Raw genomic sequence first — 144,179 nt, forward strand, 5'->3', positions numbered from 1 at the left:
CACCATTTGCAGTGCTTTATTTCAAACCAACCACATTTTCATTTTCAAACCACATTAAGGTCATTCAAGGTCAGTAAATCCACACTCACACTTTAGTAGACATGTGTTCAGTGTTATTCACAGCTCAGACTGTGAGACGTGACCTTCTCGCTCCCCCCATCTTGCAGTGCCTGAATGAGGCACTCAACACTTCTGGGTGTTATAGTCCCTCTGGAAGGAGCGTGGTATTCAGGAGAGAGAATCTCAACATTTTTTAAACACTAATAACTCTTTTATTTTTCATCGATGGGAAAAATCCTCTTGTGCTGCGCAGCGAAGGGGGTCTCTGAGTAAGATGGCCAAAATCATTCCGTAAGTGATATAATATATTGATATATATAAACACACAAAAAATAATAGTCTATGTAGTTCAGAGCTAATTTGAGGTTGTAGTGTTTAATAGCCGAATGACTGTAGGGAAGAGGCTGTTCCTGAACCTGGACGTTAAAGTTTTCAGGTTCCTGTACCTTCTTCCTGATGGCAGGGGTGAAATGAGTGTGAGGCCAGGATGGTGTGGGTCTCTGATGAGGCAGCAATTCTGGTAAATCCCTTTGATGGTGGGGAGGTCTGAGTGTTGATGGACTGGGCTGTGTTCACAACTTTCTGCAGTCTTCTTCACTACTGATCACTCAAGTTGCCGAACCAGGCCATGATGCAACCAGTCAATATGTTCTCCACGGTACACCTGTAGAAGTTCAGGAGAATACTCTGACATACCGAATCTCCATAATCTTCTCAGGAAGTAGAGGAGTTGATGTGCCTTATTTATAATTGCATCAATGTGCTGGGTCCAGGATAGATCTTCGGAAATATGCATGCCCAGGAATTAGAAGTTTTTGACTCTCTCCACCATTGTCCTGTCGATATAGACAGAATCATGGGCCGGGCGTGTATCATGTGTATAGCAGGTATACCATTTGGCAGTTTTTGCATAGTGCAAACTCTGTGCCAACCACTTTGAATTGATTTGCAAAAAGGACTGCATGTCCTCCTCCTAGATTCCACAATAAGTTCTGAAGAATATTCAGCATGACGTATAGCTGTTATATTGCCCGGAAACTAAACTGCAAGTCAGTATCTGTGCTCAAGAGAGTCACCTGCATCGATAACCTTTCATCTATAATGACCTGGGCATCATGTCAATCCCTAAATATCACACCTTTCATGCGGGTGGCTTGATGACATCCACAGAATGTTTAGTACTTTCAACCAGATGTCTAAAGACATTTTGCTTCATACACATCACACCTGACAGGTATTCCTCTCTGTAGATGCCGCCGGCAATGGAGTTTAGTTAAGGAGAGAGACTGGAGTTTTTCTATAGAAGCTGAAAATCTGTACAGATCTAATGTGCATTCCTAGGTATTTGGACTTTCATTATTCGCGTTCAGCCAACTCTTGCGTCTTGGACCCGAATGGCCTCAGAATTAAAGGACGTTCCTGTCGGAAGGAGATGAGGAAGAATGTCTTTCGTCAGAGGGTGGTGAATCTGTGGAATTCATTGCCACGGAAGGCTACGGAGGCCGTCAATTGATATTTTTAAGCTTGAGATAGATAGATTCTTGATTAGTACGGGTGTCAGAGGTTATGAGGAGAAGGCAGGAGAATGGGGTGAGGAGGGAGAGATAGATCAGCCATGATTGATTGGTGGAGTAGACTTTATGGGTCGAATGGCCTAATTCTACTCCTATCACTGATGATCTTGTGTTGCAAACCTTCCATTCTTTATTGAACAGTCTTTTCTGGTTGATCTACAAGGACCTAGAGTCTCCCATAACCCGATCCATTTAGAGATACAGCGTGAAAACTGGCCCTTCGGTCCCCCTATGTCGGCACCGGCCAGATGTCGCCCATACACTAGCACTAACCTACACACGTGGGACAATTTACAGAAGCCAATTTACCCCACGCAGACCATGGGGAGAACGTACAAACTCCGTATAGACAGCACCCGTAGTGAGATTGAACCCGGGTCTCTGGCGCTGTAAGGTAGCAACTCTGCCCATTGTCCACTGGTCCTCGATTCCCCTACTCAGGGTAAAAGACTCTGCGCATCTACCTGATCTATTCCTCTCATGATTTTGTATACCTCTATAAGATCTCCCCTCATCCTTCTACACTCCATGGAATAGAGACCCAGCCTACTCAAACTCCCTATAGATCACACCCTCTAGTCCTGGCAACATCGTCGTAAATCTTTTCTGAACCATTTCAAGCTTGACAATACCTTTCCTATAACATGGTGCCCAGAACTGAACACAGTATTCTAAAATCAGTCTCACCAACGTCTTATACAACTGCAACATGACCTCCCAACTTCTATGCTCAATACTATAATTGATCAAGGCCAAAGTGCCAAAACCCTTTTTGACCATCTTATCTACCTGCGACTCGACCTTCATGGAACATGCACCTGTACTCCTAGATGCCTCTGCTCTACAACACTACCCAGAGGTCTACCATTAACTGTGTAGGTCCTGCCCTTGTTCGACATCCCAAAATGCAACACCTCCTACTTCTCTGTATTAAATTTCATGAACCATTCCTCCTCCCACCTGGCCAATGGATCCAGATCCTGCTACAATTGTTCACAACCATCTTCACTATCTGCAAAACCACCCACTTTTGTATCATCAACAAACTTGCTAATCTTGCCCTGTATGTTCTCATCCAAATCATTGATGTGGATCAATCAATCAATCAATCAACCTTTATTGTCATCTTGCAAGCAACAGTTGTACAGTGCAAAATGAAAAGACGTTTCCCAGTGAATAGTGGAGCATCGCACATTAAATTTAAAACACTTCACACATAATAACACTAAAAAACAATCCAGTCCCTGATGGAACAGTATAAATAGTTAAAAGCAGGTAAAAAACACAATGTTAAAATACAATAAACCAATCATAAAAAATGTCCGGGGCCGCTGATTTGAGTGGCCAGTGCCAGTTATTAAAGTGTCCGTGCCAGCCGCAGAGTCAAGTCAAGTGACTGTGAGTGCAGAGTGACTGTTTAGCAACCTCACAGCCTGTGGTAGGAAGCTGTTTAGCAGCCTCGTAGTCCGGGCTTTTATGCTTCGATATCTCTTGCCTGATGGCAGGAGATCCAGGTGTATGTGGAGACAGTAATAGGCCCAGCACCAAACCCTGAGGCACACCACTAGTCACAGGCCTTTATTCTGAGAAGCAACCTTCCACCATCACCCTCTGCTTCCTTCCATGGAGCTAATTTGCTATCCATTCAGCTGTCTCCCCTTGGATCCCATGCGATCTAACCTTCCAGAGCAGCCTACCATGTGGCACCTTGTCGAATGCCTTACTGAAGTCCATGTACACAACATCTACAGATCTGCCTTCATCAACCTTTTTCCTCACGTCTTCAAAAAAATCAATCAGATTTGTGAGACACGACCTCCCATGTACAAAACCATGCTGACTATCTTTAATCAGCCCTTGCCCATCCAAATGTCAGTATATCCTGTCCCTCAGAATAATCTTCAGTAACTTACCAACTACAGATGTTAAGCTCATCGGCCTATAGTTCCTAGCATTTTCCCTGCAGCCTTTCTTGAAAAGAGGCACAACATTTTCCACACTCCATTACCTCTGGCACCTCTCCTGTATTTAAGGACGACTCATAAATTTCAACCAGGGCTCCCGTAATTCTCTCTCTAGTTTCCTGCAATGTCCTCGGATATATCTGATCAGGCCCCGGAGATTTGTCTACCTTCAAACATGGCAGTACCTTCAGTACATCCTCAGCAGTAACCCTGACTGCTCACAATACAATACAATACAATACAATACGGTTTTATTCGTCACATTACACATAAAGTGCAAGTGAAATGAATTTGTCAGCAGCGGTACATTGATAAAGAACACACAAAACCACAATAAAAATTTAACACAAACATCCACCACAGCATTCATCACTGTGGTGGAAGGCACAAAATTTGGCCAGTCCTCCTCCATTTTCCCTCGTGGTCGGGACCTCAACGATGGCTGCGGGCGTCCAGATGTGCAGACAAGTTAAAAAGTCCAGATAAGTCCTGAATCGATGCCTCCCCACCAGAGACCGCGGCTTCAAAATGGTGTAGGCCGCAGGCAGGTGGTCGAAGATTTAAAGTCGCTGCAGCCAGAAGCACTGCAGACTGCAGGGCCAGCGGTCGAAGCTCCTCTCCAGGGGTGATGGTAAGTCCACGCCGAGCCCGTGGTGCAAGTAGGCCGCTGGCCGGCAGTGGTGGCTTGCGGACGCCGCGCCAGCTTGAGCTCTGCCGCCTGCCTCCTGACACTTCCTCGTGACACTTCCAGTGACTGCTCCAATTTCCTCCGACCTACTGTCTTTCTCTTCGGTAAAATCCGAGGAGAAATACTCATTAAGGACCTTGCACATCTCCTGTGGCTCCACACAGAGGTGATCGCTTTTAGTCATGAGAGGTCCCACTCTCTCTCTAGTTACCCTTTTCCCCCTAATGTATTTATAAAATCTTTTATGTCTTGTATGCTACCCGCCAGAGCTACTGTATCTCCTGGCCCCTTGTTGCCCTTCTGATCTCCTTTTTTAGTTTGCTCTTTAGTTCGCGAAACTCCTCCAGGGATGCACTTGTTCCCAGCTGCCTATACCTGTCCCATGCATCCTTCATGTTTTTGACCAACATCTCAATTTCCCTCGTCAGCCAAGCTTCCTTATATTTGCCTGCTTTGCCCTTCACTCTAACGGGGACGTACACATCCTGAGCTCTCTTCAGTACATTTTTAAAAACATCCCAGTTGGCCGATGTTCCTTTCCCCTCAAATAACCTCCTCGAGTCAGCTTGAGCAAGACCTTCTCTCGTATCCTCAAAGTTGGCCTTACCACAGTTGAGCAATTTAACACGTACCCTCTCCGTCCCGGCCCATAACTATCTTAAACCTAATCGAACTGTGGTCACTTGTCCCAAAAGGTTCCTCCACAAACACTTCATTACTTGCCCTTCCCAATTACCCAATACTAGATCCAGTGTTGCCCTCTCACATGTTGGGGCCTCTACATACTGTTTAAGAAAACTCTCCCGAACATTTTTGAAGAATTGCACCCCATCTAAACCCTTCACCCTATGATTTTCCCAGTCTATATTGGGAAAGTTGAAATCCCCTACCACAACAACCTTATTTGACCTGCAGCTGTCTGCAATCTCCCAGCACATTTGCTCTTCTAATTCCCGTTGACTATTCGAGGGTCAGTATTTCACCCCCAACAAGGTGGTCATCCCTTTCTTGGTCCTCAGCTCCACCCATATAGCCTCACTAGACGAACCATCCATAATGTCACCACTGAACACAGCTGTCACACCCTCCTTAACCAACAATGCAACTCCCCCTCCTCATCTCTCCTGAAGCTGCTCTACTCTCCTAAACTCATCTGCCTAACCCGTCAGGCCCCTTGCATTAAAATATGTGCAGTTTAAACCAACCCTCCTTGCTCGCTAGGTGTCTTTTTGCCGATTCTGTCCATTAACCTTTCCCACACCACCCTCCATACCAACCTCTTGCCTCTCCTGTGCCTCTGTCCTGCACAAGATCCCACCCCCCCCCGCCAATCTAGTTTAGTTAATCCTTAACTAAACGCCATTGCCGGTGGCATCTACAGAGAGGAATACCTGTCAGGTGCGATGTGTATGAAGCAAAATGTCTTTAGACATCTGGTTGAAAGTACTAAACGTTCTGTAGATGTTATCAAGCCACCCGCATGAAAGGCGTGACATTTAGATTCAGATTCGGATTCAGATTCAGATTCAATTTTAATTGTCATTGTCAGTGACAGAGACAACGAAATGCATTTAGCATCTCCCTTGAAGAGTTTTAGGGATTGACGTGATGCCCAGTTCATTATATATAAAAGGTTATCGTTGAAGGTAACTCTCTTCAGCACAAATACTCACCTGTAGTTTAGTTTCCGGGCAATATAACAGCTACACGTCATGCTGAATACACACAGAGCTTCTTCATAACTTGCTATCAAATCCAGCAGAATATAGGTGATAAATTCAGCTGCCATTTCATTGCAACTTTGAAATGTTCGGCACAGTTTTTGCACTATGCACCTGCTATCCACATGGTATTTCTTTCAGACAACTAGTTTAGCCTAGTTTAGAGATGCAGCTCGGAAACAGGCCCTTCGCCCACCGTGCCCATGCCGACCAGCGACCACCTTGTACACTAGCGCCATCCTACACACTTGGGACAATTTACAATCTTTATCGAAGCCAGTTCACCTACAAACCTGCACGTCTTTAGAGCTTGGAAAGAAACCAGAGCACCCGGAGAAAACCCATACGGTCACGGGAAGAACGTACAAATTCCATACAGACAGCACATGTAGTCTGGATTGAATGCGGGTCTTTGGCGCTGTGAGGGACCAGCTCTACCGCTGCACCACCGTGCCAACACAAGTGAACACATACTCAGAAACGTATGCAAAGTGGTCATTTCATTTGCATCCTAAGACATTCGTCACCCTGCAAGGACATATTTACATAGTTGTAGAACGCAAAGTTGCTGGGCCAACTCAGCAGGTCAGGCTGCGCCTCTGAAGGTCACGGAAGGACGATGTTTCGGGTCGGGATGCTTCTTCAGGTTGATTGTAGTTGGGGGTGGGGGAGAAGGTTTTAAACGAGGTGGGAGTGGGTCAAAGCCTGATAAGTGACAGTTGGATACAGGGATGGAGGGGAATGATTTGATTTGGCAGATGGCTGGCCAAAGGCCAATGTGGATGAAATGGAAACAAAAAAATAACTAAAAGAGGTAAAAGAAGGGGACAAAAGTATGTTGGTGAGAAGATTGAAAAAGCGAATAAATGTAGAGCCAAAGAAAGTGGCGTGGGTAACGGTGGGGGGGGGGGGGGGGGGGGGGGGGGGGGGGGGACAATATTGGGAGACATGGGGGGGGAGGGTTGATAAGAAGGCGTCAGAAAATGGGCTAAAGAATGGGGTGGGTTATGAAACATAGAAAATAGGTGGAGGAGGCCATTCGGCCCGGCCCTTCGAGCCAGCACCGCCATTCATTGTGATCATGGCTGATCGTCCCCTATCAATAACCCGTGCCTGCCTTCTCCCCATATCCATTGATTCCACTAGCCTCTTAGAGAAGAGGGGATTTGGGGAAGAAGGGGGGGTGGCAGGGAAATCCACAATTTCAGAAAGGGGAAAACTTTTTTCTCACCTCAGTATTAAATGGGCTTGTTACCGTGGCCTGAACTCATTTTTTCCTGGAATGAATCGCGTTTGCTCGGGGTGGGGTAGCATTTCATCAAACACACTAATGTTAATAATGCCTTACTTAATATGATTAATTCTCCGAGCAAACGCGATAATAGCCCGATATTTTGGATCTTATAAATCACCACGGCAATTGAGTCAGCTGTTCACTTCCGGGCAGCGGAGATTTCTACCTTCAGAGGGGGCAGAGACAGTAGAGAGGGCAAGACTTTCTATCTTTTTTTTTAGGGGAAAGGAGGGGGAGAGGTAGGGGGAAGGGAGCGGTGGGCTTCACGGGGAGGAGGGGTGAGAGGGGACTAGCACAGAAAGGGGGGGGGGGGGGGGCTCAAAGATAGGGGGGGGCGTTTTTCCGGATGTTTTTAACGGGAGGGACTCTGTGCGGATTCCCAGTTGTCCCCCTTCACTCTGGAACATGTACCCCAGCTTATGCCGAGAGAGCCCTGGTTAAACCTCCAGTTGCTCACGGTCAAGTCACGAAAGGGGGGATCTACGCTCATTTGACCTTTGGTGAAATCACCCTATTGTATCTGGTGGCTGCTCGTTCCCTCACCGCCCGCCCGTCGCCTTAAAACAGGGCAAAGTGGGCGGGCGGGCATATCCCGAGTCAGCCTGCGGGCCGCCAGCGAGGACGGCGAAAAGCAGCGGGGGGACCAGCCGATCTGTGGCTTCGGCCAGCATGACAGAGCCAGTCTGCGAGGGGGGGAAGTGGAGGGGAGCCGGGCGACAGCAGGCATTACGGTCGCATGGGGCATGCGATGAGAAGGTGGCCAGAGGCAGGCGAAAACATGACTGAGTGGGGGATTTTATTAAAAATGTGTGCATAAAAATGACTCAATTTAATGAGGAGTGGATTAGCGAATGTAAAAGTAAAATCGCTAGCGAAAGGATAAAATCTCAGCGATTTTGCGTCTGGTTTTCACGGAGTAACGAATCAAAGGGGAAATCAAAAGTAACGAATCAAAGGCAAAATCAATATGACATAACAAACACACACACACACACACACACACACACACACACACACACACACAGAGTTTTTAAAGTATATAGATAGATGTGTCTATAAGATACCTCCTCATCCTTCTAAACTCCAGCGAATACAAGCCTCATCTTTTCAATCTTTCCTCATATGACAGTCCCACCATCCCAGGGATCAATCTTGTGAACCTGAACGCCTCAATCACAAGGATGCCCTTCCTCAAATTAGGAGACAAAAACTGTACACAATACTCCAGATGTGGTCTTACAACTGCAGAAGAACCTCTTTATTCCTTTACTGGAAATCCTCTTGTTATGAAGGCCAACATTCCATTAGCTTTATGTAAAATGTCTATAAAATTGGAGAATTCATTGTTCATACCACGAGGAGGTCCAGGACTGAAAGGTCAGTATGGGTATGGGAAGGGGTTGAAATTGTTAGCAACCAGGAGTTCCAGCAAGTTGACATGTTTATTTTTGTATTCCACATCACCTATTAAATACACACATATTATTCTCTTAAATATTTTTCAGCACAGGTTTTGCAAATTATTCCACAGAGCATTTGTTTCCAATATACATGTAATACATTCCAATGCAGGCAAGATTTCTGATATATTCACAAGAAGACACGAAGAACTGCTCGCCAAACACCACCCCACCCCCTTTCCTCCTATATCCCTCCCTCTGACTACATTTCACTCCTCTAGCCTTTGTCGATCCATTGCCAATCAACCCACCCGCTCCTTCAACCTATACCCACCTATCACTTTGATACAAAAAAGAGCTGGAGTAACTCAGGGGGTCGGGCAGCATCTCTGGAGGATCTTGAGAGAATTGACGTTTCGGGTCTGGCCCCTTCTTCAGATTACCTTTTCCACTAGAGATGCTATCTGACACGCTGAGTTATTCCAGCACTTTGTTTATCTTTGGTATAATCCAGCCTCTGCAGTTCTTGGTTTCCACCCACAGCTCACCAGGCTTTGTCCTGCCCCCACCTCTTTTCCAGCACCCCCCCCCCCCCCCCCCCCCCCCCCCCCCCCCCCCCCACCTTCTCTTCCCAACTTATTACAATAAATCGCCTGCCCATTCCCTCCCTAGATACTGCCCGACCCGCTGACCGCTGAGTCCCCATACATTTCCAAACCCCGCGGGCACGCCGTCAGGTCAACATATATAACGGTAAATACAACAAAGATCACGCGTTTTACTGTCGCACTGGGCGTAGCTTCAAAATATCGTTTTAAAATATGCCAAATAAATATTGTGAAAGGGAACTGCAGAGTATTCCTGCAGCTAAGAGTTTTTTTTTGTTACCAATGCACTGACAGTCTCTCTGTCCTCTCCAATCTGGGCTCATCCCACGTCTGGGTTTCACGCAGGTAAGGTACAGTTCTGGCGAGATTTTTTTTTCTCTCTCCTTTCTCTGTCTGTTTTTCTGTTTGTTCTTAGACATGTCTCTTCTTTTTGCCCCGCTTCTTCTCCATTTCCTGCACGGCTGGCGAGCGCTTGGTGTCACAGCAAGTACCGCACAGCCAGTCCCAGTGGGAGAAGAAAGGGGCGAAGTGGCAATTGGGTTTCTGGTGGTGGGCGTCGTGTTTGACCGTGCCTCCCCACAGCCCGAACGGGACGATGTTGTGCAGCGACCAGGGGAAGTCGTAGCCGCTGTGGTCGTCCACCGAGATCCACACGTTGAAGACCATGAAGGTGAAGCCGGTCAGGTGGTGGCACTGTAGGATGAGCGGGTCGATGGTGGCCCAGAACCCTAGGCTGATCAGTTCCCAGGAGGACAGATACTGGGTGGACCAGGAGAAAGGGGCGTAGTACTCGTGGTGGATGGCGTGGAAAGTGGTGTAGAGCCATCTCACCTTGTGGTGCATCATGTGCCAGAAATAGTACTGGAAATCGAAGAGGATGGTGCAGCCGAAGATGCCGACCAGGAACTCGGAGAGAAGCGGCGCCTCGTCTTGCAATGGGATGGGGGGCCGATAGTACCACTGGCACACGGCGGCCGGGAAGACGAAGATAATGTGGTTGTAGCCCGTGTGCCACAGGGTCTTGAGGATGTCCGCCCACGCTACGTGCTGCTCCGGGTGGATCTTGTACCTGTTGATGGCCGGGCATTTGGGCGCCAGCAAGTCCAATGTCATGTAGAATGTACACACCATGAAGTATGTGGAGACGGAGATGATCACGGGGAAGAGAGGCGAGCGGATGGTGTCCTGGTGGTGTCGGCGCATGTAATCCCACATGGGCTGCAGTAAGGACTTGTCCCAGATCAACTGCGTGAAGTTAGCATCTTGTATCACCCGCACGTACGGGTCAAAGACCCGAGTGGCATCGATGGAAGACATCAGGGGCTGTCTTCTCTCTGCAGCGTTCCCCAGACACAATCCCCTTATTTACCCCCCAGAACCTACTACACTGGGTCAACTCTGCAACGTCCTAAAATGGGACGTGGAGGAGTTTTGGAGGAGTTGTTTTGACACTTTAAACGGTGGCTGGTTATTTGTCTCCCACCTTCTGCACTCGAGCCTTCGTGTCTTCCTGACAGTTGGGCTTGAAGTTGGATCTGGAAGCGGAGGCTCGCTGGCGATCCTCTGGCTTTTATAGCGCTGTGTATGTACCCAGTGCACTGTTCCAGAGTCTCCTCCTCTGGAAGACGCCCCAAAGCTCCGATTGGTCCTGAAAGGAGTCGAAAACCCCAAAGATCACACGGGGTGGGGAGTTTGTTTAATAAGCACAGTAAAAGTTGACCAAACAACGTGGGCCAACGCAAGAGCCTCAATGCTCACGAGTTTTTTTGGGGGGGGAACAATACCAAATTAACACTGACGGATATATGTTTAGCAGTGGAGAATATTGGAAAATTGTGCACAGTTCTTGTTTTGTACATATTTTTTTAAAAACCTGAATAAAGTTAATTTTGATTTTAAAGAAATACAATTGCCGTTCATGAATTACAGTTCATATAAGTGCAACAGATGCAAGTGCCTTGCCTGCCGGTTTCACACTCCACGTTTCCCGCAAGATCCCGCCTCGCCCTCTGCAGGGCCACCTGTAGCAAACAAGCCCAGTCGGGTCAGTTTCACCGAAGTCTAAAAGCAACAACAAAAACAGCAAAAACGACTCGCTGCTCTTACAACAGGCTGTTGGATCTAGGCTTCCTCTCCTTGCTCCGAACACGTTAACAGCACATGCATTGTCACGTAACTAAATAAAAAGTGGCCAGATTGAAGCCGAGCGGGAAGCCAACCAATTTCTGAAAATCAACTGAACTGGACTCGGAATTTTTTATTTTTTTTAAGTCTCCTAGCTCGCAAACTAGTTGTCACTGTTTATTCCTGCTCTCCCCATAATCAGTTACACGCAGATCAATGCTCCCGTTCGGCAAAAAGAAACAGAGTTGAAAAAACCCCAGCACTCTATAAAGTTAATGCGGATTAAGTTATGTCACCTTTGCATTGCCAATCCATTGTGTGTCTATGGAGGGAGAGGACAATGTCTCTCACGTTGCAAGATGCGCCCTCTGGTGTTGAGTTGTGTTTCTCCAGCTGCAGACAGTAACAAGGTGCTTTCCTCAAGTCGGGTGACGGACCAGTGAAGGAGAAGAGCTTTTTTTTTAAATATTAAAGTCACATCAAGCCAGCTTTAAAAATAAATCTCAGCTAAGGGAATCGAGAACCAGAGGACATTGGTTTAAGGTGAGGGGGGAAAGATTTAATAGGAACCTGAGGGGTAACTTTTTCACACAGAAAGTGGTGGGTGTATGGAATGAGTTGATGGAGGAGGTAGTTGAGCTGCCAAGGAGGTAGTTGAGGCAGGTACAATGGCAACGTTTAGGAAACATTTGGACAGGTACATGGATACTATTATACTATTGGAACCCAAGGTGGATGGAAACCCAAGGTTTTTGTGCGGTTCCCGGAGGTTGCGGGTGGTTGCCGGAGGTTGCAGGTAGTGGAAGCAGGTAGGGAGACTGACAAAAACCTCCGGGAACCTCCGGGAACCACACGGAAACCTTGGGTGGGGCGCAAAGTCTCCAGAGGTTTCTGTTCAGGTTTCCTAAGTGGGACAGGGGCATTAGACTATGACTATGACTTTGTGGTGTTGACATTTTTACACATCAATTTGTTTTTCATCTCTACTTTAATAGCAACCAACACTGCAACTTTGCAAACAAAGCCAACTGTAGAATCATTGTCGTCTAGTATGGAAACAGGCCCTTCGGCCCGATTACTCCATCCCGTGCAAGCTATTCCCATTTGTCTGCATATGGCCCATATCTCTCTAAACATTTCCTAGTCTTGAGCTTGTCCAAATGTTGTTGTTATTGTCCTGTCAATTCCTCTGGCAGCTCGTTCCATATACAGTAGATACCAAACATTAGGCTCCCAGGATCCTATTAAATCTTTCCTCTCACCTTAAACCTATGTCTGCTCATTCTTGATTCACCAACCCTGGGGAAAAGATTGTGTGCATTTACCCTACCTATCCCCCTCATGATTTTATATACCTCTATGAGATCACTCCAAGGAGTAAGTTAACATATGATGAGCATTTGATGACACTTGGCCTATACTCTTCTAGAGTGAGGGAGGACCCCATTGAAACATATAGAATGGTGAAAGGTTTGGATAGAGTGGATGTGAAGAGGATGCTTACACTAGTGGGAGAGTATAGGACCAGAGGTCATAGCCTCAGAATTAAATGATGTTCCTTTAGAAAGGAGATGAGGTAAAATGTATTTAGTTTGAGGGTGGCGAATCTGTGGAATTCATTGCCACAGAAGGTTGTGGAGGCCATGTCAATGGATATTTTTAAGATAGAGATAGATAGATTCCTGATTCATACGGGTGTCCGGGGTCATGGTGAGAAGGCAGGAGAAAGGGGTTAGGAGGGAGAGATAGATCAGCCATGATTGAATGGTGGAGTACACTTGATGGGCCGAATGGGCCTGCTTCTATCACTTATGGCATGAGTAAAGTACCGAGTCTGCCCAACATCTCCCTGTAGCTCATGCCCTCGAATTCTGGCAACTTGATTATAAGTCATCTCTGCACTCTTTCGATTTAGGTAACACCTATCGTAGAGCAGAGTGACCAACATTGAATATAATACTCCAAGTGTAACCTCATTAATGTCTTATACATAGGAACATAACATTGGCAACAATGAAAGGCCTAGGTTGAGTGGATATGGAGAGGATGTTTCCAATAGTGGGAGAGTATAGGACTAGAGGACAATGCGATACGATAGAACTTTATTTATCCCAGGAGGGAAATTAATTAATTTCATAAAAAACACAAAATACATGAAACATGAAAATAAAGTGATGAGTGGAAAGGATTGGGAGATGTGCAAAGATTGTGGATGTGGATGGGGGGGGGGGGGGGGGGGTCAGTCTCAGTCTCAGTCTCAGTCTACCCTACGACAGAAGGGGGGAGGGGTTGTACATTTTGATAGCCACAGGGAAGAAAGATCTCCTGTGACGTTCTGTGCTGCATCTTGTTGGAGCCAGCCTGTTGCTGAAGGTGCTCCTCAGGTTGACCAGTGTGTCATGGAGGGGGTGAGCTGTATTGTCCAGGATGCTCCGCAGTTTGAGGAGCATCGTCCCCTCCAAGACCAACCTCACCATGAATCCAGGATGGAGCCAGCCTTCCTGATGAGTTTGTTGATCCTATTGGCGTCCGCGGCCTTTGCCCTCCTGCCCCACCACATGAAAACTTTTGCAGATGGCAGGAGGCGGAGTTATACCTGAAGTCCGGTGTGTAGATGGTAAACAGGAAGAGAGAGAGGACCGTTCCATGTGGGCACCCTGTGTCGCTCACCACCATGTCCAAGACACAGTTCTGTAGCCTGACGTATTGTGGTCGTCCGGTCAGGTAGTTGGTGATCCAGGACACCAATGGAGCATCCACTGGCATCTTCCTCGGTCTGCTCTCTAGTAGTGCAGGCCGGACCATGTTAAAATCACTGGAGAAGTCAAAAGACGTGACATAAGTAATAGAATAGAATAGAATGTCTTTTATCCCAGTGCACTTTCGAGTTCATTTTAAAATTATTTTATTTGTTTTTAAATCATTGAATGGGCTCGCCCCGCCTTACCTCTCTGAGCTGCTCCACCTATATGTCCCTACCCAGTGCCTCAGGTCAGTGGATCAGCTGCTCCTTGAGGTACCAAGGTCTAAGCGGAAGCTCAGAGGGGATAGAGCCTTTTCTGTTGCTGCCCCGGCACTCTGGAACACCTTGCCGCTGCAGATCAGACAGGCCCCTTCACTGTCCATCTTTAAATCCTTCCTAAAAACCCCCTTTTATTCACTGGCTTTCGACACTGGCTGAGACATTGTTCCTGTTTTAGTGCTTTTAATGTCTTTTATTTTTTACTGTTTTTATAGTCCTGTCGTCTTAATGGTTTTAGTAGCTTGTAATAACTTTTTGTTGACTTCCCATGTACAGCACTTTGTGGTAACTGATGTTGTCTAAACGCGCTTTATAAATAAAGTTATTATTATTATTATTATTTATTGTCATTCAAACAAACAAAGGTTTGAATGAAATATCGTTCCCTGCAGTCATAACAGCAAAAAAAACCACACACACTTAACACAGTTTCACACAAACATCCATCACAGTGAATCTCCAAACACCTCCTCACGGTGATGGAAGGCAAAAGTCTTATCTCTTCCCTGTTCTTCTCCCGCGGTCAGGCAGTCAAACTGCTGCGTCAAGGTAATTGAGGATGAAAAGTCCTGCGACGGGCCGATTCAAACCCCGCGATTCAGGGCGGGTGAAGTTGCCGCTGCAGGAGCTCCCAAAAATCGGTCTCCTCCCAGGGACCTGCGAGCTCCCGATGTTAACGCCCACAGGACTTGCGGCAGAAGCCTCCGAAGCTCCGAAGTCGGGTCGCAGCCACAGCACCACCACAGCCTCTGAAGTCAGTCAGCTGACGGTAAGTCCACAGGCTCTGTAACCGGAGCCATAAGATCGATTCCAGTTGGAATCCAGGGGCCAGCACCACGATGTTAGGCCCCTGCGAAATGGAGGCACGACAAGGAAAAGGTCGCATCTCCATTCAAGGAAGAGATTAAAAAGTTTCCTCCACCCCCCCCCCCACATATACACACCTAAAATAAAACAAAAACATACACCTAACAAGACAAAAAAGAAGACAAAAAGAAAAAAGACAAACGGACTGCAGGAGCAGAATTTGGCCATTCGACCCATCAAGTCTACTCTGCCATTCAATCATGGCTGATCTATCTTGGTTCTTGGTTCTTGGTTCTTGGGTCCTCCAAAATATTCCAACTGGAATTTAAGCTGGAGGTGGTGAAGGGAGGGATTAAGCCAGAAAGGGTATAAAGAACACACACTATAGAATTTAACATAAAACATCCCCACACAGCAGAATCAAAGTTTCCCACTGTGTGGGAAGGCACCAAAGTTAGTCTCTTCCTCCACTGTTCCTCATGGTCAGTCTCTCCCTCCTAACCCCATTCTACCTTTGTTTGGACTTCCTAAACGGCAACATCTCACACTTAGCTGACTTAACTCCATTTGCCATTCATCCACCCACATTCCCAGCTGATCAAGACCCCGCTGAAATTCTTGATAACCTGCAACTTTACTGTCTCCTGCAAACTTACTAACCTCGGCCACAGCACAAAGTGCTGAAATAATTCAGCGGCTCAGGCAGCATCTGTGGAGGGAATGAATAGGTGATGATTTGAGTCGGGGCTCTACTTCGTAATGACTGTATTAAGGGTTAAGAAATCTGGAAAAGAGCAATGGGGTATGGAACAAAGTGCGGCGAATGATAGGAGGATACAGGTGAGGGTGGGTTGACAGGCAGATGAGTGGAGTAATTGACAAAGGCTAGAGATGAAAAGAAGACAAAGAGATATTAGATAAGGAGGGAACCTCCAGTTTAAATTCCATTTGGAATATTTTGGAGGACCAAGAACCAAGAACCAAGAGAAGAGCAGTGAAATGTAAAGCCAGAGGGAGGGATATAGGTTAAGGGGACAGGGATGTGGGAAAGCTGGGGCAGGATAGAGAGAGAAATACATACACACTGGGCTAAGGGGAACATAGGAAAGAGAGAGCGGGCGGAGGAAGGGCATTGTAGAAAAATCGAGCATTCAATGTCCATACCGTTGTGTTGTAAGTTCCCCCTTACTACAATCAGGCTGAAGAAGGGACCCAACCCAAAAGGTTGCCTATCTATTCCCACCACAGAAACTGCCTGCCCTGCAGAGTTACTCCAGTACTTTATATTTTACTCAGGCTTCCAGCACCTGCAGTTCCCTGTGTCTCGTAGTGACGATGTCTTGTACATTCTCATCCAAATTGTTGATTGCAGATGACAACCAACAATGTGTCCAGCACTGACCCCCAAGGCACACTGCTCGTTACAGCCCTCCAGACCAAAGAACAACATTCCACCACCACCTTCTGCTTCCTCCCGCCAGGCGATTATGCATCCAATTAGTTAGCTTCCCATGACACAGGAAATTTAAACTTTCAGTACATTCTATCATGCAAAACCTTGTCAAGGTTTGATGGCTCTGGAACCTGTACTCACTGGAGTTTAGACTTTACTTTAGAGATACAGCGTGGAAACAGACCCTTCGGCCCCTCGAGTCCATGCTGACTAGCAATCGCCCCTAGCATTAGCAATCCTAACAAACCCTAGCAATCGTACACGACCACTATCTTACACGCTAATGACAATTTACAATTCACAGAAGCCAATTAACTTACAAACCTGCACGTCTTTGGAATGTGGGAGGAAACCGGAGCACTGGAGAAAACCCATGTGGTCACAGGGAGAACGTGCAAACTTCAGACAGACAGCACCCATAGTCAGGATCGAACCCGGGTCTCTACTGCTGTAAGGCAGCAACTCTATCACTGTAAGGCACAATGTTAGCCACCCACCTGTCTTATGGCACCTCACCCCGTGGCTAATGATGCATGTATCTCAAGCAGGGCTCCTGCAAATTTCTTCTCTAGGTTCTTGGTAAAACCTGATCAGCCCCCATAGATTTATCTACCTTAATATGTTTGAAGATATCCGCATCTCCTTTACTGCAATGTGGAATATCACCAAGATATCCTCATTAACATTCACCAGTGCAAACTCCTCCCATTCCTATGTTCCCCTTAGCCCAGTGTGCACGTATTTCCCTCTCTATCCTGGCCCACCTTTCCCACCTTATGTCCCCTTAACCTATATCCCTCCCTTGGCTTTACATTTCCCTCCATATCTAATATCTCTTTGCCTTCTTTTCAACTAGCCTTTGTCAATTACTCCACTCATCTGCCTATCAACCCTCCCTCACCTGTATCCACCTTTCACTTGCCACACTTCCATGAGTTCCATACCCATTGCACTTTTCCAGCTTTCTTCCCATTAATACAGTCATTACAAAGTAGAGTCCCAACTCAAATCATCACCTATTCATTCCCTCCACAGATGCTCCCAATGTCCCCGATGTTGGGGGAGGTCAGAACCAGGGGCCACAGTTTAAGAATAAGGAGTAAGCCATTTAGAACAGAGACGAGGAAACACTTTATTTCTCACAGAGAGTGGTGAGTCTGTGGAATTCTCTGCCTCAGAGGGCAGTGGAGGCTGGTTCTCTGGATGCTGTCAAGAGAGAGCAAGATGGGGCTCTTAAAAATAGCAGAGTCAGGGAATATGGGAAGGGCAGGAATGGGGTACTGATTGGGGATGATCAGCCATGATCACATTGAATGGCAGTGCTGGCTCGAAGGCCCGAATGGCCTACTCCTGCACCTATTGTCTATTGTCTATTGTCTATTTCTCATGGCTCCACGCATAGATGTCCACTTTGAACTCTGAGGAATCCTAGGTTCTGCCTAGCGACTTTGTTTTCCTTAATATACATAGCATCTATGTTAATCTTCTATGCCCAACGCATCACCGGTTCCTCGCTCCCCTCCATTGAGTCTGTCCAAAGCAAGCGTTGTCTGCGGAGGGCGCTCAGCATCGCCAAGGACTGCTCTCACCCCAACCATGGACTGTTTACCCTCCTACCATCCGGGAGGCGCTACAGGTCTCTCCGTTGCCGAACCAGCAGGTCGAGGAACAGCTTCTTTCCGGCGGCTGTCACTCTACTCAACAACGTACCTCGATGACTGCCAATCACCACCCCCACCCCCCCGGACACTTATTATTATTTATTCAAATCGTTTGCTATGTCTCTCTTCAAGGTAGATGCTAAATGCATTTTGTTGTCTCTGTACTGTACACTGACAATGACAATTAAAATTGAATCTGAATCTGAATCTGAATCTGAATCTAAAGCTAAGTCATGCCCCTTGTTGTCTCTCTGATTTTCTTCTTACATATGTTCCTGCATCCCCTATACTTATACAGAGAGTCACCTGTTCCCAACTGCTTGTATCTGACCTCCATTATTTTCTGAGCATAACCTCAATATCCCTTTTTCATCCAGGGCTCTCTACTCCGGCCAGCCTTTCCCTTCATTCATTCATTGCTATTTATACTGTTCCATCAGGGACTGGATTGTTTTTAGTGTTATTATGTGTGAAGTGTTTAAATTTCATGTGCGATGCTCCACTATTCACTGGGAAACGTCTTTTCATTTTGCACTGTAACAACTGTTGCTTGCAAGATGACAATAAAGGTTGATTGATTGATTGATTGAACAGGGAAAAGCAGGCTTTGAACTCTTGCTATCTTATTTTTTAAAGCCTTCCACTTCTCCAACATCCCTTTGCCCGCAAACAACCCACACAAATCAACTTTTACAAGTTCCAGTCTAATACTGTCAAAGATCACCTTGCCCCAATTTACAATCACAACTTGTGGACCAGTTCTGTCGTCTTCCATATGTATTTCAAAATATTCCTGAACACATTTAACAAATTCCACCCCATCTAAGGCCTTGGCATAATGGCAGTTTTCGTCTATAATGGGAAAATTAAACTGTCTGAAGAAGGGTCCTGACCCAAAACGTCACCTGTCCATGTCCAGTCTGAAGAGGGGTGCCTACCCGAAATGACATTTATCTATGTTCTTCAGATATCTGCCTGGCCCACTAGGTCACTCCAGCACTTTGAACATTCAAACTGGGTTGGTATCATTTTGGGTTGGTGGGAAGAAATGGGAACACCGGAGGAAACCCCCAGAGTCAAGGTGACAATCCCCCAAAGTCTACACCAGGTTGGGTTGCTAGATTTGTCGAGCAGCAACCCACTGCTGCCACCCACTGTTCATATGGGGATCGCACAGCAGCCCAGTTTAAACAGACTCCAAACCACTCACATACCAGACGTTTTGAACATATTTTGGCCTCATCAGTCACTTCATTGCCTACAGAACTGGATTGAAAGCAAAGCAATATCTAGCAAGAAAAGCATGTACTTAAGTTTCTTTCAAAGTGCTTCCATTGCTGCTTATGTTTAAGAAAGAACTGCAGATGCTGCAAAAATCGAAGGTAGACAAAAATGCTGGAGAAACTCAGCGGGTGAGGCAGCATCTATGGAGCGAAGGAATAGGTGATGTTTCGGGTCGAGACCCTTCTTCAGACCCGAAACGTCACCTATTCCTTTGCTTCATAGATGCTGCCTCATCCGCTGAGTTTCTCCAGCATTTTTGTCTACCTTCCATTGCTGCTTATATTCAGTTCAGTTCAAAGATTTTTTCCCCACTAAGTAAAGATTTTTCAGTGGGAGAAAAATTTCTTATGGAGAGAAAAGGAGACACAGATGCCGGAAACTTGCATAGAAGACAAAATGCTGGAGTAACTCAGCGGGTCAGGCAACATCTCTGGAGGATATGGATATGGATAGGTGATGTTTTGTGTTGGAATCCTCCTTTATGTTTATTTCTAATCCATTTATGGATGTGGGCATGACAAACAAAGTCAGTAATACCTCCCCTGTTCATCAATATTCCTACTTGCCCTACTATGAATGCCCTACTATGAATGCCCTACCTCTATTTGACTTTCCCAAATACATCACCCTCGTTGGGATTAATTCCATCTACAAATGTTGTACCCAACTTTCCAGGTGAGCCTTTGACAACCTACACTATCTTTGACAACCTAACCCTACACTACCAATGTATGGGGGTACATTGAAAGGCAACTAGATTTAACTATATTACTGTGTTGGTAAGAACTGAAGACGCTGGTTTAAATCGAAGATAGACACAAAATGCTGGAGTAACTCAGCGGGACAGGCAGCATCTCTGGCGAGAAGAAATGGGTGATGTTTCGGGTCGAGACCTTTCTTCAGAATGATTGTGCACCCTGTTATTACAAAATAATGTACAATCAATAGAAACCCGTAAATGGTTCTAAAAGTCCTTTCTGCTGGAGAAACCTGTGTTAGATTATGAAAGATTGGTAGGAGTTTCATTCCAAAGGAAATTCGGTCCTTTCAGGACATATGACAATTAAACACTCTTGACTTGACTCTTAATGGGCCTGTCCCACTTAGGATATTTTTAGGCAACTGCCGCGACTGTCATAGTCGTAGCAGGTCACCGAAAAACCGGTGACTTAATCCCCCCTTCGACATAAAATTTGAAATAGAATCATTTACTTTAACAACAACAAAAAAATGAAGTCAGCACTGGCGACAACCTATGTTAACCTGGCGACTACTATGACAGCACCTACGTCAGCAGAAGTCAAGCTGCGCTCATTGGCGTCAAACCCACTGCCGCCGCCGACAGTCTCCGAAAACTTTTCAACATGTTGAAAATCCAGCGGCGACCAGAAAGACGTTATGACTCTTTGGGCGACTGAGGAGACGACTCACGACCATACAGGCGACACCCCGGCGACCATGTGGCGACTAGCCTAGTCGCCTGTAGTCGCCTAAAAAATCACCTAAGTGGGACAAGCCCTTAACTCTAGAGCAGCGGTTCCCAACCTTTTTTTGGCCATGCCCCACCCAATCACCTCTAAAATCCTGATGCCCCACCCCTTGCTTTCCCTTGAGAGAAAACGGAGGAAATAGATATTATAAGGGTAACTTAGCAAAAGCTCTTTGAATCGCATTTCTAAATCCAATTGAATAAACAAGGTTCTCCCATGACCTCGCGCGCTTCGTGCGACGTGCATGAAGAGCGATGGCGCGGTGATTATGTAATAACTACACAATAAAGACCTTTTTTACCCCCAAAAAATTATTTACTCAAAATAACATCTGAAACATAAACTACATATGTTTACCTGATGGAAAATCCCCCCAAAAAATTGGGCCCAGACCTCCTCAGTCGCGCTCAATTGCCCCCCTTAAAAATCAAATTGCCCCCCTGTGGGGCGTACGCCCCACGTTGGGAACCACTGCTCTAGAGCATGTTTGTTGCATTCAATTATAAAATGCCGTTCTTTGGCACCAGAGGGAGCTATGACAGCATAAATGACTATATTTTGAACTGAGCAAAGTATCTATAAGTTCGTAGAAGTATCTTCTTTACACTTCTTTCTTACAAAACTTATCCTCCTCTTTATATAAGTCAAAGATTGCACGGCTGATCTGTGCAGTAGAATCGTGCGGGAGCAAAAGCTAATTGAGTCATTCAAGGATAAAGGAGGACAGTTATGCCTGTAGCCAGAGGATGTATGTGAGGTACTAAATGGATACATGGAGGATAATGCGATCTGTGTAGGGAATAGTAGTATGGGAGGGCAGTTTGACATTAAGGGGAGAAGTTGTTGGGTTTCTTGAAGGGCATGAAGGTGGACAAATCCTCAGGGTCTGATGGGATCTATCCCAGGTTATTAAATAGACAATAAACAATAGGTGCAGGAGTAGGCCATTTGGCCCTTTGAGCCAGCATCGCCATTCAATGTGATCATGGCTGATCATCCACAATCAGTACCCTGTTCCTGCCTTCTCTCCACATCTCTTGACTCCGCTATCTTTAAGAGCTCTATCTAACTTTCTCTTGAAAGCATCCAGAGAACCAACCCCCACCTGAGGCAGAGAATTCCACAGACTCACAACTTTCCGTGTGAAAAAGTATTTCCTCATCTCTGTTCTAAATGGTTTACGCCTTATTCTTAAACTGTGGCCCCCGGTTCTGGTTCTGGACTCCTGGAGCAACATCGGGAGCATGTTTCCTGCCTCTAGCGTGTCCAAACCCTTAATAATTTTAAATGTTTCAATAAGATGCCCTCTCGTCCTTCTAAATTCCAGAGTATACAAGCCCAGCCGCTCCATTCTATCAACATAAGACAGTCCTGCCATCCTGGGAATTAACCTTGTGAACCTATTCTGCACTTCCTCAATAGCAAAAATGTCCTTCCTCAAATTTGGAGACCAAAACTGCACAAAATACTCCAGGTGTGGTCTCACTAGGGCCCTGTACAGCTGCAGAAGGACCTCTTTGTTTCTATACTCAACTCCTCTTGTTATAAAGGCCAACATGCCATTCGCTTTCTTCACTGCCTGCTGTACCTGCATGCTTCGAGGCAAGACGGGATATAGCAGGTGTCTTGACAAAGATCGTCAGCCAGAGACAAGATCCCAGAAGACTGGACAGTACCCAATGTTGTTCCTTTGTCTAAGAAGGGAAATAGAGATAATGCAGGAACATATAGGCCGGTGAGTATAGGTCATTGGTAAGGAAACCACCTCAGAGGATTCTTCAGGATATGATTAACTGCCACTTGGAAGATAACGGGACAATTTGGAACAATTAGCCTGGCTTTCTCTACAACAGATCATGTCTTACTAAATTGACTGAGATTTTTGAGGAGATTGATAGATTAAGCAGATTGATAAAGGTAAAGTAGTGGATGTTGTCTATTTGGTTTAGGTGAGGGGTTTGATGAAGTCCCTCATGGTAGGCTGATCCAGAAGATTAAGATGCATGGGATTCACCGTGACATGGTAGAATTGGGTCAGAATTGCCTTACTCATAGAAAACGAAGAGTTGTGGTGGAAGGATGTTCTCTAATTGGAAATGTGTGAATAGTGGAGTTCCTCGGGGAACTGTGCTGGAACCTCAGTTGTATGTGATATATAGAAACAATTCAGATATAAATGTCAATGGTTTGGATAGTAAGTTTGCAGAAGACACAACATTTGGTGGAGTTGCATAGAGTGAAGAAAGCTGTCAAAGGAAGCTGGATATAGAAAAATTACAAATATGGGTGGGGAAATGACAGAGCGAGTTTAATCTGAGCAAATTGATGTGTTGTGCGTGGCCCCTTGGGCAAGAGTGACCATAATATGGTTGAGTTCTTCATTAGGATGGAGAGTGACAGTGTTAATTCAGAAACAAGGGTCCTGAAATTAAAGAAAGGTTACTTTGAGGGTATGAGACGTGAATTGGCCAAGATAGACTGTCAATTGATTCTTAAAGGGTTGATGGTGGTTATGCAATGGAAAGGTATTTAAAAGCTGCATGGATGAACTACAGCAATTGTTCATCCCAGTTTGGCAAAAGAATAAATCAGGGATGGTAGTGCATCCGTGGATAACAAGGGAAATCAGGGATAGTATCAAAACAAAAGAGGAAGCGTACAAATTAGCCAGAAAAAGCAGCCAACCAGAGGACTGGGAGAAATTCGGAGTCCAGCTGAGGAGGACAAAAGGCTTAATTAGCAAAGGGAAAATAGACTATGAAAGAAAACTGTCAGGGCACATAAAAACTGACTGCAAAAGTTTTTATAGATATGTGACGAGGAAAAGATTAGTTAAAACAAATGTAGGTCCCTTGCAGTGTGAAACAGGCGAATTGATCATGGGGAACAAGGACATAGCAGACCAATTGAATAAGTACTTTGGTTCTGTCTTCACTAAGGAAGACATAAATAATCTGCCGGAAATAGCAAGGGACCGGGGGTTAAATGAGATGGAGGAACTGAATGAAATCCAGGTTAGCCGGGAAGTGGTGTTAGGTAAATTGAATGGATTAAAGGCCGATAAATCCCCAGGGCCAGATAAGTTGCATCCCAGAGTACTTAAGGAAGTAGCCGCAGAAATAGTGGATGCATTAGTGATAATTTTTCAAAACTCTTTAGATTCTGGAGTAGTTCCTGAGGACTGGAGGGTAGCTAATGTAACCCCACTTTTTAAAAAGGGAGGGAGAGAGAAAACGGGGAATTACAGATCAGTTAGTCTAACATCAGTGGTGGGGAAAATTCCGGAGTCAGTTATTAAAGATGGGATAGCAGCACATTTGGAAAGTGGTGAAATCATTGGACAAAGTCAGCATGGATTTATAAAAGGTAAATCATGTCTGACAAATCTTATAGCATTTTTCGAGGATGTAACTAGTAGAGTGGATAAGGGAGAACCAGTGGATGTGTTTCAACTTTCGGAAGGCTTTCGACAAGATCCCACATAAAAGATTAGTATGCAAACTTAAAGTACACGGTATTGGGGGTTCAGTATTGATGTGGATAGAGAACAGGCTGGCAGTCAGGAAGCAAAGAGTAGGAGTAAACGTGTCCTTTTCACAATGGCAGGCGCTGACTAATGGGGTACCGCAAGGCACAGTGCTGGGATCCCAGATATTTACAATATATATTAATGATCTGGATGAGGAAATTGAATGCAACATCTCCAAGTTTGCAGATAACACAAAGCTGGGGGGGGCAGTTTTAGCTAGGAGGCTGCAAGGTGATTTGGAATAGGTTGGGTGAGTGGGCAAATGCATGGCAGATCCCGTATAACATGGATAAATGTGAGGTTATCCACTTTGGTGGCAAAAACAGGAAAGCAGACTATTATCTGAATGGTGGCCGATTAGGAAAAGGGGAGATGCAACGAGTCCTGGGTGTCATGGTACACCAGTCATTGAAAGTAGGCATGCAGGTGCAGTAGGCAGTGAAGAAAGCAAATGGTATGTTAGCATTCATAGCAAAAGGATTTGAGTATAAGAGCAGGGAGGTTCTACTGCAGTTGTACAGTTGGTGAGACCACACCTGGAGTATTGCGTACAGTTTTGGTCTCCAAATCTGAGGAAATACATTCTTGCCATAGAGGGAATACAGAGAAGGTTCACTAGACTGATTCCTGGGATGGCAGGACTTTCATATGAAGAAAGACTGGATAGACTCGGTTTGTACTCACTAGAATTTAGAAGATTGAGGGGGGATCTTATAGAAACTTACAAAATTCTTAAGGGGTTGGACAGGCTAGATGCAGGAAGATTATTCCCGATGTTGGGGAAGTCCAGAACAAGGGGTCACAGTTTAAGGATAAGAGGGAAGTCTTTTAGGACCGAGATGAGAAAAATATTTTTTACACAGAGAGTGGTGAATCTGTGGAATTCTCCACCACAGAAGGTAGTTGAGGCAGCTCATTGGCTATATTTAAGAGGGAGTTAGATGTGGCCCTTGTGGTTAAAGGGATCAGGGGGTATGGAGAGAAGTGCAGGCTCGAAGGGCCGAATGGCACCTCTTTTCTATGTTTCTGTGTTTCTAAATGTGAAGTGTTGCACTTTGGGACATTGAAGATCCTAAACAGCATTGATGTACAGAGGGATTGGGGTGCAAGTCTATAGCTATACGAAAATGGCAACACAAGTAGGCAGAGTGATAATGAAAGCTTATGGTATGCTAGCCTTCATTGGTCATGGCATTGAGTATAAAACACAGGGATAGACATAAAATGCTCAGTGGGTCAGGCAGCATCTCTGGAGGAAAGGAATAGGTGTTGTTTCGGGTCAGAACCCTTCTTCAGACATTTCAGACGTTGGGTTGTAGCTTTATATAAATGTGGTGAGGTTGCATTTGGAGTGTTGTGCACCCCATTATAGGACATTGGAGAAGGTGCAGAAGATGTTTACTACAATACTGGATTGAAGAGTATTGGTTATAAAGAGAGGGTGGATAAACGGATCGTTTTCTCTGAAACATCAGAGATTGTGGGGAGACTTGATAAAAGAAAATCGAATTACAAGAGGCGTAGATAGCACAGACAGTCATAACTATTACCCCACAATGGACATGTCAAAGGCAAGGGATGGGTCAAGTCAGAGGGGGAAAATTGAAAGGAGATGTGGTGGAGGCAGATATGATAATGACCTTTAGGATACTTTTAGATAGGCACATGGATATGCCGGGAATGGAGGGATATGGATCACGTGCTGGCAGAGGAGATCAATTTATCTAACTTCAGGTAGCGCTGACATTCCCTTTTTCTCTCTATCCCTCCCCCACCCAAGCCACACCAGCTTCTAGTTTTCACCCAACCAGCAGCTAACAATGGCCTGGTTCCTTTAACATAGATATCTTTCATTCATTGTGCTCTACATTATAGTTTATATCTCACGTTTCCCTTATCTCTAACCAGACTGAAGAAGGGTCTAGACGCGAAACGTCACCCATTCCTTCTCTCCAGAGATGCTGCCTGTCCCGCTGAGTTACTCCAGCACTTTGTGTTTCCCTTCAGTTTAACTTGTTCCTGGGCTGTACTGTTCTATGTGTGTGAAAGAACATGGCAGATGGAATAGAACATAGAAAAACGTGGGTTTGTCCATGTTAGTACACAAAACAAACAAAAAAGAGTGAAGTATTCTTAAAATGATGCCAACCTGGGAAAAGTTGCAGTTCAAATGGACCTGGGGTACTGGTACAGAAATCTCCTCTGCAAGTGAGCAGTTAGGAGGCCAAACGCTACATTGATTTTTATTGCGGAAGCATTTGAGTCCAGGATAGCGGGTGACTTCTCCACAGTTCAGTCACAGATATGGGTGGAGAAATGGGGAATGATAGATGGAGTTTAATACGAGCAAGTGTGATGTGTCGTACATTGGGATGTCAAATATAAGGAAAAAGTGTCCAGTTAATGGAAATACCCTTAGCAGCACGGGGCAGCACGGTGGCACAGCAGTAGAGTCACTGCCTTACAATAGACAATAGACAATAGGTGCAGGAGTTGACCTTTCGGCCCTTCGAGCTCTTACAGTGCCAGAGTCCCGGGATCGATCCTGACTATGGGTGCTGTCTGTACGGAGTTTGTACATTCTCCCCGTGACCGCGTGGGTTTTCTCTGCGAGCTCCAACTTCGCCCACATTCCAAAGACGTACAAATTTGTAGGTTAATTGGCTTACATAAAAATTGTAAATTGTGCCTAGTGTGTAGTATAGTGCTAGTGTACATTGGTCGCATTGACTCGGTGGGCCAAAGGGCCTTTTTCCCTGCTGTATCTCTAAACTAAACTAAACTACACTAAACATGTACAGAAGGATATCGTGGTCCAAATCCATAGCTCCCTTTCTTCTTCTACTTGCGTATGGCGTGCACAGACTAAAGTTGTAGGACAACTTGTTCTGTTTGATCTTATTTGATTGTGCAAGCCGGGATGATTGCATTCGTCGAAGCAGTGCGGACTACGTGAAGGTTGCAATCTCCCACCCACATTGCTCCCTGAAAGTAGTTAGAGAGGGAAAGAAGGCATATGGTGCATTTGCCTTCATTGATCAGGGCATTGAGTTTAAGTCAGGAAGTCATGTTGCCATTAGATAAAATCTTGCTTAAGGGCCTGTCCCACTTGCGCGACCTTTACAGGCGACTGCCGGCACCCGTGATAGGTCACCAAAATTTTCAACATGTTGAAAAATCAGCAGCGACCAGAAAGACTCTACGACTGTTTGGAGACCTCGCACAACCACAGGAGAACTCTCACGACCCTACAGGCGACCCCTGGCGACATGTCGCGGGTGACCACTCACGACCTCTCCAGAGTCTTTCTGGTCACCGCTGAATTTCCAACATGTTGAAAATTTTGGCGACCTATCACAGGTTAATTCCCAGGATGGCGGGATTGTTATATGCCGAGAGAATGGAGCAGCTGGGCTTGTACACTCTGGAGTTTAGAAGGATGAGAGGTGGTCTTATTGAAACATATAAGATTGTTAAGGGTTTGGACACGCTAGAGGCAGGAATCATGTTCCCGATGTTTGGGGAGTCCAGAACCAGGGGCCACAGTTTAAGAATAAGGTGGAAGCCATTTAGAACGGAGACGAGGAAACACTTTTTCTCACAGAGAGTTGTGAGTCTGTGGAATTCTCTGCCTCAGAGGGTGGTGGAGGCAGGTTCTCTGGATGCTTTCAAGAGAGAGCTAGATAGGGCTCTTAAAAATAGCGGAGTCAGGGGATATGGGGAGAAGGCAGGAACGGGGTACTGATTGGGGATGATCAGCCATGATCACATTGAATGGCAGTGCTGGCTCGAGGGGCCGAATGGCCTACTCCTGCACCTATTGTCTATTGTCTATTGCCTATTGAAAGTGGGACAGGCCCTTTAGGCTGCTCCTGGAGTGCTGTTCTGATGACCCCATTATATGAAGGATATGAAGACTTTTGAGAGAGTGCAGAAGAGGTTTACCAGGATGCTGCCTGGATTGGATGCTATTAGTTTTAATTGTTTTCACTGGAGCATCAGTGAGGAGAGCTGATGGAAGTTTATAAAATTAAGGGAGGCAGAGTTAAGTGGGGACAGTTAGAATATTTTTCAAAGATGAAAGGGCATAGCTATGAAGTAAGATGGGCAAAGTTTAAATAGGGAGGCTTTTACACAGGCAGGGCAGGTTTGTACACAGTGGCTGCCTAGAACATGGTGCCAGAGGTGGTGGTGGAAGCAGATATACGATAGTGGTATTTAATGAAGACTTTTAGATAAGCACATGGATGTGCAGGGAATGGAGGGATATGGATCATGTGCAGGAGTAGACATGAAGGGCAAGTTGTTCTGATCTTGGTCCCAATTCTTAAAGCCTGATAGAAATATAACATAAAAGGGGTTGACAATACGAGAAAATGGAATTTCCAGTGTACATACAGACATTTTTCTGACTGTTTTATTTGCATTTTGCATTGAAGGTTGGAATATTTTTTATGCTTCCCATTCCTCTAAACTCTGGGCAATACAGGACAATGTTGGCTGTGATCTTATAAGCAACAGATCAAAGATGTGCAGTCAGTAAACTTGGCCCTTTCCATCTCGTTTTGTATCCGCCCTCCACTTGTCAAAGATGCCAAGGAGATGACCCATGTTGGTCACCTCCTATGATTGTCATCTCCTCAGAAGGCTTGCACCACCAGACAAGGTGTTAATGATCGCACAAGTACAGTCTTCACAACAATAGAGGAGGTTGCCCTAATATATCCCGGCTTCAAGAAAGCAAGACACATCCAGTTTAGACAATGATGCCAGAATCTCCAAGTCCTTTGTCTTTGACATGGAAATATATCACACTCTTCTTCATCATCATTGGGTCAAACCCCCCACCAAACTGCATCAAAACCTTCACTAGGGCAATCAAGGAAAGCAATTAATTATTGGTCTTACCTGAAATATCAACATCATGTTTATGAATTAAAACACATTGCAATAATGCTCTAAATATCTTCCCATATCAACCTTTCTTTCTGAATAGAATTAAAGTTTCTTGGGTTGAACTGATCTGTATTAGGACATAACCCCAAGCCCTTAACCCCTAGATTGCTAAGGTCGAAACAAGGAATTGCGGATGCTGGTTTACACAAAAAGACACAAAGTGCTGGAGTAACTCCATGGGTCAGGCAGCATTTCAGGAGCAATTGGACAGGTGATGTTTTCAATCGGGACCCTTCTTCAAGAATCCGAAGATTGGACCCGACCTGAAACTTCATCTATCCATGTTCTCGAGAGATGCTGTCTGACTGGCTGAGTTATTCTAGCGCTTTGTGACCCTAGATTCCTCATGTGGGGTTTTGGTAAAAACACTATGTTACAGCACCCTAGTGTAAAAGGACTGACAGGGATGAACAAATACAAACGCATAAGTTCATAAGTTCATAAATTGTAGGAACAGGATTAGGCCATTCGTCTCATCGAGTCTACTCCACCATTCAATCATGGCTGATTTATCATTCCCTCTCAACCCCATCCCATTGTCCTGCCTTCTCCCCATTCTCCCCGAAACGTCACCCATTCCTTCTCCTCAGAGATACTGCCTGTCCCGCTGAGTTACTCCAGCTTTTTGCACAGTGCATTCAGAAAGTATTCAGACCCCTCCACTTTTTCCACATTTTGTTACGTTACAGCCTTATTCTAAACTGGGTTAAATTATCTTGTTTTTATCATCAACCTACACACAATACCCCAGAATGAAGATGCGAAAACAGGTGTTTAGACATTTTTGCAGTAATTAAAAAGAACTAACTGAAATATCACATTTACATAAGTATTCAGACCCTTTGCTATTGACACTCAAAATTGAACGTAGGATCATCCTGTTTCCATTGAGTATCTTGAGATGTTTCTACAACTTGATTGTGATATTTCAGTTATTTATTTTTAATTAGTTAGCAAAATTTCTAAACACCTGTTTTCGCTCTTTTTATTATGGGGTATTGTGTGTAGATCGATGATAAAAAAAAAGAATTTAATCCATTTTAGAATAAGGCTGTAATGTAACAAAATGTGGAGAAAGTGAAGGGGTCTGAATCTTTAGCTTTGAATCTATCTTTAAGAAAAAAAAATAGGTACATGGATAGGACAGGTTTAGAGGAATAGGAGCCAAACGCAGGCAGGTGGGTCTAGTGTAGATGGGATGTGTTGGTCGGTGTGGGCAAGTTGGGCCAAAGGGCCTGTTTCCACACTGTATCACTCTATGACCCTATGACTATGACATAATGACTTGGGTGGCTCTGGTATGGTGGAGATGTGAGAATTATGGGCAAGGATTCAGGGGACAATATTGGTTTCCCAAGAAACTGGCAATCTCAGGAAACTGATCAGCTGGTGGCATCAGTGAAACATTAATAGTTTCTCTCTTCACAGATGCTGCCAGACCTGCTGATTCTGCCCAAAATTCCTCTTTCTTTATGTGCAGTTGACAGCCATTGGGCCGACGAGGCAATCAAATGGTTTACCGAGTGAGAGGACATGAAATTAAGTTGTGTCTGGAGAAGGTGAGAAGGTGCAGCTTATTTTACAGTAAGAGCTAGATTCATTATTAGAATGCTGAAGTTGATAAAGGATGTTGCAATAGTTGACCCATTGGGGGAAACTTTTAAAATCTTTTCCCTGTACGGAGGACCCGACTTTTTCCCCATCGGGTCTCCGTTGTCATTGGGGCCTAGCACCGTTGAGCGGCCTCCAACCGGAACGATCTGGGGCTCCAGTCGCGGAGCCTGCGGACTACTCACCATCGCGGAGCTGGTCGAGTTCGGAGCGTGGGGCGCGATGGTGGCACGACCCCGGAGATTCGGAGGCTACAGCTGCAGGTCTGGTGGACGGTGACACCGGGAGCCCGCGGGTCCCTGGTGGGAGACTGCTTTTCGGGGCTTCCGCAACGGTGACTTATCCCGCCCGAGTTGCGGGGTTGAAAATGACCTAGAGCGTGGCCTTGCATCGCCCGGCGCGGCTTCAATGGCTGCGGGACTTACTCATCATCGCCCGCCGGGGGCTTTGACTCTGACATCGAGAGGAGAATGGGGATGGCAGTGGAGAGATAAGACTTTGCCTTCCACCCCAGCGATGAGGAGATTCGCTGTGATGGATGTTTGTGCAAATTGTGTTGTGTCTTGGTTCTTCTACTTGTTTGTATGACTGCAGAAACCAAATTTTGTTTGAACCTCAATGAGGTTCAAATGACAACAAATAAATTGTATCATTGTATTAGCACAAAATCAGTGCAATTATGCGGCACGGTGGCGCAGCGGTAGCGTTGCTGCCTTACAGCGCTTGCAGTGCCGGATCCCGACTACGGGTGCTACGGGTGCTGCCTGCACGGAATTTTGTACGTTCTCCCTGTGACAACGTGGGTTTTCTCTGAGATCATCAGTTTCCTCCCACACTCTAAAGACATACAGGTTTGTAGGGGTTTAATTGGCTTGGTATAAGTATAAATTGTCCCCAGTGTGTGTAGAAAGACACTGTTAATGTGCGGGGATCTCTGGTCAGTGTGGACTGGTGCAAGCGCTGTTAGGCAGCAACTCTACCACTGCACCACTGAGTCCACACTGATCCCGACCACTGTTATGCAGGCAGCATCCGTGGTCGGGATCGAACACGGGTCTCTGTTTCCGCGCTGTATCTCTAAACTAAATTAAAACTAAACGAAAAGCAATCAAATTGCATGTTTTGTAATGCAGTTTAATTTTGAAATGTACACTGCCACTTTTCCCATTTCAACGGTGATTGTAACTGCTCGTTCAATCAGCAAGGCTCTCCAGTCCTCATCGTTGCCAGTGATCTTGGTGCTGTGAGCACTTCATGCCAACTGGTATAGCTGCATCCATGGGCTCAGATTCTGCATCTGGGCAGACTCATGGAGAGTGGTCACTTAAGGGCCTGTCCCACGAGCACGCGACTGCATGCGGCAAGCGCGACCTAACGTGGTCGCTTGAGCCGTACGGCCTCGCGGGGCCGGTCCCACTTCGATCGCCGGAGCCGTATGGAGTTGTGCGGAGCTGGTCCCGACATCACGCTGGGCTCCGGAAAACTGACACTGTCCAAAAAATTTTGCGCTGGCCTGTAGCCGCATGGAGGCCGTACACACCGCCTTGACGGGCATGCGCAGCATCTCGACGCCGTACGTCACGCGCGAACTTCGCTCGAACTTCACGTTAACTTCGTACCGGATCACTCGACCTCCGCAGGGCCCCCTGCGCGGCCCCTGCTACCGGTTTGGACGCGCTTGCCGCATGCAGTCGCATGCTGGTGGGACAGGCCCTTTAGGCAACACACTAAAAGACCAGCTGTGTGCAATTCTTTATCCAAAGCTTCCGACTCCTGTTGGGCTTTCTGTAATCATCTCTGTGCACAATGCCATAAACCTGCTCCCATTCCCACAATGTTGAAGTCCCCATCCTGTTTAAGTGTCCCTATCTTTGCTGCCTTACAGCGCCAGAGACCCGGGTTCAATCCTGACTATGGGCGCTCATTGTGAGGAGTTTGTACGCTCTTCCCGTGACCGCACGGGTTTTCTTCGGGCGATCCGGTTTCCTCCCACTCTCCAAAGACATGAAGTTTTGTAAGTTAATTAGCTTCTGTAAATTGTAAATTGTCCCCAGTGTGTCGGACAGTGTTAGTGTACGGAGTCATCGCTAGTCAGCGCGGACTCGGTGGGCCAAGGGACCTGTTTTCACGCTGTAAAGTCTAGGCTAAAGTAAATCTATTTCTATATCTGCCTCCAATACCATAATCTTCATGCTTTCATCAGGACCACTGTGTATCCCTGATGTATATCAGTGGCTACTGAGTGGTATAAATGTGCTAGTCTCTGGAATGTCCTTGCTTCTTCCTTTACAATGTCTCCAATGACTCTTACAAGCATAAACTGACACGCCATCGAAAGCATACTGTTGGGGTGCATCACAGCTTGGTTTGGGGACAACTTCTTCCCCACTGTTATCAGACTTCTGAACAGTCCTTTCACGAGATGGGGTGCAGTCCAATCCACCTCTACCTCATTCCGGACATTGGACTATGTCACTGGAACCGAAGTGCTACAATACTGAGAGCTAAACTCTGCACTCTGCATCTGCCCCTTGGCTGTCTATTGAACTGAGTTTGACAATTGAATTTATGTATCGTGTTATCTGATATAATTTTATAGCAGGCAGAAGAAAGCTTTTCACTGTACCACAGCATACGTAACAATAATAATCCGAAACCTAAACCAAAGCTGGATCTTAAAAGCCCTTTATTTGTTTAATAGTTATACAGCGTGGAAACAGGCCATCTAGTCCAACAAAGATGCCCCATCTACACTAGTCCCACCTGCCCATAACTGTCTAAACATTTCCTATACCTGTAACCATATAACCATATAACAATTACAGCACGGAAACAGGCCATCTCAACCCTTCTAGTCCGTGCCGAACACATAATCTCCCCTAGTCCCATATACCTGCGCTCAGACCATAACCCTCCATTCCCTTCCCATCCATATAACTATCCGTCCATCCCATCCAACTACCCATCCAACTACTCCATCCAACTACCCATCCATATAACTGTACCCGGCCAAATGACTTTTAGATGTCGTTACTGTCTCAACATTTAAGAAAAATTCAGACAGGTATATGGATAGGACTGGTTTAGAGGAATATGGGACAAATGCAGGCAGGTGGGACCAGTGTAGATGGGCAAGTTGGGCCGAAGGGCCTGTTTCCATGCTGTAAGGCTGTGTAATATTGTGTTCAGTTCAGGGCACCATGTTATAGGAAAGATATTGTCAAGCTTGAAAGGGTTCAGAAACGATTTACGAGGATGTTGCCAGGACTAGAGAATGTGAGCTATCGGGAGAGGTTGAGTAGGCTGGGTCTCTATTCCATGGAGTGGGCGAGGATGAGGGGAGATCTTATAGAGGTGTACAAAATCACAAGAGGAATAGATCGGGTAGATGCACAGAGTCTTTTACCTAGAGTAGGGGAATCGAGGACCAGAGGACAAAGGTTCAAGGTGAAGGGGAAAAGATTCAATAAGAATCCGAGGGCTAACTTTTTCACCCAAAGGGTGGTGGGTGTATGGAATAAGCTGCCAGAGGAGGTAGTTGAGGCCGGGACTATCCTATTGTTTAAGGAACAATTGGACAGGTACATGGATAGGACAAGTTTGGAGGGTTATGGACCAAGTGCAGGCAAGTGGAACCAGGGTAGCTGGGACATGTTGGCTGGTGTGGACAAGTTGGGCCGAAGGGCCTGTTTCCACAATGTATCAATCTATGACTCTAAATCTATAAATTCTTTTTTAGGCCTCTCTTTAACAGTTTAATCTTCCAACCAATGTTGTTATGGTCCAACTAATGTTTTGGACATTCACCCATGAAGCACTCGGACGTTTGAGTGTGCTGGAAGTACTCTCGAACAGCAGGTTTCTGCATTGCCCACACACACACACGTCAAGTTGTGCCTGGGAGAGCTCTGGAGCGGAAACAGGGGCAGTGCTTAATTAACAGGCTATTTTGGAATACATGATATCTCTGAACGTATATATCCGTGTCCCAGAGCGGGACAGAAAGGAAGGAAAAAGAACACCCAACAAGGGGATTAATACACCTGGTGCAAGGAGCCAAGCGGAACAATAACAAACGCTGATGATGCCATCGCATTCAACTGCGGATAAAAGTAGTGGGGCTTCTTAACGTAGGAATCATTTGAAGACGGATCATCCCGAAAAGATAAACTATTGGTATTAACGAAAATGGGGATCGGTTTTCCAAATTAGTTTCAGGGGTGCTTTATAAGATTCCATTTCTACAAAGGAGGGCCACGTTTCTGCTGGAGTACAAATTAGTTCACTTGGGCTGCACAAGAGACAGGAAACAATTGTAAGTGACCCTCATGGGTGAGTGAGCGAGCACTTAACTCAGTGCCTTGGGAGGGCTGTTGTTCTTGTTTCTGCATCCCACCGGCCGAACTCTTTAAAAAAAATCTTATTATTGGCTGATCGGATAGGTGTGTTTCAAATGATATTTCAGCTATAAATTCTGCCGAGAATTACCAGCCAAGTCCATTGCTTCTCACCAGCTCGATTCTTCTTGTCCTTCCTACCGAAGGTAATCACGCCCTTGTTTAGTCTATTGGTTTGTTCATCTGTTCTCATCTTGTTCATTGTATTTAAGTTTTTTGGGGAGGGGGGAGATGAGGAGATAATGTTTTGGTAGAAGTTACTGATTGAGCGATAGTGTCTGTTTTTGCGTGTGTTGTCACTGCTGGTGTATATTGTGTGTATATTGTGGGGCTGTGGGTGATATTCTGTGGCCACGTTTTGGATTATACCCGGTGTTAATGGGATACCGTTTGTGACAAGCAGCTTGTGTGTAAATAGCACTTAGCTGGATCATTTTACGCCTTAATCCTTTTTGTTTGAGAGTGGGTAGGGAGAGAGAGAGAGAGGGAGAGAGAGAGAGAGAGAGAGTACTTAGCTCTGCATTTTGGCTTGCTCCTCAGATCTCTGAAACCATGCCATCCCAGTTGGAAGGTGCGATGGACACGCTGATCCACGTCTTCCACAACTACTCGGGCAAAGAGGGAGACATGTACAAACTCAACAAGGGCGAACTCAAGGATCTTCTGCACCACGAACTTCAGCACTTCCTGGCGGTAAGCGCAGCCTGCAACCTGGCGGATGGGCGGGGGGGACATGCAGATTGAAGACCACACAACTATCGGCCTCTTCCCTTCTGTTCTCACTGTGGCTCTTCCTCCCGGAATGTTAACTCCGTTTCTCCGTCCACAGACGCTGCCCAACTTGCTGGGTATTTCCAGCATTTTGAATGCTTTCATTCAACTTTCCTTACTCTCGCTCTTACTTTCTCTAGTACTGTTATAGAAACATAGAAACATAGAAAATAGGTGCAGGAGTAGGCCATTCGGCCCTTCGATATGATCATAGCTGATCATCCAACTCAGTATCCTGTACCTGCCTTCTCTCTATAACCCTGATCCCTTTAGCCACAAAGGCCACATCTAACTCCCTCTTAAATATATCCAATGAACTGGCCTGAACTACCTTCTGTGGCAGAGAATTCCAGATTCACCACTCTCTGTGTGAAAAATGTTTTCCTCATCTCGGCCCTAAAAGATTTCCCCCTTATCCTTAAACTGTGACCCCTTGTTCTGGACTTCCCCAACATCGGGAACAATCTTCCTGCATCCAGCCTGTCCAACCCCTTAAGAATTTTGTAAGTTTCTATAAGATCCCCCCTCAATCTTCTAAATTCTAGCGAGTACAAATCCAGTCTTTCTTCATAAGTTATACCGCTTATCCTTTTTTATTAACCATCTGACTTTGATGGGGAAAATTATTTGAGTTGAGCAGTCTTCAGAGCCAAAAGATGTTTCAAACCCTGGGGTGTCATTGTTGGGAAACTGGGTGGCAATACTCTACGCTAGACAATAATGCTGGAGAAACTCAGCGGGTGCGGCAGCATCTATGGAGCGAAGGAAATAGGCAACGTTTCGGGCCGACGCCCTTCTTCAGACTGATGTGAGGGAAAAGCAATATTCTATGCCTTTTGAAGGCGTTTCCTTACACATTTCCCCTAACATGAAGTTTAGTTTAATTTATTGTACAAGAAAGAACTGCAGATGCTGGTTTACACCGAAGATAGACACAAAATGCTAGATTAACTCAGTGGGACAGGCAGTCTGAGGAAGGGTCTTGACCCGAAACATCACTCTCCAGGGATGCTGCCTGTTCTGCTGAGTTACTCCAGCATTTTGTGTCTATCGTTAGTTTGGTTTATTATCATCCTCTGTACGGAGACAAGTGAAAAGCGTTTGTTTGTGTATTATCCAGTCAGACTATACCTGACTATAGCATAGATGTAGAAAGAAATAATCGCAGATGCTGGCTTATATCAAGATAGATACTAAGTGCTAAAGTAACTCAGCGGGTCAGGCAGCATCTCTGGAGAAAAAGGATGGTCGATGCCACGGGTCGGGACCCTTCTTCAGAGTGTCTGGGGACCTAAAACGCGATGCTGCCTGACCCGTTGAGTTACTTCAACACTTTGTGTCTATCTGTCTTATACGTGACTACAAATCAATCCATCCACAGTATAAGGATATAGATAAAAGGTAAAGGGTACAGCGTTTAGAGCAAAGTTATAACATTGAAATCCACACCAGGACTTAGGTAGGATAATTAGAGGGAAGCTGTTGCCAGGAATTCATCAGGGAACAGATTTAACATTTTGGTCTGAAGATAAACGATGGATTAAGGAAAATAACTTTGGGCAGAGTGTAGTCATGATTTGCAGTTTACTGTCGATAGAGGTAGTGAGAATGGAATCAATTGGGAGCTGTCAGAAGAGAACAAGGTGAACACTTCAATCCAAAAACATTTGCAAGTCAGTGGGGGGAAAAGCAGGCGGAAGTCTGAAGAAGTGTCTCGACCCGAAACATCACCCGTTCCTTCCCTCCAAAGATGCTGCCGGTCCCACTGAGTTACTCTAGCATTTTGTGTCTTATCTTCGGCGAATGGGACAGATGGAGAATTTTTCTAGGAGCTGGCACAGAGTTAACAGGGTGAATGAAGGACACAAAGTGCTGGAGTAACTCAGCAGGGCCCGGCAGCACCTCTGAACAACATGGATAGGCGACGTTTCGATTTGGGATCCTTCTTCAGAGGAAGGTTTCCAACCCAAAACGCTTCCTATCCATGTTCTCCAGATTTGCTGCCTGATCCCTGAGTTACTCCAGCACATTGTGCACTTTTCGTTTTGTAAATCAGCTCCTGCCGTTCCTTGTTTCTACTGATTGAGTGAATTACAATCTTTGATGACAATTCTTTGATGAACTATGGTTCCATGCGCAAAATGTATTATAGAATCACAAACATGAACCCTTCAGCCCATCATAGTTGTGCTGGCTCTTTAAAAGAGTTGCCCATTCAGCTGTTCTTTCCCTCTAGCCTAGGGAATATGTATTTTTTAAATTATGTAGCCAATTCATTTTTGTATATTACCATTGAATCTGCCCCTCTTATATTTGCAAACAGTGTGCCTTCTGAAGGATTCTTCCATAAACTGGGATACAGTCCTGGTTTTCCAACCTACCTCATTGCAGACATTGGGCATTTGCTCTGGAACCTATAAACACTGCAATGCTGAGAAACTATATTCTGCACTCCGCTATTTTACTCTTCCTTGCGTACTTGTGTTTGCCTTGATTGTATTCTTGTGCGGTATTATCTTATTGATTGGATAACAATACAACACAATAATACAATATTTATTCCATATCATTTGAACCTCAGTGAGGCTCCAACGAAACTCCGTTCCTACAGCCATACAAACAAAGACAATTCCTACAAGACACACCAACAATTCAATCCACACAAACATCCATCACAGTGAATCTCCTCCTCACTGTGATGGAAGGTAAAGTCTTTTCTCTCCCCTGCACCATTTCTCTCCTGATGTCGAAGCCCCAGGCGGGCGATGGTAAGTCCCATGGCCATTTTAGGCCGCGCCGGGCGATGTACGGCCCTGCTCCAGGCCCAAAAGTCACAAAGTTGGAGCCCCCGGCGGGCGCTGGAATGTCCCGCGGCCGTTAAAGCCGTGCCTGGCGATGTACGGCCCCGCTCCGGGTCGTTCCAACCCCGCAACACGGGCGGGAGAAGTTGCGTTGTGGGAGCTCCGAAAAGCGGTCTCCCACCCAGACCCGTGAGCTCCCGATATCCCGACAGTCCACCGGACCTGCGGCTGCAGCTGGAGCCTCCGAGCTCCGGGGTCGGGGCGCACCAGCGAGCCACCACCGCTCCCCACGCTCTGAGGCCGGCCAGCCCCACAATGGTGAGTCCGCAGCTCCGCAGGCTCCGCGACTGGAGCCCCGGGTCGTTCAGGCTGGAGGCCGCTCCACGGTGCTAGGCCCCAACGACAATGGAGACCCGACAGGGAAAAGGTCGGGTCTCCCGTGCAGGGAAGAGATTTTTTAAAGTTTCCCCCTCCCCCCTTCCCCCCGGCCCTCCACACATACACAGTTAAAAACAGTATTAAAAAACACAAACAACTACATTAACTAGACAAAGAAAAAGACAAGCAGGCTGTAGGGGGCGCTGCAACATGAGTCGCTCCGTCTCGAAACATGCAAACTAATGCTTTTCTCTGCACCTCGGTACACGTGACAATAATATACCTAAACTTAAGTCTTCTGAATTATATTATGGACATGGCTTCTTGCAGGACAGCCAAGCTAGATTTTCTTCTCAATAACTGTCCTATCTATATTTGTTTTCTTAGACCCAGCCTGAGGGTTTTTAACAATGGATTATGTTTCCACTGTCCCTACAGACAGTGCATTTGCAAATTCTGACTACACTTTGTGCAAAAGTTTTTTCTTCAATCCTTGTTATATCTTTTCACCAAACTTGACCACACACACACACACAATCCTTGCTACTATGTTGTATGATTGTACAATTATTGGAAGGAACTGCAATTGCTAGTTTAAACCAATGATAGACATAAAAAGCTGCAGTAAATCAGCGGGACAGACAGCCAGAGATGTTGTATGATTGTATAAATTAATTTAAGAAAATCCAGGTAAATTATAGAATTATAGAATAGAATAGAATAGAATATAACTTTAATTGTCATTCAGGTATACACATAAACACAGTGCACATTGAAAATGTTTTTGTTGCATTGACTCTACAAAGTAGCAGCAGAATATAACATTTATATCAGGCAATCAGTAAAAATGCTTAGTGTGCCCATAAAAAGTGCTTCATGTGCATAGTTCTGTAAAATAGATATATAGGAAAGTTTTTAAAAGTGGCAATGTATAAGAAAGTTCTAGCATCGGTTTGATTGTGAGTTCAATAGTCTTATGGCCTGGGGGATGAAGCTGTTGCAGAACCTGGTTGTCCCGATCTTCATGCCGCGGTACCTCCTCCCAGAGTTCAGCAGTGTAAACAGTCCATATTGTGGGTGTGTGGGGGCTCTGGTAATGCCCTTAGCTCTTGTCATAATTATAGAAAGATATGGAAGCATTTGATGAAAGTGAAATGAGAGAAAACTCAAAATGGTGCACATTGTTTGGTATGAAAATGATATGTTCCTGAGATGCAAACTATTAAACAATTCTATGCAATTTTTAACTGTAGAGGATAATGATTTGTCCTGACACATGTTAGCAGCCTCTACCCTACCGAAAAATGTCCATAAAGTGACTTTGTTGCAAATGGGAGAACGTTTAAAAAAAAACAGGCAATCTAATCTTAAATGGCCATTGGCTTTTATTTACAGAAAGCTAATGGAATGTTGGCCTTCATAACAAAAGGATTTCAGTATAGGAGTAAAGAGGTTCTTCTGCAGTTGTTTAGGGCTCTGCTAAGACCACATCTGGAGTATTGTGTCCAGTTTTGGTCTCCTAATTTGAGGATGGACATCCTTGTGATTGAGGCAGTGCAGCGTAGGTTCACGAGATTGATCCCTGGGATGGCGGGACTGTCATATGAGGAAAAATTGAAAAGACAAGGCTTGTATTCACTGGAGTTTAGAAGGATGAGGGGGATCTTATAGAACCATATAAAAGGACTGGACAAGCTAGATTCAGGAAAAATGTTCCCAATGTTGGGCGAGTCCAGAACCAGGGGCCACAGTCTTAGAATAAAGGGGAGGCGATTTAAGACTGAGGTGAGAAAATACTTTTTCACCCAGAGAGTTGTGAATTTGTGGAATTCCCTGCCACAGAGGGCAGTGGAGGCCAAGTCACTGGATTGATTTAAGAAAGAGTTAGATAGAGCTCTAGGGGCTAGTGGAATCAAGGGATATGGGGAGAAGGCAGGCACGGGTTATTGATAGGGGATGATCAGCCATGATCACAATGAACGGCGGTGCTGGCTCGAAGGGCCAAATGGCCTCCTCCTGCACCTATTTTCTATGTTTCTATGGTTAAAAATTGGTTGCATGTATGGTTCAAGAGCCATGAAAGATGGTTGTGGGTCGTGCTGGGAGGTGGCTAGCTCTTTTTTTGATAGCATAGATGCAATAACCTCTTACCATATCAAAAAATGGTCCATGGTTCTACTATTGTATTAAGGTCATAAGGACATAAGTGATAGGAACAGAATTCAGCCCATCAATTCTACTCCGCTATTCAATCAAGACTGATCTATCTCCTCCTCCTAACCCCATTTTCCTGCCTTCTCCCCATAACCCCTGAATTAAGAATGTTATCTCCATCTCTATGCAGTGGTGCACAATGGTGTGGCACAGTGGCGCAGTGATAGACCTGCTGCCTGACAGCGCTTAAAGCACCAGAGACCTGTGTTTGATCCTAACTATGGATTGCAGCACGTATGGAGTTTGTACGTTATTCCCGTGATCACGTGGGTTTCCCCGAAATCTTTGGTTTCCTCCCACTTTCCAAAGATGTACAGGTTTGTAGGTTAATTGGCTTGGTAAATGTAAACTTGTCCCTAATGTGTATAGGATAGTGTTAACATGCGGGGAGTGCCGAAGGGCCTGTTTCCACGCTGTATCTCCAAACTAAACTAAATGTAAGGATGGATTCCTACAGAGATTTAGAAGAATAGTAAGAATATAGAAGAAATAATTGACATTTGTTATTTGAACTGCTATCTGTTCTTAAAGTTGAAGTTGGGTGTCAATACCGGGGGGATGAAGCATTTTCCATTACAAACCCCCCCCTGTGTAGGCATCAAGTATTCCTGAGTCAGGCACGGTAAAATCTATTGCAGCACAAGCCCCAGTAATCTCCTTTATCTCGCACCTGAGATGAGTACGTTCTGCGACACCAGAATGCCACATATATACATTTTTTAATAAATTCCAACATGTCACAGTGAAATTCGTTGTTTTGCATTCCATACACAAAGTATGCAAAGAGTCGCTACGTAAAGGGCACCGACAAGGATAAAAAGTGTTCAATGTCGTACACAATGGTCCCTCTTTGTTTTCTCGGTGGCCCCCCCATGTTGGGTCCTTCTTCATTCTCGGTGGCCCCTCCATGCCGGGTCCCAGTCAGTGACATTGTTAGTAAATATTACTAATTAAATGAGTCCTAAGATGGTGTGTTTGTGGGTGTGTATATATATACACACACACACTCACACTCACTCACACACACTACACACACACACACACACACACACACACACACACACACACACACACACACACACACACACACACACACACACACACACACACACACACACACACACACACACACACACACACACACACACACACACACACACACACATATAGGTATAGGTATGTATACATATAAAGGTGTTATATGTGTATATATACTCTAGCGATATATCAAATACACTTAAAAGCATTTTACGGAGATATAATTTATAACATATATAAAGAAATGTTTTAGATATATATCACGTATGCTTAAGGTGTTATGTCTGATCTCTAAGAAGCTTCCGTTTCTAAAGAAAAATCATAATGGATGCTGTTTTCAAAGAATGCAACTATTTTATAATGATATATAAAGGCATTTTACGAAGTTCTGTTGATGAACCAGTCAAGCCACACAAACTTAATTTATCCATTACACAAACCAACATTTCCCCTGTCCAAATTAAATTAAAAAAACGCACCTTTTGCAATAATATTGCATGCATCGCAAAGTTGTAATAGATTTTAATTAAATCAGGGATCTAAAGGTTTTGACCATTCCCATAAAAACGTGTCCGTGATATTTTTGCTCTACCCAGGTCCTGTAATTTAAACAGGGGCATCACGGTGGCGCAGCGGTGGTGTTGCTGCCTCACAGCGCCAGAGGCCCAGGTACGATCCTGACCACAGGCGCTGTCTGTACGGAGTTTGTACGTTCTCCCCGTGACCTGCGTGGGTTTTCTCTGGTTTGTAGATCAATTGGCTTGATTAATGTAAAAATTGGCCCTAGTGTGTGTAGGATGGTGTTAGTGTACAGGGATCGCTGGTCGGCGTTGACACGGAGGGCCAAAGGGCCTGTTTCCGCGCTGTATCTCTAAACTAAGACAACAATGCATTTCGTTGTCTCTGTACTGTACACTGACAATGACAATTAAAATTGAATCTGAATCTAAACTAAGCTAAACATGTGTCATTTGCCCCAGTTCAGTGGACTACATCAGTGAACTACTCTGATATTCGGGGGAGCATAGATTAGTTTAGAGATACAGTTTAGAGATACAGCACAGAAACAGGCCCTTCGGCTCATCGGATCCGGGCCGACCAGCGATCCCCACACATTAACACTATCCTACACACACTAGGGACAATTTTTACATTTACCAAGCCAATTAACCCGCAAACTTGTACGTCTTTGGAGTGTGGGAGGAAACCGAAGATCTCGCCGAAAACCCACGCCGGTCACGGTGAGAACGTGCAAACTCTGTAAAGCAGCAACTCTACTGCTGCACCACCATGACCGCCCAGATTGTTGCATTAAAATAACACAGGCTACCAGGAATCCCGTTACACAAACCACGCACCTCATCCCTTGCTCTGACCAAAACTTCAAGGTTGACAAAAATGCTGGAGAAACTCAGCGGGTGAGGCAGCATCCACGGAGCGAAGGAACGAAGAAGGGTCTTGACCCGATATGTCACCTATTTCCTTCGCTCCATAGATGCTGACTCACCCGCTGTGTTTCTCCAGCATTTGTGTCTACCTTCCATTGTCCAGCATCTGCAGTTCCTTCTTAAACAAATCTTCAAGGTTTGTCAGTATACATCACATCTAAGCATCTCTCAATCATTCCAAATTCCACTATTAAGAGCATAGAGAGTCCAGAACAATATCTTATGACAATAGACAATAGGTGTAGGAGTAGGCCATTCGGCCCTTCGAGCCAGCACCGCCATTCACTATGATCATGGCTGATCATCCACAATCAGTATCCCGTTCCTGCCTTCTCCCCATACCCCCTTGACTCCGCTATCTTTAAGAGCTCTATCTAACTCTCTCTTGAAGCATCCAGAGAATTGGCCTCCACTGCCTTCTGAGGCAGTTATTTCTGCTATTAGCTAAATATATATCTGTAATGGGATATTATCCTCCACATTGCTCATACCCGCAGACAGTTAAACAAGACATCATCTAATCCACCACTGGGGACAGCACTGAGATTGTTGTGGATTGTCGACATTATTAATGTACTCATTCTGAAGCTCATTATTGACATTTTGAATGGGGAAGGCTGAGGAGTAGCAGGGGTAATGGGGGTAGGATGGAATAGAAATAAAAGGTGTGATATTGTTACTCTGACTTCAGAGCCACTTGCAATTAAGGTCAGAGTTATCAACAGAAGCAATATTATTGGGGGTCAGGCAAGTAGGAAAAAGAATAGGCATTCAGACACAACCTTGCCAAACAAAATCTACCAGTCGCAATTTTGAAATTGGCAGCCAACATAATCAAAGACTTGTCCCACCCCAGGCATTCCCTCTTCCCACTGCTATTGAGCAGTAGATACACAAGCTTAAAAACATGCACCACTAATAGTGGACAGAAGCTTGAACGTGTGCACCATCAGACTCAGGAACAGCTTCATCCCATCTGATATCAGGTTTCTGAATGGTCCTTCCATAGATCCCATTCTCCTCTACCTCATTATAGACATTGAACTGAAGTGCCACAATGCTGAGAACTATATTCTGCAACTTTTCCCTTCACTCCATCTATTGTAATGTAGTTTGGCATGATTGCCCATATTTATTGAGCATTGTCTGATTTGATTGCAAAACGAGGCTTTTCACTGTACCCCATATGACAATAATAGACCTGAATTAAACCTAAACTTGAGATGTTAAACCAAAGTCTCATCTTCTTTCAAAGATGGACTTTCAAGAACCCCAACACTATTTCAAAAAAGAGCAGATGAGCAGAATTCCCTTTGTCCATGGAATTATACACCTAAACCTAAATCAAAACCTAACAATGATGCAGGAAAATTGTTTTTGCTATAACTTAAGTAAATAGGACCTTCATTAGAAGTGGAATTTTATATCAAGGCAGGGGTTTCAGCACCTAAGTTACAGAGAAAAATTGAACAAGATAGGTCTTTATTCTTTGGAGCGCGGAAGGTTAAGGGGGGACTTGATAGAGGTCTTTAAAATGATGAGAGGGATAGAGAGAGTTGATGTGGATAAGCTTTTCCCTTTGAGAGTAGGGAAGATTCAAACAAGAAGACATGATTTGAGAATTAAAGGACAAAAGTTTAGGGGTAACATGAGGGGGAACTTCTTTACTCAGAGAGTGGTAGCTGTGTGGAATGAGCTTCCAGTGGAAATGGTGGAGGCAGGTTCGATGTTATCAATTAAAAATAAATTGGATAGGTATATGGACGGGAAAGGAATGGAGGGTTATGGTCTGAGTGCAGGTGGATGGGACTAGGTGAGAGTAAGTGTTCGGCACGGACTACAAGGGCCGAGATGGCCTGTTTCCATGCTGTAATTGTTATATGGCTATATGGGGATGTGTTGGTCACAATGAAAAAGGAAATGGTTACTTTTGCATAAGTAATTGAACCTCGATAATTGATAATTGTGGTCTACCAGAGTGGCACAGCGGTAGAGTTGCTGCCTTACAGCGCCAGAGACCCGAATTTGATCCTGACTACCAGTGCTGTCTGTACAGAGTTGTACGTTCTCCCCGTGACCGTATGGGTTTTCTCCGGATTCCTCCCACACTCCAAAGACCCAAAGGCATCAGTAAAGATTGTAAATTGTCACCTAGTGTGTCGGATAGTGGTAGTGTACAGAGATCGCTGGTTGGCGCGGACTCAGTGGGCCGAAGGGCCTGTTTCCGTGCTGTATCTCTAAACTAAACTAAATTACTACAGTTTTTACAATGTAGCATCCGAGGGCAGGTTACAATAGGCTATATCGCCCTCGATCTAACATGCTGCCCACACTATGCTTTTGTGCCACCCTTACCTGAGCCACACTGCAGAATGGAACGAGCTGGAAATTATCATATGACCGCGTGGGTTTCTTTCGTGAGCTCCGGTTTTCTCTCATGATTTTATACACCTCTGTAAGATCACCCCTCATCCTCCTATGCTCCAAGGAGCCCCAGCCTTTTCAACCACTCTCTATAGCTCAGACCCTCTAGTCCTGGCAACAGCCTCGTAAATCTTCTCTGTACCCTTACCAACTTGAGAACATCTTTCCTATAACATGGTGCCTAGAACTGAACACAATGCTCTAAATGCGGCCTCACCAACGTCTTATACACCTGCAACATGACCTCCCAACTCCTATACTCAATATACTCTGGCAGATGAAGGCCAATGTGTCAAAAGCCTTTTTGACCAACCGATCCACCTGTGACTCCACCTTCAAGGAACCATTCACCTGCACTCCTAGATCCATCTGCTCTACAACACTCCCAGAGGCCTGCCACTTAATGTGTAGGTGCTGACCATGATAGACTTACCAAAATGCAACACCTCACATTTCTCTGTAATATTACCTGGCCAAATGATTTTTTATAGATTGTGATTGTACCTCCTTGTAATAATGTTTTAATTGATTCGGATAAATCAGTGCATTTATAAAATGAACTATTTATTAGTTCTCCAAAAAGTTTTTCTTATATTTAGTTCTCATTAGAAGAAGGGTCCAGACCTGAAGTGTCACCCATTCCTCTCCAGAAATGCTGCCTGTCCCACTGAGTTACTCCAGCACTTTGTGTCTATCTTCGGTGTAAACCAGCATCTGCAGTTCCTTCCTGTTTCCAACCTGGGATTTACCTTCAGTTACAAAGTTGTACATTTGGTATTGGTACGATGCTGTTACATGTAAAAAAAAAAGGAAAGCTTTAAGCTTTGCAACTGGAGGTAAACATAGAAACATAGAAACATAAGAAGGTTGATTGAGTTGATCTGCTGCCTATCGGGGTGAATCAGACTCTCCTGTTGTTGTCCAGGTTTTATCGTACCAGGCGATTGCCAAAATGCATAACCCGGAGAGAAAGATATTGCCCCATGGGTTCTTCCAAACTTACAACTTTAGCCTTATATATGTTATGTCATTGGGTTGTGGAGTCATACAGTGTGGAAACAGGCCCTTCAGCCCAAGCCATGTCCCACATGCCCGCATTTGGCCCATATCTCTCCATACCTGTCCTATCCATGTACCTGTCTAAATGTTTCTTAAACATAGGGATAGTACCTGCCTCAACTACTCCCTCCGTCAGCTTGTTCCATAAACCCACCATCCTTTGTGTAAAAAAGTTACCTCTCAGGTTTCCATTGTCTTTGCCCCTCCTCACCTTAAACTAACGTCCTCTGGTTCTTGATTCCCTTGCTCTGAGTAAAAGACTCACCTGATGTTTACCTGATCAATTCCTCTCAGGATTTTGTACACTTTTGTACACTAACGACCTCCCCTCATCCCCCTGTGCTCCAGAAAATAACGTCCCAGCCTGCTCAACCTCTCCCCATAGCTCAGGCTCTCGAGTCCTGGCAACATCATCGTAAATCTTCTCCGCACCCTTTCAAGCTTGACAACATCTTTCCTATACCAGAACTGAACACAATACTCTAAATGTGGCCTCACCAACCTCTTATACATCTGCAACATGACCTCCCAACTTCTATACTCGATACTCTGACTGACAATGGCCAATGTGCCAAAAATGGAGGCCAATATGTCTGAAAATTGAGATAACGTCAACGGAAATGTAACTCTAATTGCTGTATAAATAGGTTCTACTTATGGGAAATTAGCTGATTCACGTGCCTTTCAAACCAGAGAAATAGAAACTAACTAATCTTAGTTTTCGTTGTCTCCAAATGCATTTCGTTGTCTCTGTACTGTACACTGACAATGACAATTAAAATTGAATCTGAATCTGAATCTGAATCTGAATCTTCAAAATATATATTTTTTATTGGTAATGCGGGAATCCGAAACAAGAACAAAAATTGCTTTAAACCCTCAGCAATGTCAGGCAACCTTTACAGAAAGAGAAGCAAAGTTAATATTTTAAGTCGAGGATCCTGCAACAGAACCATTCAGACACAGAAGCTGATAAAGTTCTTAAAGTTCCTTTGGAAGGAGATGAGGAGAAATTGGTGAATCTGTGGAGTTCTTTGCACAGAAGGCTGTGGAGATTGACGATTGATATTTTTAAGGCAGAAATAGATAGATTCTTAGGTACACAAAAAAGCTGGAGAAACTCAGCAGGTGCAGCAGCATCGATGGAGAAGGGCTGAAACCCTTCTGAAGAAGGGGTTCAGCCCGAAACGTTGCCTATTTCCTTCGCTCCATAGATGCTGCTGCACCCGCTGAGTTTCTCCAGCTTTTTTGTGTACCTTCGATTTTCCAGCATCTGCTTCTGCAGTTCCTTCTTAAACACAATAGATAGATTCTTGATTAGGGGTCAGGGGTAATGGGGAGAAGGCACGAGAATGGGGTTAGGAGGGAGAGATAGATCAGTCATGATTAAATGGCAGAGTAGACCTGATGGACCGAATGGCATAATTCTGCTCCTATCACTTATGATCTTATGAGAAACCAGTATACTCTCTTTTTCACACAAAGAGATGTGAGTGTGGAATTCTCTGCCTCAGAGGGCGGTGGAGGCCAGTTCTCTGGATACTTTCAAGAGAGAGCTAGATAGGGATCTTAAAGATAATGGAGTCAGGGGATATGGGGAGAAGGCAGGAACGGGGTACTGATTGGGGATGATCAGCCATGATCACATTGATTGGCGGTGCTGGCTGGAAGGGTCGAATGGCCTACTCCTGCACCTCTTGTCTATTGTCAATACTTCATATAGTTGTGCAAAACTGATTTTCATCTTCACTTTCTGTTATTACTCAGTTAATTATTATCTTTGTACAAATATATAGATTAAAAGAACTAAAGTACTTTTGGCAGAATATATTCATTTTTCTAGGTCGTAAAGTCTCCAATGTTCCAAATAGTGACATCTATAAATCTGGGCTTGATAGCAGATGTAGACAGGAGATTAGTGGGGCTGGTCTCCACCAATATGTTGCATAAATAAATGATTATGACCAAACAAAGACCACATTTTCCATATTTAAACAGTTGCCTGGTGCTGATTACTTATCCCTTTCACAGGCATGTTTAGTTTAGTTTAGAGATACAGCATGGAAACAGGCCCTTCGGCCCGCCGAGCCCGCACTGACCGTGGATCATCGGTTCACGCTCGTTCTATGTTATCCTACTTTCTCATTCACTCCCGACACATTGTACTGAGACCAATTAACCTACCAAGGAACTGCAGATGCCGGTTTAAACCAAGATAGACACAAAAGCCTCAGAGTGCAGGAGGGTCTCGACCCAAAACAGCACCTAGTCCTTCTCTCCAGAGATGCTACCTGACCCGCTGTGTTACTCCAGCTTTTTGTGTCCACCTTCGACCTACAAACCTGCACGTCTTTGGCAGGCGGGAGGAAAATGTACCACCCGGAGGAATCCCCCACAGTTACGGGGAGAATGTGTGATTGAACCAGGGTCTCTGGCTCTGTGAGGCAGCGGTTCTCCCAGCTGGGCCACAGTGTACTGCAGGGTGTGTGTACGTTTGCAGGATGGCAACAGGATGATAAAGTTAGTCGAGCGGCTGCCTCACAGCTCCAGCGACCCAGGTTCAATCGTGACCTCTGCATTTATTTGGATGGAGTTTACTCATTCTCCCTGTGACCACACGGACTTTTCCCCCTTCCTTACACAGATCAAAGAACTTTATGTTGGTGGATTAATTGCCCACTGTAGGTTGCTGCCAGTGCGTGGGTAAGTGGTGGGATATGGGGAGAGTTGAAGGGAATGTGGTGAGTATATATGGAGAGAATATAGAGAGGGTAACATGGGTTTAGCATAGGGTGACACGAAGCTGGGGGGGCAGTGTTAGCTGTGAGGAGGCTGCTAGGAGACTGCAGGGTGACTTGGATAGGTTGGGTGAGTGGGCAAATGCATGGCAGATGCAGTATAATGTGGATAAACGTGAGGTTATCCACTTTGGTGGCAAAAACAGGAAAGCAGACTATTATCTGAATGGTGGCCAATTAGGAAAAGGGGAGATGCAACGAGACCTGGGTGTCATGGTACACCAGTCATTGAAAGTAGGCATGCAGGTGCAGCAGGCAGTGAAGAAAGCGAATGGTATGTTAGCATTCATAGCAAAAGGATTTGAGTATAGGAGCAGGGAGGTTCTACTGCAGTTGTACACGGTCTTGGTGAGACCACACCTGGAGTATTGCGTACAGTTTTGGTCTCCTAATCTGAGGAAAGACATTATTGCCATAGAGGGAGTACAGAGAAGGTTCACCAGACTGATTCTTGGGATGTCAGGACTTTCATATGAAGAAAGACTGTATAGACTCGGCTTGTACTCGCTGGAATTTAGAGGATTGAGGGGGGAACTTATAGAAACTTACAAAATTCTTAAGGGGTTCGACAGGCTAGATGCAGGAAGATTGGTCCCGATGTTGGGGAAGTCCAGAACAAGGGGTCACAGTTTAAGGATAAGGGGGAAGTCTTTTAAGACCAAGATGAGAAAAACATTTTTCGCACAGAGAGTGGTGAATCTGTGGAATTCTCTGCCATAGAAGGTAGTTGAGGCCAGTTCATTGGCTATATTTAAGAGGGAGTTAGATGTGGCCCTTGTGGCTAAAGGCATCAGGGGGTATGGAGAGAAGGCAGGTACAGGATACTGAGTTGGATGATCAGCCATGATCATATTGAATGGCGGTGCAAGCTCGAAGGGCCGAATGGCCTATTCCTGCACCTATTTTCTATGTTTCTATGTTTCTATGATTGGTGTGAATGGGTGCTTGATGATCAGTGCGGACTCAGAAGAGTTTGTTTCTGTGTTGGGTGACTCAGTGACACAGATTTCAAGGTACTACCCTCTCAAGCCGCTTTCACCCACAAAATTTCACCTGTGAAAGAAATGGCTACAATTGAAAGCTAATGTGTGTTCTGATTTCCAAGCGGATGTTAATTTCGGTAATGTTTTCCAATGCTTTAAAAAATTAGAGTACCCAAACAAATGAACTCAAATACAAGAGCCGGTGGCAACATGGTGCAACAATAGAGTTGCTGCCTTATGGTGCCAGAGGCCCGGGTTCGATCTTAACTACGGGTGCTGTCTGTACGGAGTTTGTACCTTCTCCCCGTGACGGTGTGGGTTTTTTCCCACTCCGGTTTCCAGCGCTCCAGTTTCCTCCCACACTCCAAAGACATACAGGCTTGTAGGTTAATGGGCTTTGATAAAAATTGTACATTGTCCCAAGCGTGTAGCATAGTACTAGTGTACGGGGATCGCTGGTCGATGGGCCGAATGGCCCGTTTCCACTCTCTATCTCTTACAACTAAACTAAAATATGTTAATTTGCAAACAGAAATATATTACTACACGCACTTACCATAATTGCATGCAGCAACACAATATCCATGTAGGAAGCAGAGACTCGTTATAAAATCTGCCCTCATCTCTAACCAGAGGTAAGTGGTGTGCGATTAGATAAATAAAGAGTAGCCTAATGTAACTACTTTAAATGAATATCTTATCCAGATGAGTCAATATGAGCAAAAAGGAAAAACTGTGACGTGGTATTGCACTAGAGGGTCAAACATAAACATTAACCTGCCAATTCATTTATTTATATGCTACCCAGTATATTACACATTTAAAGCAATTTCTATCCTCGGAAACTGCATATTCCCGTTGGTTTTTCATGGCAGATAAAGGCTTAATCTCCAACTCCATCTCCAGCTCCATCTCCATCTCCAGCTCCATCTCCAGCTCCATCTCCAACTCTAGCTCCATCTCCAACTCCATCTCCAGCTCCATCTCCAGCTCCATCTCCAACTCTAGTTCCATCTCCAACTCCATCTCCAGCTCCATCTCCAGCTCCATCTCCAACTCTAGCTCCAACTCTAGCTCCATCTCCAACTCCATCTCCAACTCTAGCTCCATCTCCAACTCCATCTCCAGCTCCATCTCCATCTCCATCTCCAACTCCATCTCCAACTCTAGCTCCAACTCTAGCTCCAACTCTAGCTCTAGCTCCATCTCCATCTCCAGCTCCATCTCCAACTCTAGCTCCAGCTCCATCTCCAGCTCTAGCTCCAGCTCCAGCTCCATCTCCAGCTCCATCTCCAGCTCCATCTCCAAGCTCTAGCTCCATCTCCAGCTCTAGCCCCATCTCCAGCTCCATCTCCAGCTCCATCTCCAACTCTAGCTCCATCTCCAACTCCATCTCCATCTCCAGCTCCAGCTCCATCTCCAGCTCCAGCTCCATCTCCAGCTCCAGCTCCATCTCCAGCTCCAGCTCCAGCTCCAGCTCCAGCTCCAGCTCCAGCTCCAGCTCCAGCTCCAGCTCCAGCTCCAGCTCCATCTCCAGCTCCATCTCCAGTTACATCTCCATCTCCAGTTCCATCTCCATCTCCAGCTCCATCTCCAGCTCCATCTCCAACTCTAGATCCATCTCCAACTCTAGCTCCAACTCCAGCTCCAGCTCCAGCTCCAACTCTAGCTCTAGTTCCAGCTCCATCTCCAACTCCAGCTCCATCTCCAGCTCTAGCTCCATCTGCATTTCCAGCTCTAGCTCCATCTGTGTGAATGGCTATATTCTATTATTCCAACAGAATGATTTATCGTGTTTAGACCGAGAAGGGTTTAATGTCCTCAATATTTGAATTGGTGAAGAATTCTGCAGCACCCTCTCTTGCTTCATCCCCTCTGTGATTCCTCCTGCTCTCCAGCTCCACGACCATGTTTTCTATGCACCTTTTCATACCTCTAGATTCCCCTCCCCTGACTCGCAGTCTGAAGAAGAGTCTCGACCAAAAACGTCACCTATTCCTTTTTTCCAGTGATGCTATCTGACCAGTTGAGTTACTCCAGCTTTTTGTGTCTATCTTAGGTGAAGGAGGGTGTGGTTTCAGTTCTTTAACAAAAAAGATAATTTTACGGGAAATAAAATTCTGAAATGCAATAATTGCAAAAAATAAATGAACATGTCTAAAAGCATGTGCCCGGAGATTTTGGTGCATTCCTTAATATACGCCGTTAGAGTGGTTGGACATTCAGGTTACCATAAAGCCCGTAGATTACTGTATCTCAGATTGGGGGGGATGTTTGGATTGGATTGAGTTCCTTTATTGTCATTCAGACCTTTTGGTCTGAACGGAATTTTGTTGCCTGCAGTCATACATATAATAATAAATAACGAAACACACAATAAACACAAATTAACATCCGCCACAGTGAGTTCACCAGGCACCTCCTCACTGTGATGGAAGGCAAAAGTCTTAAAGTCTCTGTCTCTTCCCTCCTTGTTCTCCCTCTGCACTGAGGCGATCCAGGCTTCATGTTGTTGTTAGGTTTAGTTTAGTTTAGTTTATTTTAGTTTAGAGATACAGAGTGGAAACAGGCCCTTCGGCCCACCCAGTCCATACTGACCAGCGATCCCTGCACATTAACACTATCCTGTACACACTTGGGGCAATTTACATTTATACCAAGCCAATCCTGTACATCTTTGGAGTGTGGGAGGAAACCGGAGCACCCGGAGAAAACCAATGCCGGACACGGGGAGAATATATGAACAATGTACAGACAGCACCCGCAGCCAGGATCGAACCCAAGTCTCTGGCACCGTAAGACAGCAACTCTACCGTTGCTCCACCGTGCCGCCCAAGTTGTAGTTTGATTAGTTGACGTAAATGACTCATTCTCCATGATGTGCTGCCATTCTGAGCAGAACCAAAGAGTGGAGCTGTTCAATATCTGTCCCAAGAATGAATTGATCTTTCTTTACATCCCAGTGTGACAAGTTCTCTCTCTGTCTGTTGCTCCATGGCATTAAGGTTGCATCCATCAAATGTACTTGAATGAAATGCACAGCATTCTTAAAGGACTTGACATTGGATGATGCCTATCTAAGACCATTGCAAGTGAGTGGGATGATCTATCTCCATGGTTGACCTCGTTGCTATTGTTGTTAGGTTTAGTTTAGTTTAGTTTAGAGATACAGAGTGGAAACAGATGCACGGTGAAGCAGATGCAATGGGCCAATGCTGTTCTCCCGCCTCTATTTCTTTTTGCCTTGTATAGATAATCTGAAAAATGTTTCGCAAGCTGCTGGTCGATTCTGGCTAGGGGAATATATTTCAAATCATTCATCGAGGTAGCAAAGTGTGGGGAAATAGTACTGAGGGATCCAAGTAAACCTCATCAATGTACAGAGTACAGAAAGGAAATTTAGTGCTTTGTAATATAATGTCAAGACAAAAAAAAAACTCTCCCTCAATGTCAGAATGGCAAACGAGCTAGTTATTGACTACTTTAGTGACTAATGACTAAGATATTGACTTAGTCACAATTTAGTTACAATGGCTAAGTTGGTTTGCATGGCCCATATAATGGTGTATGGTATTAAAGAGGGAACTGCAGATGCTGGAGAATCGAAGGTTACACAGAAAAGCTGGAGAAACTCAGCGGGTGCAGCAGCATCTATGGAGCGAAGGAAATAGGCAACGTTTCGGGCCGAAACCCTTCTTCAGACTGATCAGGGGTGGGGGTGGGTGGGGACAAGAAAGGGAAAAGGAGGAGTAGCCGGAAGGCTGGAGGGTGGGAGGAGACAGCAGGGGAGCTGAGGAAGGGGAGGAGACAGCAAGGACTAACAGAATTGGGAGAAGTCGATGTTCATGCCCCCGGGGTGCAGACTCCCCAAACGGAATATGAGGTGCTGTTCCTCCAATTTCCGGTGCTGCTCGCTGTGGCCATGGAGGAGACCCAGGACAGAGAGGTCGGAGACGGAGTGGGAGGGGGAGTTGAAGTGCTGAGCCACCGGGAGGTCAGCTAGGTTATTGCGGACCGAGCAGAGGTGTTCGGCGAAACGATCGCCCAACCTCCGCTTGGTCTCACCGATATAGATCTGCTGACATCTAGAGCAGCGGACGCAATAGATGAGGTTGGAAGAGATGCAGGTAAACCTCTGTCGCACCTGGAACGATTGCTTGGGTCCCTGAAAGGAGTTGAGGGGGGAGGTAAAGGGACAAGTGTTGCATCTGCTGCGGCCGCAAGGGAAAGTGCCCGGGGAGGGGGTGGACCGAGAGGGAAGGGAAGAATTGACAAGGGAGTTATGGAGGGAGCGGTCTTTGCGGAAGGCAGATATGGGGGGAGATGGGAAGATGTGGCCAGTAGTGGGGTCACGTTGGAGGTGGCGAAACTGACGGAGGATTATTTTTTGTATGTGATGGCTGGTGGGGTGAAAGGTGAGGACTAGGGGGACTCGGCCCTTGTTGCGAGTGCGGGGATGGGGAGAGAGAGCAGTGTTGCGGGGTATGGAAGAGACCCTGGTGCGAGCCTCATTTATGGTGGAGGAGGGGAACCCCCGTTCCCTGAATAGTGAGGACATTTCAGATGTCCTGGTGTGGAACGCCTCATCCGTGGAGCAGATACGGCGTAGACGGAGGAATTGGGAGTAGGGGATGGAGTCCTTACAGGAAGCAGGGTGGGAAGAAGTGTAGTCCAGATAGCCATGGGAGTCAGTGGGTTTATAGTGTATGTCGGTTAGAAGTCTATCACCTGCAATGGAGATAGTGAGGTCAAGGAATGGTAGGGAAGTGTCGGAGATGGTCCAGGTGTATTTCAGTGCCGGGTGGAAATTAGTGGTGAAGTGGATGAAGTCAGTCAGTTGTGTGCGGGTGCAGGAGGTGGCACCAAAGCAGTCGTCGATGTAGCGGAGGTAGAGGTTGGGGATGGGGCCGTGGTATGTATGGAACAAGGATTGTTCGACGTAACCTACAAATAGGCAGGCATAGCTGGGGCCCATGCGTGTGCCCATAGCTACGCCTTGTATTTGGAGGAAGTGGGAGGAGTCGAACTCGAAGTTATTGAGGGTCCACTAAATATATACCATACACCATATACCATAATGGTGTATGGTATATGGACACACTGATCTGTTCTTTAGTCAATGCCTACTATGTTCTGTTGTGCTTAAGCAAAGCAGGAATTTCATTGTCCTATCAGGTACACATGACAATAAACTCACTTGAACTTGAACTTGAACTTGAACTCAATCAGCTTCAATGGTGCCGAAGTGGAAATGGTTGAGATCTTCAAGTTCCTAGACGTAAATATCACCAACAAACTGTGCTGGTCCACCCACATGGTCACTAGGCCACAAAACCACCTCATTAAAATAAGGAAATTCGACATGACTCTAACAACTCTTACCAACTTCAACAGATGTACTGTAGACAGCGTATTATTTGGTTGCATCACAGCTTGGTTTGGGAACAGCTCTGCTCAAGAGTTGTGGCTGCAGCCCAGTCCATCACACGGAGGTCACCACCATCGACTCCATCCACACCACACTACATCAGCAAAGCAGCCGAGAACCTTTTGTCACCCTGTGCATTCGCACTTCCCCCCTCTCCCATTAGACAGGAGGTACAGGAGGGTTTGAAACTACATACCACCAGATTCAGGAACACCTTTTTCCCCATTGTTCTCAAACTACTGAAAGGTCCTCCCATAATCCAGGATGTAATCCCAAACTTCCAACCTTGTTCGTTGTGAACATAGGATTTTTTTTTGCTCTGTAATTGTGTGCAGGTTTAGTCTAGTTTAGTTTAGTTTAGTTTAGTTTAGTTTAGTTTAGTTTAGTTTAGTTTAGTTTAGTTTAGTTTAGTTTAGTTTAGTCTAGTTTAGTTGTCGCATGTACAGGGGCACAGTGAAAAGCTTTTTTGTAGTGTGCTGGCCAGTCCGTGGAAAGACTGATCAAGCTGTCCACAGTGTACAGATACAAGATAAAAGGAATACCATTTAGTGCAAAATATAGGCCAGTAAAGTTCAATTAAAGATAGTCTGAGGGTGTCCAATGAGGTCGATGGTAGGTCAGGCCCGCTCTCTAGTTGGTGAAAGGATGGTTCAGTTACCAGCTGGGAAGAAACTGTCAAAACTACAAAGCAATAATACTATATTCTACACTCTAGTATTTTTCTCTTTACACTACCTATAGCATCTGCATCAGGTTTGATTGTACACTTATGTAGTATGATTTTATTTGACCGGGTAGTATGCAAACAAAATCTTTCCACTGTAAGTTGATATGCACAATGATGATGAACCAATATCAATAGCAACACCAACCTACTTCATGGTCATTTTTTATTCCAGGTATTAGGGAGGACCCAGAAGACAAAAGTTTAAACTAGCAAATGTATTCACACCATTAGTAAACTGTAACTAGCAAACTATTCACAGTTTATTATCAACAAAATGATCTTTAAAAGTCTAAAGTAAAGTTTAGAGAAATGTCAGCAACTGGAAGAAATATATCAGCACATAATTCGAATTTCTCTCATGGTATCATTCACCTCTATAAGATCACCCCTCATTCTCCTGCGCTCCAAGGAATAAAGTCCCAGCCTGCTCAACCTCACCCAAGAACAAAGTCTTGAGGGTAGTAGATCGGGTAGACGCACGGTCGCAGCGCTAGCGCTCCAAGGAATAAAGCGCAGCCTGGGTAAAGTCTCAACCTACAAGGAACAAGAACAAAGTAGCTGCCAAATTAGGGTATACATATATGAATTTTCAATTTTACTCATAGGAGCGTAGATTTTACAGCGCCGGAGAGTGGCGCAGCGCTAGAGTAGCTGCCTTACAGCGAATACAGCGCCGGAGACCCGGTTTCGATCCTGACGACGGGTGCTCTCTGTACGGAGTTTGTACATTCTCCCCCTGACCTGCGTGGGTTTTCTCTGCGATCTTCGGTTCCCCCCCCCCCACTCCAAAGACAGGTATGTAGGTTAATTGGCTTGGTAAATATAAAGAAAAAATTAATGATTTGGACGAGGGAATTGAATGCAACATCTCCAAGTTTGCGGATGACACAAAGCTGGGGGACAGTGTTAGCTGTGAGGAGGATGCTAGGAGGCTGCAAGGTGACTTGGATAGGCTGGGTGAGTGGGCAAATGCATGGCAGATGCAGTATAATGTGGATAAATGTGAGGTAATCCACTTTGGTGGCAAAAACAGGAAAGTAGATTATTATCTGAATGGTGGCCGATTAGGAAAGGGGGAGATGCAACGAGACACCATGGTACACCAGTCATTAAAAGTAGGCATGCAGGTGCAGCAGGCAGTGAAGAAGGCAAATGGTATGTTAGCATTCATAGCAAAAGGATTTGAGTATAGGAGCAGGGAGGTTCTACTGCAGTTGTACAGGGTCTTGGTGAGACCATACCTGGAGTATTGCGTACTGTTTTGATCTCCTAATCTGAGGAAAGACATTCTTGCCATAGAGGGAGTACAGAGAAGGTTCACCAGACTGATTCCTGTGATGTCAGGACTTTCATATGAAGAAAGACTGGATAGACTCAGTTTGTACTTGCTAGAATTTAGAAGATTGAGGGGGGATCTTATAGAAACTTACAAAATTCTTAAGGGGTTGGACAGGCTAGATGCAGGAAGATTGTTCCCGATGTTGGGGAAGTCCAGAACAAGGGGTCATAGTTTAAGGATAAGGGGGAAATCTTTTAGGACTAAGATGAGGAAAACTTTTTTCACACAGAGAGTGGTGAATCTCTGGAATTCTCTGCCACAGAAGGTAGTTGAGGCCACCAGTTAATTGGCTATATTTAAGAGGGAGTTAGATGTGGCCCTTGTGGTTAAAGGGATCAGGGGGTATGGAGAGAAGGCAGGAACAGGATACTGAGTTGGATGATCAGCCATGATCATATTGAATGACGGTGCAGGCTCGAAGGGCCGAATGGCCTACTCCTGCACCTAATTTCTATGTTTCTATGTTTCTATGTCCCTAGTGGGTATAGGATGTGTTAATGGTGGGACGAAAGGGCCTGTTTCCGCGCTGTATCTCTAAACTAAGTAGGGGAATCAGGAGAGAACATAGGTTTAAGGTGAGGGAGGAAAGATTTAAAAGGAACCTGAGGGGCAACCTTTTTACACAAATGGTGGGGTGTGTATATGGAATGAGTTGGAACATAGGAGGTAGATTATATTTATGTGTAGTAAGATCTGATATGACTAGATAGAAGCTAAACAAAGTTTTCCAATGCACCTCGGTCCTCAAATCCTGGCAACATCTTAAAGGGCCTGTCCCACTTTCATGACCTAATTCACGACCTTTTTTACTCGTGGACATTTTTTATCATGCTAGAAAAAACGCCCCGACCTGCTTCATGCCACGAGTACCTACGATTAACATCACAGCCTGCCATGACCTACCCACGACCTCCTACGACCTCGTGACGACCATGCTGCGAGTATGATTCAAGGGCAAACTCGGCAGAGGTCGTGAATTAGGTGGTGAAAGTGGGACAGGCCTTTAATTCAGTGGTATTTTAATAATGTAACATTAAATTAAATATCTCATCATCTTCCTCTTTTTTTTTTCTTTTCAGGCCCAGAAGGACCCATCACTAGTGGACAATATCATGAAAGATCTCGACTCCAACAGAGACAACGAGGTGGACTTCAATGAATTTGTTATCTTAGTTGCTGCTCTGACTGTTGCCTGCAATGAATTCTTTCAGGAGACAATGAGAAAAAAGGAAAAAGCCAAATAGAACTCAATATATATACTAACCGGGCATCTTAGAGAAGACCGTGCTAAAAATGATCAAACCTGCTTGTCAATTTGCCTATTGAGAATCGCTGTAACTTCTATGGGTGTATTTTGTAAGTAAGTGTGTGTAATTTGCTTGGAATGCAATAAAATGTTCACATGATGTACAAATGCTTTGTAAAATATTATTTCCCACAGTATGTTGTCACAAGTTCACAAGTTATAGGAGTAGAATTAGGCCATCGAGTGTGCAGTGTTGGTCTCCAAATTTGAGGAAGGACATTCTTGCTATTGAGGTTAATGCAGCATAGGTTCACCAGGTTAATTCCCGGGATGGCAGGACTGTCATATGTTTATAGAATGGAGCGGCTGGGCTTGTATACTCTGGAATTTAGAAGGATGAAAGGGGATCTTATTGAAACATATAAGATTATTAAGGGTTTGGACACGCTAGGGGCAGGAAACATGTTCCCGATGTTGGGGGAGTCCAGAACCCGGGGCCACAGCTTAAGAATAAGGGGTAAGCCAGTGGAGGCCAATTATCTGGAGGCTTTCAAGAGAGAGTTAGATATAGCTGTTAAAGATAGCGAAGTCAAGAGACATGGGGAGAAGGCAGAAACGGGGTACTGATTGTGGATAATCAGCCATGATCACAGTGAATGGCATTGCTGGCTCGAAGGGCCGAATGGCCTACTCCTGCACCTATTGTCTATTGAATCCAGTCCGAAATTCAATCATGGCTGATCTCTGCCTCCTAATTCCATTTTCCGGCCTTCTCCCCATAACCCTTGACTCCTGTTCTAATCTATCTCTGTCTTTAAAATATCCACTGACTTGGCCTCTACAGCCCTCTGTGTTGAATAATGCAATGAGTTCCATAGATTAACTACCCTCTGATTAAAGAAGTTCCTCCTCACCTCCTTTCTAAAAGTGCGCCCTTTAATTCTGAGGCCATGACCTCTGGTCCTAGACTCTCCCACCAGTGGAAACATCCTTTCCACATCCACTCTATGCCTTTATTATTATTATTATTATTATTATTATTATTATTATTATTATTATTATTATTATTATTATTATTATTATTCTCCAAGTTTCAATGAGGTTCCCCCTCAACCTTCGAAACTCCAGCGAGTGGAGACCCAGTGCTGTCAAACGCTCATCTTATACTAACCCACTCATTCCTAGAATTATTTTTGTAAACCTCCTCTGGACCTTCTCCAGAACCAACACATCCGTTCTTCAGATATGGGGCCCAAATCTGCTCACAGTACTCCAAATGCGGCCTGACCAGTGTCTTAGCGAGCCTCAGCATTACATCTCTACGCTGTCAATGAACATGCCCTTGTTAAGTTCCATCCACATCACTATTTCTCTACTCTGTAGCCGGGTTGTATGATCGGACATGCTTTGAAATATATTGCAGTGGTCAGAATGAGTCAGCGGATTTTAATGCAGTTTTCCGTTTATTTGCACAAGAAATGTAACAAATAGACTCGGAAATAGACTATTTTGCCCCTTTATCTGCTCCACCACTGACAGATGTTCAGGTCAAAGGAAGATACTTCCTATCTTGGTCAACAATAAAAATTGATCCTGAGTATGTAGAACAGGTCCCGACTCAGTGTACATTGAAATTAAATGATTACAATTTAAGCTGAACTAGTTTTCCATCTTGTGTGCCAAGATAAAAAATTCCAGGTTTTAGAGTTTACTTGGGCGACCTAATTGGTTGGTTTAGAAGAGTTTAGGAGAGTTTGAAAAAATGTCATGTTGAAGACCTCCTTCAACTATGTAGAAGACCTCTTTCGACCTCCTTCAACTATGTTGAAGACCAGCTTCGACTAGCTACGACTAGCTACGGCTAACTTTGGGAAAATTGGACACCGAATAGTGGAGAGTGAAGACGGCCTCCTTCGACCTCCCTTCGACTATGATGAGGACTACCTATGACTACCTTCGACTACCCTCGATTACGTAGGACTAACATGCCGACCTACTACGACTAAACCTATGAATAAAAAAAGTATTGATTTTTCCCATGGCGACCTTATTTTCCTCGCAGGCATTTGTCAACATGTTGAAAAATACGCCGCGGCCTAGCTGAGGCCTCGAGTACGCGGGCACTACTCCCAAGCATGAAGGAGAGTTACAAAGACCTCCTACGACCTAGTGTCGACCATGCTGCGAGTATGAGTCGAGGGCAAACTTGCCAGAACTCGTGGATTAGGTCGCCCAAGTGGGACTGGCCCTTTATGACGTTAAATGCACAGATTAAGCCAATATTTATGGAAGCATAGTACAAGCTGGCATAGGCATTCAGCACCACATGCAATAACACTATTTGAATCTTGACATTAGAAGATAGTTTGTAAGGTTTTCTTTTATTTCTACTGGATTGAGATTCGCAGTACACAATATAATTGTTCGGTGTTCCTGATGTGTCCTCCTTTACATCGGCGAGCCCAAGTATTGAATGTTTCGTCTAACAGTAATGCTTAACGCCTAGGCCTGCTAGATCTCTTGTTAACCATTTTAACTCCTCTTCTCATTCCCATACTGACCGTTTTGTTTTGGGCCTCCACCAATGCCAGAGTGTGGCCACATGCGGTCGTGGTACAACACCTCTTATTCTGCCTGGGCAGCCTACAACCCAACAGAATGAATATTGAATACTCCAACTTTATGTAACAACCCTCTCAAATCCCATTCCCCCTTCCCTCCACTCTTCACTCGGAAGCACACTGATTTCTCCCACAATCCCGTCCCCCACCCCCTGTCCACTTCCACCCATATCCTTTCCTCTAGCTTCACAATTCACTCTTCTCTCTTTATCAGACCTCCTTTCGTCTTCTTTTCATCTCTGGTCTTTGTCCACCCATCTGCCGATCAAACCTCTCTACACGTATACATCAGTTCATAAGTGATAGGAGCAGAATTAGGCCATTCGGCCCCATCATATCTACTCCGCCATTCAATCATGGCTAATTTATCTTTCCCTCTCAACCACAGTTCTCCTGCCTTCGCCATTTCACAGAGTCACGTGGGTGGCGGCATGCATCATTGGAAGATGGTCACAGTGCTGGAGTCACTCAGCGGGTCGGGCAGCATCTGTGGAGAACACGGATTCACGACCCTTCTACAGACCTGAACGTCGCCTGTCCACGTTGATCAGAGATGCTGCCTGACCTGATGTTACTCCAGCACTCTGTGTCTTTTTGAGTATGAACCAGCATCTGCAGTTCCTTGTGTCTGCTGAAGACAGGCACAAAGTGCTGGGGAAATATATATGGTCAACGCTTCAGGTTTCGGGACATTTGGCTACTTGTTCCCGATGTTGGGGGAGTCCAGAACCAGAGGTCACAGTTTAAGAATAAGGTGTCAGCCATTTAGGACTGAGATGAAGACAAACTTTTTCATCCAGAGTTGTGAATCTGTGGAATTCTCTGCCACAGAAGGCAGTGGAGACCAATTCACTGGATATTTTCATGAGAAAGTTAGACTTAACTCTTTGGGCTAACGGAATCAGGAGATATGGGGAGAAAGCAGGAACGGGGAACGATATTGGATGATCAGCCATGATCATATTGAATGGCGATGCTGGCTCGAAGGGCTGAATGGCCTACTCCTGCACCTATTGTCTATGTTTCTATAACCCCTGACACCCTTACAAATCAAGAATCTATTTATCTCTGGCTTAAAAATATCAATTGGCTTGGCCGCCACAGCCTTCTATCCACATACCATTTGTTTATATGATGGGAGAAGAGCTGTATATCATGGCAGGCCCAGAATTTGTTGAGGAGTGGGCATAGGCATTTTCTTTGAAGAAGGGCTCTGAAACAAGGGCTAGATATGAGTTGAAGGCAGAAACAGGGGTACTGATTGGAGATGATCAGCCATGATCACATTGAATGGCGGTGCTGGCTCGAAGGGCCGAATGGCCTACTCCTGCACCTATTGTCCATTGTCCAAGGATCCTCACCTGGATTGTCACCGATTGGACTGAAGGGTCCGGACTAGAAACTACAAGGGATGCTACCTGACTCGTTGAATTACTCCAGCATTTTGTGTCTTTTCACATATCACTGGCCAGGTTTTGTCTAGCCCCCACCACTTTTCTGAGCTTTCTTCCCCCTACTACAATTAGTCTGAAGAAGGGTCCCAACCTAAAACATCATCTATCCATGTCTTCATGAGATGCTGCCTGAACTACTGTGTTACACTGGTGTTTTGTGACGTTACATAGTAGTAAATATTTATCGAAATAAACATCACAACCCAATGGTATGAGCATCAAGTTTTCCAATTTTAGGGAACCACATTCCGCCCTCCCCCTTCTTCTGCTACCTCGCTCCCTCCCTCCCCCCCCCCCCCCCCCCCCCCTCCTTTATCCGCTGTGCGCGAGCTGGACTCGCACCAATGTCTCGCCTTCCGCCTACATTCCTTCCTCTAGCTTCACAAATCACAACTCTTCAATCCTTTTGTTGCACACCTTCTGCCTTCTCTTCTCCGGCCTTTGTCCAACCATCTACCTATCAAAACCCCCTTCACCTGCCAGGCTTCAACTTGCCCCTTCCTCTCTTCCCACTTTCTCCGCCCCCCCCCCTACAATCAGTCTGAAGAAGCGCCCATAACCTCACCAATCCATGTTCTCCAGGGATACCATCTGACCCGCTGAGTTACTCCAGATCTTTATGTCATTTTTGAAAAAAGCATCTGCAGTGCCGTGTTTTAATATTATTCCTTACAAACAAATCATTTCTAATTTCTAATTTATTTCTACAATCTTTCTTTCTAATTCTGTCCCTTTCCACATTTCATTGAGAAAGGCTTCAACTTCTCACGAATGGTTTCTTCATCAGAATAGACCTATTTCCATCTTGATGGCAAATGTTAAGGCTTTACATCCTGGCGTTCCATTGTTCCATTCCTTATCTCAAAATTACAGACACATGAACCTTGCCACTCCAGCAAACTCTTAAACCATGATATCAGTTGCATTGTTCCCTGTCGGATAAAATATCCTGGGAATAAACCCTTCCATTAAGTAAAATGACCTTAATCACATCGGATGAAACCAAGAACTAAACCCACACAATCTATTTACAAATTGTACTGTCTTGCCTCATGTAGATTATATCCCAGTCCATGATTAATGTCCATAAAGTTGATAATCGTAAGACCTTAAAGCCCCTGTCCCACTGTACAAGGTAATTCAAGAGTTCTCCCGAGTTTTCCCCTGATTCGAACTCAGACAATGTCTCGTAGCGGCTCGCACGAGTAACAATTTTTTTTATCACGAGTATTTTTTTACTCGTGGCCAATTTTTTGCAGGGATGAGAAAATGTCACGAGTTTACCGGATTTTCCGGTAACCTACCGTTGGCATTACGAGCCGCCACGAGACATCCATGATATGATATGCCATTTATTGTCACTATACATGTACAGTGAAACTGAAAGCTGCTCGTACTCAGTGCATACATACAATTTAGCACAAAAACAAGAAACAGAAAAAACAAAAAACAGAAGGGAGATGGGGGGGGGGGGAATAGGTGCACAAATTCTGCGGCGCTACATACATATATACATATATACAGATGGAAGTCCGTGTTGGGCGGTGTAGTCAGTGCATGTGTGAATTTGAATTTATAGTAGATATAATTCTCGGAAAGCAACTATTCCTGAGTCTGTTTGTCCTGGATTTGATGCACCTATAGCGCCTTCCAGAGGGCAGCAGGTCGAACAGTCCAAACGCAGGATGGGAGCTGTCTTTGATGATCTTCTTTGCCCTGCTAAGGCAGCGGGAGGTGTAGATGTCCATCAGGGAGGGGAGAGAGCAGCCAATGATCCTCTGCGCTGTCCTGGTTACCATCTGAAGCCTCTCCCTGTCTGCCATGGTGCAGCTGCCATACCATGCTGTAATGCAGTATGTCAGCAGGCTCTCGATGGACGAGCGGTAGAAGGTCAGCAGCAGGTTAGAGTCCAGGTTGTGCTTCCTGAGGACCCTCAGGAAGTGCAGCTGCTGCTGAGCCTTCTTGATGACCGCTGTCGTGTTGTCCGTCCAGGAGATATCAGCAGCGATATGGACGCCGAGAAACCGGAAGGTGTTGACCCTCTCCACACACTCGCCGTTGATGTGTAGGGGGTCTAAGTCGGTGCTGTGCCTCCTGAAGTCGACAATGAGCTCTTTTGTTTTCCTGGTGTTCAGAGCCAGATTGTTTTCTGAGCACCAGGTTGTCAACTTCAGGACTTCCTCTCTGTAGGCTGCCTCGTCTCCCCTCGAAATAAGTCCGACCACAGTAGTGTCGTCAGCAAATTTGACGATGCGGTTGTTGTTGTGGGCCGGACTACAGTCGTAGGTGTAGAGACAGTATAAGAGGGGGCTTAGCACACAGCCCTGTGGGGAACCGGTACTCAACCTGCGAGTGGAGGAGAGGTGGGGGCCGAGTCTCACAGTCTGGGGCCGGTTGGTGAGGAAATCCTTTATCCAGGCACATGTGACAGTGGGGAGGCCGAGAGTGACCAGTTTACCAATGAGAATGATGCTGTGAGCGTTTTACTGCAGCAACTCTACTGCCTTGCTACCATGCTACCACCATAGCCAGCATGAATAAGTTGGATCGAAGGGCCTCCTTCCATGCAGTATTCCATGAACTCCTACGGACCCGCTAAGGACATTCTCCGAGTTTGAATCAGGGTAAAACTTGGGAGAACTCTTGAATTACCTCGTACAGTGGGACAGGGCTTAAGTAATGAAATTAATGATTGTTTAGATTGTTTTTCTCTGCTGTTGACAGATTGAACTATCTAGTCCGTGGCAGAGCCTCTTTTTCATTTATGAATAGCACCTGTGAAGAGATGACTTAAATGGAGATAAACATTTGATCTGAAAAATAGTATCTCTACAGTCAGCATTACATTGCCATTGCAGAATGCCTAATTCAAGGCTTAGAGCTATACTGCATGGAAGGAGTCCCTTCGACCCAACTTGTTCATGCTGGCTATGGGGGTAGCATGGTAGCAAGGCAGTAGAGTTGCTGCAGTAAAACGCTCACAGCATCATAGACACAGCACAGTTCAATCCCGACTTTGGGTGCTGTCTGTACGGAGTTTGCACGTTCTCCCCGTGACTGCGTGGGCTTTCTCTGAGATCTCTGGTTCCCTCCCACACTGCAAAGACGTACAGGTTTGTAGGTTAATTAGCTTGGTATAAATGTAAAATTGTCCCTACTGTGTGTGTAGCATAGTGTTAATGTGTGGAGAAGGTCCTGTTTCTGCGCTGTATCTCTAAACTAAATAAAACTAAACTGACCAAATTTGCATACTGGACCAGTCCTCTATTCGCCTGCACGTGGCCCATAATCCTAAACCTTCCTATCCATATATCTGTCCCAATGCCTTTTGAAAGTCGGAATTACATCCACTTACATGGTCTCCAGTGGTTCCACCTTCATCCCCGTCACCCTCCCCTCACTTCCCTTTTTTCTTTCTCTCTTCTGTCTGCCTTCATGTCTGCCTCCCAAATTCATCTCCCCTACCTGGCTTCAACCTTCACCCCTCTCTAATCCACCAGTCACTTTTGGTCGAACAAAAAGCGCTGGAGTAACTCCACTGGAGAAATGGATAGGCAGCATTTCATGTTGGGGCCCTTCTTCAGACTCAATCAGGCCTTGGTTCGGTTTCACCACTCCTTGTCTTCTTTACACTGACTATCTTCCCTCTCCACTCTCATTCCTGATACATGGTTTCAACCCAAAGTGTTAACCATGTCTTTCAATCCCCAGATGCTGCTCGGCCCACTGAGTTGTTCCAGGGATTGTGTGTTGCTTCAGATTCCAGCAACTGCAGTCCTTTCTGCAGTCATGACAATTGAAAGTAAGCATGCAGGTGCAACAGGCAGTGAAGAAAGACAATTGGCCTTCAAAGCACAGTCAGCATTAAATTGAGAGCAAAGAGGTCCTTCTGCAGTTATACTGGACCCTAGTGAGACCACGCCTGGAGTATTGTGGGCAGTTTTGGTCCCCTAATTTGAGGAAGGACATTTTTGCTATTGAGGGCGTGCAGCGTAGGTTTACAAGGTTAATTCCCCGGATGGTGGGACTGTCATATGCTGAGAGAATGGAGCGGCTGGGCTTGTACACTCTGGAGTTTAGAAGGGTGAGAGGGGATCTTATTGAAACATATAATATTATTGAGGGTTTGGTCACGCTAGAGGCAGGAAACATGTTCTCGATGTTGGGGGAGTCCAGTCCAGTCAACATGGATTTGTGCCTGGAAGGTCATGTTTGACTAATCTTTTTGAATTTTTTGAAGAGGTTACTAGGGAAATTGACGAGGGTAAAGCAGTGGATGTTGTCTATATGGACTTTAATAAGGCCTTTGACAAGGTTCCTCATGGAAGGTTGGTTAAGAAGGTTCAACTGTTGGGTATAAATGCAGGAGTAGCAAGATGGATTCAACAGTGGCTGAATGGGAGAAGCCAGAGGGTAATGGTGGATGGTTGTTTGTCGGGTTGGAGGCAGGTGACTAGTGGGGTGCCTCAGGGATCTGTGTTGGGCCCTTTGTTGTTTGTCATATATCTCAATGATCTGGATGAAGGTGTGGTAAATTGGATTAGTAAGTATGCAGATGATACCAAGAGTGTTGTGGATAATGATGAGGATTTCCAAAGTCTACAGAGTGATTTAGGCCATTTGGAAGAATGGACTGAAAGATGACAGATGGAGTTTAATGCTGATAAGTGTGAGGTGCTACACCTTGGCAGGACAAATCAAAATAGGGTGTACATGGTAAATGGTAGGGAATTGAAGAATACAGTTGAACATAGGGATCTGGGAATAACCGTGCATCGTTCCTTGAAGGTGGAATCTCATATAGATAGGGTGGTAAAGAAAGCTTTTGGTATGCTAGCCTTTATAAATCAGAGCATTGAGTATAGAAGCTGGGATGTAATGTTAAAATTGTACAAGGCATTGGTGAGACCAAATCTGGAGTATGGTGTACAATTTTGGTCGCCCAATTATAGGAAGGATGTCAACAAAATAGAGAGAGTACAGAGGAGATTTACTAGAATGTTGCCTGGGTTTCAACAACTAAGTTACAGAGAAAGGTTGAATAAGTTAAGTCTTTATTCTCTGGAGCGCAGAAGGTTAAGGGGGGACTTGATAGAGGTCTTTAAAATGATGAGAGGGATAGACAGAGTTGATGTGCATCAGCTTTTCCCTTTGAGAATAGGGAAGATTCAAACAAGAGGACATGACTTCAGAATTAAGGGACAGAAGTTTAGCGGTAACATGAGGGGGAACTTCTTTACTCAGAGAGTGGTAGCGGTGTGGAATGAGCTTCCAGTGGAAGTGGTGGAGGCAGGTTCGTTGGTATAATTTAAAAATAAATTGGATAGGCATATGGATGGGAAGGGAATGGAGGGTTATGGTATGAGTGCAGGCAGGTGGGACTAAGGGAAAAAAGTTGTTCGGCACGGACTTGTAGGGCCGAGATTGCCTGTTTCCGTGCTGTAATTGTTATATGGTTATATGGTTATATGGAACCGGAGGGCACAGTTTAAGAATAAGGGGTAAGCCATTTAGAACGGAGATTAGGAAACACTTTTTCACACAGAGAGTTGTGAGTTTGTGGAATTCTCTGTCACAGAGGGCGGTGGAGGCCGGTTCTCAGGATACTTTCAAAAAAGAGCTGGATAGGGCTCTTAAAGATAGCGGAGTCAGGGGATATGTGGAGAAGGCAGGAACGGGGTACTGATTGGGAATGATCAGCCATGATCACAGTGAATGGCGGTGCTGGCTCGAAGGGCCAAATGGCCTACTCCTGCACCTATTGTCTATTGTCTAGTTGTCCCCACTGTAAATTACTTAATACTGCAGCTTTATCGGACCAGTTGGTAAAAACACCCAATATTGACAACCAGCGGTAGTTTAGTTTCGAGATACAGCATGGAAATGGGCCATTTGTCCTGCTGAGTCCGCGCCGACCAGCGTTCCCCGCACACTCGCACTATCCTACACAATAGGGACTACTTATAATGATACCAAGCCAATTAACCAACAAAAACTGTAAGTCCTTAGAGTGTTGAAGGAAACCAGAGATCTCGGAGAAAACCCATGCAGGCCACGGGGAGAATGTACGAGTTCCGTACAAGCCAATCACTTGTAGAAACTTGGTTGTCTGGCGCTGCAAGGCAACAACTCAACTCACTGTGCCACCCTAAGTAGTTGCTGAATTTAAAATGATTTTATAACCAATATAATTTGAAGAACTGCCATAAATAGGCACAAAATGCTGGATTAACTCAGTGGGTCAGGCAGCATCCCTGGAGAATATGGCCAAACATTTGAGTCAAGTGCAAAAGGTACACTTTTCTATCGAGTCGATATGCACCCAAATATGCTTTGTTTCCTATGCCTGGAAACAAGGCAGTAAGGAAACAGCTAAGACTGGAAACAAGGCAATGGCATTACAGTTAAATAACAATTCACTGGAGTTTAGAAGGATGAGGGGGATCTTATAGAAACATATACAATTATAAAAGGACTGGACAAGCTAGATGCGGGAATTTTTTTCCCAATGTTGGGCGAGTCCAGAACCAGGGGCCACAGTCTTAGAATAAAGGGGAAGTCATTTAAGACTGAGGTCATAAAAAACTTTTTCTCCCAGAGAGCTGTGAATTTATGGAATTCCCTGCCACAGAGGGCAGTGGAGGCCAAGTCACTGGATGGATTTAAGAGAGAGTTAGATGGAGCTCTAGGGGCTAGTGGAATCAAGGGATATGGGGAGAAGGCAGGCACAGGTTATTGATCGGGGACGATCAGCCATGATCACAAATAATGGTGGTGCTGGCTTGAAGGGCCGAATGGCCTCCTCCTGCACCTATTTTCTATAATAGTATATTTAACCCAAAACATAATTTAAACAATTAGTAAAATTGTTCTAGCTAAATGACATGTAGTGCAAACCAATTAATTTTATGATTCAATCTAGTACGTCAACAAGAATGTTAAATGCGTGTATGGATTAATATTTTTATTTCTTTAGTCATCAAAACACCCATCGGGTATTTTCAGGTGGCATTGACGATGGATAATATCCACCTCCGAGGCATTGGAGTCCACTCATATCCATGCGTTGGTACCAATTGATCTATGATGTAACTGAGAAAAGCATAGTTACTACTCAGTGTGTCATTTTAACGGTCATTTCCAAGCAAATAGAACGCCAAATAATTATACCTGCGTGTCTTTAACTCGTATGGGCCAACAATAAAGAATGTCATATTTAAATAAAAGGGCTGATTCACCCTCTACGAATAGCATCTTTCAATGATAATAGTCATGAATCACCGTACTCATTCATGTTACAATTAGTATAGGGAGGCGACTGAAGGACAAATGTAAAATATTCATATTATGGTAAAAAATACTTTAAAATTTACCGTAAATATTAACTGCAACAGAAACAGGAATATGTCTTATCACAAAATTGCGGTGGCACAGTGGTACAGTGGTAGAGTTGCTGCCTTACAGTGCTACGTTCCATCCTCACTAGGGGCGCTGAATGTACGGAGTTTGTACGTTCTCCCCGTGACTGCATGGGTTTTCCTCAGGGGCTGCGGCTTCCTCCCACGCTCCAAAGATGTGCAGGTTTACAGTTTAATTGGCTTTGGTAGAAATTGCAAATTATCCCTCTGGTGAGACCACATCTGGAGTATTGTGTACAGTTTTGGTCTCCTAATTCGAGGAAGGACATCCTTGCGATTGAGGCAGTGCAGCGTAGGTTCACGAGATTGATCCCTGGGATGGCGGGACTGTCATATGAGGAAAGATTGAAAAGACTGGGCTTGTATTCACTGTTTAGAAGGATGAGGGGGTATCTTATAGAAACATATAAAATTATAAAAGGACTGGACAAGCTAGATGCAGGAAAAATGTTCCCAATGTTGGGCGAGCCCAGAACCAGGGGCCTCAGTCTTAGAATAAAGGGGAGGTCATTTAAGACTGAGGTGAGAAAAATCTTTTTCACCCAGAGAGTTGTGAATTTATGGAATTCCCTGCCACTTGGTGGAGGCCAAGTCACTGGATGGATTTAAGAGAAAGTTAGATGGAGCTCTAGGGGCTAGTGGAGCCGGGGTATGTGGGGAGAAGGCAGACACGGGTTATTAATGAGTGGCGATCGGCCATGACCACAATGAATGGGGGTGCTGGCTCGAAGGGCCGAATGGCCTCCTCCTACACTTATTTTCTATGTTTTCTATGTTTCTATGTAGGATAGTGCTGGTGTACAGGGATCGCTGGTTGGCTCGGACATGGTGGGCTAAACTAAATTAAATATTAATCTGGGAATATGAAGTTCAAGCAGAAAGCTAGGCAACTTCACTGAAGGACAATATATAATTCAAACCAAGATTAGAATAAGTTTAGAAACATAGAAACTTAGATGCAGGCATAGGCCATTTGGCCTAACGAGCCAGCACTGTCATTCAAAGTGATCATGTCTGATCTTTCCCCATATCCCTTGATTCCGTTAGCCCAAAGAGCCATTTCTAACTCTCTTTAAAACATCCAATGAATTGGCCTCCACTGCATTCTGTGGCAGAGAATTCCACAGATTCACAACTCTGGGTGAAAAAGATTTTCCTCATCTCAGTCCTAAATGGCCTACCCCTTATTCTTAAATTGTGACTTTTATTCCGTCTTTCAAGAGATTTGAACAGTACACGGGCAAATAGAAAATATCTTTCAGTGCATAGGAAATAGATTCTTGAATTAAAATCAGACAATGTGGGCATAGCAGGAATTTCATTCCATTACATTAAATCCAATTCATCCCAATGGCTTTATAGTAACTCTCTGATGGATACATGCTTTTCTCAATGGAGAAAATGTCTGCAACAGCTGTTGAAAGTGTCGTAATCATCAGGAACAGGTTCTGACTAAGTTTCACTCAAACAACTCAGTAGAGTTTAGTTTAGTTTGGAGATACAATGTGGAATCAGGCCCTTTGGCCCACCGTGTCCGCATCGACCAGCAATCCCTGTACACTAACACTATCCTACATACACTAGCGACAATTTTTGTTTTTTTAAATTCCAAGCCAATTAACCTACAAACCTGTATGTCATTGGGGTGTGGGAGGACACTGAAGATCCCGGAGAAAACAAATGCAGGACACGGGGAGAACATACAAACTCCATACAGACAGAACCCACAGTCAGGATCGAACCTGGATCTCTGGCGCTGTAATGCAGTAGCTCTACCGCTACGCCACCGTGCCACCATCTTTTATGTTTGATAATTCTATTCTGGAAGTCTTGTTCATTAAAACCTTGCAGACACCACCTTCTTCTTCTTTCATGTGGCGTGCACAGCCTAAAGTTGTTGGACAACTTGTTCAATTTGATCTTCCGTTTGTGCACGTCGAGATGATTGCATTAGTCGAAACAGGGCGGACCACGTGAAGGTTGCAATCTTCCACCCTTGCAGACACCATGTGCATGTGCCATTCTTTAAACAAAAAGTGGGCAGCACAGGTGTGCAGTGGTAGAGCTACCTAGGTTCAATCCTGACTACAGGTGCCATCTCCACAGAGTTTGTACATTCTCCCTGTGACTACAAGAGTTTTCTCCGGGTGCTCTGGACTTCACGAGTCTTCACGAGCTTACCGTGTTTCCCGAGTACCTGCCGTTAGCGTTACGAGCGGCAAGAGACGTCCTGAGCTCCGACGTACCCACTACGTTCATTCTACGCAGTAGTGGAGCTACTGCTTCACAGCACCAGAGACCTAGGTTCAATCCTGCAGAGTGACTTGGATAGGTTGGGTGAGTGGGCAGTTGCATGGCAGATGCAGTATAATGTTGATAAATGTGAGATTATCCATTTGGTGGCAAGGACAGGAAGACAGGTTATTATCTGAATGGTGTCAGATTAGGAAAAGAGAAACCTGGGTGTGCTTGTACATCAGTCTTGAAAGTAAGCATGCAGGTACAGCAGGCAGTGAAGAAAGCAAATGGCATGTTGGCCTTCATTGTGAGAGGATTTGAGTTTAGTGGTAAGGAGGCCCTACTGCAGTTGTACAGGGCCCTGGTGAGACCACTCCTGGAGTATTGCGTGCAATACTGGTCTCCTAATTTGAAACAGACCCTTCGGCCCACCGGGTCCACGCTGACCAGTGATCACCAATATACTAGTTCTATTCTAGACACAAGGAACAATTTACAGAAGCCAATTAACCTACAAACCTGCACGTCTTTGGAGTGTGGAAGGAAACCCGAGCACCCGGAGAAAACCCACGCGGTCACAGGGAGAACTTGCAAATTCCATACAGACATCAGCATTGATGCCTGGATTAGGGGATATTAACTTTTGGGAGAGGTGGGACGTATTTTGATTGTTTTCTCTGGAATGTGGGAGCTTGTGGGGAGGCATGATAAAAAATATATAAAATGACGAGAGGCACAGACGGAGTAGACAGCCAGAGTCTTTTTTACCAGGATGGAAAATTTGAGAGTATTGAGTGGGGATCCTTAAGAGACTAAAGAAGGGTCCCCACCTGAAACATCACCCAATCCATGTTCTCCAGGGACAAATGTCCAAGGACATATTTACATAGTTGCGGAACACAAAGTCCTGGAGTAACTCGGCGGGTCAGGCAACATCTTTGGAGAACATGGATAGGTGGCGTTCCGCTTATCCATGCCTTCCGACAGATGCTGCCTGACCCGCTGAGTTACTCGGGCACTTGTGTCAGTTTTCACCACTTAAGAGGCTTCTCTGTTATAACGAGGACGGTTTTCAGGACACAGTGAAGACATAAAATGCTGGAGTAGCTCAGCGGCATGTTACAGGAGAGAAGGAATGGGTGACGTTTGGGGTCGAGACCCTTCTTCAGACTGGACAGAATCAATGTTTGATGGCCCCGAGTGTCAACAGCTTCTCGAGTGAATATCTGTTAATGTTTCAGTGTTAATAACAATGCGAGTGTGTGTTGTGTCAGTTTCACCTAACCTAGGAGGGAGGGGGGAGATGGGATCGCTGTTGCTCGCAGCGACCGACACGCTTTATAGACAGCGTCCAGCGCAGTATAAAAGCGGGGAGGCTTCAATCATGTTCTCCACCACTCCGGACTGACTGCGAGCCGCTGACAACACGGAGACAGAAAGAAAGATGCCTCCTGCTTTGAAGGTTCCGCTGCTAATCGCGCTGCTGTGGATGAGGGTTCTCCAGGGACAAGGCAGATACATCGAGGTGAGACCTCCATCAGTCAGCTCCTTCACATCGGCTCCCCCGTCCATTCATCTGCTCACCCCGCCACACATATGTCTTTGTTAGTCCTTGTTTTGTTTCCGTGGTTACATTTTTCACCCTGTGTTACGGTATGTTGACGGCTGTTCTCTCTTATTTTTCATTCCGCAAACTGATTTACAGTATTTATTCAAATCAAGTCAAGTCAAGTCAAGTCAAGTCAAGTCAAGTCAAGTCAAGAGAGTTTTATTGTCATGTGTCCCAGATAGGACCATGAAATTCTTGTTTGCTGCAACACAACAGAATATTGTAGGCATAAATACAGATCAGATCAGTGTATCCAGATACCATAGAATATATATAAATAAATAAGATACAGTGCAATAGGTCGTTATAGTTCAGAGTTTGTTTGAAGTTGTGTTTAATAGACTGATGGCTGTGGGGAAGCACCTGGATGTTGCAGATTTCAGGCTCCTGTACCTTCTACCTGAAGGCAGCGGAGAGATGAGTGTGTGGCCAGGATGGTGTGGGTCCTTGATGATGCTGCCAACCTTTTTGAGGCAGCGACTGTGATAGATCCCCTCGATGGTAGGGAGGTCAGAGCCGTTGATGGACTGGGCAGCGTTTACAACTTTTTGCAGCCTTTTGTACTCCTGGGCACTCAAGTTGCCGAACCAAGCCACGATGCAACCGGTCAGCATGCTCTCTACTGTGCACCTGTAGAAGTTCGAGAGAGTCCTTCTTGACATACATGTGCTTTCTTTATGATTGCACCAGTGTTCTGGGACCAGGAGAGATCTTCGAAAATATGCACGCCCAGGAATTTGAAGTGCTTGACCCTTTCCACCATCGACCCGTTAATATAAACGGGACTGTGGGTCCCCATCTTACCCTTCCAAAGTCCACAATCAGTTCCTTGGTTTTGTTGGTGTTGAGGGCCAGGTTATTGTGCTGGCACCATTTGGTCAATCGGTCGATCTCACTTCTAAACTCTGACTCGTCCCCATCAGTAATACGTCCCACAACAGTGGTGTCGTCGGCGAACTTGATGATGGAGTTCACACTATGTCCAGCTAGGCAGTCATGAGTATAGAGTGAGTACAGCAGGGGCTGAGCTCGCAGCCTTGAGGTGCTCCCGTGCTGATTGTTATTCAAGGATGACACATTTCCACCAATACGGACAGACTGTGGTCTGTGAATGAGGAAGTCGAGGATCCAATTGCAGAGATTTTCCATCGGCAGCTGATGAATCGATCATTATAACTTTAACAGGCTCTCCAACTGAACCCATGACTCAGTTTCCCCTGCTGGCTTTGTTTTGTTTGTGGACAGGCACAAAGTGCTGGAGTAACTCAGCGGGTCAGGCAAGTCTCTGGAGAGAAGGAATAGGTGACGTTTCGGGTCGAGACCCTCCTTCAGACTGAGATTCGGGGGAGAGGGAAACTAGAGGTATGAAAAGGTACAGAACAAATCAGAGCCGGAACCGATGACCCAGGATCAATGGAGCACAATGCATTTAGTGCAAGATAAAACCAGTAAAGTCAGATTCAAGATGGTCTCAGGGTCTCCAGATGGTCTCAGGGTCTCCAGTGAGGTAGATAGTAGCTCAGGACTGCTTTGTAGTTGTTGGTAGGATGATTCAGTTGTCTGATAACAGCTGGGAAGAAACTGTCCCTGAAGGAGGTATGGGCCAAACGCGGGCAGGTGGGACTAGTGTAGATGAGGCATGTTGGTTGGCATGGGCAAGTTGGGCCGAAGGGTCCGTCTCCACGCTGTATCACTCTATGACTCGATAACTCTATGTCTATTAATGCTTTTACCCCCGTTCATAATAAATAGCTAGTCTTTTTAAGGGTTTCTCAAATGTTTGATATTTAACGTCTTGTCCAAATATTTTAAAGCAAAATGGCATAAACGATGACCCGTTTGGGCTTCTAAGTTCGGAGATGAAACGAGAGTTTCCGCAAGGGAACATTCACAGTCAAAGTTTGAGTAAGTACCGTGGGATTGGGTGAGTGAGTGTGGCCTTGTTGTTTGTGAATGAAAGCTGTACTAGTAGACACATTCTGCTTATATTCCATTTATAACCCAATGGGCTGAATACTGAATTCTCCAATTTTAGGTAAGTACACACAGCCCCCCCCCCCCCCCCCCCCATTCCATGTTTCCAACCTGGATCTATTCCTTCCACCTACATTCCTTCCTCTAGCTTCACAATTCGCAACTCTTCAATCCTTTTGTCTCACACCTTGTGTCTTTTTAGCTCTGGCCTTCATCCAACCATCTGACTGTGAACCCTCCCACCCCCCCCCCACCCCCCCCCCTCGCACCCGGCTGTATTGACCAATTCCTGCCCTTTCTTTCTTCCAGCTTTCTTTCCCGCACCTTTACCCCCCTCCCGCCCCTCCTTCCATTCCCTCCCCACAATCAGTCTAAAGAGTCCCGACCCAAAACTTCATCTATCCATGTTCTCCAGAGATGCTGCCAGACCCGCCTGGAGCCACTGCAGCAGTTTGTGCATTTGGCTGGAAGTCTGAAACGTCGTCGCCCATTGCCTCCGCAGATGCTGCCTGACAGGCTGAGTTCCTCCAGCACTTCGTATTCGGATCAAGGCTCCGATGTCTGCAGTTCTCTTGTGCCTCCTTTCTTATTAACGATTGGTGGCAGAACTAGTGTAACTGGACTCACACACTATGCCATAGAGGGTCATAGCGTCATGCAGCACGGAAACAGGCCCAACTTGCCCACACCGGCCAGCATGTCCCAGCTGCACTAGTCCCCCACCTGCCCGCGTTTGGTCCATATCCCACCAAACCTTTCCAATCCATGTACCTGTCTAATTGTTTCTTAAATGCTGGGATAGTCCCAGCCTCAACAACCTCATCTGGCAGCTTGTTCCATACACCCACCACCCTTTGTTTGAAAATATTACCCCTCAGATTCCTATTAAATCTTTTCCCCTTTACCATAAACCTATGGAAATAGTCATTGAGTGATATAGCATGGAAACAGGCCCTTCAGCCCAACATGCCCACCCCGGCCCATCCAGGCTAGTCCCACCAGCGTGCCTTTGACCCATATCACTCTAAACCTGGCCTATCCATGTACCCTATCCTGTCCATCCATCCCTGCTTAGCTCAAACCCAGCTGCCTGCGCAGGTTCACTAATCTGGCACAGAATCCAAAGCTGTGATCCGCAAATTGATTTCGGCGATGCTCAAACCATGTTTAATCTTGGAGCAGATAACAACTCGGCTCAGAATATAGGAACGAGGAACTGACTACAGATTACAAAAAGAGACACAGAGTGTTGAAGTAACTCAATGGGTCAGGCAGCATCTCCGGGAAAAAGGATGGGTGACACTTCGGGATGGAACCCTTCTTCAGACCGAAGGGTGGAGCCCATAATGGTCCATTGATGGCTGGAGAAGAGGTGATCAAGAGGATGTGAACATGGGAACTGCTAGGATGACTCGGGTGGGGCAGTGGGGAGGGAGGGAGGGATGGAGGGAATGTGGGAGTTACTCGTGATCTATGATCGTCACGGATTCAGCGTGACACAAGGCCTGTTTCCACGCTGTATGTCTAAACTAAACTGATTCCTTCTGTCCACAGAATGTGTGGACATGTTGATGGTTGAAGGACAGTTCTCATTCAGGGCTGATGGACCACAGCTCAATTGTGCCGTCTTCTTAATGGTCGATCCCGATGAGGTCATCTCTTTGGAGTACAATAATGTCAACATAGATTGTCAGGCTGGAGACTTCCTTAAGGTATGGACAAATCAGCTTACTATTTGAGATATATCATTTTTAATGGCTACCATTGCCTAAGTACATAAGGAGCAGAATAAGGCCATTCGGCCCATCACGTCTACTCTACCATTCAATCACGACCAATCCATCTTTCTCTCTCAACCCCATTCTCCTGCCTTCACCCCACAATCCCTGACACCCTTACTAAGTTGACTTGAATAAACTTGACTTGACTAATCAAGAATCAAATATGTATTAATTGACTCCTTATCGACGAAAGATTAATTTAATTAGTTTGGTTTAGAGATACAGTGTGGAAACAGGCCCTTCGGCCCACCGATTCGCACCGACCAGCGATCCCCGTGCATCAAAACTACCCTGCACACACTAAGGACAATTTCACATTCATACTAAGCTAATTGACCAACAAACTAGTACGTCTTTGGAGTGTGGGAGGAAACCAAAGATCTCGGAGAAAAAACCCACGCATGTCATAGGGAGAATGTACTAACTCTGTACAGACAAGCACCTGTAGTCAGGATCGAACTAAGGTCTCTGGCGCTGTAAGGCAGTAGCTCTACCGCTGCGCCACCGTGCCACCATCTTTTATGTTTAATAATTCTATTCTCACCTCATTAGCTGAAGTTCTTTGTCTCATTTTCTTTCCGATTCAAATGCCATTCCCATAATATTCCATCGTTAGAATTCCGGGTAATTGTTTACTATTTCCCGTTATTATAGAAATTCTCCATCCCTATATTTAATTTTCTTTCAAAAACTTGTTCCATGAAAAATCAAAGTAAGACAAAATTAAAAAAATGACAGGCCAAACACAGGCAGGTGGGACCAGAGTCAATGGGACATGTTGGTCGCTTGTGGGCAAACCAAGCTTGAAGTTGTGGGCAGGTTTAGAATCCAAACCTGCTTTTCTTATTAATGCCTTACTATTTTATTAATATTACATGTTAGAAATAAATGTGAAGTAGTTATTCCTCTTTCACATGCAGCCGACTGGTTGTGCTTGATGTATATCTGCTTAATTCAAATATTTAGTGTTTGTGTTAGTATGGTTTATTGTTGTCATGGGCCTTTTACTTTGCACTTTGGACATTTGATTATATTCATGTGTGGCGTTTTGTTTGACTGGATAGCACGCAAATAAAACCCAAACACTGTATCTTGGTACACGTGACTAAACTAAACTAAACTAAGATACAGTGAAATGCTTTTGTTTGTAAATTAAATCAGATAATATTATACATGAGTAGAATCATTCCTTACACAGCTGTCAGATCAAAGGGAAAAATTCCAGGGTGCAGAATACTGTATCTTGAGGTTTTTTTTAATTAATGTTGCCTCTTCCTATTAGCTGAAAAGGGTGCAGAGAAGCCCAGAGTAGAGGATATTTTTTGCCCAGAGTAGGGGAATCAAAAACCAGAGGGTACACAAAAATGCTGGAGAAACTCAGCGGGTGCAGCAGCATCTATGGTGCGAAGGAGATAGGCAACGTTTCGGGCCGAAACCCTTCTTCAGCCCGAAACGTTGCCTATCTACTTCGCTCCATAGATGCTGCTGCACCCGCTGAGTTTCTCCAGCATTTTTGTGTACCTTCTATTTTCCAGCATCTGCAGTTCCTTCTTAAACAAGAACCAGAGGGCATCGGTTTAAGGTGAGGGGGGAAAAGATTTCATAGGAGTCTGAAGGGTAATCTTTCCACACAATGAGTGGTGGGTGTGTGAAATAAGCTGCTGGGGGAGGTAGTTGCGGCAAGTATTATCGCCAAGTTTGAGAAACATTTAGAGACAGGTACATGGATAGGACAGGTTTAGAGGGATGTGGGCCAAACGGACTAGTGTAGAGGGGACATGTTGGCCGGTGTGGGCATGTTGGGCCGAAGGGCCTGTTTCCAGCTCTGACACTTTTTTATGAGAGACTTTGTAATAATTTGTGATTGCTGAAGAGAGTACGGCTGTTTCACCTTTAGAATCCAACCCTGTTTTTCTTATGTCAACCTCATCTACTGCATCCGTTGTTCAAGATGTGGACTCTTACACATCGGCGAGACCAAACGCAGACTGGGCGATCGTTTTGTTGAACACCTTCACTCAGCTCGCCTAAACCAACCTGATCTCCCGGTTGCTGGACACTTTAATTCTCCTTCCCATTCCCACACTGACCTTTCTGTCCTCGGTCTCCTCCATTGTCATAGTGCAGAGACACACAACTTGGAGGAACAGCATCTCATATTTCACTTGGGCAGCTTACAGCCCAGTGGTATCAATATTGATTTCTCTCACTTCAGGTAGCCCCAGCATTCCCTCTCTTGCTATCCCTCCCCCACCCAAGTTGCACTAGCTTCTCACTTTCACCCTCCAAACAGCTTACAATTCCTGTTTCCTTTATCATCGTTACTTTTTTGCGTATCTTTCATAACATAGAAACATAGAAAATAGGTGCAGGAGTAGGCCATTCGGCCCTTCGAGCCTGCACCGCCATTCAATATGATCATGGCTGATCATCCAACTCAGTATCCTGTACCTGCCTTCTCTCCATACCCCCTGATCCCTTTAGCTACAAGGGCCACATTTAACTCCCTCTTAAATATAGCCAATGAACTGGCCTCAACTACCTTCTGTGCCAGAGAATTCCAGAGATTCACCACTCTCTGTGTAAAAAATGTTTTTCTCATCTCGGTCCTAAAAGATTTCCCCCTTATCCTTAAACTGTGACCCCTTGTTCTGGACTTCCCCAACATCGGGAATAATCTTCCTGCATCTAGCCTGTCCAACCCCTTAAGAATTTTGTAAGTTTCTATAAGATCCCCCCTCAATCTCCTAAAGTCTAGCGAGTACAAGCCGAGTCTATCCAGTCTTTCTTCATATGAAAGTCCTGACATCCCAGGAATCAGTCATTTCATTCATTGTTCTTTATCTCTCCACATCACCGTCTATATCTCTCGTTTCCCTTATCCCTAGCCAGTCTGAAGAAGGACTGCGATAAACTGCGACCTGGAAAATGTCACCCATTCCTTCTATCCAGAGATGTGGCCTGTCCCGTTGAGTTACTCCAGCTTTTTGTGTTTATCCTGCTTTCATTAATGCCTTTCTATATTATTTATACCATTGAGAACTTTTATCAGCAGTCAAGCTGGCAGGAGCAAGATTCTGACAAAGCAGTAATAATGGTTTGGTTATATTTGTCCACATCAGGCTGGTGTAACTGACATGGAGAGAAAACTGGAAGTGATGGTGTTGGTGTTGCATCTATTACCCTTCCCTCTTTTGTCAATAGTAATTGCAGGTCTGAAAGGTGCTGCTGAAAGATAACGAGGGGAAGACAAATGGAAGTATAGTGATTTGAAGAAAAGGGATACTGCATGAGGCTGACAGACAAAAAATGCAGCAAAGATTGATTTAAGCACCTCTCTCTCGCTCTGTCTCTCTCGCTCTCTCTATCTTATAACCATATAACCATATAACAATTACAGCACAGAAACAGGCCATCTCGGCCCTTCTAGTCTGTGCCGAACACGTATTCTCCCCATGTCCCATCTACCTGCACTCAGACCATAACCCTCCATTTAAGAGGGAGTTAGATGTGGCCCTTGTGGCTAAGGGGATCAGGGGGTATGGAGAGAAGGCAGGTACGGGATACTGAGTTGGATGATCAGCCATGATCATATTGAATGGCGGTGCAGGCTCGAAGGGCCGAATGGCCTACTCCTGCACCTAATTTCTATGTTTCTATGTTTCTATTCCTTTCCCATCCATATGCCTATCCAATTTATTTTTAAATGATAAAAACGAACCTGCCTCCACCACTTCCACTGGAAGCTCGTTCCACACCGCTACCACTTTCTGAGTAAAGACGTTCCCCCTCATGTTACCCCTAAACTTCTGTCCCTTAATTCTCAAGTCATGTCCCCTTGTTTGAACCTTCCCTACTCTCAATGGGAAAAGCTTGTCCACGTCAACTCTGTCTATCCCTCTCATCATTTTAAAGACCTCTATCAAGTCCCCCCTTAACCTTCTGCGCTCCAAAGAATAAAGCCCTAACTTGTTCAACCTTTCTCTGTAACTTAGTTGCTGACTAAGTTGCAGAGAAAGGTTGAACAAGTTAGGGCTTTATCTTGCTCTCACTCTCTCTCTCTCACTCTCTCTCTCTCACTCTCTCTCTCTCGCTCTCTCTCTCTCTCGCTCTCTCGCTCTCTCTCTCTCTCTCTCTCTCTCTCTCTCTCTCTCTCTCTCTCTCTCTCTCTCTCTCTCTCTCCCCCTCTCTCTCTCCCTCTCTCTCTCCTCTCTCTCTCTCTCTCTCTCTCTCTCTCTTTTTTTCTCTCTTTTTTTTTTTTCTTTTTTCTTTTTTTTTTTCAAAGACTTTATTCAACACATCAAATAATACAACAGATCACGTCATACACAAAACGAACTTACATTATCTCGTGTCATTATAGTACAACATTACAATCATTATTCACAATACTCTCAACCCCACGCGGTGACCAGCGCCCACGGAATACCTCCAAAGTCCCCGTGAACACCGCATGTTCCCTCTCCAGGGACACACGTGCACGGACGTAGGCCCGAAAGAGGGGCAAGCAGCCGACTCTTGCCTCTCTCTCTTGCTCTCTCACTCTCTCTAACACTCTCTTCTCTCTCTCTCCATTGCCTTTTCTCCAACAATCTATGAGAAAAGGAGAGTGATGGACTGGGAATGGGGAAAGTGGTGATTATCAGAAACAACAAAAACTGTAAAACCTATAGAACAACATAGACACTCTTGCAATAGATATTACAAATAGATCAGGTAGATGAACTCATGCATCATGAGCTTTGCATTACAGTATTTGTTGTTTATGAATGCACTTTTAAACAGCAAATATTAGAAATTAAGTAAAGCCTGTTCCACATAACGGAAACAAAAGTGAAGTAGTTATTCCTCGTTACATGCTGCTAACTGGTTGTGCATGCTGTAACTTTAAATCTTTAATCTAAATATCTTGTGTTTGTATTATGCTTTAGTGTTGTCTTGGACACTATCTCTTACTTTGTTTTTGTACTGTGGACGGCTTCATTGCATTCATGTATGGTACAGGAACCCTAGGAGCATAAGTAGGAAAGAAACAGTCTGAAAAAGGGTCTCGACCCGAAATGTCACTCGCTTCTTCTCTCCACAAATGCTGCCTGTCCCACTGAGTTACTCCAGCTTTTTGTGTCCATCTTTAGTCTTTTTCTTGACTGGATAGCAAGCAAATAAAACCCGATCACTGTATCTTGGTACACGTGACAATAAATAACTAAACTAAACTAAACCAAGATACAGTGAAAAGCTTTTGTTTGCAATTAAATCAGATAATGCTATACATGAGTAGAATCACTCCTTACAGAACTGTCAGAGCAAAGAAAAGAAAACCCAGGGTGCAGAATACAGTATCTTGAGTTTTTTAAATTAAATTTGGCTCTTCCTATTAGCTGGAAAGGGTGCAGAGAGGTTTTATGAGGATGTTGCCAGAACTCAAGGACCTGAGCTGTAGAGAGAGGTTGAGTAGGCTGGGACTCTCTCTTAAAAACATAGAAACATAGAAAATAGATGCAGGAGTAGGTCATTCGGCCCTTCGAGCCTGCACCGCCATTCAATATGATCATGGCTGATCATCCAACTCAGTATCCTGTACCTGCCTTCTCTCCATACCCCCTGATCCCATTAGCCACATGGGCCACATCTAACTCCCTCTTAAATATAGCCAATGAACTGGCCTCAACTACCCTCTGTGGCAGAGAGTTCCAGAGATTCACCACTCTCTGTGTGAAAAAAGTTCTTCTCATCTCGGTTTTAAAGGATATCCCCCTTATCCTTAAACTGTGACCCCTTGTTCTAGACTTCCCCAACATCGGGAACGATCTTCCTGCATCTAGCCAGTCCAACCCCTTAAGAATTTTGTAAGTTTCTATAAGATCCTCCCTCAATCTTCCAAATTCTAGTGAGTACAAGCCGAGTCTATCCAGTCTTTCTTCATATGAAAGTCCTGACATCCTAGGAATCAGTCTGGTGAACCTTCGCTGTACTCCCTCTATGGCAAGAATGTCTTTCCTCATATTAGGAGACCAAAACTGTACGCAATACTCCAGGTGTGGTCTCACCAAGACCCTGTACAACTGCAGTAGAACCTCCCTGCTCCTATACTCAAATCCTTTTGCTCTGAATGCTAACATACCATTCGCCTTCTTCGCTGCCTGCTGCACCTGCATGCCTACTTTCAATGACTGGTGTACCATGACACCCAGATCTCGTTGCATCTCCCCTTTTCCTAATTGGCCACCATTCAGATAACAGTCTACTATTTTTTCCTTGGAGTGCAGGACGATGAGGGCTGATCTTATAGAGATGTACAACACCATGAGAGGAATAGATCGGGTAGATGCACAGTCTCTTGCCCAGAGGACATACCCTCAAGATTTAATAGGAACCTGAGGGGTAACTTTTTCACACAACGGGTATAGAACAAGCTACCGGAGGAGGTAGCTGAGGCGGGTACCATCGCAACGATTAAGAAACATTTGGGCAGGTACATGGATAGGACAGGTTTAGAGGGATGTGGGACAAACGTAGGCAGGTGGGGCTAGTGTAGATGGGACATGTTGGTTGTTGTGAGCAAGTTGGGCCGAAGGGCCTGTTTCCATGCTGTATTATTCTATAACTCTAGGTGCGAATAATAAACTAAACTAAAGTAAACTAAACAAAGACATGGTGAAAAGCTTTTGTTTGCAATAGATAATACTATACATGAAAACAACCATGGCGCACAGAGGAAAGAGAAAACTACCAAGGTGCAGATTACAGTATCTGAGTTTTTTAATTAATTTTGCCCAATCTTATTATTTTATTTCTGCTATTTTCTTCCTGATATTTCCAGCATTGCAACAGAGACGGGGTAACTAAGAGCCCTAATGCCCCTGTCCCACTAAGGAAGCCTGAACAGAAACCTCTGGAGACTTTGCGCCCCACCCAAGGTTTCCGTGCGGTTCCCGGAGGTTGCAGGTGGTTGCCGGAGGTTGCAGGCAGTGGAAGCAGGTAGGGAGACTGACAAAAACCTTCGGGAACCGCATGGAAACCTTGGGTGGGGTGCAAAGTCTCCAGAGGTTTCCGTTCAGATTTCCTAAGTGGGACAGGGGCATAAGGATGGAAACGTTCTTCCTCTGCGCTTCTAAATCACATCACCATCCCGGCCACACACTCATCTCCCTGCTACCTTCAGGTAGAAGGTACAGGAGCCTGAAGACTGCAACAACCAGGTTCAGGAATAGCTACTTCCCCGCAGCCATCAGGCTATTAAACCTGGCTCGGACAAAACTCTGATTATTAATAACCCATTTTCTGTTATTTGCACTTTATCAGTTTATTTATTCATGTGTGTATATATTTATATTATGGTATATGGGCACGCTTATCTGTTTTGTAGTAAATGCCTACTATGTTCTGTGTGCTGAAGCAAAGCAAGAATTTCATTGTCCTAACATGACACTAAACTCATTTGAACTTGAACTTGAACTTTGATGCCTAGGTCTTTGATGGGTGGATATTGAAGGGGAATGTGTTCCCAAGCCCCATGGATCATGCTCTTCCCATCTCGGAACGCTATGTTGATTTTTGTGAAGGCAGGAACTTGAACACAGCCATCAGGTCGAAACAAAATGTTGCAATGATCCTTTTTCAAATCCACACGGCTGGAAATGGATTTTCCTTAACAATCAGGCACTCGATCAATCCTTTCCGTAAGTATAACAAGCAATTACGTTCAAGGCCTATGCTTGCATGATTTTTATTCTGTTTTGATTTGTTTTTGTTGGTCGTAGTATACCACCATGGTGTCTTTAAGGAGTTTAGTTTAGTTTAGAGATACAGCGCGGAAACAGGCCCTTCAGCCCACCGAGTCTGTGCCGGACAGCGATCCCCGCACAGTAACACTATCCTACACACACTAAAGACTATTTACATTTATACCAAGCCAATGGACCTACAAACCTGTACGTCTTTGGAGTGTGGGAGGAAACCGAAGATCTCGGAGAAAACCCACGCAGGTCACGAGGAGAGCGTACAAACTCCGTACACACAAGCACCTGTAGTAAGGATCGAACCCGCGACTCTGGCGCTGTAAACGCTGTAGGGCAGCAACTCTAGCATTGCACCAAAGTTAAATTCAAAGTTGTCTCCTAAATTTGAAAAGCTTTTGTTGCGTGCTAACCAGTCAGTGGAAAGACAATACATGATGATATCCGAGAGCGAATGCAATGCATGCTTGCAGATCCAATTCTGTGGCCCACACACGAAGGGTCGCCTGGCTTGGGAACCATCGTGGCGCCGCTGGAAGGCTCTTCATGATAAGCTGAGCTTCTCTTCTCATCTGTAAACCACCGTAATGACTACCTGTACCATGCAATCTTAACTCTAATTACTGTTTAACAGTATCTGTGCATGTGTGTGGTGGGGGGAAGAGTGGGAAAGGAGGAGTTAAATGTTATATACCAATGACTGGTCAGCAATTCTTCTTCTTTTGTGTGGCGTGCACAGCCTAAAGTTGTTGGGCAACTAGTTCTATTTCATCTTCCGTTTGTGCACGTCGAGTTGATTGCATTAGTCGAAACAGGGCGGTCCACGTGAAGGTTGCAATCTTCCACCCCACTGGTCAGCAATGGCTCGACAATAGAAGTTTAAGAGGCTGAATACCTTGGTCGATTCAGTTTTCGGATGGCACGGTGGTGCAGCTGGTAGAGCCGCTGCCTCACAGCATCAGAGACCTGAGTTTGATCCTGATCTTGGATGCTGTCTGTGTAGAGTTTGCACGTTCTCCCTGTGACTGTGTCGGTTTCCTCTTGAGTGTTCTGGTTTCCTCCCACATCCTAAAGAAGGGCAGGTTTGTCGGTTGTTTGGCCTCTGTAAATTGCCTCTGGTGTGGAATTAAAAAGTTGGATGACATATAACAATGTGATTGGGTGATCGATGGTCGGCATGGGCTTGATGGGCCGAAGGGCCTGTTTTCATGCTGTACCTTTCAATATATTCAAAGGTAAATTCCATCTTTATCTCATCTGACTTTTTACAAGATGACAATTGGAATGCTGGGTGACTTGTCTGGAGGATATTTTAAAGCGGAGATCGATAGGTTCTTGATTGGTAAGAGCATCAAAGGTTATGGGGAGAAGGCAGGAGAATGGGGGTGAGAGGGAAAAATAGATCAGCCATGATCAAATGGTGGAGCAGACTTGATGGGTCAAATGGCTTAATTCTGCCTCTATGTCTTATGGTCTTATGGAGTAATATGTTAATCTTGCACCCTTCTTGTCCCTGGTCTATATAAGATTCTCAAATACAGCAACTTTGCAAATACAGCACAGTGGCGCAGCAGTAGAGTTGCTGCCTTACAGCGCCAGAGACCCAGGTTCGATCCTGTCTACGGGTGCATTCCATATAGAGTTTTTACATTCCCGCTGTGGTGTACAGGTTTGTAGTTTAATTGGCTTCAGTGAAAAAAAAAAGTGAGTTTTCCACAGTGCGTCGTGTGATTGTTGGTTGTCGCAGACTCAGCGGGCTGAAGGGCTCGTTTGCGTGCAGTAACTCTAAAATGTAAAGTCTAAACTTATAGATCAATCACTGTATTCTGAAATGGCTCAGGAAGCTGCTCATTGGCCTCAAGGCCAATAAAAGTTGGCCTCCAATTACTAGACGATAGAGGTTTAAGACGTTGAATACCATGGTCGATTCCTGCCTTAAGGGCCTGTCCCACCAGCTTGCGGCAAGCGCGAGCAAACGTGGTGGCTTGAGGCGTAGGGCCTCGCGGGGCTGGTCCCACTTCCAACCGCGGAGCCGTATGGAGCTGGTCCCGACATCATACTCACCAATCAGTTGGGCAAGAGGCGGGCCGACTGAATTTGGACGTCACACGGCGTCGTGCAGTTACGTCATTACGCAACGGCACGCCAAGCGGTGACGACATCGCGCAACGCCATGCGCTAGGCATACGGCGTCCAGACGTACGCTGGTCGAGGCGGTGCGTACGGCCTCAATGCGGCTGCGGGCCGACAGGCCGTTGCCGCGCGGGATTTTTGGACAGTGTCAGTTTTTCATAGCCCCGCGCAATGTCCGGACCAGCCCCGTACAACTCCATACGGCTCCGGCGATCGAAGTGGGACTGGGACCGGCCCCGCGAGGCCGTACGGCTCAAGCCACGCACAACTCCGTACGGCTCAAGCGTTAGGTCGCGCTCGACGCATGCAGTCGCATGCTGGTGGAACAGGCCCTTAACACACACACTTAAATCTAAGATAGGACCTGTCAATGACTCTTGAGAAAAGTCCGTCGCCAGATGTAATGACAGCAGCCATCTTCAGTTCTGTACTCCAGGATTACCCATTGCCCACATCACAGTGCTCATTACCGATCACAAAACCTAACTTGCATTTGTAACCCTATAATGTGTGAAAATATGTTGGACTCTAGATTTGAGAGATACAGCAGGGAAACAGGGCCTTCGGTCCACCGACTCCGTGCCAACTAGCGATCATCCCGTACACTAGCACTATCGTACACACTTGGGATAATGTTATGGAGCCAATTAACCTACAAACCTGTACATCGTTGGAGTGTGGGAGAAAACTAGAGCACCCGAAGGAAACCCACATGGTCACAGGGAGAGCGTGCAAACACCATACTGACAGCAGGATTGAACTCGGGTCTCTGGAGCTGTAGAGCAGCTCTATCCAGGCGCCACTGTGCTGCCCCAAATGTTCGAGGGAAGAAATAATATTTTTTTGTGACTATTTCACGCATGAAAAGGCAAACATGTAAAAATGAGAGATGGCTTTGTTTCATTGAATAAATATGACACATCACTATGAAAAATTGTCGCAGTGACATTCTAGTCATATGTCATAAATCAACTGAAAGGCATTATTTGATTAATATCACTTGTGCAGACAACCATTGGAGCTGTAAAAATATCCCCGCATGTAATGTTTGATCATTCTAAATCCATTAGATTCTGATAATGCATGGCGTTTATGCAGATTAAATTATGAAATCAGATCACCGGAATGCAATTAATCAAAGTTTCTACAAACATGTGATATAATATTTTGCAACAAAGATGCTAAAGTTTGAATGCTTAAAGAAAATTCAGAAAATGTTCAAATGAACCGTAACATTTGTTTATAATGTTTGCATTTTAGCAAATCTTCCCCTTGGTTTTTCCACGTTAGTTGTTGCCCCAGTTGTAATATTTACTCAGTCTTGCTGAGTTATCCAAGTGAGAATGTTTGACCAGAATGGAGGGTCATAATCTAGGCTGAAATAGTGGTGCAGGACTGAGGGAGGTGCTGCATTGTAAGGGGTGCTATCCTTCTTGAAACCTGCTCATTTGGGTGGATCACTGTCACATGGACCCAGTAGTCGCTCATCTGGCCAAAGAGATTGCTGTCGCCATTCTACGCTTGATTTAACAGCCTGCGTCTGCTACCTTGCAACAGTGACAAAATTGTCATAAGGTCATGTGTGTTCGGAGTAGAATGAGGCCATTCGGCCCATCGTGTCTACTCCGCCATTCAATCACAGCTGATCTATCTCTCCCTCCTAACCCCATTCTCCTGCCTTCTCCCCGTAACCTCTGACACCTGTACTAATCAAGAATCTATCTATCTCTGCCTTAAAAACATCCACTGACTTGGCCTCCACAGCTTGCTGTGGCAAAGAATTCCACAGATTCACCACCCTCTGACTAAAGAAATGTATCCACATCTATATTGTCAAATTTCGCCTCATCTAAAAATGTCAACTGAGCGGATAGCATTTTGGGATGTTGTATGATATAAAAAAAACATTGCAAAAGCATTCTTCCATTTAAAAATATTTAAATAATTAGAATTCAAATACAGACTGGCGGGAAGAATGTAAAAATTTGGTTCCCATTAATGGGGTATAGAACAGGCACCAAGTACAACACTATATCAATGGGGCCAGTTCTGAGACATCCTATTATCTACTCCAAACTTCAGTGAAGACAGCTCCCTTATATGGAGCTTTAACATCCTGATTGATCATTCTAAATCTATTACGTCTAGGTTTATTAATATCATCTGTACCAAAGTACAGTGGAAAGCTTTGTTTTGCATTTTATCAATACAGGTCAGATATACCATCTATTAATACAATCAGGTCAAACTCAAGTACAATAGATGGAGCAAAGGGGAAGATGCAGAATGTGGTATATAGTTCTCAGCATGGAGGCGCACCAGATCCAAAGTCCAATGTCCGCAATGGGATACAATATACAATACAATACAATATTTATTCAATGTAATTTAAACCTCAGTGAGGCTCAAACAAAACTCTGTTTCCACAGCCATACAAACAAATCAATTCCTACAAGACACACAAACAATTCAATTCACACAAACATTCATCACAGTGAATCTCCTCTTCACTGTGATGGAAGGCAAAGTCTTTCCCGTGCAGGGAAGAGATTTTAAAAGTCCCCCCCCTCCCCGCCCCCCACATGTACACAGTTAAAAACAGTTTTTTTTTAAAATGACAACTACATTTAGCTAGACCAAACATTTTTTTAAAAAGACAGACAGGCTGCAACTTAAGTCGCGCCGCCAACCGGTAGAGGTGAATCGGAGTGCACCGTAGCCTATGGAAGGACCGTTCAGAAGCCTGATAACAGAGGGAAAGAGTAGTTTGTAGGAAGGAACTGCAGATGCTGGTTTAAACGGAAGATAGACACGAAAAGCTGAAGTAACTCAGCGGGACAGGCGGCATCTCTGGAGAGAATGAATGGGTGACGTTTTGGGTCAAGTCGGGCAGTCTGAAGAAGGTTCTCGGCCCAAAACGTCACCCATTCCTTCTCTCCAGAGATGCTGCCTGTCCCGCTGAGTTACTCCAGCTTTTTGTGTGCAACTGAGGGAAATAAGTTGTTCCTGAGTGGTGGTGCACGCTTTCAATCTTTTGTATCTTGCTCAGAATAGAAGCAGGGAGAAGAAGGAATGACTGGGGTGGAACATTAGATTCTGGTAGCAAACATGGCTTTCTAACCATATAACCATATAACCATATAACAATTACAGCACGGAAACAGGCCATCTCGGCCCTTCTACTCCGTGCCGAACAATTACTCTCACCTAGTCCCATCTACCTGCACTCAGACCATAACCCTCCATTCCTTTCCCGTCCATATAACTATCCAATTTATTATTAAATTATAAAATCGAACCTGCCTCCACCATTTCCACTGGAAACTCATTCCACACAGCTACCACTCTCTGAGTAAAGAAGTTCCCCCTCATGTTACCCCTAAACTTTTGTCCCTTAATTCTCAAATCATGTCCTCTTGTTTGAATCTTCCCTACTCTCAGTGGGAAAAGCTTATCCACGTCAACTCTGTCTATCCCTCTCATCATTTTAAAGACCTCTATCAAGTCCCCCCTTAACCTTCCGCGCTCCAAAGAATAAAAACCTAACTTGTTCAACCTACACGGATACATTTTGGAAATTTGTTCACCAGAACAAAGCAGGTAGATCAAAACTGATGCCTCCTGTTGACTGAACTGATGAAGAATCCTGGGCCAGTGACAATTCACCATTACTATACAGATGCATCTCACAACCTGCTAATAGTCGAGGCTCTTGCTATGACTGCATGCTTCCAGTGCTGCATTAAGCCGGAATTTGACAAACAGCCAGGATTATTTTTAAGCCCATGATGATCTCTGATCTGGAAATGACTAGTGTTTAAATCTTCATAATGCCACCTGAAGGCCAAGTCTTATTGCTATAACAATAATGTCTGTATGTAAAATAACCATGTGGTCTAGAAGTAAAATATAGTCTTTCAGTTATGTACCATCTGTTTGAGTTAAAACATCTTTTACAGTTTAACGTGCGATGCCTTTAAATCATTATACTTCCATTCATCAATTTTGAATGTAAAGCTGAAAAAATATGTTATGAGAATTTTTTTGTCCTTTCTTCAAACCGAAGCAATAATGTTATTCGGGCTCTTGTTTGTTGATCTTCAAAGCTTGCAACATGATTTCCAAGAATCCTGAAGGAAGATTCACAATGGTCATTCCTCATCGGCAGAGTAACTGCAGCTTTTCCATGATTTACCCAACGGAGGTCAGAATCTCAAATGTGACTCTGGGACACACCAATGATGTGACGGTAAATATTATTTACAAAGCATCGCCAGTCCGGTTTGAATTGTCATAGTACTTAACATACGAGAAATTAGCATATAGATTTTTTTTTTAATTAATAAAGACACTGCTGGATTGTTCAAGATCAGATGAATCATGCCCCTCGGTGTATTTTCACGATTAGAGCAAACACATGAAAAAAATTAAAGAGGGGTTTAGTCATAAGGTCATAAGTGATAGGAGTAGAATGAGGCCCATCAAGTCTACTCCACCATTCAATCATGGCTGATCTATCTCTCCCTCCAAACCCCATTCACCTGCCTTCTCCCCATAACCTCTGACACTTGTATTAAATAAGTTTCTCCTCATCCCCTTCCTAAACAAACGTCCTTTAATTCTGAGGCTATGGCCTCTCCCATTAGTGGAAACATCCTCTCCACATCCACTCCATCCATGCCTTTCAATATTCTGTATGTTTCAATGTGGACCCTCCTCATTCTTTTAAACTCCAACAAGTACAGGCCCAGTGCCAACAGATGCTCATCACAGGTTAAGCTACTCATTCCTGGGTTTAGTCGAGTTTAGTTTAGTTTAGTTTAGAGATACCACATGGAAACAGGCCCTTGGGCCTACCGAGTCCACGCCGACCATCGATCACCCGTACACACTAGTTTTATGTCATCGTATTTTCGTATCCACTCCCTACACATTAAGTACAATTTTACACAGGGCAATTAACTTACAATGTTGCCTGTCTTTGGGATGGGGGAGCGAAAAGGAGCTCCCGGAAGAAACCTACATGGTCGATGATAGAACATGCAGACAGCACCCAAGGTCAGGATTGAACCCAGCTCTCTGGGCAGAGGCTCTGACAGGCCAACAGGTTTATAAAACAGTCTAAAGAAGGGTTTCACAGTCCCGTTGTCAGGATCGAACCGGGATCTCCAGGGCTGTGAAGCCGCCTATCTACCGCTGTGCCCCCCTTCGCCACCCCCCCCCCCCCCCGAGTTGAAGTCTGAATCACACTTCACAGTTCGTGACGCTGCAAAGTCAAAAGCAGCTTCACGTTTGTTTAAGCCGTGTCGCTTGACTGGAAGAACAGAGATAGCGTTTGTGACGCAGAGGCTGGAGATGTGAAGATTCTTTCCCTGTTCCCCGAGGAGGGTCACGCCTCAATGTTCAGAAAATTGAACATGAACCCCCTGCAGAAATGTCGCAAATCTTCCGACAGATTTGACATTTGGATCTTGTTTCCGAGTTATATCCCGTGGGTTTTAATGTGAAGCTTGACTTGTATAATTCACGACAGCCTCACCTGAAGAAGCTGACATGTTTCTCGAACCGACAGGATGTAAGTATTAGCCACCATACTCCAGCTAGACTTCATAGTGTCAGTTATAAGACCATAAGGCCATAAGGCATGGGAGTAAAATTAGGCCATTCAGCCCATCAAGTCTACTCAGGTCAAGTCAAGTTTATTCGTCACATACACATACGAGATGTGCAGTGAAATGAAAAGTGGCAATGCTTGCAGATTGTGCAAAAAAAACAAACAAACAAACTACAAACAGAATGGAACAGAAACACATTTTAACATATTACATATTTATGGGAGGAAAAAAAAGGAAAAAAACAGCAATTTTAAAAAGACACCACAGAACAGTAGAGTGGTACAGTAGAGTTAGTCCCTGGTGAGATAGGAGTGTACAGTCCGAATGGCCTCTGGGAAGAAACTCCTGCTCATCCTCTCCGTTCTCACAGCATGGCTACGGAGACGTTTGCCTGACCGTAGCAGCTGGAACAGTCCGTTGCAGGGGTGGAAGGGGTCTCCCATGATCTTGGCTCTAGAGTTGCACCTTCTGATGTATAGTTCCTGCAGGGGGGCGAGTGAAGTTCCCATAGTGCATTCGGCCGAACGCACCACTCTCTGCAGAGCCTTCTTGTCCTGGGCAGAGCAGTTCCCAAACCAAATCGTGATATTTCCAGACAAGATGCTTTCCACAGCCGCTGCGTAGAAGCACTGGAGGATCCTCAGAGACACTCTGAATTTCCTCAATTGCCTGAGGTGGTAAAGGCGCTGCCTTGCCTTACTCATGAGTGCTGCAGCGTGTGATGTCCATGTCATATCCTCAGAGATGTGGACTCCCAGGTATTTAAAGCAGTTCACCCTATCCACAGTATCCCCATTTATCTCCAGTAGCGTATACATCCTCGGATGTTGTGCCCTCCTAAAGTCCACGATCAGCTCCTTGGTTTTTATAATATTCAAGAGGAGGCTGTTGTCCTGACACCAGAGTGCTAGATCAGCCACCTCCTCCTGGTAGGCCTTCTCATCGTTATCTGAGATCAGTCCCACCACCACAGTGTCGTCAGCAAACTTGATTATTGAGCCATTCAATCATGGCTGATCTATTTTTCCTTCTCAACCCCATTCTGCTGTCGTCTCCCCATAATCTGTGACACCTTACTAATAAAGAACATATCAATTCTGCTTTAAAAGTGCCCATTGACTTGGCCTCCACAGCTTCTGTGGCAATGAATACAGCATTCCCTCCCTTTGGCTAAAGACATTACCCCTCCTCCATTCTAAAGGTATGTTCTTTTATTCTGAGGTTTGTGCCCCCCTGGTTCTAGACTCTTTCATTACTGGTAATATCCCTTCCATTTCCACTCTATTCAAGCCTTTCATTATCAGGTAGGTTTCAATGCAATCCCCTCGCTTCCTGCAAGTGCAGGACCAGAGCCATCAAATGCTCCTTATTCGTTAACCCAATCATCCCTGTGATCATTCTCGTAATCTTCCTCTGAACCCTCTTCAATACCAGCAAATTCTTTCTCAGCTAAGGAGCCCAAAAGGGCTCACTACAATATTCTAAATGTGGCCTCACCAGTGCCTTATAAAGCCTCAACCTTCCATCCTTGCTTTTATATTCTAGTCCCATGGAAATGAATGTTAGCATTGCATTTGCCTTCTTTACCACTGCCCCAATCTGCAAATTAACCTTTTGGGAATTCCTCACCAGCATTCCCAAGTCCCCTTGCATCGCCGATTTCCAAATCTTCTCCCCATTTAGAAAGTAGTCTATGCCTTTATTCCTTCTACTAAAGTGCATGACCGTACACTTTGCTACGCTCACCACTTTAGCATTACATTTACCACTTCTCTGCTCATTCTCCCAACTTGTCCAAGTCCTTCTGAAGACTCCACGTTTCCTCAACAATCCAACCCCTCCACCTATCTTCATATCATGCAAAACATGGCCTCAAAGTCGTCAATTCCATCATCCAGATTATTAACATATAATGTAAAAAGTAGCAGACCCAACACCGACCGCTGCGGAGCACCACTGGTCACCGGCCACCAACCAGTAATGGCCCCCTTTATTCCCACTGTTTGCCTTCTGCTAGTTAGCCAATCTTCTGCCCTTGCTAGTAGCTTACCTGTAATACCATGGGCACCAATCTTGTTTAGTAGCCTCACGTGTGGCACCTAAATGAAATACTTAGTAACTTTGTCGTGCCCTTTATGTGGCAACTCTTTGCATACCTTGCATTTGCAAGACAAAGAATCTCACTGTGACATGTCACATGTGACAATAAATTATCATTCAATCATTCATTCATTCATTCTTTCATTCATCATTCATTCATTATCAAAAGGCTTTCTGAAAATTAAGCCAGACTTATCCAGAGCCAGCAACATTATGGGGGACCCCTTCCACCCCAGCAACAGACTGTTCCAGCTGCTACGGTCAGGCAAACGCCTCTGCTGTCATGCTGTGAAAACAGAGAGGATGAGATGGAGTTTCTTCCCAGAGGCCATTAGGACTGTAAACATTTATCTCACCAGGGACTAACGTACTGTACCAAACTACTGTTGTGTTGTGTCTTTTTAACATTGCTTGTTTTTTTTTCTTCTCACCAATATGTATTTACTGATTCTGTTCTATTCTGTTTTGTAGTTTTTTGCACATTCCCCAGGCATTGCCACTTTTCATTTCACTGCACATCTCGTATGCGTATTTGACAAATAAACTTGACTTGACTTGACTGACTTGCCAATGCCTTTCGGGGCGCTTGGCTCTTGGGTGCACTATTTTGTCCTGTTTTCTGTTATATCTGTTGTGGAATATTGCAACTGGAAAAGCTTCATGGATTTCACTGTGCATTTCCTTTTAGATACCCGTTAAGAACTGTGGTGGAGCAACTGACTTTGTGCAGCTTTTGGGAGGAAATACATTGGACCCCAGCAGGATGCTTCCAATGGGTGAAATTTGCCATCCGTTCAGTGGATCAGGTCAGACAAGTTCATTCTATAAATCCAACAGGGGCGGCACGGTGGCGCAGCAGGAGAGTTGCTACAGTGCCAGTGACCTGGGTTTGATCACGACTACTGGTGCTGCGTGTACGGAGTTTGCACGTTCTCCCTGGGACCGCGTGGGTTTTCTCCGGGTGCTCCGGTTTCCTCCCACCTTCCAAAGACATCCAGGTTTGTAGGCTAATTGGCTTGGAAAAATTGTAAATTGTCCCCAGTGTGTGTAGGACAGTGGTAAAGTGCGGGGTGATCTGTGGTCAGTGTGGATTTGGTGGGCCGAAAGGCCTGTTTCCACGCTGTATCTTTGAACTAAACTAAAAAAGTTCATAGATGGAGAGGGAGGAAGACACTAAGTGCTGGAGTAACTCAGTGGTGGAGTTTCCACCTTCTCCCTGTGACACAGAAACAGAGAAAACAGGTGCAAGAGTAGGCCATTCGGCCCTTCGAGCCAGCACCGCCATCCAATATAATCATGGCTGATCATCCAAAATCAGTACCCCGTTCCTGCTTTTTTCCCATATCCCTTAATTCCGCTGGCCCTAAGAGGTAAATCTAACTCTCTCTTGAAAACATCCTGTGAATTAGTCTCCACTGCCTTCTGTGGCAGAAAATTCCACAGATTCATAACTCTCCGGCTGGATGGTTTTTTCCTCATCTCGGTCCTAAATGTCCTACTGATTATTCTTAAACTGTGACCACTGGTTCTGAACTTCTCCAACATTGGGAAATTTTTTCCTGCATCCAGCCTGCCCAATCCCTTAAGAATTTTATATGTTTCTATAAGATACCCTCTCATCCTTCTAAATCCCAGTGAATACAAGCCCAGTCAACCCATTATTTCATCATATGTCAGTCCCACCATTCCGGGAATTACCTGGTGAACCTACGCTGCATTCCCTCAATAGCAAGAATGTCCTTCCTCAAATTAGGAGACTAAAACTGCACACAGGGCCCTGCACATCTGCAGTAGGATCTCCTTGCTCCTATACTCAAATCCTCTCGCTATGAAGGCCAACACGCCATTAGCTTTCTTCGTTGCCTGATGTACCTGCATGCTTACTTTCAGTGACTGATGTACAAGCTTACCCAGGTCTTGTTGCACCTCCCTATTTCCTAATCTGACACCATTCAGATAATAATCTGCTTTCTTTTTCTTGCCACCAAAGTGGATAAACTCACATTTATCCAACTCACATTTATCCACATTATACTGCATCTGCCATGCACCTGCCCACTCACCCAAGCTATCCACATCACCCTGTAGCATCGCAATTCACACTGCCACCCAGCTTTGTGTCATCCGCAAACTTGGAGATGTTACATTTAATTCCCTCGTCTATATCATTCGTATCTACTGTAAATTGCAGTATAATATGGATAAATGTGAGGCAAAAACAGGAAAGTAGACTATTATCTAAATGGTGGCCGATTAGGAAAAGGAGAGATGCAACGAGACCTGGGTGTCATGGTACACCAGTCATTGAAAGTAGGCATGCAGGTGCAGCAGGCAGTGAAGAAAAAGAATGGTATGTTGGCATTCATAGCAAGAGGATTTGAGTATAGGAGCAGGGAGGTTCTACTACAGTTGTACAGGGTCTTGGTGAGACCACACCTGGAGTATTGCGTACCGTTTTGGTCTCCAAATCTGAGCAAGGACATTATCGCCATTGAGGGAGTATAGAGAAGGTTCACCAGACTGATTCCTGGGATGTCAGGACTTTCATATGAAGAAAGACTGGATAGACTCGGCTTGTACTCGCTAGAATTTAGGAGATTGAGGGGGGATCTTATAGAAACTTACAAAATTCTTAGGGGGTTGGACAGGCTAGATGCAGGACTAGATGCAGGAAGATTGTTCCCGATGTTGGGGAAGTCCAGGACAAGGGGTCACAGCTTAAGGATAAGGGGGAAATCCTTTAAGACTGAGATGAGAAAAACATTTTTCACACAGAGAGTGATGAATCTCTGGAACTCTCTGCCACAGAATGTAGTTGAGGCCAGTTCATTGGCTATATTTAAGGGGGAGTTAGATGGGGCCCTTGTGGCTAAAGGGATCAGGGGGTATGGAGAGAAGGCAGGTACGGGATACTGAGTTAGATGATCAGCCATGATCATATTGAATGGCGGTGCAGGCTCGAAGGGCCGAATGGCCTACTCCTGCACCTATTTTCTATGTATCTATGTATCTAAATAACAAGGGTCCCAGTACTGAGCCTTGCAGCACCCTACTAGTCACTGCCTGCCATTCTGAGAAGGACCCGTTAATTCCTACTCTTTGGTCCCTGTCTGCCAACCAGTTCGCTATCCGTGTCAATGCCCTACCCCCAGTACCATGTGCTCTCATTTTGCACACTAACCAATATCATGTGTTGTAATTTTGCACGCTAAATTGACCGCATGGGCTTTCTCTGGGTGCTTCAGTTTCCTTCCACATTCCAAAGACTTGCAGGTTTGTAGATAATTGGGTTCTGTAAATTGTCCCTAGTGTGTAGAATAAAATTAGTGTACGGGTGATCGTTGGTGGGCAATGACAGGGTGGTGGAGTCCTTTGAGGAAGCACGGAGTCTTCAAAAGGACTTGGACAGGGTGTGACCACGTGCAAACCCCATACAGACAGCACCCGTAGTCAGGATTGAGCCCGGATCTCTGGCACTGTGAGGCAGCAACTCGACCGCTGAGCCACCGTGCCACCCTTAAATTACTAACGCAACACTTCAGCACTAGATGAGTGTCGGAGCTAGATTATTAGAACTGTAGTTATTGTTTCGAACTGCAGGTTCTGTTTACGCAAAAGGGCACAAAGTGCTGGAAAATCTTAGCGGGTCAGGCAGCATCTCTGGAGAACATGGACATGTGACGTTTTTAGTCTTGACCATAAACATCACCTATCCATGTTTTCCAGAGATACTGCCTGACCCACTGAGCGACTTCAGCAATTTGTGGGGGCGCTTTCATTGTTTGGTGTGCCGTCCGATTCTTTCAAATCTGTCCACACTTCCATTCCTTTGACATAATAATAATAATAATAATAATAATAATAATGTTTATTTATATAGCACTTTTCACCAAAACCAGTATTTGAACCAAAGTGCTTTACAGAGATTGATTAAATTAATTGAACAGATCAAATGTCAATATATCCATACAAAACAAAGAAGAGAAAAAAGAAAAAAAAACACAGAACAGTACACTATAGAAATCAACATGAAACGTCCCCCCACAGCAGAATTCACTGTGAGGGAAGGCACTAAAAATATCCAGTTCTCCCCCCTCATAGTCCACCTGAGGGGTGGACTATGAGGGGGGAGAACTGGATATTTTTAAGACATTTAAGACATGCCTGTTCAACGTCCTTTCATTGAATTACATTTATCAATGGGAATATGGGGAGAGGGTGGGAGAATGGGGTTGAGAGGGAAAGGTAGATCAGCCGCGATTGAATGGTGGGATGGACTTGATGGGCCAAATGGCCTAATTCTGCTGCTAGAAATGATGAACGTCGGAACAATCTTTCCCTGCAGCACCGATGAAGATTAGCTGTGAGAACACCGTGGTGCGCATCGTTTCCAGCGGCAGGCAGACAAATCGTCTGACCTTCGAGTATCGGCAGCTGGAACGCCATGAATTGGAGAAACAGTGTAAATAAAGATAATGAACATCAATGCCCTTATTGCCTATCCCTGCTGCAAACAGTGGACATTCTTGCTTTCTTTCTATGATTATAAACTCGGTAATATGGTGAAACAAGAAACTGGAGATGCTGGTTTATCAAAAAAGACACAAAGTGCTGGAGTAACTCAGCAATGCGGGTAGCATTACTGGAGTACAGGGATAGGTGACGTTTCAGGTTGGGACCCTTCTTCAGACTGGTTGAGGTCCATTGCAGGTCTTACAGCGTGGAAACGGGCCCTTCAGCCCAACTTGTCCACACTGACCAACATGTCCCTTCTACACTAGTCCCAACTGCCTGCGTTTAGCCCATATCCCTCTATACCCGTCCTATCCACGTAACCTGTCTAAATGTTTCTTAAACGTTGCGATAGTACCTATCTCAACTACCTCCTCCGGAAGCTTGTTCCATACACCCACCATCCAGGTTTGGTCTGGGTGAGTAAAGGGCCAGTCCCACGAGCATGTGACCTGCATGCAGCAAGCGCGACCTAACCGGAAACGGGGGCCGCGCGGAGGTCACACGGAGGTCGAGTGATCCCTGTACAGGGCCGGTCCCACCAGCATGCGCCTGCATACGGCAAGCGCGACCAAACCAGAAGCGGGGGCCGCGTGGAGGTCGAGTGAGTGACATGAAGTTTGAGCGAAGTCCGCGGGAAGTTCGCGCGTGACGTACTGCGTCAAGACGCTGTGTCCGGCGTTGAGATGCTGCGTATGCCCGTCGAGGCGATGCGTACGGTGTCGAGGTGGCTGCGGGCCGGCAGGCTGCTGCCGCGCAGAATTTTTGAACACGGTCAGTTTATCGGAGCCCCGCGTGATGTTGGGACCAGCTCCGCACAACTCCATACGGCTCCGGCAATCGAAGTGGGACCGGCCCCGCGAGGCCGTACAGCTCAAGCGACCACGTTAGGTCACGCTTGCCGCATGGAGTCGCATGCTGGTGGGACAGGCCCTTAAGGCCCAGAGGTGCGGGAGAGACAGAGCGACGGTCTGCAGGTAACGGCTCAAGGCGGAGAGTGTAGAATGCAGGGTATGGATTGAGTGGATGTACCTGAAATCATGGTTTGGCACAAAGTGGCCAGATACAGACTAGATACAGAGTTGGACACCATGTGACACAAGATGGTGGCGCAGCCAAGTGCTAAGGAAACACACATGGCTGTGGTAGCGAGTCCAGGTCAGAACTTGGACATAAAACTGGAGAGCAGCGGGGATCACAGAGGGGGAGCAGTGTGAGAAGGTCTCACAGAACTCCCTTTGGAGAGAGAGCTTCACCGTAGGCACACCTTGAGGAGAGTTCACAGTGGAGCAGTAACATGGCAACACAAGGAACTGTAGACACAACGTACTGGAGTGGGTCAGGCAGCATCTCTGGAGAAAATGGGTAGAGGACAGTCGGGTCGGGACCCTTCTTCAGATTGTAACATGGTGGGCAGTGATAAAGAAGCTGGATGGAAGAAATATCTAATTTTACACAGAGTTCAAAGATTCAGTCATTGGTCAGCCAAAACTAGATGCATCAATTTCCTCAAGAATTAAACATACATGAACATTTTAAAAGTGAACAAAACACAAAGTGCTGGAGTAACTGAGCAAGTCAGGCAGCATAGCACACAGAACACTGAACAATACAGTACAGGCCCTTCGGCCCACAATCTCTGTACTCAACACAATGCAGTGGCAGATGCAATTTAATGTGGATAAATGTGAGGTCATCCACTTTGGTGGCAAAAACAAGAAGGCAGATTATTAACTGAATGGTGTCAAGTTGGAAAAAGGGGAAGTACAAAGAGATCTGCAGGCCCTTGTTTATCAGTCACTGTAAGTAAGCATGCAGGTACAGCAGGCAGTGAAGAAAGTTAATGGCATGTTGGCCATCATAACAAGAGGAGTTGAGTATAGGAGCAAAGAGCTCCTTTTGCAGTTGTACAGGGCCCTCGTGAGACCACACCTGGAGTATTGTGTGCAGTTTTGGTCTCCAAATTTGAGGAAGGACATTCTTGTTATTGAGGGAGTGCAGTGTAGGTTCACGAGGTTAATTCCCGGGATGGTGGGACTGTCATATGTTGATAGAATGGAGCGGCTGGGCTTGTACACTCTGGAATTTAGAAGGATGAGAGGGGATCTAATTGAAACCCATAAGATTATTAAGGGTTTGGACGCGCTAGAGGCAGGAAACATGACTAGATACAGAGCTGGACGCCATGTGACACAAGATGGCGGCGCAGCCAAGTGCTAAGGAAACACACATGGCTGTGGTAGCGAGTCCAGGTCAGAACTTGGACATAAAACTGGAGAGCAGCGGGGATCACAGAGGGGGAGCAGTGTGAGAAGGTCTCACAGAACTCCCTTTGGAGAGAGAGCTTCACCGTAGGCACACCTTGAGGAGATTTCATAGTGGAGCAGTAAAATGGCAACACAAGGAACTGTGGACACAACGTACTGGAGTGGGTCAGGCAGCATCTCTGGAGAAAATGGGTAGATGACAGTCGGGTCGGGACCCTTCTTCAGATTGTAACATGGTGGGTTTCGGCCCGAAACGTTGCCTATTTCCTTCACTCCATAGATGCTGCTGCACCCGCTGAGTTTCTCCAGCTTTTCTGTGTAACATGTTCCTGATGTTGGGGGAGTCCAGAACCAAGGGCCACAGTTTCAGAATAAGGAGTAGGCCATTTAGAATGGAGATGAGGAAACACTTTTTCACCCAGAGAGTTGTGAAGTTGTGGAATTCTGTGCCTCAGAAGGCAGTGGAGGCCAATTCTCTGGATGCTTTCAAGAGCGAGTTAGATGGTGCTCTTAAAGATAGTGGAGCCAGGGGATATGGTGAGAAGGCAGGAACGGGGTACTGGATGTGGGTGATCAGCCACGATCACAGTGAATGGCGATGCTGGCTCGAAGGGCCGAATGGCCTACTCCTGCACCTAGTGTGTATTGATGCCAAGACAGACTCTTATCTGCCTGGACATAATCGATATCCAATCATTCCCTGCATATCAATGTATCTGTCCTCTGCTGAGGGAATGTTAGGCAATGTTTCTGGACAGGGCCCTTCTTCAGATTGATGGTTGTAGGAGGAAGAACTACACCTCCTCATTCTTGACTACACCTCCTCCCAACCTGCCTCATGCAAGAACGCCGTCCCTCACTCTCAATTTCTTCATCTCTGCCGCATCCGCTACCAAGATGAGGCTTTCCACTCAAGGACATCCGAGATGTCTTCATTTTTCAGTAAATATGGTTTCTCCCCTACTGTTGTGGATAGATCCCTTACCCATGTCCCACAGTTCTGCTCTTGCTCATGTTCTGACCCAATTTTAAAAGTGAGACACTTATACACCTGGATTGGCCTGGATAGAGTGAATGTGGGGAGGATTTTCCCATTAGTGGGAGAGTCTAAGACCAGCGGCCATAGTATCAGAATAAAAGGATGTACCTGCAGGAAGGAGATTGAGAAGATTTTATTTAGTCAGAGGGTGGTGAATCTGTGGGATTCATTGCCACAGACGGCTGTGGGGGGCTGTCAATGGATATTTTTAAGGCTGAGATTGACAGATTCTTGTTAGTTAATTGCGTCAGGGGTTATGGGGCAAAGGCAGGAGAATAGGGTTGAGAGGGAAAGATAGATCAGCTATGATTGAATGGCATAGTAGACTTGTTGGGCTGAATGTCATTATTCTTAGAACTAATGACCGCATAATTGGGAATTGAAGAATACAGTTGAACAGAGGGATCTGGGTATAACCATTTAGAGTTTCCTTGAAGGTGGAATCTCATAAGATAGATAGGGTGGTAAAGAAAGCTTTTGGTATGCTAGCCTTTATAAATCAGAGCATTGAGTATAGAAGCTGGGATGTAATGTTAAAATTGTACAAGGACTTGGGTGAGACCAAATCTGGAGTATGGTGTACATTTTGGTCTCCCAATTATAGGAAGGATGTCAACAAAATAGAGAGAGTACAGAGGAGATTTACTAGAATGTTGCCTGGGGTTCAACCACTAAGTTACAGAGATAGGTTGAATAAGTTAGGTCTTTATTCTCTGGAGCGCAGAAGGTTAAGGGGGGACTTATAGAGGTCTTTAAAATGATGAGAGGGATAGACAGAGTTGATGTGGACAAGCTTTTCCCTTTGAGAATAGTGAAGATTCAAACAAGAGGACATGACTTCAGAATTAAGGGACAGAAGTTTAGGGGTAATATGAGGGGGAACTTCTTTACACAGAGAGTGGTAGCGGTGTGGAATGAGCTCCCAGTGGAAGTGGTGGAGGCAGGTTCATTGGTATCATTTAAAAATAAATTGGATAGGCATATGGATGAGAAGGGAATGGAGGGTTATGGTATGAGTGCAGGCAGGTGGGACTAAGGGGAAAAAAAAAATTTGTTCGGCATGGACTTGTAGGGCGGAGATGGCCTGTTTCCGTGCTGTAATTGTTATATGGTTATATGGTTATAAAACCAAAAGGGAGTATGGTCCTGATGTATTGATGCAGCATTTCTATTTAGAGGTTTCACCAACCTTAAGCACGCTTGGCAGCCCTCAGTGGAGATACAATACACCGCAGATGATGGAAACTGGAGCAAAAGGTAAAGTGCTAGCAAAACTTATCTGGTCAAACAGCATCTGCGGAGGCAAAGGGATGGTCGATGTTTCATGTTCTGGACCCTTCATCAGGACTAAGGGTGTAGGGCGGTACAGCGGTACTGTCTGTACGATGTTTGTACATTCTCCCCGTGGGTTTTCTCCGAGATTCTCCCATACTCCAAAGACGTGGAGTGTTTGTAGGCTAATTGGCTTGCTATAAATGTAAATTGCGACTGGTGCGTGTATGGTGTGTAGGGTCCTGGAATCGCCGGTGGGTGCGGCCAGAGGGCCTGTTTCACTAAAGTAAACGGAATAACCTAGAGTAAAGATACAGTAGCTGGTACAAGTGAGAGAGAAGGGTGAGACAGAGGCTGTAGATGAGTTCTAAATCAATCCTCCTCAATATAGTGTAGTCAAAATATCTATCTAAGTCAAAAAATCTATCAAAATATCTGATTCTTTACAGCACCATCTGTGGGAAGAGAAACTGTTTAGTTTAGTTTAGTTTATTGTCACGTGGTACAGTGAAAAGCTTTTGTCGTCTGCTATCCAGTCAACGGAAAGATAATACATGATTACACTCAAACTGTCCACCGTGTGCAGATACATAATAAGGAGAATAATGTGTAGCGCAAGATAAAGTCCAGTAAATACATAGATACATAGACAGTAGGTGCAGGAGGAGGCCATTGGGCCCTTCGAGCCAGCGTTGCCATTCAATGTGATCATGGCTGATCACCCACAATCAGTACCCTGCTTTCTCCCCATGCCCCTTGTTTCCGCTAGCCTTAAGAGCTCTATCTAACTCTCTTTTGAATGCATCCAGTGAATCAGCCTCTGCTGCCTTCTGAGGAAGAGAGTTCCACAAACTCACAACTCTCTGTGTGAAAAAGTTTTCCCTCATCTCAGTTCTAAATGGCCTGCCCCTAATTCTTAACCTGTGGCCTCTGGTTCTGGACTCCCTCAACATCGGGAACATGTTTGATTAAAAGTCTGATTAAAAGATAGTCCGAGCGTCTTTAATGAGGTAGATGGTAGCTCAGGACGGCTCTTTAGTTGGTGGTAGCTGACCACAGAGTTCATGTTTCCTCAGGCAAACTCAGTTAATGTTTCCAGTTGAAGATCCTGAAGAGTCTAGTTATTCCAGAAATCAATCCAGTGAACCTTTGTTGCTCTCCATTCATTGCAAGTATCCCAAGTGGCCCAACAACCCTGCACACAGTGTAATCTCACCAGGTGCTGGTATTCGGCCCTTCGAGCCTGCACCGCCATTCAATATGATCATGGCTGATCATCCAAATCAATATCCCATACCTGCCTTCTCTCTATACCCCCTGATCCCTTTAGCTACAAGGGCCACATCTAACTCCCTCTTAAATCTAGCCAATGAACTGGCCTCAACTACCTTCTGTGGCAGAGAATTCCACTGATTCACCACTCTCTGTGTGAAAAATGTTTTTCTCATCTCGATCCTAAAAGACTTCCCCCTTATCCTTAAACTGTGACCCCTTGTTCTGGACTTCCCCAACATCGGGAACAATCTTCCTGCATCTAGCCAATCCAACCCCTTAAGAATTTTGTACGTTTCTATAAGATCCTCCCTCAATCTTCTAAATTCTAGCGAGTACAAGCCGATGGGCCATCTAAAAAGAAATACAATTAATGTTTCAGATTGAAAACCCTTCATCAGAACTGGGAATGAGAGGCAAGTTCATTATAAGTTGCAGGGTGGAGGATAGATGAATAGAGCAAAGAACATTACCGATAGGGTGAAGACAGACTAACCTCGGAGATCAGTTGTAGAGGTAACCCAGTTGATGGGTTAATGGGGATAGTGGGTGGAGGAAATGAACAAAAGAGATGTGAGACTTTTCCTCCAGGTCAGTCTGTGAAAACAGAGAAAGGAAATACATTAAGTGGATGACATGCAACAGAAGTGGCCATGCATTCATGCTAGGATATAGACAGAACGTTAAACATATCTCTTTCCACAGATGCTGCGTGGCCTGACTCGGTGAATGTCTCCAGCAATCTCTATTTCTCCTTCAGATTTCTAGCTCCTTTTTTTGTTAGATTTTTTTAGTTACTTTGAATTGTGCAGTTTTGACAAAAGAGGGGAAATCTTGGTGAGTTTTTTTGCACCAGCACCCATTTTTTGGTTCGACAAATTATCAACTATAAACCTTTGCAAAATGAAAGCCAAACCAGGAACGAGACCGCACCATTATATCCTTCAGTCGATATGTCTGTTACTTTTATTGATAACGTTATTGATCGATGTTATTATGTCGTGGATTTGACCATATTTTTAATGTCTCGCGCAGCTATTATATTAAATGACGGCATATATTTTAACTCAGAAACTGTGGAAAAGGCAAAGACATATGTCCAAAATAGATTGATTCTTCATTTTGTATGTCTATAACTGCAAAATGATGTTCAATGATTTCTAAAGAGATAACAGATACCAGCAGTAAAATATTCCTCAGTTAATGATACGAAAAAAAAATTCAAATGCTCTTGTGACAAAGAGATATCAAGCATTGCTCCAACAATCAATAACAATGTTCTATTTTCGATGGAGGTAATTAACTTTAATCACATCCTCACAATCCATTTGGCAATGTCCCCATTGTCAATACGTGTGAAGCTTTTGATGAATGCAGTCACTTGGATAGAAGTATTTTGTCAATGAAAATGTTTTTCACCAAATGATGTAGAAAGGATCTTTGCAATGCGATTAAAATTCAATTTAATATCCTTTCCTCTTGATCAGGACTAAGATGATATAATCTTTTTGAGAAAATTAATGCTGTGATTCAGATTCAATTCAATTTTAATTGTCATTGTCAGTGTACAGTACAGAGACAACGAAATGCATTTAGCATCTCCCTTGAAGAGCGACATAGCAAACGATTTGAATTAAAAAAAAATAATAAGTGTCCGGGGGGGGTGATTGGCAGTCACCGAGGTACGTTGTTTAGTAGAGTGACAGCCGCCGGAAAGAAGCTGTTCCTCGACCTGCTGGTTCGGCAACGGAGAGACCTGTAGCGCCTCCCGGATGGTAGGAGGGTAAACAGTCCATGGTTGGGGTGAGAGCAGTCCTTGGCGATGCTGAGCGCCCTCCGCAGACAGCGCTTGCTTTGGACCTGGACTTGGCTGTGTGGCAGCCTCGTCTGCAGCTGTTTGTTTTTCATCCTTTTTTTTATTTTTTGTTTGTTACAAAGTATTGTTCTGGAGGCCTTTTAGTCTTTTTATGTGGGGGGTGGGGGGGGGAAGGGGGAAACGTTTTTTCCAGTCCCTACCTGGGCGAGGATGCATCCTTCCTCCGAGCCGCATCTTCGCCCACTCCTCACGGCCTACCATTTGGATTGGTGCTGCCTTTCCTACCGGAGACCAGCCAGAGCTTCGAGCTGCAGTTTCAGCACTGAGGTACCATCGCGGAGTGGGGTGATGCCTTGTGGAGCTTCGGAGTGCTGTGTGGCCTGGTAGGCTGGCAGCTCAGGCCTGGTAGGCTGGCAGCTCAGTCAATCAGGCCTGGTGGGCTGGCAGCTCAGTCACTTAGGGCTGGTGGGCTGGCAGCTCACTCACTCAGGGCTGGTGGGCTGGCAGTTCAGTCACTCAGAGCTGGTAGTTCATTCACTCACGGCTGGTGGGCTGGCAGTTGATTGACTCATGGCTGTTGGGCTAGCAGTTGATTCACGGCTGGTGGGCTGTCAGATGATTGACTCACAGCTGGTGGGCTGGCAGATGATTGACTCACGGCTGTTGGGCTGGCAGTTGATTGACTCACGGCTGGTGGGCTGGCTGTTGATTGACTCATGGCTGGTGGGCTGGCAGTTCACTCACGTGTATTCCTTGAAATTCTAGTGCAGGCCACCAAATTCAAATGCAATTTCATACCATTTCAAGCAGAGTGCAGTCCACCAAATTCAAATGCAATGCCATACCATTTCAAGCAGAGTGCAGGCCACAAAATTAAAATGCAATGTCATACCATTTCCAGCAGAGTGCAGGCCATCAAATTCAAATGCAATGCCATACCATGTGGGCTTTATACACCTGGGACCCCTGGAAGGGGCGTTACCTTCATCATGGTGATTGACTGGCGAGAGGATTAATCAGCTGATCTCAAGATTTTTTTTAAACATTCATATCTTTTTTATTTTTCACCGATCGGAATAATCCTTGGGGCTGCCTCAACAGAGGAGGACTGTAAGTAAGTTGGCAAAAAATCATAGCGATATATGGTAGCGGTTTTTCTAAAATCAATATGCAGCGCAGACAGGAAGTGGCCAAGATGAAACTTTTAGTCATATAGATATGGGTATGTTGTGAGTATGTGTATATATACACACACTGAGCTTTTTTTTTCTCTCATTTGTCATATCATACTTTGTTTGCATATTCTGTTGTTCTGCAGCAAATAGGAAATTCATTGTTCTGTCTGGGACATATGACAATAAAACACTATTGACTATTGACTCTTGACTCTTGTTCCATGTTGTATCCGAGCAGTATCATCGAGCTTTGTGCAAATCTTGCAATTACAAGAACATAACTACTTGCTTCGAAAGAATAAACAGCACAATGGCGCAGCGGTAGAGTTGCTGCCTTATCGCACCAAAGACCTGGGTTTGATTCTAACTCTGGGTGCTGGCTGTATGAAGTTTGTACATTCTCCCTGTGAACACATGGGTTTTCTCCGGGTGCTCCAGTTTCCTCTCACATTTCGAACAGGCCCAAGGGCCAGTTCCCATGCAGTATCTCTGAACTAAACTAAACTACAAGGAAAAGCACCAAGCACCTTGGGACTTAAAAAGTCAACATGCATTGATCAATGCTTTTCCGTCACATAAGTACTTTAACCATTAGTTGGTTTCCGCTATTAGGTCCATTTCTATATCAAATATAACATAGATAATGGACAAGTTGGTGCTTGTAAACAGGAGATGAATTAATGAAGGAGCACTCAGGAGGGAAAAATGCGTCTTTGTGCTTTCTTCCATCCCATCTGGTTAATGGCATTGTCATTATCAGGAACACTCTCCAAGGGACTAGCGTAAATACCACAATCGGTATCAAACACAATAACTAGAGCAGTCTGCTCTCTTAACCTTTCGCACTGGTCTGATGTGAAAGCATCAATTCCGTGAGTCATTCCTCATATGTGTGGTATTTCTTCAGTTCAATGCAAAGCAACCCTGCAGTTCAAGTAATTTGCATATACTTTGGGCATGAATAATTTATTTCAATATATGAATTGTAACAAGTGCATCTATGTGCAAGCCAATTCAATTTATGAACCATCCTCAACCTAATAAAACATAACTAGCAAAAAAAAAAAAAAAATGCTGGGGGAAGTCAGTAGGTCAAGCAGAATCTGTGTAGGAAAAAACGATGGTCAACAGTTTTTTTTTTAAGAATTCCAGATTCCAGCATCTCTTGTGACAGCATGTCAAAGTGCTTTGGGAAAGATGGGCACATCACATTACAGTGGTTTCAGAGGCTGGAGTTGCAAAATCAAGCCAACTAAACAAGTAGATTCTTAAGAGGCCTTTGAAAGTGGGGAAAGGCTGAGAAAGAGGGTTTTTGAATCTAGGATATGATGAGCATTAGATCCACTTGTAAAGTGGTGGAAGGACAGATGGTTCATAGGTTACTGGGTAGAGAGATGAGGAGGACAAGGGTAATAAAGGCACAGTGACGCAGCTGGTAGAGCTACACCCTCGCAACGCCAGAGACCTGCGTTCGATATTGACCCTGGATGATGTCTGTGTGGAGTTTGCATGTTCTCCCTGTGACAGCCTGAGTTTCCTTTGGATGCCAGGGTTTCCTCCCGCATCCCAAAGACACACAGATTTGTAGGTTAGTTGTCCTCTGTAAATTGCCTCTTAGTGTGTAGGGAGTAGATGCATAAGTGGGATAACGTAGAACTAGTGTGAACGGGTGGTCGATGGTCAACATGGACTGGGTATGCCAAAGGGCTTGTTTCCATGCTGTATCTCTGAACTAAACTAAACTAAACCAGGCTAAACTAAACTAAACTAAACTAAACTAAAGAGTTAATGGCTGATGCTACTAGTTTTTAAGTCAATGCACAAAGAAATGTGAACACATTGCCCATCTGTATGTGTATATATTACTAAAACTCTCATCTTCTTTGTTTGTTTGTTTGTATGCATGCGCGTGAGATCCCAAAACCCCGCCAAAATGGTACACGATAGCGCTACAATTTTTGGCCCACCTTACTCACAGGACGTAAATGAAACAAGTTTCGTTCAGATTGATGGTATATGTATTTTACAAGGTATTGACATTTTAAACTTTACAAAAATCACTTTTCAAACCACTTTTCCACTTGCCCTGCCCGCCAGCCGCGATCAACGTCACAATGATGTAACAATGGGATCCCAAATCTCATATACATAAAAAATCGCGGTAATCAAAAAAAATCAAATTCTTCCGTTTTCATCAACAGCTAGAATTGTGTTCAGGTTATTTTGAAGAAAAAATACGATTTTCATTGAGAATTTAATTTAAAAAAAAAAAGTTTCATTGTGTTGGCTGGGATAGAAGGGGTGAAGAATGGGGGAGCAGGGGGATAGTGGGAAAGGAGAGGGGTAGGGAGGGAGAAGGAGAGGTAAGTGGGGGAAGTGAAGAGGGAGAGTGGGGGAGGGGGATAGAGGTAGAGGAGGGGGGGAGTTGGGAGGTAGGGAAAAGGAGAGGGAAGGGAGAGGTGAGTGAGTGGGTGGGGGAGGGGAGGAGGAGAGAAAAGAAGAGGAAGGGTGAAGAGGAGGGGAAGGAGTGCTGGGGGATGGCGAGGTAATGGAGGAGGGGAGGGAGGAGAGAGAGGAGGGAGGGAGGGAGGGGGCGAGGGAAGGAAACAGTGGATGTGGAGGCTAGGGAGAAGGAGGGTAATGGAGGAGGGGAATTGGGAACTGAAGAGGGAGAATGAGATGCATTCACATTGATCTTATTTTTTACATGTTATTGCCATTTTAAGCTTTAAAAACTTCAGCCGTGCTTGCGCAGTTGGTAGCTATGGGTGAGTGGTGGAATATTGCGTTATTGTTTAACAACACTCAAATGGTAAAAATTTCCTTTCAGAATTATTGCACAAAATGGGAACTTATTGGTAGTATTCCACAGAGATACTCATTAACAAATTGCTGATATTTTCTAAGCATGAGACCTCTAACAGATTAAATATCTGCTGACATATTAAAACATAGGGTACAGTGCGATAAGAATAGGAGAGAGTGCCAAGAGGTCTCAGATATACCATAGCCTGAAATGATAAACCAGGTCTGACTGGTAATTACAGAGATATTCCTACACTCTCTGCCACATGGAAAGCTACCACAAGCACCTTCCTCACTTCCCTTCTCCCAGAGTGCAGGTATTGTCCATTAAGTGATGAAATGGTCTTTACTATGTGACAAATGCTGACAACAAGTAGAGGATCTACAATAACTGTGTATTTTATTGATCTCTTAGAAGCCTTCAACCCATCAACCATGAGGGATTATGGAAAATCCTTCTCAAATTCAGCTGTCCACAAAAAATAGTTTCCAGTCGACCTCTGCTACACAATGTCATAGAAGCCATGATCCTCAATAATGGTTTCACTGTAAAGCCAATCCTCATCCTCATTGAGGTCAAGTGAGGCTATGTCGCTGCAGCAACCATTTTGGCAACCGGCTACTCATCTTCAACAACTTTCCTGCCAGTGGAAGGTATCTACAGGACATAGAGGATACTCCGACCTTTGAAAGGCGAACACATTAGAATCAGCTTTCACAATTTCTGTCCAATCAAACCTGTTATTTCAGGTGAGATAGTGTCGTTTTGAGTAATTATGAGGCATATGAAAATACTGCCACAAAGCATGGATCAACTACGGAAGAATTCATTCTAATATGGGTCTCCGACCCATATCATCCCACAATAGTCATCGATTTACAGCGTGCAGTTAATACCTTTGTTTAGACATCGAGTGCAAAGTTACATCAAGTCAAGTCAAGGCAAGTCAAGTCAAGTCAAGTCAAGTCAAGTCAAGTCAAGTTGACTCCTTCACCAAAATATATAGGATTGGCCAGATACCAAACATCCCTTCTCCTCACCACCTGCACCACACCGCACCACCATCCAGTGGAGTATACAAGATCCATGATCAAACCTGCAGAATTACATCATTTGCTTTAGAGATATAGCATGGTTCATCATCCAATCTTCAGTTCATAAACTTCTGGACGAACTTTTTTAGAATAATATCGAGAGTTGTCAACACTCAATTGGATCCCGATTTAAAACTAATAATGCTAGGAATATCAGAACAAAGCCTAACACTCACAACAACCCAAAGAAACTTTATCGACTAGAGTATAATAACTGGGAAAAAATGTATATTAAAATTATGGAAAGGTCCTATAACCCCCACAATTCAAATGTGGAATGTGGAAATGACGGAGACCTTACATTTGGAAAGAATCAGACTTGTCTTAATGGACAAACAAGAACTTTTTATCAGAAATATGGTCTCCATTCATTGACTACTTGAAGGGGCAGACTGGCTCGGTACAGACTGAAACTCGAATTAAGGACTAGATGAAACGTTTACTTTATAATTTACAAAGTTATCTCCAATGTTGTATTTTATAGTAAATTATTCCATTCTCCTTTTTCATGCTTTTTCCTTTTTTTTTAATTTCTCTTTGTTATTTTCGATCCATATAAAAAAAATACTAGAAGCAGAGGATATCAATCGATAATATTAGTAATGTAGGAATGATATACATGAAATGTTTTTAATATTATATGTACCTGCCTCTAATAAAAAGATTATTAAAAAAAAACAATCTTCAGCTCATCAACTCCATGCTGGCCATTGATCACCCATTCACACTAGTGCTGTGGCATCCCAGTTTCTCATCTGTTCCTGACACAATGGTCAATGGTTAATTGGTCTTTATTCTCACAAGTACCAAGGTGTAGGGAAATTATTTTTTGCATACTATTCAGTAAATTACTACTGTACGTAAACGCAATCCCAGATTAAGTACAAGGTGTGTAGATATCGCCCACTGACACTGCATACAAAAGTCGCCAGGTTTGGCCATTTTCAAAGTCAGGGAACACTAGGAGAAATTTAGAGACCGACTAACCTACAAACCAGCATGTCTTTGGGATGTGGGAAGAAACCAGAGAGCCTACATGGTGACAGGGAGAATGTGCAAACTCCTTGCAAACCATCTTTCAATCGTAGGAGATAGGACACCAGTATAACCTTCAGTCACCAGAGAAATAGAGCATTTGAAGACCAAGACTTCAAATTTAGCATCAGGCCCATTGCCCCTTAAAGCAGCAGTGATTCCTGTCCTCCATAATGCTTCAGAGTTATGGACAACTCACTGCTAACATTTATCTCGAGAGGACTAGACTATAAACATCAAGGATTTAACACAGAGCCTTTAGACCAGACCACATTGTGAGTATTATGAGCAGTTTGGTTCCCATATCTGAGGAAGGATGTGCTAGCGTTGGAGTAGAGCCCAGCGGAGGTCTATGAGAATGATCCCAGGAATGAATGGGTTAACATATAATGAGCGTTTGACGGCACTGGGCCTGTACTCGCTGGGGTTTAGAAGGATGAGTGGGGACTCAATAAAACTTACCGAATTGTGAAAGGGTTGGATAGAGTGGATGTGGAGAGGATGTCTCCACGAATGGGAGAGTCTAGGTCCAGAGGCCATAGCCTCAGAACAAAAGGACGTACCTTTAGAAAGGAGATGAGGAGACATTTCTTTAGTCAGAGGGTGGTGAATCTGTGGAATTCATTGCCACAGACGGCTGTGGAGGCCAAGTCAACGGATATTTTTAAGGCGGAGATTGATTAGTACGGGTGTCAAGGGTTATAGGGAGGGCAGAAGAATGGGGTTGAGAGGGAAAGATAGATCAGCCATGATTGAATGGTATAGCAGACTTGATGGGCCAAATGGCCCAATTCTGCTTCTATAACGTATGAACATATGAAAAACTGGAGAAATGCTGGCAGCGCCGTGCCCGCAAAGTGGAGAAGGTGCAGACCCAACGGAACTGCCGAAGATAAAATATTGCTACTTTTTTCAGTTCTTCCATGAATCTTTCATATCAGCTTAAATTCTCCTGTGCACTTAAGAGCTTCGTATCAAATTAATGAATGTTAAAGTCAGTGTAATGATTATAATTTCCCAATTCACTGTAACCGTGGGCTGTTTAGGTGGCTCATTAAGCCGCTTCATGGTAGTTAACATATGATTGCTTCAAGCAAATCACTTCAATATTCTGCATGGTCATTCTGAAAAAAAACCTGCAAAGTGAATTTTGGGGAGGCTTTCTATGCTTGTTTTAGCACTTATTTTTGACTCAATTTTCATAAGTAAACTTAAGAATGTTGATGATCTGAGCTATAGGGAAAGGTTGACTCTATTCCTTGGAGCGCAGGAAGATGAGTGGTGACCTTATAGAGGTGTACAGTGGTGTAATCATGAGAGGAATTGAATGGGTATATGCACAGAGTCTCTAGCCCAGAGTAGGTGATTTGAGGACCAGAGGACGTAGCCTTAAGGTGAAGAGGAAAAGATCTAATAGGAATCTGAGGGGTAACATTTTCACTCAAAGGGTGGTGGGTGTATGGAACAAGCTGCCAGAGGAGCTAGTGAGGCAGGGACTATCATAACAGTTAGTAAGGTACATGGATAGGACATGTTTAGATAGATATGGGTCTGGCGGGAGTAGTGTAGTTGGGACATGATGGCCGGTGTGGACAAGTTGGGTTGAAGGGCCTGTTTCCATGCTGTATCACTCCATGACTCTAAGAAAGCTTCTCCTCCAATGTACAGCCATATCTCATCTACGTCCTTAATTTCCTTTTTATCCCCCTTAACTCCCCTCCCCCTTTCCCATTCTACCAATATCTCTTCCTCTCGTTTAACATTTACTTCTTTTTTCTCTCGTTCTCTGACACTCCATTGTCACTTATTCCACCCATCTGCCAATTGAACCCCCTTCCCCCCCCCCTCATCTGTATCCACCTATCATTTGCCAGGCTGTGCCCCGCCCCCACCTCATCTTCCAGCTTTCTTCCCCAATTCTTGCTACAATTAGTCTGAAGAAGGGTCCCAACCTGAAACCTCGCCTGCCCATTCCTGGATAAACATGGAGCCACTGAGGGAATATGGTCCAGCAACATGTATTTAGGGAAATAGATAATAGATTTAAAACACAAAGTTCTGGAATATGTCAGTGGTTCAGGGGGCATCTGTGGAGGAAATATATAGGTTGGGACCCTTCACATCTGAAACGTCATCTGTCCATTCCCTCCACAGATGCTGCCTGACCCACCGAGTTCTTCCAGAACTTTGTGTTTTAGACAATAGACTATAGGTGCAGGAAGGAGTAGGCCATTCAGCCCTTCGAGCCAGCACCGCCATTCAATGTGATCATGGTTGATCATCCCCAATCAGTACCCCGTTCCTGCCTTCTCCCCATAATCCCCTGGCTCCACTATCTTTAAGAGCCCTGTCTAGCTCTCTCTTGAAAGTATCCAGAGAACCGGCCTCAACCGCCCTCCGAGGCAGAGAATTCCACAGACTCACAACTCACTGAAAAGATAGTTTTGCTCAAGATTCCAGAATCTTCAATTCTTTAGTTTAATTTTGTTTAGAGTTTAGAGACACAGTGCGGAAACAGGCCCTTTGGCCCATCGGGTCCAAGCCGACCAGCGATCCCTGCACGCTAATACTATCCTACACACACTATAGGTGCAGGAAGGAGTAGGCCATTCGGCCCTTCGAGCCAGCACCGCCATTCAATGTGATCATGGTTGATCATCCCCAATCAAGGCAAGGCAGCGTCTTTACCACCTCAGGCAATTGAGGAAATTCAGATGTCTCCGAGGATCCTATAGTGCTTCTACGCAGCGGCGGTGGAAAGCATCTTGTCCGGGAACATTACCATCTGGTTCAGGAATTGCTCTGCCAAGGACAAGAAGGTTATGCAGAGAGTAGTGCTTTCGGCCGAACGCACTATGGGAACTTCACTCACCCCCCTGCAGGAACTATACAACAGGAGGTGCAACTCCAGAGCAAACAAAATCATGAGAGACCTCTTCCACCCCTGCAACGGACTGTTCCAGCCGCTACGGTCAGGCAAACGCCTCCGTTGCCATGCAGTGAGAATGGAGAGGTTGAGAAGGAGTCTCTTCCCAGATGCAATTCGGACTGTAAACGCCTTTCTCACCAGGGACTAACTCTACAGAACGTTTTTCCTTCTATTATTTATTATGTAAAAGAATATGTGTGTAATGATTGTGTTTATAATTTGTTTGGTTGTTTTGTTGTTTGTCTTTTGCACAATAAGTCCGCGAGCATTGCCACTTTCATTTCACTGCACATCTCGTATGTGTATGTGATAAATAAACTTGACTTGACTTGACTTGACTTGACACTGGGGACAATTTACAATGATACCAAGAAAATTAGCCTACAAACCTGTACATCTTTGGAGTGGGGGAGAAGACTGGAGATCCTGGAGGAAACCCATGCGGATCACTGGGAGAATGTACAAACTCTGTACAGACAAGCACCCATGGTCTGGATCACACCCGGGTCTCTGGTGCTGTAACTCCACCCCTGTGACACATGCCACCCATATTCTCATGCAATTCTTTGGGTCTGTTACAGACAGATGGTCGCGGGGTGAAGGCAGGTTGTACATTTCCTCCGGTTTCCAGTCGCAGATGGGATGCTGAGGGAAGAGATAGGCAGCGGAGAATACCTTCACAGTTTTGCGGTCCCACACTTCCTCCCTAAGGGTCAGCTGTCCTCAGAGAGTTGCCTGGCACAACATGCTTATGTCCCCTGTGGGAGGATCTTTGACTCAAATATTGATAGTAATGTTTGAGAAGCATTTAGACAGACACAGGAACAGGTAGGGACCAGAGAGGCTTGGACCATGGGCAAGCAGCTGGGATTAGTTCATTCAGCACTGCGGTTGGTGTGGACATGGTGTGGCATTGCTCTGTGTTCTGTGTTCAAACATAAACGCCATTTGCACGTAGTTTGCATATCCGGTGGGCGGCGCGACTCTCGTCAGCAGCGGCCTCTGCAGTCTGTCCGCGTTTTATTATTTTCTGTCTATGTTTTTATGTAGTTTTTGTTATTTTTTGTTCGGGTGTGTGTGTGGGGGGGGGGGGGGGTAGGGTGGGAGGGGGGGGGAAACTTTTTAAATCTCTCCCTGCACGGGAGACCCGACCTTTTCTCGTCGGGTTTCCGTTATCGTTGGGGCCGCAACGAGGAGCGGCCTCCAACAGGAAGAGACCGGGGGCTCTGGTGCCAACGACTCACCTCACCGTCGCGGAGCTGGCCGAGTCCGGAGCGGGTGGAGCGGTGGAGGAGCGCTGCTGCTGCTGCTGCTGCTGCGGCCCGACCGGAGAGTCGGAGGCTTCAACGGCAGGTCTGTGGACGGCGGCACCGGGAGCCCGTGGGTCCCTGGAGGGAGACCGCTTTTCAGGGCTCTCGCAACGGCGACTTCCCCGGCCCGAGTTGCGGGGTCGAAGAGCTCCTGGAGCGGGGCCTACATCACTGCCCCGTGCGGCTTGGAATGGCCGCGGGACTCTGCGAGTGCACGCCGGGGGCTCTAACACCAAGAACCCGGTGTGTGACCTCGCACCACCCGGCGTGGCTTTAATGGCCGCGGGACAATCGCCATCGCCAGCCGGGGGCTTTGACTTTGACTCTGACATCGGGTGGGGGGAGAGTGCAGTGGAGAGATAAGTTTATTTGGCCTTCCATCACAGCAATGTGATGGATGTTTATGTAAATTATGTTGTGTCTTGGGTCTATTTGTTTGTAATGTATGGCTGCAGAAACGGCATTTCGTTTGGACCTCAAGGGGTCCAAATGACAATTAAATGTATCTTGTATCTTGTGATCTTGTATCTTCCCCAGAAAAGCTATGGTCATTTGGAGCACAGACTGATCACTTTGATTGTGTGTGAGCAAGCTCAAGTCAGCTCTTTCAGGAAGGGAATTCCAAAGCCTGATAACCCATTTAGAAAATAATATCACTGGTATGTCCCTTTTCTTTTCTGTTCTGTTTCTTCTTTTCCCTTTTTTTCTTTTTCTTTTCTCACTTTTTTTTTTTGATTTAAAAAAAAATATCTTTCCTTTTTTTTGCTCTTCATTTCTGGGCTTATCTTTTTTTTCTACATCTCTATGGGCTCTTTCTCTCTATCCACAAACTGCCAATTGTTAACTTTTGGGGCCTACACATCACTATCTTCCTTAATCTCTTCTTCTTTCTTCTTTTCTTGCGGCTATTATTTTTATATTGTTAAATTTTTAAAAAGAAGTTGTACATGAAATGTATTATGTTATATCGCATGGTTTATATGAATGTACATTACTTCTAATAAAAAATAATAAAAAAATAAAAATAATAATAATAATAATAATAATAATAATAATAATAATAATAATAATAATAATAATAATAATATCACTTCATTTGTGTATTAAATGAGTTATGCGTTTTATGTGTAGGAAGGAACTGCAGAAGCTGGTTTTACACCAAAGATAGACACGAAATGCTGGAGTAACTCAGTCGGACAGGCAGCATCAATAGGGAGAAGGAATGGGTGATGTTTTGGGTTGAGACATTTCTTCAGACATCTTTTATGTGATCTTCTCCACATCCACCCTTCAAGTTGTAAAGTCCAATCTTCGCTTACTTTTCTGAACTCCAATGGGTATAGATTTATGCCCCTGTCCCACTTAGGAAACCTGACCAGAAACCTCTGGAGACTTTGCGCCCCACCCAAGGTTTCCGTGCGGTTCCCGGAGGTTGCAGGTAGTGGAAGCAGGTAGGGAAACTGACAAAAACCTCCAGGAACCTCCTGGAACTGCACAGAAACCTTGGGTGGGGCGCAAAATCTCCAGAGGTTTCCGTTCAGGTTTCCTAAGTGGGACAGGGGCAATATATATGGCTGTCCAATCTCTCCTCGTGAGTTAACTCTCCATTTCAGATATCGATCTAGTAAACCTTGCTAAACTGTTTCCAATGCCATAACATTCTTCTTTAAATAAGGAGACCAGGATATTATACACCTTCCAGATGTGGTCTCACCAGTCCCGATATAAATATCTTGCGCTGCCTTTGGAAATTTCCCAAAGTAAGCTGTTAAATAGCACCTGCATGAACACAATTTCATTTTGTGCTGTTTGCGTTTTGACTGTAGAATGCCGGTTGATTTTGGAACCTATGTGTAGGAAGGAACTGCAGATGCTGGTTTAAACTGAAGATAGACACAGGAAGCTAGAGAAATTCAACAGGACAGGCAGCATCTCTGGAGAGAAGGAATGGGTGATGTTTCGGGTCGAGACCCTTCTTCAGACAGGCATTAACCTATGTCGCAAGAGTTTGAAGTGTGCAATGCACAATGACTGACATTATTTGGTACACACATGATGGTGGACATATGTTGGACGCACCAACATGGATTATGGTTGGAAGTGCCCAAATGATACATGGTTTCACACACAGAAATAATGGCCAATGTGATTTACTCCAGGTAAAATCAACTTTGAATAGCAAATCAAAATTGAATCATAAATGATCTTGAAAAGAAATGAGCACATGTTGATTCATATTCTAAGCATCAATGTTTGTTAAAATTATGCCAATGATCTGTGCTTGGTTGTGTTCACATATAGTCTTTTCTCTCACTGGTTAGCACACAAACAAAAGCCTTTCACTGCACCACAGTATATGTGACAATAATAACCTAAACTAAACTAGAAGCTATTGGGAATAACTATTGGACTTGAAACAGTCGATTAGCACTTCGCACAAAATGACAGAAGTAAACAGAATTCCTATAACACGGCAAACATCACAGGTAAAGACTTGTGCATTATCATGCAGTAACAAATAAGAATATTAAACATATTGGAGTTAAACTACATTACAGCGTTTAATCTAACGAGGTAACTAACAAAACGAAGGACGGAAGGAAAAAGAGGGTAAGAAGCAATGTTTAGACGTTGGACGTTAGAGATAAAGGGCCTGTCCCATGTTCACGACCTAATTCACGGCCTTTTTTACTCGTGGACATTTTTGATCAAGTTGAAAAAACGCCCCGACCTACTTGATGCCACGAGTGCCAACGACTAGCATCACGGCCTGCTACGATCTACCTACGACCTCCTACGACCTCGTGACGACCGCACTGCGAGTATAAATCATGGGCAAACTCAGCAGAGGTCGTGAATTAGGTTGTTAAAGTGGGACAGGCCCTTTGGTTCATCGAGTCCATACACTAACACACACAGTCATACACTAACATTATCCTACACACTAGGGAGAATGGACAATTTGACAGAAGCCCATGAACGTACAAACTGTGTACAGACAGCACCCCTTAGTCAGGATCAAACCTGGGTCTCTGGTGCTGTAAGTCAGCAACTCTACCGTGGGGACAATGAGATTTGGATCTTTTCTTTTCCGCCTTTGAATATCCCAAAGCACTTCAGAGTCAATAATGTATGTTTGACGTACAGTCGCTGGAGTAATGTAGTTAATCATTTATGCTCATCAGGACCCGCCCTTACTGGTCATCAGTGACCAACCCTTTCTTAGGGATTCGAGGAATAATCCATGCATGTTGCATCTTCCTTCAAAGCAATGCTGCATTTGTCTTTGAAAATAGTTGACAGTAAAGGGCCTGTCCCACTCTGGCGTCATTTGCGCGATATTTACGCGACATCATTTACACGTCACGACATGGTGCGCATTCCGCGCGCATCGTGCGTGGTGACGTAGGCAGTGACGTGCAGTCGCGAGCGGCGCCCCAGGATTTTGGGATGTACCAAATCTTTGCGCGCCATCTGCGTGCGCGGAAATTATGCCCAAGGGGGACAGGCCCTTTAAGTAAACTTACAGTACATGAATCAGTATTTCCCCCCTGTACAGAGTGAACGTGGAGAGGATGTTTCCACTTGTGGAACCAGAGGGCACAGCATCAGAATAAAAGGATGTACCTTTAGAAAGGAGCTGAGGAGGAGTTTCTTTAGTCAAAGGTGGTGAACCTGTGGAAATCATTGCCACAGACGGCTGTGGAGGACAAGCTATTTAGTTCAAGTTCAAGTTCACATTTATTGTCACATGCACCAATTGCTACAATGAAATTTGAGTTACCACACACAGCCATATAAATAAAAATAACACAATACACAATTGAATTTACATAAACATCCACCACAGCGGAATCAACATTTCTCACTGTGATGGACAGCAATAAACTTCAGTCACCTTCCTCTTTGTTCACCCGTGGTCGGGGCCTAGAACCCTCCGCAGTCGCCGCTATGGATGGTCCGATGTACAGGCCCTCTCGCCGGGATGATCGAAACTCCGGCGTCGGAACGGATCAGAACACACTCTGCGTCTTGGAGTTTCCGAATCGGCCACTTCTTACTGGAGACCGTGGCTTCCGGAGTCCACAGGCCGAGCTGGGCGGAGCTCCAACACTGGCGATCCTCGGAAAAAGATCCCAGGCCTCAGCGATGTTAAAGTCAGCGGCGCACCCGCAGTTAGGAGCTCCACAGACCACAGCTCCACAATGTTAAAGTCAGCAGGCCCCGCTGGACGGAAATCCAACACTGGCGACCCTCGACAAGGATCCCAGGCTCCGCAATGGTAATTCAGGGCTGCACCTGCTGCTGAAGCTCTGGGCCGGTCTCCGGTCGGAAAGGCCGCGCCAATCCAGTTGGTAGGCCGCGAGGGGGGCGAAGATGCGACACGGAGAAAAGACGCATCTCCGTCCAGGTAAGTGACTGAAAAATGGTCCCCCCCCCCCATTCCCCCACACCACCCCCAGCATAAGACAAACTGATAAACATTAAAACATACATTTAGACGCACTAAAAATAACAAAAAAGACAAAAGGACTGACAAGCTGCTGGCGAGGCAGCCACTGTGGTGGCGCCACCCGATGGTGGTTAAGGTGGAGATTGATAGATGACTTGATTGGTAAGGATGGGGGAGAAGGCAGGAGAATGGGGTTGAGAGGGAAAGATAGATCAGCCATGATTGAACGGCGGAGTAGACTCGATAAGCCAAATTACATAATTCTGCTTCTATGACATGAATTTATGAACTTATATATCTACCTCTGCCATAAAAAATCTGCTTCAACTAGTCTTTGAGGGAAAGAACTACAAAGTCTGATAACCCACCAAGAGAATATAATGTAACTTCATCTGTGTATTAAATGAGTTGAACCTTTTTTATGTGATATCCTCCACATCCATCTTTCAAGTTATAAGTTCCAAACTTCTCTAATTTTTCGCAACTCCAATGTACAGCCTTCTTCCACAGTTCGAAGTGGGACCGGCCCCGTTAGAGGCTGTCCAACCTCTCCTTGTGTATTAAGTCCCCATTTCGGGTATTGTCTGAACTGTTCCCAATGCCACACCATTTTTCTTTCAATAAGGAGACCAGGATATTGTACACAATATTCCAGATGTGGTCTCACCAGTCCCTATATAACTACTTTTGCATTCCCCTTAACAACAAATATCACTCTGTTCACTTTCCTAATTATGTGATATAGAAGCAAGGAACTGCAAGTGCTGGTTGATGCACAAAAGACACAAAGGACTGGAGTAACTCAGCAGGTCAGGCAGCATCTTTGGTGAACATGAATAGGTGGCATGTGTAGGAAGGAACTGCAGATGCTGGTTTAAACCAAAGATAGACACACAAAGTGGAGTAAATCAGCGGGACAGGCAGCGTCTCTGGAGAGAAGGAATGGGTGACGTTTCAGCCTTCTTCAGACTTGTTAGGGATAAGGGAAACGAGAGATCTAGATGGTGAGGTAGAGAGATCAAGAACAATGAATAACGATGATAAAGGGAACAGGCCATTGTTAGCTGTGCTAGAGACTCAGCGGGTCAGACAGCAACTCTGGTGAAAAGGAAAAGGTGATGTTTCGGGTTTAGACCCCTCTTCAGACTGAGAGTCAGAGGAAAGGGAGGCGGGATATAGATGGTGATATAGAGAGATATAGTACAAATGAATGGAAAATATGCAAGAAAGTAACGATGATAAAGTGAACAGGCCAGAGTGAGAACGGATACATGGGTTACTTGAAGTTAGAGAAACCAATATCTATATTCATATTCAATATTCATACCACTAGGCTATAAGCTGCCCAAGCAAAATATGAGGTGCTGTTTCACCAATTTGCGTTTGGACTCACTCTGACAAAGGAGGAGGCCCAGGACAGAAAGGTCAATGTGGGAACGGGAAGGGGAATTAATGTATCCTCCCTCTCTCCATTCCACTCCCACACAAGTCGTTGTACTAGCTTCAATGCCGCCTTGTTGAGTCTCATTGTCTGTAACCCATTTTCACCTAGGCCACCGCGAAAGGCCTGTTTGCTTTATCATCGTTACTTTTTTGCATATCTTTCATACATTTGGACCATATTTCCCCATATCACCCTCTAGATCTCTCGTTTCCCTTTCCCCTGACTCTCAGTCTGAAGAAGGGTCTCAACCCCAAAACATCGCCTATTCCTTTTCTGCAGAGATGCTGTGGTTTTTTTTTACATCAAAATATCTCAAAGTGTTTCTCTGTCAATGAACAAACTACAGTCACTATTCTAATAAAGGAAATCTGCAACAATTTGAAGTAAGTGAATGGAGAAACTATTTAGATGGTAGGGGTAAATTCTGATTATATGCATTTCACAATCTATAATGCAAAGCCCATTTTCCAAATACCAATACCTCGTAGATCCAAGAAATTAAGATTCTGTGATATCCTCCTCGCCTTCAGAAAATGACGAGTCTAACATGTCAGGTCCAGGATAATTAATAGGGTAATTATTCCACAGTTGCTATTCAGGGAATTGGCAAAACAAAAGGATTATTAGTCTTGCACCTGAATCTGTTTTGTTACTGGAAATAGAATTTTCCATTCAATTCAAATAGAACTTAGTTCAACAATGACCGCATTATAAAGTGTAACGTGCCCATCATTCACAACTACATTCAGTTTGTCTTTTAGTTTAGAGATTCAGCGCGGAAACAGGCCCTTTGGCCCACTGAGTCCGCACCGTCCAGCGATCCCAGCACGCTAACATTATCCTACACACACTGGGGACAATTTCCGTTTATACCAAGCCAATTAACCTACGTTTTTGGAGTGTGAGACGAAACCGAAGGCCTCGGAGAAAATACAAACAGCAGGTCACGGGGAGAATGTACTAACTCCGTACAGACAACACCCGGAGTTAGGATCGAACCCGATTCTCTGGCGCTGCAAGGCAGTAGCCACCATGCCACCTTTAAATGATAAATGTTACCCCAATTTGTCTTGCATTTAATGAATTTCCTCCGTTGCTAGAAGAAATCTTCCACAAACCATTCAAATCCATGGATCCAAGATGGCGTCCAACCTGGGCGACTCTTTGTGTGTTAGTCATGGAAGTGGATCTGCAATCACGCATTACAATCGCTCCACTCTACTCTGTACTCTCTACTCTGTACACTGTGAATGGCTCGATTATAATCATGTTGTCTTTCTGCTGACTGGTTAGCGTGCAGCAAAAGCTTTTTACTGTACCTGAGTAGACTTGACAATAAATAAAACTAACTAAACTAAATGATGCCAAGATCCAAATATACTGAAGCCGCCTATCACTTACGCAGCAAGCAAACCAAATCACAAAGGATTTCATGATGTCATAAGTCAACAGGAAAAGTTGGATTGCACCTGCCCTTTCCCTGAGGGTGAATTCTCTATTGCTGTTGCTGAATTGGAGGTTCGATCCATGTGAGTTTCTTCCCCACTGAGGAATTTGCAAAACAGACATCATTCTCAAGTGCCTCATAATGAAGAGTAAGTCGAGGTGGAAAGTGCCGGTGACCCACTAATTATCATCCCAGTTCAAAGCAGATTTGCAACTGAGATGTGTGTAATGGCCTGGGGAAAGCAACCAAAAGTTCCCTAAAGGGCCTGTCCCACCAGCATGCGACGAGCGCGACCTAACGTGGTCGCTTGAACCGTACGGCCTCGCGGGGCCGGTCCCACTTCGATCGCCGGAGGCGTATGGAGTTATGCGGGGCTGGTCCCGACATCGCACGGGGCTCCGAAAAACGAACACTGAACAAAAATTCCGCGCGGCAATGGCCTGTCGGCCCGCAGCCACATTTGAGGCCGTAAGCAGCGTCTCGACGGGCGTACGCAGCGTCTTGACACCATTCGCAGCGTCATGACACCGTACGCAGCGTCTTGACACCATACACAGCGTCTTGATGGTGTACGCCTAGCGCATGGCGTTGCGCAATGACGTCACACCCGGCGTGCCGTTGCGTGATGACGTCACCGCCCGACACCGTGCGACGTCCAAATTCAGTTGGCCCGCCTCCTGCCCAGCTGATTGGTGAGTATGATGTCGGGACCAGCCCCGCACAACTCCAGACGGCTCCGCGGTTTGAAGTGGGACCGGCCCCGTGAGGCCGTACGCCTCAAGCGATCACCACGTTTGGTCACGCTAGACGCATGCAATCGCATGCTGGTGGGGCAGGCCCTTTACTTAACTTCAATTTTTTCATCAAAATTGGATTTCAACCATTCTTTTGGTGTGCTGAACCAACAAAAAGAGCCTCCATGTCCATTTGATTTTTAGTTTTGCTCTGCGAGTATGGGCAGCACAAGGTGCAGCAGTGTCCCTGATGTGAAGGATAGTGCTAGTGTAATGGGGTGATTGCTGGTCGGCCCAGTCTGGGTGGGCCGGATACAGCCTGTTTTCATGCTGTATCTATAAAGTCTAAAGTCAAGATACAGCATAGAAGCAGGTCCTTCAGCCCACTTAGTCCATGCCGACTATCGATCACCCATTCACATGAATTCTATGTTATCATTGCATCATGCGGAGAATTCTCAACGGTTGAGTTAAATCGATACATTTTTGATTAAAAGACACAGCTTTGAAACTGGGCTTTTGGCCCACCAAGACAATACTGACCATTGATCGATCACCTGTTCAGACCAGTTCAATGTCATCCCACATTTTCATCCAATCCCTACACACACGGCGACAATTTGGCTGCTCACTTTTCTCCCAAAAACATCTTGAAGTTGGCCGAACCGACATTATATATAAGCTTACATTATATAGTGGCTGCCTTGTACTCTTCAAGTTCAAATTTGTTAAAAAATTCATAACTCGGTCAAAAAGGCACGTTGTCCTGGTGGCGGCACTGGGTCAGAGTTGCAGGAGTCGGCCTGTCCACCTGATGTTGTCGATGACCTCCACCGCTGCTACACTGTTCCATGCAGCTACAGACCGCATTCTGATCCATGCGTTCAACCTCCTGGACCGGTGCCCGACAATAAACCTACTGGAGTCCAATTCCATGAAGATCTGCTCTATATTACTCTTCCTTTCCACCGTGTGGCGCCCGTAATGGTCGCCTCGCCAGCAGTCTGTCTTGTCCCTTCTCTGTTTTTATTATTTTAAGTATGTCTTGCATGTTTGTTTTAATGTCTCTTGGTATGGTTTATGTGGGGGGGGGGGGGGGGGGACTTTTTCCAGCCTCAAACCAACCACATTTTCATTTTCAAACTTCATTTTCAAACCACATTAAGGGCACCCACAGGTCAGTAAAACCATACTCACGGTTTAGTAGACATGTGTTCAGTGTTGTTCCCAGCCCAGACTGAGAGACATGACCCTCTCGCTCCCCCATCATGCAGAAACTGACTGAAGCACTCAACACTTCCGGATTTTATAGCCCCTCCCCCTCCCACCAGAAAGGGCGTGGCCTTCATGGCGTGATTAACAGGAGAGAGAATCTCAACACTTTTTAAACATTAATAAGTCTTTTATTTTTCACCGATGGGAAAAATCCTCTTGTCCTGCGCAGCAGAGGGGGACTGAGTAAGATGGCCAAAAATCACAGCCATAAGCAGTAGCGTTTTTTTGAAAATTAATATACAGTGCAACAGGAAGTGGTCAAGATGAGACATTCAGTAATATAGGTATAGATATATATATATATATAATATATATATATATATATATATACACACACACATATATATACACACACATATATATATACATATATATATATATACACACACATATATATATATATATACACACACACATATATATATACACACACACATATATATAACATATATTCCTTTTCTGTATAGATGATGCTTGACCCGTTAAGTTACTCCAGCTTTTTGTGTCTATCTTATATAAATATATATATAAAAGATAGACACAAATATCTGTAGTAACTCAGCTGGTCAAGCATCATCTCTGGAGAAAAGAAATAGATGTTGTTTTAGGTTGAGACCCTTCTTCAGACTGAGAGTCAGGGAAAAGGGAAACGAGAGAAAGAGAAGGTAAATAGAACAAATGAATGAAAGATATGCAAAAAGGCAATGGCCCATTGTTGGCTGTGGGGTAGGTGACTGATAACTAGTAATACAGTGAAATTCAACAGGACGCCAGCGATCATATATATATATTTTTTATTCTTCTTATTATTTTTTTAAGTGGTCATTTCTCTATCGAGAATATAATCAAAGCCAGTTCTTTTGGTGAGTCCAAGCGTAAAGCAGATGTTTGCTGATTAAAGGCATGAAGCGTGTGGCAGGCGCATAGTGGCACAGCACAGATACCCTTGATAAGGATGAATTACTTAGTTAGCATTCCAGTGCCCTGTGGAAACACTCCAAAATATTCTGTCAGATACAATACTTCTTTTGACTGCTGGACGCAAGGAAGATGAAATAGGCTGGGATTTAGAAATCAGCAGCAAGATAGAAATTAACTGTTTTTTCCCCTTTCCTTCATAACCTATAGGTTCTGTAAATGGATTAAGCCAGACGATATGGTTTTTTTGATGTTCCGCTGGGTATCAAGTTCATCTCAAAATCCTCATCAAAGTAATTTATGTTATAAGAACTTTGGGGATAAAATGTTGCTCCCCTTCCAACATACTTATCGCTATTCCAACAGGGACGAATCAGGGATGCTGCTAATGTAGGTAGGATGTGGATCCAATAAGCAAAGGTAGTACTGATATAACACATTTAATGAAATGAAACGTCTTCAAATAACTCACAGAGGCCCATGCAGACAAAAATTGACACTGATTCAGACAAGGGGACTTTAGGATACATGGCCAATGGTCAGATTGGTTTAAGGTAAGACAAAAGAGCAGGAAGGTGAGGGGGACAGCTTAAGCAATTTAGGCAGAGATTCACAAAATTAGGGCCGAGACAGCTGATTGCGGAGTTGCCTGTGAAGGGGTGAATGAAGAGTGAAATGGACAGAAGGCACAAGATTAGAGTCATACAGTGTGGAAACAGGCCCTTCAGCCCGACTTGCCCACACTGACCAATATGTCGCATGTACACTAGTCCCACCTGCCTACATTTGGGTCATATCCCTCTAAACCTGTCCTACCCATGTATCTGTCTAAATGTTTCACAAGTTCACAAGTTATAGGAGTAGAATTAGGCCATTTGGCCCATTGAGTCTACTCCGCCATTCAATCATGGCTGATCTCTGCCACCTAATCCTATTTCCCTGCCTTCTGCCCATAACCCTATTTCCTGCCTTCTCCCCATTTAATGAAATAAAATGTCTTCAAATTAAGTTCTAATTAAGAACTTGTTCATCTCTGCCTTAAAGATATCCACTGGCCTGGCCTCCACAGCCCTCTGTGGCAATGTGTTCCAGAGATTAACTACCCTCTGTCTAAAGACTTTCCTCCTCACCTCCACGCCAGTGGAAACGTCCTTTCAATGTCCACTCTATCTATGCCTTAAACATTGTGATAGTACCTGCCTCAACTCCGGCAGCTTGTCCCTTGCACCCATCACCCTTTGTGTAAAAAAATGTTACCCATCAAGTTCCTACTCCATTTTTCCCCCTTCACCTTCAACCTGGTTCTCAATACCCCTACTCTGGGCGAGAGACTCTGTCTCTTGTATGTAGAAATAGGAAATGATCAGGGTAGGCAGTGATTTATAGTTGAGGTTAGAGATACAGTGTGGAAACAGGGCCTTTGGACAACGAGTCCACACAAATCAGCGATCACTTCATTTGCTAACATTATCCTATTCACTAGAGACAACTTATAATTCTTACCGAAGCCAATTAACTTACAAACCTGTACGTCTTTGCAGCGTTGGAGGAAACCGGAGCACCCGGAGAAAACCCATGCAGTCACAGGTAGAACATACAAACTCCGTACAGACAGCGTCCATAGTCAGGATCGAACCCTAAGGCAGCAACTCTATCACAACGCCACCGGGTTGCCCCTAAGTAGGGAGTGATCATTTTAAAGCGAATCCCGCCCTTTACAGAAAATTGAAAATATATTTGTGTTGGGACATGTTCCTTCAATTCCAAAGAATGCCACCTTCACAGGGGAAGCCTGATAGGAGGTGGGGAGCTCCTGTTACAATGAGTGGGAGGAGCTTTGGTGGAAGTATAACTCACCTGGAGGTCTGGCCTGGATTATGCTTTAGATCCCTTTGAAAGATATAGTCTGAGTCTTGGTGAAACATCATAAAGACATACTTTGTAAATATGCTTGAGGGTTTGCAGCAGAGATGTTCCTTCTCATTCACTTGTGATTATATTGTACATGGTGTATTGGCAAAGAAACATGATTGGGCCATGCAAAATTATGAGAACCAAAATGCAGTCGAAAAAAATACAAAACAATGTTGCATGGAAAAGTTGTTTTGTCATTAAGCTCTGTGTATTTTAATTAACAAGACGGCTGTTGAATCTTATTGTACTTGTGTTTGGCTTGATTGTGTTCATGTGCCATATTATCTGATTTAGAGTTATATAGATTGATACAGCACAGAAACAGATCCTTTGGCCCAACTCTTCCAATCCAACCAAGATGCCCCATCGAAGCAAGTCCCATTTGGCCCATATCCCTCTAAACCTTTTCTACCCTTGTACCTGTCCAAGTGTATTTTAAAATCTGTTATAGTACTTGGCTCAACTACCTCCACTGACAGAACATTCCATATACCCAACACCTTCTGTGTGAAATAATTGCCCCTTAAGGGCCTGTCCCACGGGCATGCGACCTGCATGCGGCAAGCGCGACCTAAAGGGCCGGTCCCACCAGCATGCGCCTGCATGCGGCAAGCGCGAACTAACGTGGTCGCTTGAGCCGTACGGCGTGCGGCAAGCGCGACTAAACCAGAAGCAGGAGCCGCGCGGAGATCGAGTGAGTGACACGGCATCGAGGCAGCTGCGGGCCAGCAGGCCGTTGCCGCACGGAATTTTTAAACCCGGTCAGTTTTTCGGAGCCCCATACGACGTCGGGACCAGCTCCGCACAGCTCCATACAGCTCCGGCGATCGAAGTGGCAACGGCCCCACGAGGCCGTACGCCTCAAGCGACCACGTTAGGTCGCGCTTGCCGCATGCAGGCGCATGCTGGTGGGGCCGGCCCTTTCGGTCGTGCTTGCCGCATGTAAGTCGCATGCCCGTGGGACAGGCCCTTTAGATTCCTTTCATCTCTCACCTTAAACTCGTCTCCTCGGGTTCTTGCTTCCATTACCCTGGGTAAAAGACTCTGTGAATTCACCCTATTTATTGCTGCACGATTTGATTAGATAACACACAAACAATGTGTTTCACTGTCTCAGTACACATTACAATAAATCTAAAGTTCTAGACTTTAGAATAAATTTAAGTTATTTAAGTAATTACTATTCGGATCGATTTGAAAATTAATTTGTAGATGATATTGAAAAAGCTTTGGTTCATTTACAACTTGAATTACAATCTGCATTGTGTCCTGCAAAGACTACCCTGGAAAAAAAGATCTCAGTGTTTCCATTTATCTCCCATGGCCCTCAATTAAAACTCAAACAACTTGACTACTGTTGCACGCTCAGAGAACCCGAACACAGGAAAATGGTTATTCACTATATTATCCAGCAGGGGTTTTAATAAGGCAGCTATGTTTCAGAGGCAGAAGAATATAAAATTATGAGAGGTATAGATAAGTTAGACGCATAGAATCTTTTTCCCAGAATGGGAATACCAAATACGATTGGCCATAGCTGTACATTGAGAAGGACAAATTTTTATGGAGATGCGCGGGACAGGTTTTTTACATAGTGTGTGCCAGAACACACAACGTGGTGTGGGCAGATATGATAGTGGCGTTTACGTGACCTTTAGAAAGGTGCAGGGTGTGGAGGGATATGGATTGTGTGCAGGCCGATAAGGGTTTGTCTTGGCATTGTTGATGTGGTGCCGTGCTGGGATATGTTCTAACCTAGAACAATACAGCACAGGAACATGTGCTTCAGCCCACATTGTTTATGTCCAACACGATGCCAAGTTAAACTGATCTCATCTGCTTGCACATGGGGTCAAGGAAAGAGCGTTCACGTCACGGCCCTGTTTCCACCAATCATTCACCACCACCACCACGCACAAGGAGCACAAGAAGTGACAAGACAGATACCATTGTATGCGGATGCCGAGAAGTGTGTTCAGCTCTGGCTGGGCAATTTCTAATCTTGTGTGTGGACTCGATAAGAAGAAGATCTCCATGTCTCTCTATTCCTTGCACTTCCATGTGCCAATCTAAAAGCTTCTTAAATGCCACTGCCAATCTGCCTCTACCACCCCCCCTGGCAATGTGTTCTAGGCCCCCACCAGTCTCTGTGAAAAATATCTGCCACGCACATCTCATCTATCTCATTCGCGACCTTCGGAATATCTTTGATCGGACTTTACTGGACTTTTATCTTGCTAAAGCATTATTCACGTTATTCCCTTTGTTACATATTTGTACACTGTGAATGGCTCGATATTAATCATGTATTGTCTTTCCGCTGACTGGTTAGCACGTAACAAAAGCTTTTCATTTACCTCGGTACACGTGACAATAAACTAAACTAAAGTCCATTAAACTTTCCCCCTTCTCACCTCATCGCTATGCTGTCTAGTGATGTACATTTCCACCCTGGGAAAAAGGTTCTGACTGTTTACCCTATCTGTGCCTCTCATCATGTCAAGTCAAGTCAAGTTTATTCGTCACATACACATGCGAGATGTGCAGTGAAATGAAAAGTGGCAATGCTCGCGGACTTTGTGCAAAAAGATAAACAAACAAACAACCAAACAAACTACAAACAGAATGGAACAGAACCACATATTATTTTACATATTAAATATTGTGGGCGGATGGAAAAAGGGAAAAAAACAGCAATTAAAAAAAAAAGCAGTAGAGTGGTACATTAAAGTTAGTCCCTGGTGAGATAGGAGTTTACAGTCCTAATGGCCTCTGGGAAAAACTCCTTCTCAACCTCTCCGTTCTCACAGCATGGCAACGGAGGTGTTTGCCTGACCGTAGCAGCTGGAACAGTCCGTTGCAGGGGTGGAAGGGGTCTCCCATGATTTTATTGGCTCTGGAGTTGCACCTCCTGATGTATAGTTCCTGCAGGGGGGCGAGTGAAGTTCCCATAGTGCGTTCGGCCGAACGCACTACTCTCTGCAGAGCCTTCTTGTCCTGGGCAGAGCAATTCCCCAACCAGACTGTGACATTTCCGTACAATTTATATACTTCTATCAAATCTCCCCTCAAACTCTGATGTTCCATCGAAAACAATCCACATCTATCCAACCTCCTCTTGTAGCTGAAACCCGCAAATCCAGGCTCTATGCATAAATTCGACAGTCGAACTTTCCAAAACAATCAACCGACAAAATGTTGTGCCGTGAACATCTAACAGGTAGAGAGCGTGGTCAGATGTTTCCACCTCGGTGTTCTTGGTGTGCACCAGCAGTGCGTAGCGGAAGATTATCCACCTCATGCATTTCCATCCATTAGTTTTAATAGTCGGAAAATCAAAGGCTGGGATGTGGAATTTTCTGATATGCGTGTTCCCGGGGAGTACCTATGCCAGTGAGGCAGAAAATCGTGGCCCATGTGTCAATTTGTCATTGTTGCTGGGCACCAGCTCCCCAGGTATCACCCAGGTGCTGCTAACTAGATGCTTTATCTGTATGAAAACAACACAATACAGTATGTCCCAGATTCTTTGCTCTGCGGGAGGTCAGAGCGTCATGCAGCACGGAATAATTTCCAATTAGGGTAGATTCTTGCCATAGAGGGAGTACAGAGAAGGTTCACCAGACTGATTCCTGGGATGTCAGGATTTTCATATCAAGAAAGACTGGATAGACTCGGCTTGTACTCGCTAGAATTTAGAAGATTGAGGGGGGAACTTATAGAAACGTACAAAATAATTTGGGGGTTGGACAGGCTCGATGCAGTGGGATTGTTCCCGATGTTGGGGAAGTCCAGATCAAGGGGTCACAGTTTAAGGATAAGGGGGAAGTCTTTTAGGACCGAGATGAGAAGATCATTTTTTACACAGAGAGTGGTGAATCTATGGAATTCTCTGCCACAGAAGGTAGTTGAGGCCAGTTCATTGGCTATATTTAAGAGGGAGTTAGATGTGGCCCTTGTGGCTAAAGGGATCAGTGGGTATGGAGAGAAGGCAGGTACAGGATACTGAGTTGGATGATCAGCCATGATCATATTGAATGGCGGTGCAGGCTCAAAGTGCCGAATGGCCTACTCCTGCACCTATTTTCTATGTTTCTATGTTTCTATTTAGTTTTATTATTGTCCCATGTACTGAGGTGCAGCGAAACACTTTGTTTTGCATGCTATCCAAACAGATCAGATATACCATAAAAAGATACAAAGTGCTGGGGTAACTTAGCCATTCAGGCAGCATCTCTGGAGAACGAGGATGGGAGACGTTTCGGGTCGCGGCCCTTCTTTAGACCGATAAAGGGTCCTGACCCGAAATGTCGCACATCAATATTCTCCAGAGATGCTGCCTGAACCGTTGAGTTATTCCAGCACTTTGTGGGGTTTTTTTCTAAACCAACATCTGCGGTTCCTTGGTTCTGCCTCTCAGATATATCATATCTAGATACAATCAGTGAAAACTCAAGTACAAAGGATAGAGCAACAAGGAAGGTGCAGAGTGCAGATTATACCTGTAGTTCTCAGCATTATAACACATTGTAGCAAATCAGTATTAGTGACATTCATTTTGCTTTATGCACCCATCCCAGTTTAAGTTATAGTCGTACAGCATGGAAACAGGCCCTTCAGCCCACCTGTCCAAGATGCCCCATCTACACTAGTCCCACCTGCCCTCATTTGGCACATATCCTTTTAAATCTTTACTATCCATGTACCTGTCCAATGTCTTTTAAATGCTGTTACACTACCTGCCTCCTTTGGCAGCTTATTCCATATACCATATACAATAAACTCTTGTTACGATGGACCATAGGGAGGGTGAATGGTGTCTGTTATCGCCTATTATAACCGAGTAAGCTATTACCATAGTATGTAGTTGAAACAAAGAACTGCAGATAATGTTTAATGCACAGAAGGATACAAAGTGCTGGCGTAACTCAGTGGGTCAGGCAGCATCTCTGGAGAACATGGATAGGTGACGTTGGGACCTTTTTTCAGACTGATTCAGTCTGCTGAGTTACTCCAGTACTTTGTGTCATTTCGCCTTAAAACTGGGCGCCGATGCCGCTGGTCTGCACCAGCGAGCCCTTCTTCATCGGTTGACACGGCTCACGTGGTCGCCCCTGGTTGTCGCACCTTCGGTCACCATGGGGCTCCCCCCCCTCGTACCTGTGGCTGTGTCCATTCCCCGCTCCACCTTCCCCTCCTCCTCCTCCTCCTCCTCCACTCCCGCAGTCGGCGGCGTCTACCAAGGCGGAGTATGCCATTGACTCTGGGGGAGTAGGAAGAGTAGGTGGATGGAGCGCACAAGCCAGGTGGACAAAGCAAAGGCTGACCCAACGAAGCAGCAGCTGGTGAGAGGGGAGGGGGCCCGCGGTGACCCAGCGCGTCCTGTTGGTGGCGGCAGCCTGAAGAAAGCGCTGTCCCCAGGGGCTACAATGTGAGCCGCAACAACAGCCACGGCAACCAGACGGTGCGGTGGGTGAGGAAGGGCATGCAGACGCACAGTGCGAGCTGGCTGTGGCATCGGAGGCCGGGGCCTGGGAAGGTGGTGGGACCCAGGGTGATGTTGGCAGATCCATCTGCAATAAGCAAAATATATTATCAAGTCAAGTCAAGTCACATTTATTTATATAGCACATTTAAAAAACAACTCTCGTTGGCCAAAGTGCTTTACATTTGTTATAAGAATAGTATAAACAAACAAACTACATACATATATACATATAGCCCTCGCTCAGTGGATGTCAGGAAAGGCTTGGGAGTATAGATAAGATTTTAGTCTTGACTTGAAGGAGTCGATGGAGGGGGCAGTTCTGATGGGAAGGGATCCATTAAAACAAGGGTTTACAGTATCTAGTTCTGACAAAAGAATATCAACAGGACCACCTCCAGTTTAAATTCCATTTGGAATATTTTGGAGGACCAAGAAACCTAGAACCAAGGTGCTATCGCAACGGTTAAGAAACATTTAGACAGGTACTGTACATGGACGGGATAGTTTTAGAGGGATATGGACCAAACGTAGGTAGGTGGAACTAATGTAGATGGAACATGTTAGTGAGTGTGGGAAAGTTGGACCAAAGGGCCTGTTTCCATGCTGTGTGACTCTGTGACTAACTATTGACTGTGTCTATGCGGCCAGGGGTGGTGCAGAAGGCAGAAATGATCAGGGCATTTAAGAGGCTTTTTGAAAGGGACATATTCAGGGAATAAAGTTAGAGCGGCAGGCATAGTATCCCACAGTTTTGCACCATAGTGTCAACTTAGATTATTGTGTTCAAGTCTCTGAAGTAGGACAGCCTGGCTCAGAGACAAGCGTATTCCCAGCCGAGGCGCAGCTGACGCTAATACAGATAACTGGATCTCCTAATGTTCTCTGACATTTTATGAATTAGCTTGACCCTTAAATAACCTTAAAATGCATTCAATCAGAAAATTTAATGTTGCCGGGGCAAAGGCGTAAAAGTTAAAACACATCATCTTTTGTTTATCGTAATTTTGCTGATTATAGCAAGTTGAGATGAATCGCTAATAATGCTAGGTTTTGGTTTTAATTAGGCTTGGCATTTATTGAATTAAAGAGCAGACTCGGTTATAATGAATCCTCTGAGGCTATTTGCAGAAGACGGGTTAGTATAAATTTTTATCTGAAAGAAGGGGATATATTAATTCCTACTAAGTGCTCAAACAGTGAAGTGAATATGATTGATACTCTGTCACATGGTTTCCATGAACCACCAAAACCATTGCTAAAAGCCCCTTTTCTCAGACAAGTAAAATTTAGGAAAAATAGATGGGATTTTTTTTAACGAAACCTGTTAAATCCTGACCTCAGGTATCATGTGTGTGGAGTGTTCACTTCTTCTTCTTCTTGCGAATGAAACATAAATAAACCAAAGGAATAGTTAGATCTCAAGCCGGGTGTTGAGCAGCCAGGTTGTTGTCTCTGCGTCAATGTCTGCCGGGCCCTGAGCTCCATTTGGTGGGTGGTAGAGCGGGCACCCAGAGATGGCGTGGTTGGCCGTCTGTTGTTCTGCTCCGCATTCACAGGCTGGGCACTGGCGGAGGGAGCCCCCATCTATCTCCACATGCTGGCACTGAAATGCCCAACTCCAGTACCAAGTCTGTTGAGCTTCACCCACGCTCCTCTGGGGAGGTCAGACCCTGGGCAGCTTTTATCTGGTGAAGAGATGTAGTTATGTAATGGTGATGAGGTTGCCTTCCACTCCTGTGACCACTTGGTGGCTGTTTCACTTACTGCCTGAGACGGCATGGGATTCCTCCGGGTGCTCCGGTTTCCTACCACATCCAAAGTGTGTGCATTTATAGGTGAATTGGCATCTGTGAATTGCCCCTTCAGGTAGGGGTAGGTAGGGTGGTCAAAAGGCTTTTGGCACATTGGCCTTCTTCGATCAGAGTGTTAAATATAGAAGGTAGACACAAAAATGCTGGAGCATCTCTGGAGAAAAGGTGTTTTGGGTCGAGATCCTTCTTCAGACCGAAGGTCACGGGAAACGGAAACAAGATATGATGTAGACTTGATGTAGAGAGATACAGAATAAAGGAAAGAAAGATATGCAGAAAAATGATAAAGGAAACAGGCCATTGCTAGCTGTAGCCAAATGAGAATGAAAGCTGGTGTGGCTTGAGTGGGGGAGAGATAGAGACAGAGGCATGCAGGGGTTACTTGAAGTTAGAGAAATCAATATTCATACCGCTGGGCTGTAAGCTGCCCAAGCGAAATATGAGATGCTGTTCCTCCAACTTGCGTTTAGCCTCACTCTGACAACGGAGGAGGCCTTGGACAGAACGGTCAGTGTGGGAATGGGAAGGAGAATTAAAGTGTTTCGCAACCAGAAGATGAGGTGTGTCCAGGCCAAACACTTTAGCCCAGCTCTCCGGTTGCTCCTGTGTCCCGCAGTCTGGTCATGCACCCCCTCCCCCCAGACACGGCAAGGACATCGTTTCCCCTGGTCCTCACCTTTCACCCCACCAGCTCCACATCCAACACATCATCTCAGACATTTCCGTCACCTCCAACGTGATCCCACCACAAGTCACATCTTCCCATCTCCACCCCTCCCCGCCTTCCACAGAGACCACTCCCTCCGCAACTCCTTGGTTCACATATACCTTCCCACCCGAACCCCCCCCTCCCAGGTACTTTCCCCTGCAGCCGCAGGAGATGCAACACCTGTCCTTATACCAACTACGTCCAGGGACCCCGACAGTCCTTCCAGATGAGACAGAGGTTCACATGCACCTCCTCTAACCTCATAAAGTATAAAGTATAAAGTTTCATTTATTGTCATTCAAACTTTTAGTTTGAATGAAATTGCGTACCCTGCAGTCATGACAGAAAATAAAACAACAGAACACACAATGAATACAGTTTAACATCCACCACAGTGAGTCTACCAGGCACCTCCTCACTATGATGGAAGGCAAAAGTCTTAAAGTCCTTGTCTCTTCCTTCCTTGTTCTCCCTCTGCGTTGAGGTGATCCAGGCTTTCCATGTTGGGCCCCCCCCCGCCGGGTGATGGTAAGTCCCGCGGCCGAATCCGAGCTCCGCGAACGGGCCGGTTCAAACTCCGCGGCCTGGGGCGGACGAAGCTGTGGTTGCGGGAGCTCCGGAGAATCGGTCACCAACCTGGGACCTGCGAGCTCCCGATGTTGTCGTCCACTGGGCCCGCGGCCGAAGCCTCCGAGGCTCCGAAGTCGGGCCGCCCCCGCAGCGCCCCCTACAGCGCCACCACGGCCCCAAAGTCGGCCAGCTTCGCGATGGAGAGTCCTGGCTCTGCCTCCGGAGCCTCGACGTCGGTCCCAGTTGGAGGCCGCCAGCTCTGCGATTAGGCCTCTGCGCAGACGGAGACGGAGACGGGGACGGGGATACGACAAAGAAAAGGTCGCATCCCCCCGAAGGAAGAGACTAAAACAAATTTCCCCCGCCCCCCACACATACACAACTAAAAATAAACTAAAACATACGTCCAACAACGGACTGCAGGCGAGGCGAGCCGCAGCTGCACGGCAGCACCGCCACTTCCAGACGTATTCCCGGTGGATTCTTGTACATTGGCGAGACAAACCATCGACTTGGCGACCGTTTTGCGAAACACTTACACGTGGACCGGTTTTGCCTACTGGATCTCCCGATTGTTAATCACTTTAACTACCCTTCTCATTTCCATACTGACCTTTCTGTCCTTGGCCTCCTCCATTGTCAGAGTGAGGCCACGAACTAAATGGAGGAACAGCACCTTATATTTCACTTGGGTAACTTACAACCCAGCGGTATGAACTTTGAATTCTCTAATTTTAGGTAACTTCTACAAACAATCCCTTCCCCCTCCCCTTCTTGCCCCCCTTCTTCCACTGAAAGTTGATTCTGGTCTAGTTATATTATATCAACCGACAAGAAAGCATTGCTTCAGGCTCACAGAGACTCAAATTGTTCTTATAATCAACATCATACTAAGGCAACATTTACAAGTTTCTCTCTGTCATTTAGTGTAAATCAAAAATATTTACCACAAAATTCGATTTTTCATGTCCGAAGAGCAGAATTAGGCCATTCAGAGCAATGAGCCTACTCCGCCATTCAATCATGGCTGGTTTATCTTTCCCTCTCAACCCCATTCTACAGCTTTCTACGACATCATTCCTAGTCAAGAACCTCTCAATCTCCGCTTCAGAAAATACCCAATGACTTGGCCTCCACAGCCGTCTTTGGCAATGAATCCCAACAATTCACCACCCTTTGCCTAAACAAATTCCTCCTAAACTCCTTTCTAAAGGTACGTCATTTTATTCTGCGGCTGTGCCCTCTGATCCTAGACTCTCTCACTAGTGGAAACAGCCTATCCACATCCACTCTATCCAGACCTTTGATTACAGGGTAAGGTTCTATGAAATCCATCCTCATCCTTCTCAACTCCAGCGAGTACAGGCCCAGAGCCATCAAATACCATCAGATATCAACCCACTAATTCCTGGGATCATTCTTGTAAACCCCCTCTGGACCCTCTCCAATGCCAACATATCCTTCCTCAGATATGGGTTCCAAAACTGCTCACAATGCTCAAAATGTTGTCTGGCCAGGTGCCTTATAAAGCCTCAGCATTACATCCCTGCGTTTCAATCCTAGTCCTCTTGGAATTAATACTAACATTGTATTTCAAACTGATCATATCATTTCTGACCTTACATCAAAATAAACAAGTGCTTACAAATGGAACAAGAGAAAGAGAAACTGGGGCAGCACATGGAGCAGCGGTAGAGCTTCTGCTTCACAGCCCCGGAACCCGTGTTTGATCCTGACCTCGGGTGCAGTCTATGCGGAGTTTGCACGTTCTCCCCGTGACCGTTTGCGTTTCCCCCTGGTGCTCCGGTTTCCTCCCACATCCCAAAGACGCACAGGTTTGTGGGTTAATTGGCCTCTGTAAATCGCCCCTAGTGTGTAAGGGAGTGGATGTGAAAGTGGGATAAAATAAAACCAGTGTGAATGGGTGATCGATGGTCGGTGTGGACTCTGTGGGCTGAAGGGTCTATTTCCTTGCTGTATCTCTAAACTAAACATAGAAACATAGAAACATAGAAAATAGGTGCAGGAGTAGGCCATTCAGCCCTTCGAACCTGCACCTCCATTCAATATGATCATGGCTGATCATCCAACTCAGTATCCTGTACCTTCCTTCTCTCCATACCGCACAAGGGCCACATCTAACTCCCTCTTAAATATAGCCAATGAACTGGCCTCAACTACCTTCTGTGGCAGAGAGTTCCAGAGATTCACCACTCTCTGTGTGAAAAATGTTTTTCTCATCTCAGTCCTAAAGGATTTCCCCTTTATCCTTAAACTGTGACCCCTTGGCCTGGACTTCCCCAACATCGGGAACAATCTTCCTGCATCTAGCCTGTCCAATCCCTTAAGAATTTTGTACGTTTCTATAAGATCCCCCCTCAATCTTCTAAATTCTAGCGAGTATAAGCCAAGTCTATCCAGTCTTTCTTCATATGAAAGTCCTGACATCCCAGGAATCAGTCTGGTGAACCTTCTCTGTACTCCCTCTATGGCAAGAATGTCTTTCCTCAGATTTGGAGACCAAAACTGTACACAATACTCCAGGTGTGGTCTCACCAAGACCCTGTACAACTGCAGTAGAACCTCCCTGCTCTTATACTCAAATCCTTTTGCTATGAATGCTAACATACCATTCGCTTTCTTCACTGCCTGCTGCACCTGCATGCCTACTTTCAATGATTGGTGTGCCATGACACCCAGGTCTCGTTGCATCTCCCCCTTTTCCTAATCGGCCACCATTTAGATAATAGTCTGCTTTCCTGTTTTTGCCACAAAAGTGGATAACCTCACATTTATCCACATTATACTGCATCTGCCATGCATCTGCCCACTCACCCAGCCTATCCAAGTCACCTTGCAGCTTCCTAGCATCCTCCTCACAGCTAACACTGCCCCCCAGCTTAGCGTCATCCGCAAATCCCACTAGTCACTGCCCGCCATTCTGAAAAGGACCTGTTTACTCCTACTCTTTGCTTCCTGTTTGCTAGCCAGTTCTCTATCCACATCAATACTGAACCCCCAATACCGTGTGCTTTAAGGTTGTATACTAACCTCTTATGTGGGACCTTGTCGAAAGCCTTCTGAAAGTCCAGATATAACACATCCACTGGTTCTCCCTTATCCACTCTACTAGTTACATCCTCGAAAAATTCTATAGGGTTCGTCAGACATGATTTACCTTTCATAAATCCATGCTGACTTTGTCCAATGATTTCACCACTTTCCAAATGTGCTGCTATCCCATCTTTAATAACTGACTCTAGCAGTTTCCCCACTACCGATGTTAGACTAACTGGACTAAACTAAACTAAAAGCATAACATGAAGATAAAATCAAAAGTGTGTATTCGCTCGATGTGGTACTTAGAAAGAAAGATTGATGGAAAAGCAATATCACACAAAACATTATAACATTGCTTTCTCATGGCAGTGATCTGTAAATGCATTATGTTTAAAGGAACGTGGTGGACTTTTGAATGTCAATTGCTGTGCAATGTAAAAGGCAAATTCACTCTCTTCTTGCTCACTTCAACACCAGGGCTTTAGTGAAACCTGCCTCCGTTAAAAAGTTGGCTTCCAACCTGAAAAATCACCGCTCAAGGCAACAAATTATATTTTGTAAAAACTGGTGCCAAGACTTCAACCTCCCTTTGTAGCTCATCAATCACTTAACTACTGAAGGGAAAGGGAAAAGTTGGCTATAGATCTACAATTTTAAATCGTTCTGGTGAAGCTGAAGAGGAAAGAGTTCTGGTCAAACAGAGCATATCTTGAGAAAGTGGAAGCATCTGTTCTAAAATAAATTATATTCTATATTTGTTGCTTGCTGGATTTGTTGCTTATGCCTTTGTTGTACTTTAGATCAACACATGAAGCCCAGATCAAATAACCTTCTTTCATTAATATCACTT

At 45.0% G+C, this 144,179-nt stretch overlaps 3 protein-coding genes across 4 annotated transcripts; 2 read left to right on the top strand and 1 right to left on the bottom strand.

Annotated features, from left to right (window-relative positions):
- Nucleotides 1-9,328: 9,328 nt before the first annotated feature.
- Nucleotides 9,329-10,985, bottom strand: ch25hl2 (cholesterol 25-hydroxylase like 2). Its single transcript, XM_055631439.1, has one exon. The coding sequence runs from the start codon at nt 10,624-10,626 to the stop codon at nt 9,721-9,723; it is 906 nt and encodes a 301-aa protein (XP_055487414.1). The 5' UTR covers nt 10,627-10,985; the 3' UTR covers nt 9,329-9,720.
- Nucleotides 10,986-35,293: 24,308 nt separating this feature from the next.
- On the top strand, nt 35,294-60,465 carry s100z (S100 calcium binding protein Z). Of its 2 annotated transcripts, none has more exons than XM_055631460.1 (3): nt 35,294-35,578; nt 36,184-36,336; nt 60,131-60,465. In XM_055631460.1, the coding sequence occupies exons 2-3, from the start codon at nt 36,196-36,198 to the stop codon at nt 60,293-60,295; spliced, it is 306 nt and encodes a 101-aa protein (XP_055487435.1). In that variant the 5' UTR covers nt 35,294-35,578; nt 36,184-36,195; the 3' UTR covers nt 60,296-60,465. The 2 variants fall into 2 exon arrangements, with proteins under 2 accessions (XP_055487435.1, XP_055487425.1); XM_055631450.1 differs by lacking the exon at nt 35,294-35,578 and adding an exon at nt 35,594-35,789.
- Nucleotides 60,466-75,367: 14,902 nt separating this feature from the next.
- Nucleotides 75,368-101,469, top strand: crhbp (corticotropin releasing hormone binding protein). The gene is made up of 7 exons (XM_055631469.1): nt 75,368-75,553; nt 77,452-77,542; nt 79,166-79,323; nt 86,864-87,074; nt 93,371-93,513; nt 97,668-97,785; nt 101,325-101,469. The coding sequence occupies exons 1-7, from the start codon at nt 75,473-75,475 to the stop codon at nt 101,447-101,449; spliced, it is 927 nt and encodes a 308-aa protein (XP_055487444.1). The 5' UTR covers nt 75,368-75,472; the 3' UTR covers nt 101,450-101,469.
- Nucleotides 101,470-144,179: the final 42,710 nt, after the last annotated feature.

This window comes from Leucoraja erinacea, chromosome 3 (assembly GCF_028641065.1).
Source record: "Leucoraja erinacea ecotype New England chromosome 3, Leri_hhj_1, whole genome shotgun sequence".
NCBI classification, from domain to species: Eukaryota; Metazoa; Chordata; class Chondrichthyes; order Rajiformes; family Rajidae; genus Leucoraja; species Leucoraja erinaceus.

What these genes read in the sequence shown, in the direction of transcription:
- s100z (XM_055631460.1), top strand. Translation starts at nt 36,196, where the DNA reads ATGCCATCCCAGTTGGAAGGTGCGATGGACACGCTGATCCACGTCTTC. An exon ending in AACTTCAGCACTTCCTGGCG is followed by an intron (nt 36,337 to 60,130) that starts GTAAGCGCAGCC and finishes TTTTCTTTTCAG; the next exon opens with GCCCAGAAGGACCCATCACT.
- crhbp (XM_055631469.1), top strand. Translation starts at nt 75,473, where the DNA reads ATGCCTCCTGCTTTGAAGGTTCCGCTGCTAATCGCGCTGCTGTGGATG. An exon ending in AGGCTGGAGACTTCCTTAAG is followed by an intron (nt 79,324 to 86,863) that starts GTATGGACAAAT and finishes TTTGATGCCTAG; the next exon opens with GTCTTTGATGGGTGGATATT. An exon ending in GCACTCGATCAATCCTTTCC is followed by an intron (nt 87,075 to 93,370) that starts GTAAGTATAACA and finishes TGATCTTCAAAG; the next exon opens with CTTGCAACATGATTTCCAAG.
- ch25hl2 (XM_055631439.1), bottom strand. Translation starts at nt 10,626, where the DNA reads ATGTCTTCCATCGATGCCACTCGGGTCTTTGACCCGTACGTGCGGGTG.